The sequence below is a fragment of the Trachypithecus francoisi genome, unplaced genomic scaffold (genome assembly GCF_009764315.1).
Source record: "Trachypithecus francoisi isolate TF-2019V2 unplaced genomic scaffold, Tfra_2.0 Lachesis_group4, whole genome shotgun sequence".
Lineage (NCBI taxonomy): Eukaryota > Metazoa > Chordata > Mammalia > Primates > Cercopithecidae > Trachypithecus > Trachypithecus francoisi.
The window spans coordinates 97,956,840-98,101,018 of NW_022681469.1; the positions used below are offsets into that span (position 1 = coordinate 97,956,840).

The window sequence follows — 144,179 nt, forward strand, 5'->3', positions numbered from 1 at the left end:
TTTTTCCTTGCCAACCATTTCCTGGAATTTCTCCATTGATGCCTTTCATTGCTATTCTCAGCTTTTTGCTGAAGGTTTATTATGTGACTAAAAGTTGGTTGCAAAAAATGTCCCTACATATCACATTTTCCCAAAGTTCTGCTCTTTTTCCAATTCAAACTTCATGGTTTTACTTTTCCCTGCAATATAAGTAATCTCTCAGCTGCTAATTCACAAAACCTTAGAGTTGGTGACTTCTCTCCCTATCTAGTCGTTCTCTGAACTGACCAAAATAGGAAGGTTTCAAGCATCATCTTATGAAGACCCAATTTTCCCAAAGGACACTGTATAGGAGAGACAAGAGGATGTATTCTAGTCAAGGCAAGGCTTCTGCAGCAGTCAGCAAAGCAGCAGAGTAGTTTAGCACTAGCCAAAAGGATGATAGTGCTTTATCTACCTACATAGACAAAGTCACACCTGGAAAGAGGCAGAAATAGAATAACCCCTAGGCATTATTTCTTTTAGAATAGGAAGAAAGAAATTGAGGAAGACTGGGCCTTAGCTGATATGCATGGCAATTAATGAGCAGAGAGCAGTGCTGGTTACCATATTAGCTGAGGGACAAAATGTGTAAGGGAATGAAAAGAGGCAAATCTCCTCCCAACAATGGGACTTGGACTCAGTCAGATTTCCCAGAGTCCAAGCTCTTTGGACATTCAAGGAGAATTTTCTAAAGCTTTTGCTAAGTTGCTAAACCATTGTCCTCCAACAGTAAATAATTTATATCAACCTAGAGAATAATTGAGTCTTGTATCAAGACACAGTGAGGCAGAGCACTTATAAATGATGAATGAGCAGCAGGGCCAGTCACGCTGATGTAAACTCAAACCATGGTGGCCGCCATCCATTAGGAAGTTCCAAGTGGAATCCCTCCATAATGGGATTTTATACTTGTACTTGTGCCCAACCTTGCCACAGCAGAATCCCCGTTTGTGTGCCCAGAAGTGCAATCAAGGAGTCATCCCTGCACTATGGTCCTGTCTTGAATTTCTTGGGTATGCGTGACCTTGAGCCTGGGTACTTCCCTTCTTCATATCAGGACATTAAAGGGAAACAAGAAAATATATTTTCTTTTTTCATATTATGATCTCACAATTTTCACTGCTTCCTTTTTAATTTTTTAATAAAATACATTCATGTAATGCCAAAATTAAGACAATGTTTGGGAAAAACCCAAATACCCAATTTACCAGATCACTCTAAAAGCTAGCTGATCAATATGTCCCCCTTTTGTTTCTGCAAAATTAGATTCATAATGTATATGTGATCTGTTCATCTGCTGCTTTCACATATGATTATGGCAGGTATTTTCTCCTATAAGTTTCATAATAACAATTTTTTACAAAGGGTATATCAGCATATTGTTGGCCCTAATTTAGTAAATCATTTCCCTATTGTTCACCCAGGCTGAAAGAGTATCAGTACAAGACCAAAGAAACTTCCATTTGCTATTAAGTTTTGAGTTGGGAACTCTATTCGGAGAACAATTACTATGAAAGCTCTACATGACTCCTTCAGATGCAAGCTCAGCTGGCCAGCTCAGCTGGGATAAGCTCCTACTACAGAAAGGTATGGGGAAAATTCCAGAATCTGGTGATTCATCTTAGAGCTAGCACTAGGACAAAAGGATGAGGTTCCCACCTCAGGGACAAAATGAAAAACAAAACAAGAAAGCCACACCAAAGAACGAAAATTTTACCCATAATTAGTTGTGTTGAATATTGCTTGTTTTCCCCTTTTAGTTACTGGCATGTAAACTTTTAACATGAACAACAACAACAAAAAAAAACTTTAATCATTACTTTTTTTTGTTTTGTTTTGTTTTGTTTTGAGGCAGAGTCTCACTCTGTCACCAGATCTGATCACAGCTCACTGCAGCCTCAACCTCCCAGACTCATGTGATCCTCCTACCTCAGCCTCCTGAGTAGCTGGGACTACAGGCTCACACCACCACGCCCAGCTAACCTTTGTATTTTTGGTGGAGATCAGATTTTGCCATGTTGCCTGGGCTGGTCTTGAACTCCTGGGCTCAAGCAATCTTCTTGCCTCGGCCTCCCAAAGTGCTGGGATTATGGCATCCATGTAATTATTACATTTCTTTTTTTGTTATTCTTTTTTTCATTGGAAAAGGAATAATTGCACAAGATTTTTTTTAATCCAGACACAGTAAATTGTCTCAGATCTCGACCTCTATCCTTCTGGAATGTTTCTTTGTATATACATGCATATTTGCATATGATGTCCCTTTTTGTTTACACAAATAAGAACACACACTGTATTGCACTTGCCGTTTTTACTTGACCTCAGGTCTCAGATTGATTCATCTTGGCATATATAATCTACTTCATTATTTTTTATAAGAGCTGCATAGTTTTTCACTACATGAAAGTGCTATAACCATTTCCCTAGTGTGAGACATTTTCATAGTTTCTAGGGTTTTTTCATATCAAAAATAATGTTGTAGCCATAACACTTTTTGACAGATTCAAGGCAATCGAAAGTCCTAGATTTCCTGAACAGTCTTAAATTAATGTAATAAATGATTTTTAACAGAATAATTTATATAGATTCCAAAACGGCATTTGATAAAACTTAACATTTTATTCCTGATTCTTTAAAAAGAAATTTCAGTAAAGAAAAAATTATTTTTTTAATTTTTATGCTTAATGGGGAAATAATGGAAGCTTTTCCATTAGAGGCAGGAAAAAGACAAAGATACCCATTCGTGAGAATGGGTTATTGGTTAAATTGCTCTAGAATTACTAATGCAAAAGAAAGAAATAGAGGTATTAAAATAGAAAATAAGGAGGTAAAATTATCTTGACGTGCAGATGACTATTATACATCACGAAAAACACACAAAATCAACAGAAAAGCTTTTAGAGGGCCAGGTGTGGTGGCTCATTCCTGTAATCCCAGCACTTTGGGAAGCTAAAATGGGAGGATCGTTTGAGCCCAGGAGTTCCAGGCAGGAGTTGGAGACCAGCCTGGGCAACTTAGTGAGACCTCCATCTCTAAAAATAATTTAGAAATTAGCTGGGTGTGGTGGCATGCACATGTAGTCCCAGCTACCTGGGAGACTGAGGTAGGAGGATTGCTTGAGTCCAGAAGTTCAAGGCTGCAGTGAGCCTTGATCATACCATTGCACTCCATCCTGGGTGTCAAAGCGAGACCCTGACTCAAAAAAAAAAAAGAAAGGATCCAGCACAGTGGCTCATGCCTGTAATCCCAGCACTTTGGGAGGCCGAGGCAGGAGGATTACCTGAGGTCAGGAGTTTGAGACCAGCCTGGTCAACATGGTGAAACCCCATCTCTACTAAAAATACAAAAATTAGCGAGGCGTGGTAGCGCACACCTGTAATCCCAGCTACTTGGGAGGCTGAGGCAGGAGAACCACTTGAACCTGGGAGGGAGAGGTTGCAGTGAGCCAAGATCACACCACTGCACTCCAGCCTGGGCAACAGTGTAAAACTCCATCTCAAAAAACAAAATGCTTTTAGAAACAATAAGAACATACAGCAAAATGACTTTCACACCATTGATGAGTGGCAAACTGGCACAAGCCCTTGGGGGCAATTTGGACTATCTGTCAAAACCCATTGAGCCAGGAACCTTACTTCCCAAAATTTCTCCTTCAGATATACTGCCCCATGGTTCAGAGACACAGGTACAGGTATGTATATGTATATATGTTCATTAGAGCATTTTTTATAATAGCAAAAAGGCTGGAAACAACCGGTTTTATAAGGGGATGCCTATATACGTATGAGCTAGTATTTGGTATGAGTACAAAACATTTTTCGAAGAGTAGCCAAGAAAGTGGGATCAGTGAGTGTCTCTAAGGAATAAAACCTAGAAAGGATGAGAAAGAGCTTTGTTTTTTACCATATGCCTTTTGTATGATTGGAACTTGCCATGTGCTCCCAAAACGCATTAAAATGTTTTGTAGGACAAGTAAGACTTTTCTAATGGATAAATTTATTTTCATAAAATCCTAGATTAAACCAGAAGATTAATTTTTAGCTCAAAATAGATGGATCTAGACTGGGATTGGTGACTCACACCTCTAACCCCAGGCACTTTGGGAGGCTGAGGCGGGTGGATCACCTGAGGTCAAGAGTTCAAGACCAGCCTGGCCAACATGGCAAAACCCCGTCTCTACTAAAAATACAAAAATTAACCAGGATTAGTGGTGGGCACCTGTAATCCCAGCTACTCGGGAGGCTGAGGCACGAGAATCACTTGAACCCGGGAGGCAGAGGCTGTAGTAAGCTGAGATCATGTTACTGCACTCCAGCCTGAGTGACAGAGCAAGACTCCATCTCATAAATAAATAAATAAATAAATAGATGGGTGTCCTTCGTGCAGTACAGAAAAACCTCTCATTGGCATTAAGGAGAGGGAAACAACACCTAAGGAGTTTTTTTAGTGTTTTTGCTGTGGTTGTTTTAGACTTGATGGCTTTGAAATGGTGTAACTATGTCTACCCATCATCAACTTTACTGGTCAGTGTTTTTCAAATCCTGTGCCCAGATACCAATGCATATCACTGAGCAAGGTGAATTCAGGTCGGAACATAACCCAGGACCAACCTCGCTTTTTTGAGGGCTTACAGTGACCCAGTCAAATAGAGCAACACTGACTCAAAAAGCTTGGATCAGGCCAGGCCAGCAGGAAGGAGAATGAGAACCTTATCTGGGGTCTGTTCTGTTTGGTCCTGCTGGCTCTTCTGGTCACACTGACCACCATCAGTGACAACACAGTTCCACTCCAAACCTTTTTCATCTCACATGTTCTCCTCCTCTCATTTCTACTTCTAACATAGGGAGGGAAGCTTGGGCAATTCTGGTGAGTGGCAGGAGGAAAAGAGACAAGGGCATGTGGTGTTAGCAACAGAAAATTCTGCAGCTAAAAGCAATAACATTTTACCTTAAAATCACATGAAACTGAACTATATTTATCAGTTCCCAAACCCTCGTCCACTAACTAGGCTGCTACACCTGAATCACTGGGGAGCATCTTTAAATGCAAGAATTCTCAGGCTGTAGTCTGCTTCACTGGATCTGGAGAAGGACTGGGAAATCTACATTTTTAAGACGTTCCCCAGGTAACTCTGATGGGCAGCCAGGCTTGGCAAACATGGGCATAAATTATTCAGTTACACCCAAATAATTGTGACCCATATAACAGTCTAATAAATTTGGATGTGACCCCTTGGGGGAAAAATATCCCAGGAAAAATTGCTATCATAAAGGAATTAAATTAATCCTCAAGGGTATATAAATTAATCCCAGTAAACACATTACAGTTACTGCATTAACTAAAAAATTTTATCTGCCTACTCAATAATGAAATAAGCAGAGAGAGGACATTTTAAAGCCTGCAGGAGATATTATAATTCAAACACTAGCCTAGAACTGATAAGTATTTAATAGACAATCAATTTCATTTCATTCTACTTGAGAATGAATAAGGGCGTACGTTTCTACTTGGCAACATCGGAGTTTTTGAATCGAATTGGAAGCTTATGGTGTTGGTGAAATTAATGTGAATTTCTCCCTCAAGATGAGTATTAGCAACTTCATAACTAAAAGACAGCAGGTCATTTTTTCTCCTCACTGTAAACCACTTCACATGACTTGGTCTTTTGACTCTGCTCTGAAGTACAGTGCTGTGAACTTTTGTAGAGTCCTGTAAAATATACTTGTTCTCTAGAAACGGACAGATCTGTAGATGTCTGGTCCTGGTCCTCCTTAATTTCCTCCTGCTGAGAACCTTGCAAAACCTCACTACAAAGTAAGCCAAAGCAAGTTGGAAAAGTAGGTTCTTTTCATTCGTCAGCTTTCAGGACCACAACAAAAAGTATCTGCAGGCGGTAGGGGAGTTTGTGGTAAACACCCACAGGCAGTGAAAGTTTGTCATGGGTTTGTTTTCTCATCCTAAATTGAGTAAGATGTTTTATAAAGGATAAAATAATACAAGCCAAGAGAGCCTTCAGGGATTGAAAACATATGGAGAGATTCTTTTAATACAAATAGGGAATCTGGACTGTGAAAATTAGGTGTTCTCTGTTCTCAGAAGTGGGAGGACAATTCTGCCCAACTGCATGTGAAAATGTACTAGAGAAACGGGAGTTGACCAGAGAAACTGGTTGTCAGAGTTTAAACTGAGATTTTTCTTCTAAGAGAAATGGTAACTTTTTAAAAAGATTCTTTCACCCATTTCCAGACCTACTTCATGGCAGGATGCTTACCTTGGACGCTTACATTTGGTGTCAAAATGAAGGGGGGGCCTTTCCTGGATGTCACTGGGATGCCACAGCAGGCCTGTAGAGGTCACACTGCAGGAAAGACCTTGGACTTCCCAGGAGGAAAAGGGAAAGGACTGGGGATGAAAGATCAAGCTCCCAGACTGTGAGGCTGAGACCCCTGACAGCCACTCTTTTGGAAACAATGTCCTCAGAAGAGAGAGAACTAAGGTAGAGGAAATTCAAAAATTGCATGCTTTATTTCAAGACCAAAGGTGAAGGCTGCCACACAGGGATGTGTCATGCGAATGCCCCGAGCCTAGCCTCCCAGGAGCTGCCAACCTGCTTCTGGGCAGCTGTGATAACCTTCAGTGCAGACTGTCCACTGCTGGCTGAGGGCATTTTGCTTGAAGAAGGTGTCCTTTTTGGGGATGGGAAGAGAACAGTGTCTAAGTAAGGGAGGAGACCACCGCTCATATTGTCTTATGCCCAATTTCTGCCTCCAAAGAAAGAAAAAGTAAAAACTAAAAGGCAGAAATGAAATCCACAAGCAGACAGCCCGGCGCCACACCCTGGGCCTGGTAGTTAAAGATCGACCCCTGACCTAATCCGTTATGTTATCTATAGATTACAGACATTGTACAGAAAAGCACTGTGAAAATCTCTGTCCTATTTTGTTCCGATCTAATTACCAGTGCATGCAGCCCCCAGTCACGTACCCCCTGCTTGCTCAATCGATCACGACCCTCTCACGCGCACCCCCTTAGAGTTGTGAGCTCTTAAAAGGAACAGGAATTGCTCACTCGGGGAGCTCGGCTCTTGAGACAGAAGTCTTGCCAATGCCCCCAACCAAATAAACCCCTTCCTTCTTTAACTCGGTGTCTGAGGAGTTTTGTCTGAGGCTCGTCCTGCTACATAAGCAAAACATTTGAAGAGCAGTGATGCAGAGCCTCTGCCTCAGAGTAGAGCCACAGAGGGGCAGTGACAGGGACAGCCACCAGCAGCCTCCAGATCCATTCACAACCAACCAAGAAGGGGTTGGAACTGAGGACGACAACCCCCACACCATCACGTATGCACGTAAGAGGAGAGGACACCAGACCCCAATGGAAACTCTGGAGACTAGCATCCCAGTACCAACATCTTTTTTGTGATAATCTTGGCCTCCAACTGTCCCTCCTTTGGAGTGTGCATGTGTTGAGGAGAAAGGGGTAGATATAGTTTGCTAATGAATTTCTCATATTTCTGTATTTATAATGGACAGGAATATATAATCAAATATAAAGAAAGCATGATTCTTTGAAAATTATATAAGAATTTGTATATGAGAATTATGAAAATTCAGAGCCTTAGCTCTTTACTAAGCAAGAAAAATTACATCAGCTGGGCATGGTGGCTCGAGACTGTACTCTCAGCTACTCAGGAGGCTGAGGCAGAAGAATCGCTTAAGCCCAGGAATCCAAGACCAGCCTGGCCAAATAGAGAGACCCTGTCTCTGAAAAAATAATAATAACAAATAAAAATAAAATTATCCAGGCATGGTAGGTAGTGCACAACTGTAGTCTCAGCTACTTGGGAGGCTGAGGTGGGAGGTTTGCATGAGTCCAGGAGATCACAGCTGCAGTGAAGTATAATCATAACACTGCACTCCAACCTGGGCAACACAGCAAGACCCTATCTCAAAAGAAAAAGGAAGAAAAAGAGAGTACCTCAAGCTAGTCAATGCAAACTCCTTTTTTGTTGTTGTTTTTTCTGAGACAGGTCTCACTGTGTCACCCAGGCTGGAGTGCAGTGGCTCGATCACAGCTCATTATAGCCTCAACTTCCTGGTCTCAGCTTCCTGAAGTAGCTGGCACTACAGTCACCTACCACCATGCCTGATTTATTTTTTGTAGCTTTCGTAGGGTTTCACCACGCTACACAGTCTGGTCTCAAACTCCAGGGCTCAAGCAATCTGTCCACCTTGGCCTCCCAAAGTGCTGGGATTACAGGCGTGAGCTACTACGCCCAGCTTGGCAATGCAAACTTCTACCTCCCGTTTACATATACAGGTTTTTCCTGTAGTTTCTAGAAGCAAAATATTTACCCTGACTTCCAAGAGTTTTATTTTAGATGAAATGACAAAATGTCCATGTAATGATTACAGAACAGCATAAAGCAGAATGTAACCAGAACCTAAATGGGGCAGGTGTGGATTAAAGCCATGACAGTAATCTAGAGAAAGAAAACATCCCTGGAAGCTAAAGCTACTGCTACATTAAAAGATTTCATAGAAGTGGGACTTCAGTTGAGCTCTGAAAATAATTTAGTTAAATGTATACAGGAATTATGGCCGGGCACAGTAGTTTATGCCTGTAATCCCAGCACTGTAGAAGGCAGAGGCTGAGGTGGGAGGATTGCTTGAGCCTGGGAGGTCAAGGCTGCAGTGAGCTGTGATCACACCACTGCACTCCAGCTTGGGTGACAGAGTGAGACCCTGTCTCAAAAAAAAAAAAAAAAAAAGTATATGAGAATGAGATGGAAGTTTATCCAAGGAGAAGAAACAGCAAAAGTTCAGAGGTCAGGACAAGAGGGGCTGTGTGCAGGACTATATGTCTGCCTGGCTCTGTCCGCCTTCCATGCAATGGGCAGGAGTGTGCCCCATGTTGCCTGCTCACTATATGCCAGCCCCTGTGCCAGACACACTCACTTATTACCCTTCCTCACGGAAGCCTTTCCACACCAGAGTGGAAGGAAGGGCTCAGAGGGGTTCAGTAATTGGTCCAAGGTTGCATGTTAGTAAGTGGCAGAGCTAGGACTCTAACTGAAGTCAACCAAGTCCAGAGCCTATACTGGTAACTCCAACACTTTTACATGAATCCATGGTTGGGTGGCCAGTTGGCAGCAGTGAGCAGCATAAAGCCTAAAGATATGTGTTTTGGGTCAGAACAATGTGTAGAAAAGCATGTTGACTTGGCTGGGATAGGCTGGCTGCCCAATCAGCTTAATTCCTGTTTCCCACCCTCCCAGTTTCACATGCTCATGCTACCTGTCCAGGAAATCCTGCCTAAGGTGCCCAGCTGACACTGAGGCACATGAGGGAAAATGGAAAAGAAAGAGCCCATTCTTTTTTTTTTTTTTTTTTTTTTTTTTGAGACAGAGTCTCATTCTGTTGCCTAGCCTGGAATGCAGTGGCACGACTTTGGCTCACTGCAACCTCCACCTCCCGGGTTCAAGCAATTCTCCTGCCTCAGCCTCCCACGTAGCTGTGGTTACAGGTGCCCACCACCATGCCTGGCTAATTTTTGTATTTTTTTTAGTAGAGATGGGTTTTCACTATGTTGGTCAAGCTGGTCTCAAACTCCTGAACTCAGGTGATCTGCCACTCCCCCAGAAACTCCTAATCATCCTTCAAGTTTCGGCTCAGAAGTAGTGAAAATAATAATCATAAATCACATTTCCCTATTCGACTCTGTCTTAGCTTACTATGTAATTTCCTTGATAGTTCTCATCAAAGTCTTTCATGATCTAATTGTGTCATTATTTGATGAGCACCTATCTATCCCACTGAAAATTACACTGAGGGCTAAGACCATTTGCTTCACTCAGACTTGTGTTTGTAGCTTACTACCATGTCTGGCACCTAGTAGGTACTCAGTATTATTGGATGAATTCAAAGGTTTCCGTTTACTGAGCACTTAACAATGCGTCAGGTACTGCTATGTGCTCCTGACACATGATCTGTTTTAATTTTCCCAACAACCTTCTGAGGTAGGTGTCAAGGCTCATCGAGGACTCAGGGATTTGTCAGGGTCACACAGCTAATGAGTGTGGGTGCTTGGATTCAAACATGAGTTTGTCTGCCTCTAGATCTCAGCTCTCACCCATGATATTATACACCTACTGTTTGACATAGTCAGCTTCCGTAACTGTTACCTTCTTGGACACCCTCTTCCTAGAATTAATTGTTTCCTTCACTGTCTTTTTCTCATAACATTTCAAATATTCTTCCATTGCCACACTACTACATTGCATCAGGATTTAAATATGTGTCTGGGAGCCCCATGAGTGCATGGACCATGTTTTATTAAACCAGCGGGCCCATTCTAACCACACAGTCCATATGCAGGTGTGATTACAGTACAGGATAAGTGCCTGATTAACCCAGCATCAGTCCCCTTGATCCATCACTGTGGAGGGAGAGGGAGATACCATTAACCCAAGTGGACAAATTGACTAAGGAACAGATGGAGAGCTCAGAGGCAGACCCACCAGATACAGAAACCTAGAATATAAGAGGTGCACTGGGAAAAGGATGGAGCCAGCACATTCAGTGGTCTGTGTAACAAAGGAATGAAATTAGACCCCGTATCATACATGATACATAAAAAATAATTCTAAATGGGCTGGGAGCTGTGGCTTATGCCTGTGACGCCAGCACTCTGGGAGGCCAAGGCGGGCCGATCACCTGAGGTCAGAAGTTCAAGACCTACATGGTGAAACCCGTCTCTACTAAAAATACAAAATTAGCAGGGTGTGGTGGCTGGCATCTGTAATCCCAGTTACTCGGAAGGCTAAGGCAGGAGAATCACTTAAACCTGGGAGGAGGAGGTTGCAGTGAGCCCAGATTACACCATTGCACTCCAGCCTAGGCTACAAGAGGGAAACTCCATCTCAAAAATAATAATTCTAAATGGACTGAAGACTTCCATGTGAAAAATAAAACTTTCAAACATATAAAATGAGGAGTAATCACAATGACAATCAAAGAAATTAAAATCAAGGCTATTGTAAGATATTCATTTTAAAGCCACTGAATTGGCAAAAATAAAGAAATCTGTTAATACTCAGTATTGGCAAAACCATGGATCACTAGGAATTCTTAATCCACTGTTGATGGTTTTATATATATATTAGCAAACCACTTTAGAAAAAAGTTTGGCAATATCTAAAGAATTACATTTATACTATAAAATATATGTAGCACAAAATGAATTAACAGGTACAGCTGCTGTAGAAAATAGTATGATTCTTCAAAATTTTAAATTTAAATTTTTTTATTTTAAATAAAAAATTCTTCAAAAATTTAAACACAGGATTACCATACAATTCCACATCTGGGTATATACCCAAAAGAAGTGAAAGCAGGAATAAGAACATACATTTGTACGCTTATGTCATAGCATTATTCACAATAGCCATAAGGTGGGAGCAAACCAAGTGTCCATCAATGGATGAATGGATAAACGAACTGTGGTGTGTGCGTGTGTGTGTGTGTGTGTATGTGTATGATGGAATATTATTCAGCCTTAAGTTAAATGGATGAACCTGAGGACGTTATGCTAAGTATGCTTCTCCCATAGCCAGGATTCATGGATCCAGGAATCAAGGGGTGGAAGTGGAAGCGGCACCACTCACCATTACCTCAAGTGATCCACTAGCAAAATTTGTGCTTCCTGTTCCTGTGACATTACATTCTGCTGGCCTAGAGGTCTTAGTTCCAGAGAGAGGAATGCTGCCACCAGGAGATAAAACAACGATTCCATTAAACTGGAAAGTTACGAGTGCCACCTGGACACTTTGGGATCCTCCTGTCTTTAAGTCAACAGGCTAAGGGAGTTACAGTGTTGGCTGGGGTGATTGACCCAGACTATCAAGATGAAATCAGTCTACTACTCCACAACAGAGGTAAGGAAGAGTATGCATGGAATACAGGAGATCCATTAGGGCCTCTCTTAGTATTACCATGCCCTGTGATTAAGGTCAATGGGAAACTACAACAGCCCAAGCCAGGTAGGGCTACAGATGGCCCAGACTCTTCAGGAGTGAAGGTTTGGGTCACTCCACAAGGAAAAAAAAAAAAAAAATACGACCTGCCGAGATGCTTGCTGAAGGCAAAGGGAATACAGAATGAGTAGTAGAAGTAGTAGTCATCAATACCAGCTATGACCATGTGATCAACTGCAGAAACAAGGACTGTAATTGTCATGAGTATTTCCTCCTTCTTTGCTAAAAACATGTTTGTGCATGTATACACTTATGCTAATTTTATTTTACTATATTTCCTATTTCCTTTATCATGTGACATAAGATTTGTTGACCTCATATCAGCATTTAAGTATTGTTAACTTTATGTAATAATATTTTGGTTGGGGATTGGTATGTTTCTGGTTGTATGAAGGATAGTTGTATTATGTTAAGCATAACTATGACCTTATTATTGTCTTTATTTGAAGACTACGTATGATCTCAGGAGATGTGTATGGGTTCAAGTTGACAAGGGGTGGACTTGTGATGGTTAATACTGAGTGTCAACTTGATTGGATTGAAGGATACAAAGTATTGATCCTGGGTGTGTCTGTGAGGGTGTTGCCAAAGGAGATTAACATTTGAGTCAGTGCTTCAAACTATACTACAAGGCTACAGTAACCAAAACAGCATAGTACTGGTACCAAAACAGAGAGATAAACCAATGGAACAGAACAGAGCCCTCAGAAATAATACCACACATCTACAGCCATCTGATCTTTGACAAACCTGACAAAAACAAGAAATGGGGAAAGGATTCCCTATTTAATGAATGGTGCTGGGAAAATTGGCTAGCCACAAGTAGAAAGCTGAAACTGGATCCTTTCCTTACTCCTTATACGAAAATTAATTCAAGATGGATTAGAGACTTAAATGTTAGACCTAAAACCTTAAAAACCTTAGAAGAAAACCTAGATAATACCATTCAGAACATAGGCATGGGCAAGGACTTCATGTCTAAAACACCAAAAGCAACAGCAACAAAAGCCAAAATTGACAATGGATCTAATTAAACTAAAGAGCTTCTGCACAGCAAAAGAAACTACCATCAGATTGAACAGGCAACCTACAGAATGGGAGAAAATTTTTGCAATCTACTCAGCTGACAAAGGACTAATATCCAGAACCTATAAAGAACTCAATCAAATTTACAAGAGAAAAACAAACAATCCCATCAAAAAATGTGCAAAGGATATGAACAGACACTTCTCAAAAGAAGACATTCATATAGCCAACAGACACATGAAAAAATGCTCATCATCACTGGCCATCAGAGAAATGCAAATCAAAACCACAATGAGATGCCATCTCACACCAGTTAGAATGGCAATCATTAAAAAATCAGGAAACAACAGGTGCTGGAGAGGATGTGGAGAAATAGGAACACTTTTACACTGTTGGTGGGACTGTAAACTAGTTCAACCATTGTGGAAAACAGTATGGTGATTCCTTAAGGATCTAGAGCTGGAAATACCATTCGACCCAGCCATTCCATTACTGGGGATATACCCAAAGGATTATAAGTCATGCTGCTGTAAAGACACATGCACACGTATGTTTATTGTGGCACTATTCACAATAGCAAAGACTTGGAATCAACCCAAATGTCCATCAGTGACAGACTGGATTAAGAAAATGTGGCACATATACACCATAGAATACTATGCAGCCATTAAAAAGGATGAGTTCGTGTCCTTTGTAGGGACATGGATGCAGCTGGAAACCATCATTCTGAGCAAATTATCGCAAGAACAGAAAACCAAATACTGCATGTTCTCATTCATAGGTGGGAATTGAACAATGAGATCACTTGGACACAGGAAGGGGATCATCACACACCGGGTCCTATTGTGGGGAGGGGCGGGGAAGGATAGCATTAGGAGATATACCTAATGTAAATGACGAGTTAATGGGTGCAGCACACCAACATGGCCCATGTATACATATGTAACAAACCTGCACATTGTGCACATGTACCCTAGAACTTAAAGTATTAAAAAAAAAAATTTGAGTCAGTGGACTGGGAAAGGCAGACCCACCCTTAATCTGGGTGGGCACCATCTAATCAGCTGCCAGCACAACTAGAATATAAAGCAGACAGAAAAATATGAAAAGACTAGACTAGCTTAGCCTCCCAGACTACATCTTTCTCCTGTGCTGGATGCTTTCTCCCCTCGAACATTGGACTCCAAGTTCTTCAGTTTTCGTACTTAGACTGGCTCTCCTTGCTCCTGAGCTTGCAGATGGCCTATTGTGGGACCTTGTGGTCAGGTGAGTTAATACCTAATAAACTCATATATATATGAGTTTATTATATATTATATGTAATTATATTATATATTAATTATATAATATATTAATATATATTATATATTATATATTTTATACATATATATATATATATAGCTATCCTATTTGTTCTGTCCCTCTAGAGAACCCTGACTAATACAGATGGGTACAGAGTTTCAGGTGGGGAAGATTAAAACATCCTGGAAACGGATGGTGGTGATGGTTACACAACAAAAATGTGAATATACTTAATGCCACTAAACTGGACACTTAAAAATGGTTAAAGTTGTAAATTTTAGGTTGTGTATGTTTTACCACAATAAAAAAATAGAAAAAAAAGAGTGAATAATATACTCATTCTCCTATTAATGGACATTTGGGATATGTCCAGTTTGGTTTGCTTGTTTTTGTTATTGCAGACAATGCTACCATGCACAATCTTTACATGTCTCCTGGTACACATGTGCAAGAGATTCTGTAGAGTATACAACTATAAGTGGAATTTCTGGGTCAACTTTACTATGCCAAATTTGTTTCCAAAATGGTCATATTAAATTAAATAATTTACATCATACAAATAATAATTTGTAAAAGATGTTCAGGAAATGTTAAATACAGCCAAAAGGAGGTAGGTGAATCTCTCAACCTGCCCAACCATTTAAAATTACATTGCCCAGAAAAGGGAGCTCTGACCAGACTACACCCACCATATTTCATTTCTTTGCTGGGCATCCATTTTAAGACCATTGGCTAATTGATGCCCATCTCATGGTGGACCTCCAGAATGTGTAAAGCAGATTCACAAAACACTGGTAACTAACTTGTTTGAGTCGAATGAGACTGAACACCCACACACAAGTTACATGAAGGGGATTTATTACTTCAGACAGGCATCGAAGACAACAGAAGCCCAGGATTCAGGGTGAGCTGGTTCCCCAGGGCTCAGGAAAGCTGCCCGGAGTGGATGGAGTCTCCCACATGTGCTTCACTTGCCCAGCAGCTGAAGGTCCCCCAAAAAGCGACCTCCCTGGGTTTTATACCCCAGGGAACATGAGTTGCTGGGATAAAGCATTGAAGGACATCCTGTTTCTAGTGGGGGAGCTGGAGAGAATTCAGGCTGTTCCAGTCAGTCCCTCCCCATCTCGGGATGCTGCACTCCCAGCACTTTCTACAGTTATTCTTGAGAACTGCAAGCAAGAAAGTCAGGGAGAACTGGGCCCGTCCAAGGCCACCCAGAAAACTGTCCTGCATGATGGTAAAAGATCTGGAAACTCTGCCAGGGAGGAATGGGTGCTGGTCTGGAAAAGTGCATGTGGGCCTTTTGGAGAGCCTGGTTCAGAAGCACAGCTACTGCTATTGCTTAGCTGAAGCACAGCTTTATGGGAAGTTCACCCTCTTTGATTAAGTGAGCAACTTCAGAAGCACCCAGATCTACAGAACTAGCCTGGAAAAGGAAAAGGGAGAGTATGGGAAACATAAGTCCTAACTTCAAATCTTAGAAAGCCTGCTTTATAGAAGTGAGATTCACTGTGAGAAGTTCCAGAGATCAGGCCTCATGGTTAGAAGCCACAGGAGGACTTTATAAACTTCGAGCAAGGCAAGCATCCATGAGCTAGGCTGCCTGTGAGGTCCCGGACATGTTCAACCATCTAGACTGTCAAAGAATCAATTGCAGGACTCGAAGCAGGGGAAGCTGGAGGAGATGCCAGCTAAGGTCCTCGCCTGCTCTGTGACAATGATTCAAATGCATCCAGGTGGTAGACACCCCACCTGCCAGGAACAGCTCTCAGTCTCAGAACCACTCAGTCAACACTTATTTTGAGTTGGATTTTCTAATTATTCTAGAACTTATTTGGATCTTGCCATGAACCAAATTAGCCCTTTCCACATTAGCTGCAGTCCCTGGAGTATTAAAAATGCTGCCAAGCCTTAGGTTTTACCACTTATAGAGTAAGCCTTGTGTTCTAATAAAATGCTTAGAGCAGATACATGCATCTTTTTTCTATATTCTAAACAGTACATAGTTTGCCACCTCTCCTATAAATGGGTCTCCCATCTTTTCAAGATTTTCTCCCATAAGCACTTGAAAGCACTTCCATAAGCCCACAAGATACTGAATTGAAAGATTTATATAAACACCTGCAGGCAGATCTCTTTTGATACTTGTCCAAAGCACAATCATGAAGAAGGGACCACAAAATAAGTCAGCTAATTACATGTCACTTTAAAACCACTGGATGTAGACTAAAGGCTGCTGAAAGGTTTTGAGCAATACTGACTCTGCCTTGGACACCGTGAGTAATATGATGCATGCTACTCATGTCTTTTCCTGGGCACCTCAATCTGGCAACTTCTTTTCTAAGCAGTAATTAAATCAGTGAAAATTGTATATAGTCATGTGAGTGGCAAAAATTTTTAGCAGCAATCATGAAACCAACCCCCCCCACACACACACACACCGCTCAATACACTTTAAAAATCTACAATTGGCAAATGTGAAATGTCAGATCCATGCTAATTTATTTTGCAAGCTACTCCAAGGAAGCCAGACATCAGCCCGTCCCCTGCTGTTAGATGAAAGGTTCCAGAAAGTCCTGCATAGTTGACGGCAGGATGCAGTGGGCTCTCGCCTCCCTTCCCGGGCACCATTTGGGTGGCATCATTGTGAAATGCTCTTTCTGCTGCTGGTACTGGCATCCTGTTAAATCTCGATTTGACACTGTGGTGTGTGCTGAGTCACAGCAGGTGCAAGACTTAGGTAACTGCTTTGTGCCCACATTTGAATATTTCAGCTCGTGAGCAAGTTGGCTCAGGTGTGCTTCCTGATTAGCCATGGTTTTCTCAACCCAAGAGCGGTTGACTACCCAGCGTGACCTGAACTGGTTGCTTCATCAAATATTGACAGCATGTTTGAAGTTCTCCTTTTATTCTTACGAGGCAATTTCCTTCTGTGGTACTTTCCTTCAGAAAGTACTGTTTCAAGCAGTACCCAGACCTGGCCCTGAAATCATGTCTGCAGATGTCATGGAAGGGAGGCAGGCCTTGTATTTGGCCTTAGTAGCACCCCACCACCTTGTTTCTCACCCAGATTGCCAAGCACAGAGAAGCACATACCTCCTCTGTGAACAGGGAAAATAACCAGCTGACTCAGATTCGCAAAGAACTTAGCAACAAATAATGAGAGCTTTAGCATCTCATGCTTGCTAAGTGGGCAGGACCAAACAGATACCGTACCACTTTTTTTGTTTTTAGAGACAAGGGTCTTGCTATGTTGCCCAGGCTGGAGTGGAGTAGTGCAATCATAGCTCATTACAGCCTCGAACTCCTGGACTCAAGCAATTCTTCTGCCTCAGCCTCTTGAGTAGCTGGGTCCACAGACATGTGCCACCATTTTGTCGGACTTGTACCTACTTTTTAAGGTTAACAATGATGATGAATTGGAAGGTGGCTCTCAGACTGACACAGGGACTGAGGCTGCTAATTAGAGAATGCCAAAGCAGTCTGTTAGAAACAATCAAGGCTTACTAGACACCCATGAGGTTTGCCTTTAACACACCAAGCTGCTGTGTGACTTCACAATGGAACCAAGGATGAACCAAGGGCTCAGCTTCACGCTACCCCTCGCTGGACTGGCCCAGAGGTGCTGCTGAGAGAAGACAGAGGGACATAGAAGTAAGAGGTGGGAAGAACTAGAAGCCCAATATTCATGATGATTTTGTGCAGAAGTATAGAGCTGAGGAATGACCCAGAGGATGTGAGACCCTGTCTCTAAAAATAACAATAAAATAAGGAGTGCAGAGGCACAACCATAGCTCACTGCAGCCTTGAACTCCTGGCCTCGAGTCATCCTCCCGCCTCAGCCTCACAAGTAGCTGGGACCACAGGTGCACACCACCATGTCCAGGTGATGGTTTTCTTAGATTTTTTGAGAGATGAAGTCTCAAACTCCTGGGCCCAAGTCATCCTCCCACCTTGGCCTCCCAAAGTGCTGGGACTGCAGGCATGAGCTACAACACCTAGCTTCAACAAAATTTTTCTTAAACAAAAATCATCAGTATATTTCTAGAGTCCCAAGTGTAAGGGGCCAGATTTTTCCAAGACAAAAGTGAAAATGGATGGTATCAGGAGGGGGCAATAGTAGTTGCTTGGCCTGGCATTAGAGCTCCAGATTACCATGAGAGGGGAGTAAAGTGGGGCTGGAGACACTGCACTGGGCAGCTGGCATGGTACTGGCACAGAAGGCCGGATTCCTGCCCTGAAAAGCTGGGGCAGTGACTGCACAGAGCCCCTGGTGCAGACAGGCCAGGCAGCCGGCCGCCGCAAACTTCTGAACCCCTGGGACTTTGAGGCACTTGGCACTCTCCCCACCCCACTTTCATCGAACTATTATCAAGAGGAAGGAAAAATGTATTTCAGAATCCCAAGAAAACTCCAGAATGAGCCAAATCTTCTTTTCTTGTATATATACATAAAAAAAAAAAAAAGCAAAAGCAAGCTGAGTGATCAGAAAATGAAAAATTATAACCTGACATTAAGTTTGAAACTTTTGTGAGTGACCTGAAGAGAGAGAACAGGATGGGAGATACATGGGGGCCTCTAGAAAGGAGGCCACCAGGAGAAATCAAGTAACCTAGAGACACAGATATGAGCCGGCCATCACCCCCTTCTTACCCGGAAGAGAGCAGCAAACCATGACCTAGGCCTGGGAAGGAGGTCTATGACCCTCCTTATCCTCGAAATAGCTGTCTGTGGGGACGAGGACCACAGCTTTCCCTCACTCCTCACTGGCGGCTATGTCTGCTCCCTCCCTGCCTCGGCTCCTGTCCACCTGCCCTGGAGCACCCCCTCCTTACCATGGCTTATCCAGCTTGCACTCAGCTCTCGGACACCTTATTGAAGTTACGGTCCTTTCTTCAGAGTGCACCGGGCTGAAATCACTGATCTGTCCTCTAAACCCACAATTTGATATTAACAGGTAACCCTCAGCATTTGACCTTGTGCCAGGCACTGTTCTAAGTGCTTTTACGCATCTCAACTCCTTTAATCCTCATAACAACACTATGAGGGAAGTATTTGTCTCCACTTTATAGATGGGGAGCCTGGGACACAGGGAGGTAGAGCAACTTGCCTGAGGTCACACACCTGGGCTAGGATTTGAACCCTGGAAGGCTGGCATCAGCATCTATAGTTTTAATCACTCCATTATCCTGGCTCTCCATTTCAACCTGTCCTATAGTGTTAGATATTAGGATGTGTCCGTTAATGTTTAGGCCCTGCTATTTTTTTTTTTTATGACAGAGTCTCACTCTATCGCCCAGGCTAGAGTGCAGTGGCGCAATCTTGGGTCACCGCAACTTCTGCCTTCCAGGTTCAAATGATTTTCCTGCCTCAGCCTCCCAAGTAGCTGGGATTACAGGAGCCCACCATCACGTTAATTTTTGTATTTTTAGTAGAGACAGGGTTTCGCCATCTTGGCCAGGCTGGTCTCGAACTCCTGATCTCACGTGATCTGGGCCTCCCAAAGTGCTGGGATTACAGGTGTGAGCCACCACGCCAGGCCAGGTACTATTATTTTAGCCAAAGAAGCCTCCCATAAGCATACTCAGCCCTGCCTAATTTCTGAGCCCATCAGGACCAAGGCAGTTCATTGCTGGGATCCTGGCACCCTGTTCAGCTCTTACCAGGTCCCTTCCCCAGGGCCTTGGCCCTGACTCTGTATTGCCAGCTCCTGGCTGGGGTCCTATCAAAGCAAACCTCTTACCTGGGACCACCATGCTGCACCTGGGCTGACTTTGAGTCCCATCTCTATATGGAATCCTGGTTACTTCACAGCAGTCACAGGACTCGACCCTCTTAATCGTAAGTTGGCCCAGGATCCCCATTTTCCCTCACACCGGACTACTCACACCTCATCTTCTCCCCAGCGTCCTCCCACTCCCCATGAGCCCCTGCTTCCCTGCAGAGCCCACCTGAATTATGACAAGCTCAGATATCCTATGAGGGCAGGGCTCTTGTCCATGAGGTCAGCACTCCGCACAGCTAGTGGACTGGTCCTGGCTCTTTAAAAGCAAACTGGTGGCCGGGCGCGGTGGCTCAAGCCTGTAATCCCAGCACTTTGGGAGGCCGAGACGGGCGGATCACGAGGTCAGGAGATCGAGACTATCCTGGCTAACACGGTGAAACCCCGTCTCTATTAAAAAAATACAAAAAATTAGCCGGGCGAGATGGCGGGCGCCTGTAGTCCCAGCTACTCGGGAGGCTGAGGCGAGAGAATGGCGTAAACCTGGGAGGCGGAGCTTGCAGTGAGCTGAGATCCGGCCACTGCACTCCAGCCTGGGCGACAGAGCGAGACTCCGTCTCAAAAATAAATAAATAAATAAATAAATAAATAAAAATAAAAAAAAATAAAATAAAAGCAAACTGGTAAGTGAAACACAATGAGAGTGGACGCTTCTTCCTAAAGGCCACATGAAAGAAACACTACGAAATCCCTGCCTTTAGAAAGTCAGTCAAGGGGCAGATGCAGTGGCTCATGCCTATAATCCCAGCACTTTGGGAGGCCGAAGCAGGCAGATCACAAGGTCAGGAGTTCAATACCTGCCTGGCCAACATGGTGAAACCCCATCTCTACTAAAAATACAAAAATTAGTTGGGCATGGTGGCGGGCGCATGTAATCTCAGCTACTCAGGAGGCTGAGGCAAGAGAATCGTTTGAACCCAGAAGGCGGAGGTTGCAGTGAGCCGAGATTGTGCAATTGCATCCCAGCTTGGGCAATAGGGCGAGACTCCTTCTCAAAAAATAAATAAATAAATAAATAAATAAATAAATAAATAAATAAATGTCAAGGCCTCTACTACATCACTTCTCCAATGTCTCATTTGCTATCAGCTAACCATAGTGTGCAAGCGGTGACAGAGTTGACAGCACTGTGACTCAGGGAAACAGAACGGGAATGGTTCCCTAGGTGTGCTTCAGAGATTATGTGGAGGAAAGCAGTGAAGACAGAGAGTAACTATATCTAGTACTAGCATCCCTGGGTGCACCCTAAGGTGGCATTTCTTGAAGGTTTATCACAGGGGCTACCAGCAAGCACTGTAAGATTGAGGTGTTACATGAAATTGATGTTTTCTTCTTTGCCTCCAGCATTCATTCCCAGGGATACAGTGTCAATTCAGAGTTTCCAGGTGAACTTTTGCCAGAAATATTGCCAATTCTGCCATCCAGGGCTTATCTAAGAATGCATTCAGCTTATTGTGAACACAGCCGCCAGAAGACTGTCAGATTGGTTCCAGACAGCTAAGGAACACATGCATATATTAATAAGTGGCATGATTTTAAGTAACCTAGACCCTAAAACAGTATTCTCCAAAGCTTACTCCAGTGGGTAGTAAAAAATATGATAAACAATGTTGCAAGTAGTGACTAGCTGGGGCTGGTGGCACATAGTTAAGGAATTTACCAAGACAATTGTAAGTAAAAAAAAAAAAAAGACAGATTTATAGGAGAAAGTATGAAAATACATTGCAAGGGTGCAATGGGCAGATCAGCGAAAGAGGAGCTGACGGCCAGGAGACAAAAGTTTGCTGGGGATTTTATAAGATGCTGCTTGTGCTGGAGAGGGCTATACCGATATGTTATGCTGTGCTGATCACACCTAGGTTGCCGTGAGCTAACTTGGATTTTTCTATCAGCCGAGGATCTGGTGATAAGTCAGTACAGGAAGATTGTGAGTTTTTTGTGCAGGAGGGCTACATGTCCTGGACCATGAAGAAAGGCAGCCTTAAAGCTTCTTTTTCTTTTTCTTTTCCCCTGCTCCCACCAGCCTAACTCCCTTTCCCTTATTAGGACTCCACATAGAATACAATGTTCGTAGTCAAGTGAACTTGGAAAATACAGAATCAAACAAATCTAAATGGGCTTCTTTCCTGCAGAGCTTCCCAGGGGCAGTGGCACTGGAGGCTGCGGGAAGAGGAGGCCATCAGAAGCAGCTTTTTCCTCACGTTTTGGTCACTAATCCCTCCTTCACCTCCACCCCCATTTTTTTCCCTCAGAGAGTCCCACGAACTTAGTTGCCCAAAACAGAGCTGCTTTAACGTTAACTAAAAGCAAAATGGTCAGAGCACCTCACCTCTATGAAAAGCACACTGTAGGAACCCTACTGCAGTAGGCAGTGACTGTCAATGGCAGCTAAAGCTGTTAGATGAAAAGTCACAGAGAACTTAATCATAAATGGATCAGGCTGATGCCAACTGAACCCACCCATCAATCCTAACAACACAAAAAGAGGCAGCGAGGCAGGACGCCTCCTGATGGGATGCAATGGAAAGTTCCCAGCACCTCCTATGAGGTTGTCTTGCCAAAAAATCCCACCTGATTACGCCTCTAGAACTGACTACTATCTGTAGGAAATATAGAAGGAAGTGAAACATTTTCACCCATGCCATGGGAATGTATTCAACAAAATCCAGAATCAGGGACATCTAAGGAACAAATGGTCAAGTTTCTTCAACAAATAAATGACAAGAAAGAAAGAAAGAAAGAAGGAGAGAAGAAAGAAAGAAAGAAAGAAGAAAGAAAGAAGAAGAAAGAAAGAAAAAAAAAGAAAAGAAAAAGAAAGGAAGGAAGAAAGAAAGAAGGAAGGAAGGAAGAAAGAAAGAAAGAGAAAGAAAAAGAAAGAAAGAAAGAAAGAAGGAAAGACGGAAAGAAGAAAGAAGAAGGAAAGAAAGAAAGAAAGAAAGAAGGAAAGAAAGAAAGAAAGAAAGAAAGAAAGAAGAAAGAAAGAAAAAAGAAAAGAAAAAGAAAGGAAGGAAGGAAGAAAGAAAGACGGAAGGAAAGAAAGAAAGAAAGAAAGAAAGAAAGAAAGAAGGAAAGATGGAAAGAAAGAAAGAGGGCAGCCTGGCCAACATGGTGAAACCTTTTCTCTACCAAAAACTACAAAAATTAGCTGGGTGTGGTGGCATGTGCCTGTAGTCCCAGCTACTCCAGAGACTGAGACACAAGAATCGCTTGAACCCAGGAGATGGAGGTTGCAGTGAGCCAAGATCATGCCATTGCACTCCAGCCTAGGTGACAGAGTGAGACCTTGTCTCAAAACAAACAAACAAAAAGGACGGTAGGGTAAATAATCACGTTTATTCTTTTTAGATTTATAAGACCTATCAACCAAATGCATGCAGTATTTGAATCTTGATTTAAACAAATCAACTATTTTTAAAAACACATTAATGAAACAACCAGGGAAATGTCATAACTGGCTGGATTTTTGGTTGTATTAAGAAATTATAGTTAAACTTTTAGGTGTGATTATGGTATTGTGGCAATGCAAAAAGAAAAGATTTTATTTTTAGAGATACATACTGAAGCATTCATGGATGAAAAGATATGTCTTGAATTTGCCTCAAAATAATTCAGTGTAAGGAAGGGAAAGAAAATGGATGGCAGAATAGAAGAAACAAGAATAGCCTTGAATTCATAATTGCTTGGAGATGCCTGTTCTATCTAATTTTGTATTGAATTTGAAATTTTCCATAATAAGAAGTTTTTTAAAAAAATACATTGCTGAGCAGCAAAATGTAGAGAAGGACCTAAAGCCTTGGACATGGGGCCTTAGTTTTCTAATAATCCTATCTTCTGTAGACGTAGGATGTGGAAATTTCACCTAGAGATTACAAGACCAAGATTTTTATATTTGCTTTCCATCTTTTCTGTCAATTTTAGAAAAGACAATACCATTAGAAAAAGACAACACAATTTTTATAAAGCAGAATAGAGAGCTCCTTTAGAGTCAAGGAAAAGTAAAAATTAAAGGTAGGCTTTTTTCAGTACTCACTATGTATGACATATTGTGTTTTGTATGTATTAATTTCCCATTCAAAATCCTCTAATAGGCTGGGGACAGTGGCTTACGCCTGTAATCCCAGCATTTTGGGAGGCCAAGGCAGGAGGATTACTTGAGGTCAGGAATTTGAGACCAGCCTGATCAACATGGTGAAACCCTGTCTCTACTAAAAATAAAAAATAGCCAGGTGTGGTGGTACACATCTGTAGTCCCACATACTCAAGAGACTGAGGCAGGAGAATCGCTTGAACCCAGAAGGCGGAGTTTGCAGTAAGCTGAGATCATGCCACTGCACTCCAGCCTGGCTGGCGAAGCGAGACTGCATATCAATAAAAATAAATGAATAAAAATAAAATCCTCTACTAGCTTCCTACCCTTCTCAGAATGAAATACAAATTCTTCACCACGGTCTGTGATGTTCAGTATGATTTGGTACATAATACAGTTTTTCCTTCCGCCTACATTGGCCTCTCTCCATTCCTCAAATGTGGTTGGTACTCTCCTGCCTCAGGGTCTTTGTACTTGCTATTCACACTTCCTGAAATACTCTTTCCCAACCACCAGTAACTGTGTGGCTGTCTCCTTCTTTCAGGTCAGACTTTCCCTGCCCACTTCCTTATGTAACACAGGTAGATGATCGCATCTACATACCATCACTCTCCTCCCCTTCATTCTTTTGCCCCTGTTTTATTTTTCTTCTTATCACTTAGTATCCACTGGAAAAAAAAAAAAAAATCTGTTGTCTGTCTCTCCCAAGTGGATTGCAAGCTCCATTAGATCTGGGACTTTGTTTTATTCATGGAACAGTGTTCTCAGATCAACGCCTTAAATATAGCAGGTGCCCATGAAATATTTATTGAATTAATTAATTAGCACATACAAAAACCTATTTGGTAAACATGCCCATGTATCTTTGGAGGCTGGAATTATGTGTTTCCATGGTGGCCAAGGTCCTCCTAGATTAGCTGTATCTGGTTAAACTGTGCTAAGATGTCTGCAGAGCAGCTGAATGCCTTGCAGTGGAAGAAGACACAGACTCCTGGTCTATTCCAACCTAAGGGAGGGACAACTCCAGGAGCTGGCCTAGGACCCTGGCTGAGGCTGGGATGACTGTTCTTTTCTTGGAAAAGCGAGATTCGATGAAGGTCTAAATAAAGGGTGGCAGTATCTGTAGAAAATAAATTGGGAAAGAATGGCATAGCTGGATGGAGTGTTTGGGGGCTGCAAGAATGTTGTGGAGTCAGACTCTACAGACGGTTTGAGGTTTCCAAATTAATTCATTTTCAGGGAGAGCTAGAGGAGACACAGATGGATAGAAATTCTGAGTGGCAAACATCCCACTGAGCAATCCACTGCAGGAGGAGAAATGGGCCCTGAAAACTGTCTCATGTATTTTGAAGAATTTCACTTTGTTGAACTCAAATAAATACACAGCCAAATCTCTGAAATTAAAATGTTTTATTTGGGAAGAAAGAATTGCCATTTGGGCCATACACACAGACCAGGTGGTCTTCAGTATGTCTGAAGAACAAAGAGAAGGTCAGAAGTTTTATTTAAAAGGATAAATGTTACATATTGCTCTTTGAGAAAGTTCATTGGCACTAGTAAGGTTTTAGGAAGCTGGCAAGTTTTGATTGGTAAATGATGGCAAAGGGAAAATAATTCTTAGAGTCACAGGAGGTAGTTTCAGTAGCTAGTAGATAAAACTGGCTTTAGGTTACAGCAGGCAGTTTCAGCAGCCAGGCTTGCAGAGAATGACATTCTTGGAGCAATGTTATGTGCCCTGAGGGCCTTCTCCCCCTGGCCTCTCAACTGTTTTAGTTGGGTAGAACAAAGATGACCCAATTTATTGATCAACTTTCACAGTTCCCACCTGAGATGACCTTTTGAATTACTCTTCAGGTTACTGTTTGAAGGAATATTGAGTTTTCTCCAGGGGAAGTGAGGTAGCTAAAACCCTCCTTTGGAACTCAAGTCAGATAACTGACCATCCTCAGAAGCATGTTGAACACACTTGCCTCCTAAAAAGAAAGGCTATTGGTGATGGGGGTGAGGTACCAGCATAGACCTGGGAACTGCAACACTCTGAGGTGCTAGACTTAGTGTGTCATGCTTCAGCCTGAAAACTGCAACAAAACTACGTTTCCATCCGTAATAGGAGAAAGTAGTGAGTTTACTTGCTTCAGAGACAGCATAGTTGAAACAACAAAACCCTGAGAGGGGCCTTGTGTTTTACCTATCAATTGCTTACTTTCTAAAATGCTGTACAACAACTTGTTAATGAACTGAATGTTTAAATCAATTAGGTAATCCTGCTGTTTAAAAGCGTCCTATGGGAAATACTTTGGTAAACAATCTCTATACTTTCAAAAATGAAACACATTACTGTACTTCCAGTTTTCACATAACAAAGCACCTCTTTATTTATTTTAGACAGAGTCTCGCTCTGTCACCCAGGCTGGAGTGCTGTGGTGCAATCTCGGCTCATTGCAACATCCACCTCCCAAATTCAAGCGATTCTTCTGCCTCAGCCTCCCGAGTAGCTGCGATTACAGGCGTCTGCCACCACGCCTGGCTAATTTTTTGTGTTTTTTGTAGAGATGGGGTTTCACCATGTTGCCCAGGCTGGTCTCGAACTCCTGACTTCAGGTGATCCACCTGCCTCAGCCTCCCAAAGTGCTGGGATTACAGATGTGAGCCACCGCGCCCGGGCTAGATAAGCCAGTTTCTGATCTGTAAGCCATGTTACTGAATGTGTGTCAGTTATGCCAAATAATTGTCTCTTGGCTGGGAAAAGATTTTCTGGCAGGCCCTCAAAGACAAGGACAGATGGCATTCCACTGGGGGTACTCTTTGTTTTAACAAATATTGACACTTTTGTAGGAAACTGATCCAGATCCTGTTTCTTCCTAACTCATCCTGGCAATCTTGAAGGTTTGAAGAGGTGTAGTTCAATAGAATTGTGAAAACGCACTTACCATTGAATTATAAAAAGACATACATCTTGAAGAATAATGCTGTTGGTTAATTGCTGCTTGTAAAAGTCACAAAGTAATAAATAATACTGGGACACTGTGATCACAAAGCACTTTCAAGCAGAAATGAGACAGGAAAGAAAGGGAGAGAGGAGAGGACACAAGAAAAACGCTTCCCAAAAATTCAAATTGCTATATGAAACTTTTTAAATTTTTATTTTTATTGTTTTTGAGACAAGGTCAGCTCTGTCATCCACCCTGGAGTGCAATGGCACAATCTCAGCTCACTGCAACCTCTGCCTCCCAGGCTTAAGTGATCCTCCCACCTCAGCCTTCTGAGTAGCTGCAACTGCAGGTGCGCACCACCACACCCAGCTAATTTTTGTAATTTTTATAGAGATGGGGTTTTGTCATATTGCCCAGACTGGTCTTCAACTCCTGGACTCAAGTGATCTGCCCACCTCAGCCTCCCAAAGTGCTGGGATTACAGGTGTAAGCCACCACTGCCAGCCTGAAACTTTTTTAAAAAGACCCTTTCCAACCTAGATGTTAGTAATAGCAAGGTTACGGTAGTTTACTTAGAAAATCAGGGAATATTTACTGTAATTCAAAATTTGTATATACTGTTTTTCTTGTTTGTTTTTGAGATGGAGTCTTGCCCTGTTGCCTAGGCTGGAGTACAGGGGTACAATCTTGGCTCACTGCAATGTCCACCTCCTGGGTTCAAGTGATTCTCCTGACTCAGCCTCCTGAGTAGCTGGGATTACAGGCATGTGCCACCATGCCCAGCTAATTTTTGTAGTTTTAGTAGAGATGGGGTTTCACCATGTTGGTCAGGCTGGTCTCGAACTCCTGACCTCAAGTGATCCACCTGCCTTGACCTCCTAGAGTGCTGAGATTACAGGCGTGAGCCACCATGCCTGACCCAATAACTCTCTTATTAAACCCTTAGGTTTGTGTTTTACTGCAGCCTTGTTGTGGATGGGAGGAGAAGGATGAAATGAAGATGGTACAGATCAACCTTGAAGGTGAGACAGGGACAGAAGAAAGGATTCAAGTGGTCTTCTCAGACAAGAACCCACTGTCTGTGCCAAACCATCTCCTGTGTTCATGCTCCTCCATCATGTTAGACAAGTGCTGGCCCTGAGCAGCAGTATCTCAACGCCCTGCTTCAGCAGTACTCTCCTGTACCTTTGCTCCAAGGTTGCCTTGAACTTAGCAGCACCCAGAGTCCCCCAGTTTTTACTCAGGGAAAGAGTTCATTTTTTTCCCAGCTTTATTGAGGTGTAATTGACAAATTAAAATTATATATATTGAAGGTATACAATATGATGACTTGATATATGATATACATTGTGAGATGATTACATCAAATGAGTGAACACATCCATCCCTAACTAATGCAATTAGTTACCATTTATGTGTGTGAGTGTAGTGAAGACACTTAAAATCTATTCTCATTGCAAATTTCAAGTAAACGATACAGTATTATTAACTATTATCATCATGCTGTACATTAGATTATCAGAACTTATTCATTCTACAACAAAGTTTGTACCTTTTAACCAACCTCCTAGCCCCTAGAAACCACCAATTCACTCTCTGCTTCTATGAGTTTGCCTCTTTTTTTAAATGACTCGACACATTTAGCTGGGTGTGGTGTTGCACACCTGTAGTCCTAGCTACTCAGGAAGCTGAGGCAGGAGGATTGCTTTGGGCACAGGCATTTGAGGCTGCAGTAAGCTATGACTGCACCACTGCACTCCAGCCTGGGCAACAGAATAAGACCCTGTCACTAAAAAAAAATTGTTTAATTAAAAAAATTTTAAAGATTCTACACATAAGTGAAATCATACAGTATCTGTCTTTTGTGTTTGGCTTATTTTACTTAGCATGATGTCCTCCAGATTCATCCATGTTGTGCCAAACAACAGGACTTTCATCTTTTTTATGGGTGAATAATATTCCAAAACTGAACATGGTGGCTCAGGCCTGTAATCCTAGCCTTTTGGGAAGCTGAGGCAGGAGGATCACTTGAGCCCAGGAGTTGGAGACCAGCCTGGCCAACATGGTGAAACTTTGTCTCTATCAAAAATACAAAAATTAGCCAGGCATGGTGGTGTGCACCTATAGTCCCAGCTACTTGGGAGGCTGAGGTGGGCCCAGGAGGCAGAGGTTACCGCGAACAATGGAGAATGCTCCATTGTACTCCAGCCTGGGCGACAGAGCCAGACCCTGTATCAAAAGAAAAAAAACAAAACAAAACACACATATACACACACACACACACACACACACACATATATATATTCCATAGAAATAGTTCTTATGTAGGCCAGGCACAGTGGCTCATGCCTGTAATCCCAGCACTTTGGGAGGCCGAGGTGGGCGAATCACGAGGTCAGAAGTTTGAGACCAGCCTAGCCAACGTGGTGAAACCCCATCTCTACTAAAAATACAAGAAAATTAGCCGGGCGTGGTGGCATGCACCTGTAATCCCAGCCACTCAGGAGGCTGAGGCTGGAGAATTGCTTGAACCTGGGAGGCGGAGGTTGCAGTGAGCCCAGATAGCACCACTACACTCCAGCCTGGGTGACAGTACAAGACTCCATCTAAAAAAGGAAGGAAGGGAGGGAGGGAGGGAAAGGAAGAGTTCTTACGTAATAACAAGAACAAAACAAAAAGGGAAGGAAAATTTAAAAAGCTGTATTAGTTTCCCTGGAATGCCGTAACAAATGACCACAAACTTGGTTGCTCAAGATAACAGAAATGGGCCAGATGTGGTGGCTGATGCCTGGAATCCAAGCACTGTGGGACGCCTAGGTGGGCAGATCACCTGAGGTCAGGAGTTCAAGACCAGCCTAGCCAACATGGTGAAACCCCTGTCTCTATTAAAAATACAAAAATTAGCTGGGCATGGTGGCATGCACCTGTAATCCCAGCTACTTGGGAGGCTGAGACAGGATAATTGCTTGAACCAGAGAAGCAGAGGTTGCAGTGAGCTGAGATAGCACCTCTGCACTCCAGCCTGGGCAACAGAGCAAGACTCCGTCTCAGAAAAAAAAAAAAAAAAAGACAACAGAAATGTATTCTCTCATAGTTCCAGGGCCCAGAAAGTCTGAAATCAAGGTGCCGGCAGGGCCATGCTCCCTCTGAAGGCCCTACAGGAGGATCCTTGCTTGCCTCTTCCAGCATCTGGTGGCTCCTGGCATTCCTTGGCTTGGGACAGCATCACTCCAATCTCTGCCTCTGTCTTCATATCATCTGCTTCTCTGTGTCTTTGTGTGAGTTTTTCTGTTTCTTTTAAGGCACTCTCATTAGATTTGTGACCCATACTAATCCAGTATGATTTTATCTCCATCCTTACCTTAGGGTTATGTCTGCAAAGACCCTATTTCCAAATAGGTCAAATTTCGAGGTTGAGGTAGATGTGAATTTGGGGATAGGAGGTATATTCAACCCACTACAATAGCATAGACACATTTGTTCAGCAAACTAAAATTATAACTAGCATTTACCTTTTAGAAAGCAGATAGAAGGCAGGGGTTGAGGGGGCTCAGAAGTTGGCCTAGATGGCTGGGGAGTCTCACCTTCTGTTATGATCCTGCCTTCTGACAATCAGAAGGCTGCTGCCTGGTTAAGGTCAGATAGAGATTCCACAGAGCTGATGATAAAACTTGGAATTAGATAAAACCAGCAAGGACAAACAAACAGTTGAAAAGGAATTGTTTAATGATATGAATTACTAAAGAGAGTATTGTAGCTGCTACCAAAAATGTAAATGTACTTAAGGGAGATGATTAAACAATTGAGAGAATTCAGGTGCTAAACTAACGGTCAGTTCAAATATAAAAAACCATCAACTTTATTAAATACTGATCAGGGTGACTGGCCTCAAAACTAAAGTTTTTTTTCTAGCAAAGGAGCCATAATTAGGCCCTCTGCCAACTGTGCTTGTGTTAATTTTCAGTTACGGGTGCTTGGGTTTTCTACTTTGTAAATAATCAGTGACTTTACCTACAGTCCAACTTACATATGTGCAGCTTTCCTACCGTCAAATAGTGTGCAATTAGGGAATGCATATCCATATGAGTGTCACGTGTTCACAATGTCATCCGGCAGATATATGTACTGACAAAAAGAGTAAGATGCATCCCAAAGCCAGAAAGAGGCCTTTCAGATTCTTCCTCCAGATGGAAATTTAATCAAGAGTAGAGTGAAATATCTTCTTTCTTTTCCAAATCTATGTGGTAGTGCTTTTAGGGCTGAAAGCCACAGAGTTAAGCAAGAACACCAGAGTTTGGTCATTATCTAGCATAATTCCTCACTTGTTGCCAGGGCTTTCAGAGACACTCAAGGTGCAAAGGGAACTTAGAAATCTGTCCAGTTCAAGTCCTCACTGTGAAGGTGAGCGGCTCTGAGGTCCGGAGATGTAGTAGGTGTTCCTTCTAAAATGACTTGCTTGTGCCAAACCATGATGAGACCTAAACCCCAAGCTCTTTCCACAATGTGCCCCACTTTGACCATTCTCACCAGGCAGCATTTCCTAAACACCTGGACTGTCAGGGCAAAGTGCTGCTCTACCATGAACAAGTCATTGAGGTTTGTGTTAGTGTATTAATTCACTATGAGTGGCTAAAAGAATATGTTTAGTCAAAAAAGAGCAAGATACCCAGTAGGTATTGAATAAGTGGTTTGCAAATGAATGGAATACAGAATAAAACCAAAGGACAGTAACTTACCACATGTGGCAAAGATAGCCATCCATGCTCTCTGCTTGGTCTTGAGCAGAGTTAGGTCCTCCTTGCAGCTTCCCTTTGTTACCAGCAGTGAATCCATAAGGCTCTGCAGCAACCTCAATTCTTGCCTCCTCAGAAGAAAGAATGCAAACAAGGGGGAATAAGGCAGAGTGAGAGACTGAGGCAAGTTTTGGAAGAGGAATGAAAGTTTATTAAAAAGTTTTGGGGCAGGAATGCAAGGACATAATGTATACTTGGAAGAGGGCCAAGCAGACAACCAAGAGGACCAAGTGCATGGTTTGACCTTTGACTTCAAGTTTTCTGCGTTGGCATACTTCTGAGGGTTTTTTGTTTTGTTTTGTTTTTAAGACGGAAGTACCACTCTGTCGCCCAGGCTGGAGGGCAGGGGCATGATCTCGCCTAACTGCAAGCTCCGCCTCTCGGGTTCACGTCATTCTCCTGCCTCAGCCTCCGGGGTAGCTGGGACTACAGGCGTCCGCCAACACGCCCGGCTAATTTTTTGTATTTTTAGTAGAGACAGGGTTTCACCGTGTTAGCCAGGATGGTCTTGATCTCCTGACCTCGTGATCCACCTGCCTTAGCCTCCCAAAGTGCTGGGATTACAGGCATGAACCAGGGAGCCTGGCTTCTGAGGTCTTGCTGTTACTTCTCCCCTGATTCTTCCCTTGGGGTGGGCTGTCAGCATGTGCAGTGGGAGCAGTGTGTTTACTGAAGTTCTATGCATGCTCACTTGAGGCCTTCCTAGAGTAAGATCATATTGCAGTTAAATGCTGCCATTTTTGCCTCTTAGTGCGCATGCCTGAGCCCACTCACTCAACTCCTGAGATCGCATTGGGAAACTGCTGATCACCAGTTTCAGGTTTTTCTGTCTGTTGGGAGACTGCCTTTCCCTGGTGTCGGCTGTGACCAATTATTATTTTAGAGAGACAGTTAACCATCACCTGATGGCCACCTGACATTCCTGATGGGGAAAGGGAAGCCCTCTCCTGCCCTGTTGATGTCTGACTAGCTACCTACTGTAACACCTTGCTGTTTAGGTGTGGCCCTGTGGCGCGGTTCCGGCCAATGAAGTGTGAAGTGGAAGTCATGAACGCCACTTCCTAGCCTGGCCCATACCATCCTCCTGTGCTTGATTTTCACTTGCTCCATCCACCAGCTGAATGGACAGGACTCTGAGGATCCAGAGGAGCCCAGAGCCACAATAAGAAAAGAGCCTGTGCCCTCAAACGACTTTAAAGGACACGGTCTCCCTTTATCTTACACCCTTTTTCTGAACCACAAAATAAGCAAGAGGCCAGGTGCAGTGGCTCACGCTTGTAATCCCAGCACTTCTGGGAGGCCAAGGCTAGAGGATCACTTGTGCCCAGGAGTTCAAGACCAGCCAGGGCAATACAGCAAGACCTCGTCTCTAAAATACAAAAATTAGCTGGGTGTGGTGGTGTGCAACTATAGTCCCAGCTACTCGGGAGGCTAAGGTGGGGGCGGATGGCTTGAGCCCGTAAGGCAGAGGTTACAATGAGCCAAGATCGTGCTAGTGCATTCCAGCCTGGGTGACAGAGCCAGACCCTGTCGGGTTAAAGCACTGAGATTTGGGGATTGGTATAGTGGCTATCCCATCCTGATTAGTGCACTATGCTTGTGTGGGTCATTAAACAGAACCAGATCCAGCACTTTGGATCTGATGGACAGGATAAAGGTTGCCAATGGTAGTTTCCCTTTGCTTCCAAATGATGTATGCTATAATCCCCACTGATCAGCTTGACTCCGAGGTCCCCTAGACCCCTTTTCCTAATTTCCTTTCCATCCTCTGCACACACACACACACACACACACAGAGAGAGAGAGAGAGAGAGAGAGAGAGAGGGCGCGCAATCACAAACCCTAGAACCTTAACCTGAGTGTAGGAATCCCAAGTCACACCAAAGAGACTAGGTGGGAGTTAGCAAGCCTACTTAGCTTGTGATTTCCCTGGGATAGGCCTGGTCCTAAACATGTTTCTCATATGAGGAGTCCCAGACTCCTCAATCAGTGGCATGCATTTCACCCTGTACACACTCTGCTTCCCTAATAAGACCGCAAGCTCTTGCCCTGACAGTCTTTGTATCCCAGGGACTGTCACAAATGGATGCTTAAAATATGTCTTTGAGAGTAAACAAGGCCGGCATGAATCAATAGGAACGAAAAGTATGCAGGAATCACCAAAGAGCCAAGCAACAAGATAAAATGCTTTAAATACAGTTAGTTGTTTTTGTGTAAAAGATCAAGAAAGGCATCGTACGAAGGGGCAAAATCCAATACTTCATTTCTTCTGACACTTTGCAGAGAAGAGATTTTGGCAGATTTTACATTTTCCAAAGCTGGGGAAAGAATGCTAGGTTGAAGAAGGGCATTCCCTCTTGCAAAAGGAGGAGGCTGAGTCATGAATAAACAAGCAAAACAGTGCAGAGGAGTGGCGGACGGCAATAGAAAGTTGACAGATTGTTAATTTCAATTCTGACTCTGCTGTTTATTGAGGGAATTTCCTTAGGCAGAGGGTGGCATGTCCCTGAGCCTCAGTGTCCTCATCTAGACTATATAAAATGGAGATAATTTTAGGAATTCTGGCCAGAGTTCCTAAGACCCTTGTAACTTCCTAAGTGATAAGAGTGATAAAAGTGGCCAGGCATGGTGGCTCATGCCTGTAATCCCAGCACTTTGGGAGGCTGAGGCGGACAGATCACAAGGTCAGGAGTTTGAGACCGGCCTGGTCAATATAGTGAAATCTGTCTCCACTAAAAATACAAAAATTAGCCAGTCGTGGTGGCGGGCGCCTGTAGTCCCAACTACTCAGGAGGCTGATGCAGAAGAATCGCTTGAACCCAGGAGGCAGAGGCTGCAGTTAGCTGAGATCGTGCCACTGCACTCCAGCCTGGGTAACAGAGAGAGTCTCCATCTCAAATAAATAAATAAATAAATAAAAATAAATAAACACATAAAGTGACAAAAGCATCTTTTGTTTTGATATTTGGTTTTTATTCCTGGCTACCCTACTTCACAAAGATGCTGTAAGGAATAAATGCACAAAAAGGGGCCAGCGCGGAGCAGGGTTCAGTACATCATGGCTGCTATTGTGAATACTATGTGCAAGCACTTAGCGATCATTGTCATCATAATGTCCAAAGCCACGTTAAAGTCAAACTTTCGGAAGATTATAAACTAACCAAAAAAAAGCACAAACTCATCCTTTGCATTAAGGATCAGTTGATTCTTCATCTCCAAGATTGGTATTACACAGCAAATCAGGTCATTCATAAAGCTATTCTCTTTTGCAAAAGCCTTTGGCAAAATGTCCCAAGAATTTCAATTCTAGTGACTATACCTGTTTTAAACTAGCTATACTTAATTATCCCTCCTAGATGATACAATGTATATCTTAATTTATGTCTTGGACTTTAACAGGCTATTTTGCTTAATCGTGGAATTTCTACCACAAATTTAAATTTCCTGTGGCTAATATTAACAGACACTTTCTAAAAGAAGGATGTCAAGGTTTTGACCTGTTTTCTTTCTTGCTGATTTTGGATAGATGCTGTGATCTTGTAATATAATGAGAAATATATCTTTGGCTGGGTGCCGTGGCTCAAGCCTGTAATCCCTGCACTTTGGGAAGCTGAGGTGGGTGGATCGCTTGAGTCCAGGAGTTCAAGACCAATCTTGGCAACGCAGAGAGACCCCGTCTCCACAAAAACTACAAAAATTAGCCTCGTGTGGTCCCAGCTACTCAGGAGACTGAGGTGGGAGGATCTCTTTGGGAGGATCTCTTCAGCCCAGGAGGCAGGGGGTAGAGTCAGTCAAGATTGCACCACTGCACTCCAGCCTGAGTGACAGAGGGAGACTCTGTCCCAGAAAAAAAACGAAAAAAAGAAAGAAAGAAAAGAGAAAAGAAAAACTCCAAACCCACCATATATACATAGGTCTTTGGTCTTTGTCTTGGCTCCTGGCCAGAGTGCTAAAACCCTTATAACTTACAATGTGATAAGAGTGGGAGAGGAAAGGGGCTAGAGGTTGAGTTCAGTCCCCAAAGCCTAAGGAATTAATCAATCATGCCTATAAGCCTGGTGTGGTGGCTCATGCCTCTAATCCCAGCACTTTTGGAGGCTGAGACAAGCAAATCACTTGAGACCAGGAGTTCGAGACCAGCCTTGCCAATGTGGCGAAACCCTATCTCTACTAAAAGTAAAAAATAAAAAAATAAAAAATAAAAAAAATTAGCCAGGCATGGTGGTACATGCCTGTAGTTTCAGCTACTAGGGGAGGCTGAGGCACGAGAGAATCACTTGAACCAGGAGGTGGAGGTTACAGTGAACCAAGATTGCACCACTGCACTCCAGCCTGGGCAATAGAGCAAGACTCTGTTTCAAAAAAAAAAAAAACATGCCTACATAATGAATACTTCATAAAAAATAAATAGATAAATAAAAGGACAGGGTTTGGAGACCATCTGGGTTGATGCACTCATAGAGATGCTGGGAGGGTGGTGCACCTGGGGAAGTTACGGAAGCTCTGTGCCCCTTCCCCATACCTTGCCCTATGTGTCTCTTCCATGTATTGTAACTTTTAGAACAAACCCATAAACATGAGTAAATGTTTCCGAGTTTCGTGAGCCATTCTAGCAAATTATTAAACCTGAGAAGGGGGTTGTGGGAACCCCCAGTATATAGCCCGTCAGTCAGAAGTTCAGAAGGCACAGATGAGATTGGCATCTGAAGCGAGGTCTGATGTTAACTCCAGGCAAATAGTGTCAGAATTGAATTGGGTTGGAGGACACCCTGTTGACCCAAGAGAACTGGAATCGAAGAACTGCTTGGTGTCGAAAACCCACACATTTGGTTGTCAGAAGTGTTGTGTGAGAGTACAGAGAGGAGGAAAAAAGTGTTTTCTATTTAGAGGTCTACAAGAAATTGCTATGTTGTGTTCATCTCATACCAGGTAGGCGTGGCCATGTTTTAGTGGTTACTATCTTTCATGGCAAGTTATAATTTTACATTTAAATGGTTAAGCCCTTTAAATACATCTAGGGACTAGAATGTACTACTGTAAAGTTACTTCCTAGTTATAAATTATTCATTGACTGTATCATTAACTGTATGGCACAAATGCAGTTACATTTTCAGCTTTTCCTTCTACTTGACTGATGTCTACTTCTTTTTCTTTTTTAAATAGAAACAGAATCTCACTATGTTGCCCAGGCTGGTCTTGAATTCCTGGACCCTGGACTCAAGACTGGAGGTCCACCTCTTTTTTCTTTCTTTTTTTTTTTTTTTTTGGAGACAGAGTCTCGCTCTGTCACCCAGGCTGGAGTGCAGTGGTGCAATCTCGGCTTACTGCAACCTCCATCTCCCAGGCTCAAGCAATTCTCCTGCCTCAGCCTCCTGAGTAGCTGGGACTACAGGCGCATGCCACCATGCCTGGTTAATTTTTTGTATTTTAGTAGAGACAGTGTTTCACCATGTTGCCCAGGCTGGTCTCAAACTACTGAGCTCAGACAATCCACCCACCTAAGCCTCCCAAAGTGCTAGGATTACAGGCGTAAGCCACTGCACCCGGCAATGTCCACCTCTTACACAAGGTATACAAGTTACCTACGACTATGTAGCAAATCACCCAAAAATGCAGTGACTTCAAACAACATTTATTATCTTAGATTTATTTCTGGGTCAGGAATCCATGTGCAGTGTAGTCCTCTTGCTCAGGGCCTTTCACAAAGCTGCAATCAAGGAGTTAGCATGGGCTACAAGCCAACTTAGTCACTTCAAACCTCAACTGAAGAAGGATCAGCTTCTAAGCCCACTAAAGTGGCTGCTGGCAAGCTTCAGCTTCTCTCTCACTGGATATTGGCCTTGCCACATGAGCCTCTACATAGGACTCCTTAAAACATGGTAGCTTCCCTGCTGGGCATGGTGGCTCATGCCTGTAATCCCAGGACTTTGGGAAGCCAAGGTGGGTGGATCAACTGAGGTCAGGAGTTCGAGACCAGCTTGGCCAACATGGTGAAACCCCATCTCTACTAAAAATACAAAAAATTAGCTGGGCGTGTTAGTGGGCACCTGTAATCCCATCTACTCAGGAGGCTGAGGCAGAAGAATTGCTTGAACCTGGGAGGTGGAGGCTGCAGTGAGCCGAGATCGCACCATTGCACTCCAGCCTGGGCAACAAGAGCCTCATCTAAAAAAAAAAAAAAAAAAAAAATGGTCGTTTCCTTCCCCCAGAGTGAGGGCTCCAAGAGGGAGAAAGTGGGAGAGAGGGTAAGCAAGCAAGATAAAAGCCACTCCATCTTTTTGTAATCTAAACTCAGAAATGAAAGCCCACCATTTTTGCCACATTTTGTTTATTAGAAGCACATCACCAGGTCTAGCCCACGCTCAAGGGAAGGGAATAATCACTGGACATTATCTTAGGCATTGCCTACCCTACCAGGATGCCATTTAAGGCAGTGTTTCTCAAACTAACTCTGGTGAAGAATCAACTTAAAAAAAAAAATTTCAATTTGTTGCAAGTCGGTACTTTTGTCAAATAAAATAGAAATTCATTTCTAGAAAACTAAAATTACAAAGGCATTAAAAACCCCCAAAATCTCGGCTCATCTGTTGATGTTGTAATGATGTCAAATTGCTATATAAATTTCTTTAGGCCAAGCATGGTGGCTCACACTTGTAATCGCAGCACTTAGGGAGGCTGAGGCAGGAGGATCGCTTGAGCCCAGGAGTTCAAGACAGGCCTGGGCAACACAGCAAGACTCCATGTCTACAAAAAGAAAAAAAATTATTTCAATTCTCAATTCTATTACTTATCTCATTTGGATCAGAAGCAAAAAGTTTACATATGGGCATCAGTTCCAGGTCAACCTTTGAGTAGCACTGATTTCAGGATTTTATGAATGCAGATGACTTTTCGAGGCTTTTACAAGACAATGGTTTGGACTTTTCACTTGGCTATTCCTAGACGGAGGATTCTAGAAATAAACCTTAGGAAGTTTTTCCTTCTAATTTCATTCCATTCTCTCCATGCTCCTAAAAATGGGACTTTTTATTGTGAGTAAAGTCAAGGGTATGTAGGATAGTCTCCTGGTTAACACTTTACTGTAAGATCTTTTAGGTACCCTTGTTCCCGCCAGTCAGAAGCCACAGAGTTAAGCCACGCTTTTGAAGTGTGTAGTGTGAAAGGTATTTAACACTATGATTATCAATTCACATTGTAAAATGGTGAGGGGTCAGCCCACTTCCCAACAAATGTTAGAAGTTTGAATGCGCTTCCTGTTCCTAGTCTATTCAGATTTCTCAAAATATATCTCAAGTGTAACCTCCTCAATTCAACTAATAAATTTTTTTTTGAGCATCAACTGTGTGTAAGATTCTTGAGGGCACCACCTTGAAGAAGGCACTGCCTCTACTCTCAATAGTTTATAGAGCTCCCTACATAAACCCTGAAGTAATTTACATCTAAGTATTTTGGCAATCGAATACATTATTTCTCTTGTTTCTTGGTATCTCACAAATTTTTATCTCATCTCCCTAGTGAAACCATAAACTTACAGAACGAAAGTACTCCATTCCATATCCTTCATGCCTCCAGCACAGCCTCAGGCAATTAGTAGGTTCTCAGTAAAAAGCTAAAGGCAGCATTTACTAAGCTGAGACTCTGAATCCCCTGTTCAGAGACTAAATGCTGTGAACGGGGTCTTGGTAACCTGGCAATCACCTTTCTTCATCCTCTTTGCCACCCCAACCCATCCTCCAAGGCTGAGCACAGAGGAAGCAACTTTAAGAAGTCTGTTTCTGCTCCCCTGGTCCCCATTCTTTTCTCTTCTTACTACTCTAGCCCAGGAGAGAGATGAGAGACCCAGGTGGAGGGAGGGGCCTTTTAAAACAAGTCTTGCTCAACTTTTTACACAACTGGCCATTCTCAGTTGGACATCCCCTCCTGTCCCCTTTTCTTCCAAGGAAGGGAGCTAAGGTTAGTAAAATCTACCCTTGCAAGGCCCAGTGCTGGGTACTGTTCATGCACAAAGGTGAACCAAACAGGTTCCTTGTCCTCAAGAATTTACAATGGGCAAATCAGACCGATTCTCATCTACAACACAGAGTAGAATGAGCCAACTGCTATAATGTTGGCGAACGGAGAAAGCACTGTGGAACAGATGGGGGAGAGATTAATGCCAACTGGTGAAAATTCAGAGGATGTAGCTTTGGAGCTAAGCCTTGAGGGTGAGTAATACAAACAATGGGTAGCAGGGAGCACTTCCTACCTATGCAGTGCTGTGGTCGGTGGTTTACATGCATTATCTCATTTGGGGCTCACAAAAGGTCTGCTGGGGAGGTGCTATTATTAGTCTCATTTTACAGTGAGAAAACTGAGGCACAGAGAAAAGGAGAGATTTGTCCAAGGTCGCCCCTCAAGTGGAGGGGGGACTTGAACTCACTCAGGGTAACTGTAGAGCTGGTGCTCTCAACCCTCAAGGAAACAACGGATAAGGAGCAAAGGATACCAAGAGAGGAGGTCTAGCACTATGCAGGACACGCCCAGAGAAGAGAGAGGGGTCTGTGAGGCGGGAACTGGGGTGTGCAGAGTGGTGGGATGACTGATCCCAATGGCACATATAAATTTCACGTGTAATTTATATGTGAAACTACGAACTGTACACAAAATATTTCATCTGACCTCATCACATCCCTGTTTGACAGGGGCTATGATCCCCATTTTACAGATGGGGAACTGAGAGAAGTTACTCTTGCCCACTGTGCCCGCCAAGTGTCCTCACGTGGAAGTGGAAGCCCTTTGCAAGCTGCCAGACGCCTCGCAGTTGCCCAGTCACTCTCCGCCTAATCTACACATCCTGTCCCTTCCCACCCAGCTACCCTCCACCTAGTCCTCCACCCCAACTCCCGCCCTTGGCTTTCAGCTAGGATGGTGAAGCTCACGGGTGGCAAGGGGCCACTTGGTGCCCAGAACAGCTTCTGCTCCCAGAAAGCCTTGCGTTCCCCGAACATAAAGAGGCTTTGAGCTCGGGGAGCCCCGCCCCGTACGGCCCCTCCCACGGGCGCGGGCCCGGGGCGGCAGGGGGCGTGTTCCCGGCGGCTGCGCCCGCGGCCGGGGGCGGAGCTTGGCCACCGCGCCTGGCTGCGGGCGGCCGGGCTCCATGCGCAGGTGGCTCCTCCTTCGCTTCTCCCGATTACCGGCCGTGCCAGGCACGGTGCCGGCTGCCGAGGGAACACCTTTGTGTCCGGTCCTGGGAACCCGCGACGGCCGCCGCGCGCCCCGGTTCATTGTTTCGCTTCTCCCGGTTCCAGGCAGGTGCGGGCGGCGCGTGGGGTCCGCACGTGTCACCCAGGCGTCTGGGGCGCGGGGACCCGCGGGCGCCGGCAGGGGCGTTCCCGGGCTCGCGGCAGCGATGAAGCACCTGAAGCGGTGGTGGTCGGCCGGCGGCGGCCTCCTGCACCTCACCCTCCTGCTGAGCTTGGCGGGGCTTCGCGTAGACCTGGACCTTTACCTGCTGCTGCCGCCGCCCACCCTGCTCCGGGACGAGCTGCTGCTCCTGGGCGGCCCGGCCAGCTCCGCCTACGCGCTCAACCGCTTCTCCGCCTCGGGAGGGTGGGGGCGCGCGGGCCAGTTGCACCCCAAGGGCCGGGAGCTGGACCCTGCCGCGCCGCCCGAGGGCCAGCTGCTCCGGGAGGTGCGCGCGCTCGGGGTCCCCTTCATCCCTCGCACCCGGGTGGATGCGTGGCTGGTGCACAGCGTGGCTGCCGGGAGCGCGGACGAGGCCCATGGGCTGCTTGGCGCCGCCGCCGCCTCGTCCGCCGGAGGAGCCGGCACCAGCGTGGACGGCGGCAGCCAGGCTGTGCAGGGGGGCGGCGGGGACCCCCGAGCGGCTCAGAGTGGCTCCTTGGACGCCGAGGAAGAGGAGAAGGCACCTGTGGAACCGACGGCTCAGGTGCCGGACGCTGGCGGATGTGCGAGCGAGGTAGGTGCAGAGTGGGACGCGAGCAAAGTGTGGCGTCTACGCCGCCCGGAGCCCCCGAGGCTTGTGTCGGATCTGGGCAGGGGCCACTCTCGCTGTGTCCTGACACCCTTAGCCCCTGGGCTTTGCAGGTTCGCAGATGCTGCTGCTCTGATTCCGAGTGAAGGGCTACTAGTGCTGTTGCGGTGGCTTTTAGGTGTTTAAGGAAGAAGCGGATGAAATCATCCGTTTGGTTGTAGAGAACACCTTTCCTTGTGTTTGATGGCTGGCAAGAGTAGTTCGGGGATGGGGAGGGGAGAAGCAATGCCCGTTGTCTTCGCTGAGTACCTCATGTACACTGGGATGTCGTTCTCTGGGACCCGTGCCCGACATGGACGATATGAAGGAAGCCGTGACCTCTGGGAGGATGCACGTTTTTAGGAACGACTCTCTCGGCCTAATGCAAGGGCCTTCGCCCTGATTTCAACCCAATTGCTGTTCGTTTTTGCTGCTTCCCTGGATTAAGGAGCCATAGTCAGGGTCTATTCAGAGGCCAGCTGGCAGGCGGTCCCCCTGTGACCTAACCATCCCCTGCACCTAGCAATTCTTCTTCCTGGAATTTGTGTAACCTCTTATTAGCATAAAGAAAACAGGTACCTTGACAGTCACCTAGTGACTAACAAGTTCCCTTTGGTTTATGGGTCCAATCCCTTCTCTGGCTTAACTTCTTTCTGAAACCAAGTTTACCAAGATCTGTTGATTGAAGTATCTGGTGCTCCCCATGGAACGTTTGAGTTCAGTGTGACGACACTTTAGCACCAATTTCCACAAAACCACTTTACTCAAAAGTTCCTTCTAGGGGACTTTTAAAATTCTGTCTTGGCTCAAACTTTAGTGTTTGCAACTGGTATCGATCAACCAGTGGTGATCAACAAGTGTTCTTCGGGTGTTGTTTTTGTGGGGCGCATTCTTATGCAAAATGGGATTTGGGGCTAAACTGGTTTGTTTGCTGCTCTTCAGAATTGCCGTTTGTGTAGGCAGTTGCCAGACAAGCTTCTCCACCCACCTGGAGGGGTCATTGTGTGGAAGTGCTTGGTGATTCACTGTTATGCTGATCTGAGCCCTTCCTCTTCCTGGGGACCGGAACCAACGGGGTGGGGGCCTGTGAGAGTCTTGGAGGGATCCTTCTGTGTTCAGGGTATATTGTGGGAGGTTCTTCCCCGCTCACTTATCCAATCTGGACCCTATGGGGTCTGTCTCACCTAAATGCTCTGCCCTCTAATAAGCGAGTACAGGCTGCACTGCCACCATTCCTGGTTCTGTAACACAGAATTGAAACCTAGTGCTGGATGCTGTACCAGATGGCACTCTGCCACCCACACCGGAATGCCAACCCGTGTGCAAAGTGTACAGGGACCTGGAGGGAGGAGAGAGGAAGCTGTTCAGTCCTCAGAAACTTCCCTCCTGACATGACCTGGGAGACAACTGGTGGCCTTCCCTTGGCTGTTTTTTGTTTGTTTTGTTTTAAATACAGGGTCTTGCTCTGTTGCCCAGGCTGGAGTGCAAAGGCGCAACGACGACTCACTGCAGCCTCAACCTCCCCGGCTCCAGCGATACTTCCACTTCAGTCTCCCAAGTAGCTGGGACAACTGGTGTGCACCACCATACTGGCTAATTTTTTGTAGAGAGAGGTCTCACTATGTTGCCTAGGCTGGTCTCGAACTCCTTGGCTCAAGTAACCATCCCATCTCCGCCTCCCAAAGTGCTGGATTTACAGGCATGAGCCACCGTGGGTGGCCTAGACTGGCAGGCCTGCCTTGGAGGCAGCTTTTGAGCCTGGGCCAGCCAAACCACTGTGGAGGCTCTGAGTCCAGCTTTCCTAGGGGAGAGAGTGAAGTTCCCTGATAACCATTCTCCTGGCAGTGCCTTTCTGGCTGGGCTGGCATGTGTGCACCATGTTCACTTCTGGGATGACCTGGTTACATTCAATCTGGCAAAAATCAGCTGTCTGGCTCCTTACAGTTGTCACGGCCAGTTCACTTTTGTAGCCTTTTACATCAACCTTGCGTGATGCACTGGCCAGGCACCCTTATATACAATTTGTACTTGAGAAAAATAGGTCTGAGTGTGGTGGCTCACACCTGTTATCCCAGCACTTTGGGAGGCTGAGGCGGGCAGATCACTTGAGGTCAAGAGTTTGAGACTAGACTGGGCAACATGGTGAAACCCCATCTTTACTAAAAATACAAAAATTAGTTGAGCGTGGTGGCACATGCCTGTAGTCCCAGCTACTCGGGAGGCTGAGGCACAAGAATCGCTTGAATCTGGGAGGCAGAGGTTGCAGTGAGCCGAGATTGTGCCACTGACCTCCATCCTGGGTGACGGAATGAGAATCTGTCTCAACAAGAAAAAAATAAAAAGAAGAAGAAAACTAGAAGCCCAGGTTAGGGATTTGGGTAAAGCCACATGTCAGTGCAAAAAGAGGGACTAGAGCCTGAGTCTCCCGACTCCCAGACTGGCACATTCATTAAGTACCTACACTGTACTCAGGCTCTCGGGACATCTGGGACATCTCAGTGCATCTGGGATGGGGTGACTCAGCCTCCCACTGCCCACGCTAACCACTCTCCAGTGCTAGACTCTGCCATTCATAATGAAGAGGTTGCAATTTGGAACCATGACCTTGGGGAGAAAATGGGCTGGAAAAACAACACTGGTCTTTGTAGTCAGCTAGACCTGGGTTTGGGAGCATCACCTGCTAGTATGCCCTCCCATATGCTGCTTGAATCACTCCAAGCCTCCGTGTCTCATGTCAAGTGGGAGAGGAATGTGTACTCCAGAGGGAGTTGTGCTGATTAAGTGGGAAAAGCCCATTGGGAAGGGCAGCGTGTTGCCTGAATTGTATAGCTGCTCTCTTCTGCCCGCCATCCTTAACCCACCCTCCTTCACCTGTCCCTGCTCACTGGATTCCTTTTGGCTTTTTTGTCTACATATCTAGTTTGGTTGGTTATTAAAGAAGTGGGGTGTGCTAGACCCAGACTGCCTGGTTTTGAATCCCAGTTCTACCACTTCTGTGACCTTGGACAAGTTGCTTAATCTTTCTGTGTTTCATTCTCTTCCTCTGCACAGTGGGAATCAGAAGGGTGCTTACCTCAGAGGGTTGATGTGAGAATTAAAAAGTCCATTGCCATGTAAAGGGCTTAGAACTTGCCTGTCACTTAAGTGCTTAATAAATGTTAGCTACTGTTAACTTCAATGAGAGGAAGTGCTTTGTCCCCTAGGAACATAATTTTTAATTTTAAAAAATAGATAATTCCAGTGGCTTACATTTGAGTTGCAGGAGTTTTATAGTATAATTTTCCATAATTTATGTACATATGCAAAAATATTTTGGAATAGGGGATTTTCCAAGTATCAGAAGGAGTACTGCTTTGGTTTCACTTCTTACTGGGGCTTATCATTATCTGAAAACCGACTCTGGAATTCCCCAGGGCCGACATGCTTCCCTTCATAACCACAGTCATTCACAACGGATGAAGCATGCATTCTTCCAAGTAACACACAGGTTAAACAAAGAAATGAACAGTTTTTGTAGAATTGAATGTGTAAACGTATGGAACAGCTGCTTATAGCCAGCTTCAATATTTCAGAGAGTTGTTGCCACTTTGAAACTGAGAGGGCTTGTGGTCATTTTGATGTGGTTTCCTATCCTGGTACAGAGACCTTCTGCTGGGTGAGGGGTCTGGTAAGACCTCTTGATTAACTGCTTGAAGAAACTGTTGGGCTGGGCCGGTCGTGGTGGCTCAAGCCTGTAATCCCAACACTTTGGGAGGCCGAGGCGAGAGGATTACGAGGTCAGGACATCAAGACCATCCTGGCTAACACGGTGAAACCCCGTCTCTACTAAAAATACTAAAAATAAGCCGGGCATCGTGGCCGGGCATGGTGGCACGTGCCTGTAGTCCCAGCCTGAGGCAAGAGACTCGCTTGAACCCGGGAGGTGGATGTTGCAATGAGCCAAGATTGCTCTACTGCACTCCAGCCTGGGTGACAAAGTGAGACTCCATCTCAAAAGGAAAAAAAAGAAAAGAAACTGTTGGGCTGGTTTATTCAGGGCACAGAGAGAATCTGATCTAGTCAATATTTTTTTTTTTTTTTGAGACAGGGTCACTTTGCCTCGCAGGCTGGAGTATAGTAGTACCATCACAGCTCACTGCGATGAGAATCAAGCGATTCTTCTGCCTCAGCCTCCTGAGTAGCTGGGATAGCCTGCCACGACGCCCAACTAATTTTTTAATTTTTGTGGAGACGAGGGTTTTGCCATTTTGCCCAGGCTGGCCAAATTTCCCTTTTTATAAGGACATCAGTCAGTCATTGGATAAGGGTCTACCCTCCTTCCTATCTTAACTTATCTAGTTACATCTGCAATGGACCCAGTTTCCAAATAAGATCATGTTCTAAGTATGGGGTTAGGAGTTCAACATGAATTTTGGGGACACAGTTCAATCTACAACAATCACCATCTTCCTTCCGTCAACTCTCAGGGTGTTCAGCTTGCTTATGATTAAAAGCTAAGTGAGCTGTTTCTGAAAGCAGCTGGTTTATATGGAGGATCATTTGCACAGGACTTGGTATGTGCTCCTGAGAAAATCTGGGGTTTTGCTGGCTTGATGTGCAACCCTGGGGAAGCTTGGCTCAAACCATCTTTTTCCAGTCAATATTTCCCCTCCATTAGTAGGTTGTGGAGAAATCATCTTTGCCAAGTCTCTTGTGTCATTCTCCTTCTTTCTATGACCCCTACTTCTCAACCCAGACAGTGGGAAATTAGCATGCAGGGCCCAAGCCCTGACTTGATGCAGGCTGGTCTAGGGGTCTTGTGTGCTGGCCCTGGAGTCAGACCAGCCGGGGAATATCCCAGTGCCACACTGGTTGTGTGATCTGGGGCACACTTCTTAACTGTTCTGAGCCGTGGTTCCCTTATCTGTAAAATGGAATAGTAAGAGCACCTTAGGAAGTGGTGGTGAGGATTGAATGAAATAGTACAAGTTGAGCAGGGTTGATACACTGTTAATAATTTAGGTGGGGCTCCTACCGCTTCCTCCCCAATTTACTCCTGTCCATTGCGTTGTCAAGTGCGGGTTTCCAAAGCACACCTTGGTTCATCTCTCTGCTTTGTGTGAGATGCCTCCTCTAGCTCGCCATTGTCTACTTATTCAGTATTTTGTCATTCACGGCTGCCCTTGTGGCTTATGTGACCCAGCCCCCAGCTGCTCTTGCTGGGCCTCTCCATGTAGCCTTCTTTGCAGGAGAAAACTTTCTCCATCCCTTTCCCCAAACAACGCCATGATCTCCTGCCCTTTACTCTCTTACCTTTGCCCAGAATGCCTTCCTTTCATTCCTCTCTTTTATGGTTAAATTCTCAAACTCAGCTCAACCATCACCTCATCCATAAAACATTTCCTGTTCTTCCCTTTGAGCCCTATTGCACTCTGTAATATTTCTTCTATAGGACTTGGCGTCCTCTCCTTTGAACTGCAGTGGCTGGAGTGTGGAGACTGGGTCTTGGCTTTCACCTGAAACAGCACCCAGGGACAGGGTTAGGAGCAGAGGTCAGTTCAGCCAGTGTCTGTCTGTTGAGCACTTATCATTCATGACATTGGCTTTGCAGAACTTCAAAGACACCTCAGGTGTGAAGGTGTCTTGGGTCCTTCAAGGCCCGAGTCTCAACTAGAAAGTAGGTCAGATCTGAAATCCTGATGGGCCATCTGACTATTTAATGCCAACTGTCTGAGTGGATGGGGCAGTGGAAAGCAGACTTTCAGGCTGGCATTATAATTAATCAAGTGGTGAAACTTGGGATTGCCTAAAGTTATATAGCAAGTTAGTGACCTTGCTAGGAATAGAACAGGTCACCGTTCTTAAGCACTGAGTAAACCACACCTCCTGCTCACTATAAAACTTCAAAGGTAAAAACAAAAGTCTCTCCCATTCATGGCAGCCTTGTGATCCAAAGAGTTTATTCTCAAAATCTTGTCGCTTTTTTTTCCTTTTCTTTTTCTTTTCTTTTCTTTTCTTTTTTTTTTTTTTTTTTTTTTGAGAGATAGGGTCTTGCTCACCCAGGCTGGAGTGTAGTGGTGCAGTCATATCTTACTGCAGCCTCAACCTCCTGGGCACAGCCATCCTCCTGCCTTAGCCTCCTAAGTGGCTGGGACCACAAGCATGCACCACTGCACCTGGCTAATTTTTTAAAAATTTGTTTGCAGAGACAAGGTCTCGCCATGCTACTTAGGCTGGTCTCAAACTCCTGGGCTCAAGCTATCCTCCTGCCTCTTCTCCTAAAGTCCTGGGATTACAGGTGTGAGCCACCGCGCCCGGTCGGATCTGTGTTGATATTCAAGTACAGTTCTGGGCAGCTGAAGCCTGCCTAGGCTGAGGTACATCCCTGAGTTGTTTTTGGTGGAGTTGCAGGTGGTGGTTGGTAGAATGTGGGCAAGTCACAGAGGCAAGACGTGATATTTTGAAATTGGGGAGAACTGGGTTCCTGTCTTTATCTGTCAGTTCTCCAGAAAAACAGAACAAGTAGGATGTGAATAAATAAATACACACATACACACAGATTTATTTCAAGGAACTGGATGATATGATTGGGAAGGCTGGCAAATTCAAACTCTGTAGGGCAGCCAGAAACTCTGGAAGCTCTGCAGGAGCTGTGATGTTGCAGGCTTCAGGGAGAATTTCTTCTTTCTCAAGGAAACCCCAGTTTTGCTCTTAAAGCTCTTCAATTAATTGGATGAGACCACCCAGATTATTGAAGATAATCTCCTTTACTTAAAGTCAGCTGGTTGATTGTAGATGCTAACCACATGTACAGAATACCTTCCGAGCAACACATAGCTTAGCACTTAATAGAATGACTAGGAACAATAGCCTAGCTCCTTGACATTTAAAACTGACTGTGACGCCATCCAGCTCCACCTCTTCCTGGGAAATCATGGTTTCCAAATTGGTAGATGGAGAAAATTAACATCTTTCTTGAAGAGTTCTTATGAGGATTAAATGACACTGTATGTTTAAGGGCTGGTACAGTTCCTGACATAGTAATAGATGGTCAACAGATGATTCGCTTTTATTGCTTCTGAGCTCCAGGACAAACCTCCAGGACACCCCTCGTCTTCTAGAGGAAATTACCAAAGACTGGAATCCACTTCAGCATGAGAGGAACCCTTCCCTCCCCAAGGGGGAGGTCATACTGGAAATGGTTGAATGAATTGGGACAGTTCCATGCTGAGAAGATCAGACTGAGGAAGGATCATGATCACCAACTTCAAATATTTGAAGAGCTGTTATGTGAAGGAGGCCTTGGACTGGTTGAGGAGGCAGAACTCTAAATGCCAACTGAAGTTCTGCTAAAGCTCAACCACAGGAAGAACTTAATTTCTTAGCTTTTCTCTCTCTTTTTTTTTGGCCTTGCCTTTTTTTAGAGTTTCTCCAAGGGTCTAAAGGCAATTCAGTGACTAAATCAGAGCCTCCTGGGGCACTAGTTAAAATGCAGATTGCCAGGCCCACCCATCTACCACCAGGCTGAATGAATACCTCTGGAGTTTTCCAGACCCCCAGGTGGTTCTTTTGCCATCCCAAGCTTAAAGTCCTCTGCCTTGGTGCTCCTCCCCCAGGGCTCCTCAGTGTCCAGCAATACCTGAATGGAAGGAGTGTCTGGCTGAAAGCCCTTCTAGGAATTTAAGGTCCAGAGCAGTTAAAAAACTGGGCCAAAGTGACTTACCAGGTACTTAAAAGTCAAAGCCCAATTTCCCTAGCTCCTTTTATTATTTCCTGATATATTCTAAAGAACATCTCTCAGGATGGGGGTGGAGGTAGGTTGGGGAATGGGGATCTAGCATGCAAAAACAATGAATGCAGAACTAGCTTGCACGTAAGTGCAGTTTAAAATTCATGCTTAACGCCAGGCGCAGTGGCTCATGCCTGTAATCCCAGCACTTTGGGAGGCCAAGACAGGAAGATCACTTGAGGTCAGGAGTTTGAGACCACCCTGGTCAACATGGCGAAACCCTGTCTCTACTAAAAATACAAAAATTAGCTGGGCATGGTGGCACACACGTGTAATCCCAGCTACTTGGGAGGCTGAGGCACGAGAATCGCTTGAACCCGGGAGGTGGAGGTTGCAGTGAGCCGAGATCACACTACTGCACTCAAGCCTGGGTGACAGAGCTGGACTGCATCTCAAAAAAAAAAAAAAAAAGAAAATTCGTTCTTCAGTTCTAGAACAGGCAAAGCTGAGCTAAAAATATCAGGAGGGGAGAACTTTCTGAAATGTTCTGTATCGTGGTTGGGGTGTCAGTTACATGGGTGCCTCCATTTGTCAAAGTGTCTACATTTCTGCGTGTATAAATCCTACCTAAAAACTATTAAAGAAGAATTCAGTGGGGAGGGGTGAAGGTATTGATGATAAAAGAGTGCTGATCATTGTTGAAACTGGGTAATAGTTACATGGAAAGTGCACTGTATGATTCTGTATTCTGTTTACATGTTTGAAATTTTCCATAATAAGGAAAAATACAAAAATATGTATTTTGAGGACCAGTTGGTCTCTTCTGCCTGCTGGGATAATTTAACACTAAATAAATGAATCATAAATGATGTTCTTTACTGCCGCCCCCATGGAACATGGGCCGCTTGTGTCTTAGCTTCCGCTACCTAGAGTATGTCTGCCAAGTTTTTCAGCTGTTTCCCTGCCTTCTCCAGGGGACTTTAGAAGTAAGTTTAGACTATTTGACTTTTTTTTTTTTTTCTTTTGAGACAAGGTCTAGCTCTGTTGCCCAGGCTGGAGTGCAGTGGCATAATCAGGGCTCACTGCAGCCTTGACCTCCGAGGCTCAGGTGATCCTCCCACCTCAGCCTCCTGAGTAGCTGGGACTTCAGGTGCGCACCACCACACCTGGTTAATTTCTTGTATTCTTTGTAGTGATGGGTTTCACCATGTTGCCCAGGGTGGTCTCAAACTCCTGGGCTCAAGTGATCCACCTGCCTTGGCCTCCCAAAGTGCTGGGATCACAGGTCCATATCACATTTTATTATGGAAAATATCAAGCATTTATTACTAGTGGAGAAAATGGAGATGGATAATGCCCCCCTTCCCATCATGTAGCTTCAACAGTTACCAATTCATGGCCAGTCATGTTTCATCTTTAACTCTCACCCTCTCTGTCTGCCCCTCTCTTCTTTTGAAACAAATCCCAGACATTTCTTAGCAAGGAGAAGAGAAAAGACAAGCATTGTTCCTTTCTTACTCTTCCACTATCTCCATTCACTCAAAACCTTCTGTCAGTATTTCAGTATCTATCCCCAAATCATAAGGACTCTTCTAAACATAACCACAATGCCATTAGCACACCTAAAATAAATTCACAAGGATTTTTTTTTTTTTTTTTGGAAACGGAGTTTTGCTCTTGTTGCCCAGGCTGGAGTGCAGTGGCACAATCTCAGCTCACTGCAACCTCCGCCTCCTGGGTTCAAGTAATTCTCCTGCCTCAGCTTCCCAAGTAGCTAGGATTACAAGCGTGCGCTACCAAGCCCGGCTAATTGTTGTATTTTTAGTAGAGACGGGGTTTCACCATATTGACCAGGCTGGTCTCGAACTCCTGACCTCAGGTGATCTGCCTGCCTCAGCCTCCCAAAGTGCTGGGATTGCAGGAGTGAGCAACCACACCCGGCCAGGATTCTTTAATAATCATCACATATCTGGCCGGGCGCGGTGGCTCAAGCCTGTAATCCCAGCACTTTGGGAGGCCGAGACAGGCGGATCACGAGGTCAGGAGATCGAGACCATCCTGGCTAACACGGTGAAACCCCGTCTCTACTAAAAAATACAAAAATAACTAGCCGGGCGAGGTGGCTGGCGCCTATGGTCCCAGCTACTTGGGAGGCTGAGGCAGGAGAATGGCGTAAACCCGGGAAGCGGAGCTTGCAGTGAGCTGAGATCCGGCCACTGCACTCCAGCTTGGGTGACAGAGCGAGACTCCGTCTCAAAAAAAAAAAAAAAAAAAATCATCACATATCTAGTCACTATTCAAGTTTTCTGTTATCTCGTGAATAATTTTTCATAGTTGGTTTGAATCACAATCCAATGAGATCCATACCTTGCATTGTATCCAGCTGCTTTTGCATGATAAAGTAATATTCAAGCAGACAAGTGCTTCACTGGATTTGTACGCAGTCAGCTCCTGCCAGCACTGCTGTTGTAATCTGTGTGATGCAGTGTGAAGCGAGCGGGTGGGGCGGGGGAGCAGAATTCACCCTGGATGGCTGAAAGGAAGACCCTTAAATGAATGACTTCTTACAGCCATGTGGTCAGGGACAGACAGGGATGTTGGAGTGCCCAGAGCTCCCGGTGAGAAGGGATGGAAGGAGTTACTGGAGCCCAGGATGAGGGGCTGTCATCGTGGATCATGGAGGAAATGCTCTGACCTCCCTCCCCCTTGGCTATACCTGTGTTCTGCTCTAGCCTTCCCCTGGTGAACCCAGCTGGAAGCCAGCCAGCACAGGAGCCCTAGAGTTTCTCAGGGACACACATGGACCTGGAGGGGCAAACAAGAACCAGTACTGTGGCCAAGAACTGGCTGTGAAATAAAAATGCCTGCCGCCAAATCCTGGTTCTGTCATTTACTGGCTGTGTAACTTAAGGCAAGCTGCTTAACCTCTCTGTGCCTCAGTTTCCTCTGTAATATTCCTCTGTAATAACAATACCTACCTTACAGGGATGCCGAGCAGCTTAAATGAGATAATGTACATAGGACCTGGCCTACAGCCAGTGCTCAGTCAACACAAGCTGGAATTATTACAAACTGCTATTAAAAACCACCCAGGCCAAACAGGACACAGTCTCTCTTTATTTGGCTCCATGTTTCTCTCTAGCCCTGATGACTCCAGCTTGCCTCCAGCCTAGAGACAGGCCTCAGAGTGCTTTGGCCTTACCACTTTCCCTCTGATGTCATCCTTCTCATCGGCACCACGCTGTTCTTTGTCTTTGAAGGTTCTCCCAACCCTAGAGGTCAAAGCAGGTCTCCGTCCCTCCTCCTCCAGATGAATAAATGAAAGGCCTAGCTAAGGCAGCTGAGGCTGTTCACAAAGGGTATTTTCAGGGGCAAACCCTCTACCACATGACTCAGATCCCAGTACAGCATAAGCAGCACACTTGCCAGTTGACAGGGGCTTCAGAGACACTGCAAGGAGAAGAGAAAAGCCTAGCTTTTCTTCCCCTTTCCATTACATTACTGATTCAGAAAACCTTTGCGCAAGACTCTTCTGCTCTGCTCCTTACGCGGGTGGCAAAGGTGAGTGGCTGGAGGGCAGGTATCATGTTTACAGCCAGTAGGAAAGAAAAGACCCATATAATTTGTGATTTTAGATAGGACAGGATAAGTGCCATAAGAGAAAACCTAGAAGACATGGGATTTTAGAGACAGGAGAACCCAATTTTGGTTAAAGGGCCCAAACTAAGAACGTTCTGGATCCTTGCAGAGCACGGATGGTTCAGTTACCAGCACAGAGAGATGTGGTGGGGCGGGCCTTTCCAGCAGGTGCCAATTCTGTACAAGTCAGTAGGTGTTTAGTTGTGACTAAGGGCCCCAGCTCACAAGTTTATGATAGCTTCCTGTGTGGCAGGTGTGAAAATGTACTTTTTTTTTTAATTGTCCCAGCCCCACAAGGGTAAAAGTCACCTATTCACAAATAAAAAGTAACTTAATGATGGGTTTAACTTGCCTATTCTTTAAATAAAGAGCATGAACTATAAACCTCAAGTATACACAACAGAACTAGTAAAACATACCCTATCTCAGTTCCGTGTCACTGAATTGAGAAGAAAAGCAGAAAAAGAAAGCAGAGATAATAATTACTGGCTACCAGGGCTAGCTGGTTTCACTTTCTCTTGAAATCCAGATTGAGTTATTGGCAGTTAATCATTAATTGCAAATCTTCAGAATCAAAAAGCGGTAGAAAGGAGTAATTCGTGTTTATATAGCAGCTTAGACATATGAAGGGGCTATTTTTAAAATCAGTATCTGACTTTTTAATTTTTAAATTATTTTTAATTTTTTTATTTCCGAACAGGTGGTGTTTGGTTACACGAGTAAGTTCTTTAGTGGTGATTTATGAGATTTTGATGCACCCGTCACCCAAGCTGTATACACTGAACCCAATTTGTAGTCTTTTATCCCTTACCCCCCTCTTGCCCTTCCCCACTCCCCTCACGTCCTTGAAGTCCATTGTGTCATTCTTGTCATTCTTTTTTTTTTTTTTTTTTTTGAGACAGAGTCTCACTCTGTCACCCAGACTGGAGTGCAATGGCGTGATCTCGGCTCACTGCAACCTCCACCTCCTGGGTTCAAGTGATTCTCCTTCCTCAGCCTCTCAAGTAGTTGAGACTACAGGCACATACCACCATGCCTGGCTAATTTTTGTATTTTTAGTAGAGAAAGGGTTTCACCATGTTGCCCAGGCTGGTCTCAAACTCCTGACCTCAGGTGATTCACCTGCCTCAGCCTCCCAAAGCGGTGGGATTACAGGTGTGAGCCACCATGCCTGGCCATTCTTGTCATTCTTATGCCTTTGTATCCTCATAGCTTAGCTCCCATTTATAAGTGAGAACATACGATGTTTGGTTTTCTATTCCTGAGTTACTTCACTTAAAATAAGAGTCTCCATTTCCATCCAGGTTGCTGTGAATGCCATTAATTCATTCTTTTTTATGGCTGAGAGATTATATATATATATAATATATATATGATGGAATACATATATTATATATATGATGGAATATATATTATATATATGATGGCATATATATTATATATATATAATCTCTATATATCTCTCTCACAATTTCTTTATCCACTCATTGATTGATGGGCATTTGTGCTGGTTACGTATTTTTGCAAGTGCGAATTGTGCTGCTATAAACTTGCATATGCAAGTATCTTTTTTGTATAATGACTTCATTTCCTCTGGGTAGATACCCAGTAGTGGGATTGCTGGATCAAATGGTAGTTCTACTCTTAGTTCTTTGAGGAATCGCTATACTGTTTTCCATAGTGGTTTACATTCCCACCAGCAGTGCAGTTCCCACCAGCAGTGTAGAAGTGTTCCTGAAGAGGCTGTTTTCAACTAATTCCTTAAAATATGAATTAGATATTATCTTCTCATTTCGCACATGGGGAAACTGAGGGTCAAAGAGGTTTAGCAGCTGGCCCAGTGTTACCCAGCTATTGGGATATTAGGTCTTTTTACTCAGCTGGTTTGAACTTGGGCCCTCCTAGCCTATAGGCTGTTTTGGGCTTTGCAGACTGCATATTATATTACACTTGATTCTAGCCAAAAGGCCAAGAAGCAATTGCAAATTATATTACAAATTCCATAGGCCCTTTTTACTTTGTAAATATTACAGCAGCAAATCCTCCACCCCTCCCTGCCTTGAGATTCTCCCTTTCTTTCCCTCAAGGTAGAATACTTGCTAACTGTTACAAGTTGGGTTCTCTGGGAAGCAGACTCTGAGACTACCTTTAGGGTGAAGGAGGTTTATTAGGGGGAACCCTTGGGATCAATAACTGGAGACAGGCAGGATTAGACAGAAACAGAAGTCGAATTGTGATGCAGGCTGGCAGAACCCAGCACTTGGGCTGACATGGATGCATCAAACTTGTCCCACATTGGGCCTAGATGGCCTTGTCTCTCTACTCTCACCTGATGGGTAATGGGATGTGGGCACACTGGGACGGGTGTGACCTTAGGGGAGGCAGCTCTTGGATGGTGGAGGCTGGCCACCCACAGGTGTCCAGGAATAGCCACAAGCCCTCCTTTGAAGGGGACCTGGGCTGCACATCTCCACATGCATCCCACTAGCCCTGGGGGAAATGCTTCCTCTCGTTCATCACTTACGATGCTTGTTGTGTTTATTATATTTGCTTCATAATAGGCTCTCAAGAAAGAAAAGTCGAATGGATACAGGAAGGATCATCTAAGAAGATACTTATTCAATACCTAAGTTTGTGCAGGTTGAAGTATTTTTCTTCCCTCAGTCTGTGGAATTCAGTCTGCTATCCAGATTCTTGAGAGTGGCCGGGTGCGGTGGCTCACGCCTGTAATCCCAGCCCTTTGGGAGGCTGAGGTGGGAGGATTGCTTGAGCCCCAGGAGTTCAAGACCAACCTGGGCAACATGGCGAGACCCCGTCTTTACAAAAAAAAAAAAAGTTTCTTAAGAGCTATGCAGTCTCTTCTTCCCCTGTGGCCTCAGGTGGGTCACCACGTGGAATAGTCCTGGTTTATGCTTGTTGCCCAGCCTAATTGTTAATAGTAACCTCTTACCCTCTCAAAAGTGGATGCGTTTGGTGATAAATTATACAGTCACTTACTCATAGACCTTTGGAGTGTCAGAGCTGGAAGGGGCCTTCTCAGGAAACCAGGTTTTCAACACTGATGTGACATGGCCCCCAGGTCTTGCTGCCTTCCTCTCCTGCCTCTCTCTACCCAGCTAAAGAAGAAATACCCACTGTAGCCACTACCTTCCTTCCCTTGGCTCTTTTAGTTGCTCATCTGTAAGAGCAGGCAGGCACTCTAACATTTCAAATCTATCCCCACCTCAGTCCAGAGTCGTGCCCTTACTGTCTTCATATTCACCCCTTGTTTCCTATGTACACTGATACCCGCGAGACTGTCCTGCTAATGAGCTGTGTTTCTCACCTTTTAATTAGCAAATATTGAGAAACAAACCCAGGGTAGGTGGGCTGTGAGGAAATGGGTGTGCTCACATACCAGACGGCAGTGTAGGTTGGAACAGCCTTTTTGGATGTCTGTTGGTATATCCCATGAAATAAGTTTAAAAAGTTGTCAGAATAGTTTCTTCAGAAAAACAAAAAACTCCTGGCACAGACAGAATTCAAGGGGAATTCTTTCAAATATTCCAAGTATAAAGAATTCCGATGTTAAATAAACCTTCCCAATTCATTTTTCAAAACCAGGATAACAATGGTACCAAGGCCTAAAAAAGCACATCAAAGAAAACCATGAATCACTCTTGGCCTGCATGACTGAGTCCTTTTGGAAGGCTGAGTGGGGAGCATCACTTGAGCCTAGAAGTTTTGAAACTAGCCTGGGCAAAACAGCAAGACCCTTATCTCTACAAAAAGCAAACATTAGCCAGGCATGGTGGCATGCTTCTGTAGTCCCAGCTACTGGGGAAGCTGAGAGGTGAGAGGATCACTTGAGCCCAAGAGTTTGAGGCTGCAGTAAGCCATGATCACCAGTTTTCATCTATCAGATTGGCACTTTTATCCTTTTTTGAAGGCCTTTTCAGTAGATTCCATCAAATAAAAAATACACATATCCATTGACCCAGCATAAATTCCAGGAATGTATCCTACTTGCACATGTGTGCAAAGAACTATGGGTGAGGAGATTTTAATATCTGTTACAAGAAAAGATTACAAACAACTATCCACCATTAAGAAGCCAGTTAGGCTGGGTGTGGTGGTTCATTCCTATAATCCCAGCACTTTGGGAGGCTGGCAGGTGGATCACCTGAAGTCAGGAGTTCGAGACTAGCCTGGTCAACGTAATGAAACCTCGTCTCTACTAAAAATACGAAAATTATCTGGGTGTGGTGGCAGGTGCCTGTAATCCCAGCTACTTGGGAGGCTGAGGCAGGAGAATCGCTGGAACCCTGCAGGTAGAGGTTGTAGTGAGCTGAGATTGCGCCTTTGCACTCCAGCCTGGGCAACAAGATCAAAACTCCTCAAAAGAGAGAGAGAAAAAAAAGAAGTCAGTTAAATAAACTATAGTAAGAAGCAAATGAGTATACCATTTGGATATTATCTATGCCTTGAATTGCTTTGTCTCCTTTTTTCACATAGCTAGCTCTCTCACTTACCATAACTTGCAGTTACTTCATTAGTTCACTTGTATTTTTGGTTCCCTCTCTCTTTAGAATGTGAGATCTGGCCAGGAGTGATGGCCCACACCTATAATCCCAGTGTTTTGGGAGGCCAAGGAGGAAGAATTGTTTGAGGCCAGGAGTTCAAGACTAGCCTGGGCAACATAGCAAGACCCCATCTCTACAAAAAAATAAAAATAGAATGTAAGATGTGAAGGGGGCAGGGTCTGATTGTATTTTTTACTATTGTATTCCCAGCACTAGTGTTGTATTCGATACTCAATTTAAAATGACTGACTGTATCTCAAATACAAGTCATCCTTATTGGTGAAGCATTCTCATTAAATTAATCAGCAAAAATATACCGTTATTATTTAGCATTATTTGGGAAGCATAGCCAAAGCAATTAGACAAGAAAATGAAATAAGAAATTTAAATGTTAAAAGAGTTGAAAATATTAAAGTTTATATGTCTATACACTTGGGGGCAAAATGCAGATAAACAGAAAATTTAATGGGAGAATTATTCTGGGCTAACCCTTTGCTGTTGCCTTGGCCAAAGTGATTTTGCTATGTAGGCATTTTTAGGTGAACCTTTTAGCTAAATATAATTTCAAACTTTTAAAAAATGGCATATATATACATACCCTTTACCCAGATTTACCTATTTATGTTTTGCCTCATTTAGCTATATTAAGAACCATGTCTCTCTGTATACATATGTAATTCTCTTTGTTTTGAAACATTTATAAGTGAATTGAAACCATTGTATCCCTCAACACCCAGATACTTATTAGTGTATATTTCCTAAGAACAGTGATTTTCTTTTCTATAGCCAGTTATCAAATCAGGACATTTAATATGAATGTAAGGCTACTATCTAATCTACAGTCCATTTTCAGAATCTGTCAGTATGTATTTAGTTGCCAAGTCTCTTTAGTCACCTGTAATGTGGAAACACTCCTCACTCTTGGTGTTTCTTCACCTTTAGATTGCTGAAGGGCATCAATCAGTTAGTTTGTAAAAATGACCCCCAATGTTGAGTTATCTGATGTTTCCTCAATGGTTAGATTGAGATTATGAATTTTTGGTGAGAAAACCACAGAAATGGTATCGTGCCCTCCATATCAGGAGAGCACAATGTTGGTTTAACTCTGTATTTTGATGATAGAGTTGACCATTTGATTTAGATGGTGTCCGCCAGATTTCTCCTGTAGTGTTACTATTTTTCTTTTTGTAATTAACAAGTAATCTGCAGAGTGATACTTTGAGACTATTTAAGTATCTTATTTCTCATAAAATTTTCACTCCCTAAATTAAGCATCCATTGATGGTTTTCTAATTCATCATTCTCCTTTTATATTTATTATTTGTATTCTACTTTAAGAAAGAGATTTCCTCTTTCCTTCATTTATTTGTTTATATTTGAGTGCACTCATTGATTCTTTTGTTCAACTCATTTTATTCAATGAGTTATGATCCATTATTATAGGATTTTTGACCTAATTTTGGCTTCTTGTAGTGTGAATTTTGACCATACAGAATTTCTCTGCCTCCAGTCCTTCTCTTCCTGAGTTTTCAGGCAAGACATCTTACATACCTTTGTTACCAATTCATTACACTCAAAGTTTCCCCCACAAAAAAAGCCTTCCCAGACTAAAGTTTTCTTGATCAGTTCCTCTATGGGTTTGATCTATACCAACCACTTGTTTCCCTGTTACTATTTATGTAATATAGGTGACATTCTTGTGTTTGCATGTTTGTGTGTGTCCATGTGTGTTGTATTAATGCATATATTACATATTTAGGGGAATTTGCTTCATGGTTCTAAAATAGATCATTGGATTTAGAGATTAGAAGTTTATATCTCTACCAACAGCAAATTTTTAAACAAAGTTAGCTGCCTCAGGTATCCAAAGTTTTGAATTTGATTATCTTCAGATTTAATAACAACAAAAAACCTTACTTACCTTGGCAAAAGATGAGAGGTAAAAAGTGGTCAGTCACCTTTTCTTCCTTCCCCAGATTTATATCAGTATTGCTGCAGGAAGGAACAATCCATCAGAAGTAGGATCTCTATCAAAGTCTTGGGATATTGTGTCTGAGAGTTCAGCTATTCAACAAATGTGTAGTAAGGGTCTGTTATGTGCCAGAATCTGGGTTAGGAAGTGGCCAATAGCAGGAACCAAGCAGACAGAGCCCTTGCCTTCAAAAAACTAGCATTCTAGTAGGACAAACAGCAAACAAATAAACATTGTAATATATCAGCTGGTGCTAAATGCTATGGAGAAAAAATAAAGCAAGATAAGGGAAATAGATTTTGGTGTAGTTTTTTATATAGAGTGATTAAGAAAGAACACTGGGATGGCAAATATTTGAAGAGACCTGGGGGCAGGAGGATAAGAGGGTTGAGAGCTTACAGGCAGAAAGGGCTGCAAATACAAGGGCTGTGAAGTGGGAGAGTGATTGGTGGACCTGAGGACTGAGCCTTGGGACATTGCTGTTTAGATATCAAGGGGATGAAGAATCAGCAAAGCAGAAGTTCTTGATGAGGTAGGAGAATAGAGAGGTACTTGGATGCCAGGTGAAGAAGCTGTTTCCAGGAGGAGGTAGTAACTAAGTCAAATTTTGCTGATGGATGAAGAGAAAATACACTGAGTACAGATAACTCTTAGGAGGTTTTTGGTTTAAAGGGGAGCAGAAAAATGGGATGGAATCTGAAGACTAGTGTGGGACCAAGGGAGTGGTTGTTAAAGGTGGGGGTATTCGTGTATGATAGTAGGCTGATGGGAATTGTCCAGTAGATGAGAAACAACTGTTGATGCAGAAGAGAGGGGAGAGTAGCAGGAGCAATATCTTGAGCACATGAGCAGGGTTGTAACGGAATGTGCAAAGGAAGAGACTGATTGAGCTAGGACCGAACATCATCTACAGTGTCTAGAGGGAAGGCACAGTGTCACAATTAGGCACAATCAGACAGAGAAGCCAGTAAGCCATGTGGGCCAGCAGAATATCAGCCTCCTTTTTTCCTTATCTTGCTTGATTTTTCTCCTTTCCTCTGGCATCTGTAAATTTCCATTTCTTCAACCTTCACTTAAAAATTTTTTTTCTAGGCTGGCCGCGGTGGCTCAAGCCTGTAATCCCAGCACTTTGGGAGGCCGAGACGGGCGGATCACGAGGTCAGGAGATCGAGACCATCCTGGCTAACATGGTGAAACCCCGTCTCTACTAAAAAAAAATACAAAAAACTAGCCGGGCGAGGTGGCGGGCGCCTGTAGTCCCAGCTACTCGGGAGGCTGAGGCAGGAGAATGGCATAAACCCGGGAGGCAGAGCTTGCAGTGAGCTGAGATCCGGCCACTGCACTCCAGCCTGGGCGACAGAGGGAGACTCCGTCTCAAAAAAAAAAAAAAAAAAAAATTTTTTTCTGTGGTTTGGTGGGAAGGGGGTGCGCCAGTGTGTCTGTTCCTGGAAGAACAGAAATTGTGAAAAAGTTTGACAAGCTTTAATGTTATAGGGGAAAAAAATATATCCAGAGAGCTTTTGATATCATAGTTGAAACTATCTGAATATGCGGTACACTCTAACTGGTAACCATATTTGAATGTTTAGAGGAATTCTCTAGCCTTTTAGTTATTTAGGTCTCCTTATTTATAAAGTAAATTAAGGTAGAAGGACATATCTGGGTAAATAAGTATAGATCTGTGGAGATGTTTTATATTTATCATTTTCCTGATTATAAAAGGAATATGGCCGGATGCAGTGGCTCACGCCTGTAATCCCAGCACTTCGGGAGGCCGAGGCAGGTGGATCATGAGGTCAAGAGATTGAGACCATCCTGGCTAACACGGTGAAACCCCATCTCTACTAAAAATAAAAAAAATTTTTTAAATTTTAAAAAATAGCCGGGCGTGGTGGCAGGCACCTGTAGTCCCAGCTATTCCGGAGGCTGAGGCAGGAGAATGGTGTGAACCCGGGAGGTGGAACTTGCAGTGAGCCGAGATCTCGCCACTGCACTCCAGCCTGGGCTATAGAGTGAGACTCCATCTCAAAAATAAATAAAGCACTATGTGTTTGTTGTAAAATATTCACAGTTATAGACATGTATAAAGTGAAGTAAACTCTTTCCCATCCTGTTCCCAACCTTCCAGAGAGAACCACAATAGTTTGTAATAATAGTTTCCATATTTGATCAGTGTTTGCTTCCACCTTAGCTGTTTGATTGATTTTGAACAGAAAACTAAAACTGCCTGCTGGCAACATTAATTTCCATATCTAATCTAACTCACGAGTATTTTAAATTCAGGGGCTTTATAAGTGCGTGTTAATTTAAATTGCACAGATTCGAACAGCCTGTCTCAGGACAAGATATAAAACTGACCTTTGTTTCTGAATTAAATGTTTCTTTGATACTAAAATAATGAAATGCCAGTCTTAGCTTTTGACTTGTGGGTTTCATGGTCCCTGAACAATAAGCACAATGCAGTTTTAAAGACTGTTTGCTTATTTGATGCAATTTGGTACTTTTATAGGAGAACGAGGTACTAAGAGAAAAGCACGAAGCTGTGGATCATAGTTCCCAGCGTGAGGAAAATGAAGAAAGGGTGTCAGCCCAGAAGGAGAACTCACTTCAGCAGAATAATGAAGATGAAAACAAAGTAGCAGAGAAACCTGATTGGGAGGCAGAAAAGAACACTGAATCTAGAAATGAGGTACGCCTGTCAGAATATTCAAGCCTTGCCATTTTGGTTTTAATGTAGATTTTGTGGCATTGACAATTTGTGTTAAGAATGAGCATGTAAGGCCGGGCGCAGTGGCTCAAGCCTGTAATCCCAGCACTTTGGGAGGCCGAGACAGGCGGATCACAAGGTCAGGAGATCGAGACCATCCTGGCTAACATGGTGAAACCCCGTCTCTACTTAAAAAATACAAAAAACTAGCCGGGCGAGGTGGCGGGCGCCTGTAGTCCCAGCTACTCGGGAGGCTGAGGGCCGAGATCTCACCACTGCACTCCAGCCTGGGCAACAGAGCGAGACTCCGTCTGAAAAAAAAAAAAAAAAAAGAGCATGTAAGTATGCTCTACTGTTAACAAACATCATATATGAAAATACCTCTGTCTTTAAGTTATGGGAGTAGTAATTTGATTTATGAATGAATTAGCCCATACAGTTATTTTCTCTGGTTAAACTCAAGATTTTGTGTGTATGTGCACACACCCCCTTCCAGGACCTTGCTAGCAGGTTTTGCTAGTTATGTTTCCCAAGGCAAGGGATGAAGAAGTGGTGAACCTAGGAGTCCTCAACCAGCCACATGAACAGGCAGCCAAGCTGGCCTAGTCCAGGAGAGCAAGCCGAGGACCAACCAACCCTACAGCTGAACACCCATGATGTCCGCTAAGGCTTGGACTCAAATCTTTGTTCAGTCTCCTGGCAGGCCTGGCTGAACCACTGGGCATCCATGGTCCAGTGGGACCACCTCCTTAACTCCTCATTGCCTAACCTTACTCTTTAGCTGTGAGAAGAGGTGTACAAATGAACTCCCAGAGCCACGCTGAAGGGATGGATGCTTCCTGTGATCTGTGCTTCCTTCTCCTTTCATTTGGGCTGTACTGTGGTTTCTCTTCAGCCCTGCTGAGGTCCTGCCCACAGCATAGCAAACAGGCACTCCAGAGATATTTAATAACCATGTGGCACTTCCACCTGGAAGGCATACCACCCTCACAGGTCTTGCCCTGATGGTTCTCTTAGCCATCACCTGCTTTAGTGTGTCCTCTTCCCAGAAGGTGGAGTTTAGGGCTGCGTATTATTAGGGCTTATAATATTATATGGAACATTACTTATTTGGCATGAAATCAGAAAACAGGTTTGTTCTCTTTGCCTACCTGTCACTCCCTTGCCCCTCCAGCTTCCACCTAGAGCCCCTTGGTGAAATCTAGGGCAGGTCCCATAAATTCTAGATACTCATGAAAATCCCTTTGGCCATCCCAGTGCAGCAATTGATAAGAATAACCCAGTGTGGCCATGTACAGTTGCTCACACCTGTAATCCCAGCACTTTGGGAAACCAAAGCAGGCAGATCACTTGAGCCCAAGAGTTGGAGATGAGCCTGGGCAACATGGCAAAACCACATCTCCACAAAAATTACAAAAATTAGTTGGTGTGGTGATGTCTTCCTGTAGTTCTAGCTACCCAGGAGGCTGAGGTGGAAGGATCACCTGAGCCTGGGAGGTCAAGGCTGCAGTGAGCTGTGATCACACCAGTGCACTCCAACCTGGGCAACAGAGTGAGACCCTGTCTCAAAAAAAAAAAAAAAAAAAAAAAGGTATAACCCAGTGTAATTTTCAAGAACGCTGAACCAAAAGTTAGCTGGGCGTGGTAGTGTGTGCCTGTGGTCCCAGCTGCTTGGCAGGCTGAGGTGGGAGGATCACTTGAGCCCGGGAAGTTGAGGCTGCAGTGAGTCGTCATCATGCCACTGCACTGCAGACAGGGTGACAGAGCGGGACCCTGTCTCAAAAAAGAAAAATCCAAAACAAAAAACACTGAGCTAAAAGTCAGCATCTTCCCTCAGTTTTGTGTGGCCTGCCCTGCTGATTTCTCTGGGGTTTACAGTGTGGGGTGCTAAGAACATAGGAAATTGTTTCTCTTGACCATCCCATACATTGAAATATTATACAACTCTTTGTCACGTGGGCACTTTTTCATGTATAGGTTCTTTGGAGACCCCTGGCCACACAGCTGGGAGTCTTCCTCTTGACAGAGGCAATTGCATCTCCACTGTAGCTGGTCCTTTAGGGCTCTTCCCTGAATGTTCTGTGCATACATGCATCTCACCTCTCCAGGTGGCCCTCTCAACCATTTGCTGGCCACCTAGCACCTTAGACCCTTTTTCAGTTCCCTAACTATGGCTCTTGCATGGTCTCTCACCCTTTATATTTCCCAGGCAAAAGTGGGATACTAAGCTTCTGTGTCCCCAAAGTGCAGAGAACACACACCAAGTTCTAAATGGTCTCCTTGAGGCCCTTTTTGCCATTCTTCAGATGAAGGGGAGGGGTAGAGAGCACACCCCAAGGAACCCTCCCATTTTCACTCTGACCACTGCAGCTTCAACCCTTTTGTAACCCTCAATTGCAGCCTGGCATTTGGCAGCTGCCTGTTCTTTTTTCCCAGCTGGTTTTCTCCCCAGCTCCTCTGACTTATCTAGGCTTTATATTTATATTTGGATGCGTTGTATGGTTTTACCACTCTCCCCACAGCATACATACTGTATTGTCAAATCAATACCCCTGGACTTTAACATTAAAATACTGACAGAACCATATGTATTTTGAAGGGGACAACATTTCTGACCACTTCCCTGAGTGTTCACAGTTCTCTTTGAGGAAAAAGATGTTTTCAGTAGTCTTTCACATACTTAACACTGAATTTACTCCCTCACTGGGCTTCCCAGAAAAGCAAGAACTGTTTTCTCTACCTCTACCTCTAACAAACTAATTCACTGCTAGGCACAGAATAGGCACTTACTAAATATTAATGAGGAGACAAATGAAGTAGGGAGCTTCCTTGGAGAGAATTAAAAATATAATTTGACATAGGACAAACATCAATTTGGACAAAACTTTTCAGAAACATACTAATCATTCAAAGCCAGGCATTTGTGCCTAGTTCTTATCAGGCTTGGTTCCTTATTGTGTATCTCCGTGTTCCTAGCCTGAGCATTTACATCACATCTTTGTGTACTTACACTTTTTTTTGGGGGTTGGGGGAGGAGAGGATCTCACTCTGTCACCCAGGCTAAAGTGCAGTGGCGCTATCATGGCTCATTGCAGCTTCAACCACCCAAGCTCAGGTGATCTCCCACTTCAGCCTCCCAAGTAACTGGGGCTATAGGTGCACGCCACCATGCCCAGCTAATTTTTTGTATTTTCAGTAGAGGTGGGGTTTCACCATGTTGCTCAGGCTGGTCTCAAACTCCTGGGCTCAAGCAATCTGCCCACTTTGGCCTCCCAAAGTGCTGGGATTATAGGTGTGAACTACTGCACCCAGTCACATTTCTTATAGTAGTTCTGACAATATATTTCTGTTCTTTTATGGGGCTATTACTTAGAAAATGCTTTTAAATCTTGTTGAAATAAAACAAAAATGAGTTAGACCAGTGAATCACTGGCATTTCCATTCTTCCAGATGACAACTCTGGAAGAATATCTAGGAAATGGGGACTGGTACAATTCTGGCTATGCTTTAGAAATCAGAACCCCAGTGGGGGCCCCAAAGCTAGATATAAGATCTGAATGCACACTACCATCACCATCAAGAATCCTCAGCCAAGAGAAGTACAGTCTGGAAAATGATACAAACACTGGTTCTTGAAGAGAAGAATGCAAAACTGCTCCCCAAAAAGCTCACCTTTTAAGAATTAAAAATGACATAAATAGCCATGAGTCAGCATCTGCAAGAGTCAGGATTCCTAGTCCTCTGAAAAATTCTAAAATAGTGTTTAAATTGTTCATGAAGGAACAGAATCTATAAGGCAAGAACAGACTATCATGAAAAAAGAAAAAGATCTAGAAAAGAGCCCACATGAAATTCTACATATGAAAAATAGTCATTTTCACTGAAAATTCAGTGGAAGTGGTGTGAACAGCTAAAGAAAAGGGTAAGTTGGAAGACAGATCTAAGAAAATTATCTAGAATGTACCACAAAGATGCAAAATATGAAAGCAAAATTGAGTCAATGATAGAAGAGAAAAATCTAAGTTACTTCTAATAGGAGTCCCAGAAGAGACTATAAAATATGAAAGAGAAGCAATATATTTCCAGAAAAGTCCTTAGACTAAAGGAGTACATAGAGCTCTTAATAAAGACAAATTAAGTCCCAGACATACCAGATTGAAGCAGAATATCAAGAACTAAGAAGAAAAATCATTTAAATTACCTGAGATAGGCCGGGCGCGGTGGCTCAAGCCTGTAATCCCAGCACTTTGGGAGGCCGAGGCGGGCGGATCACAAGGTCAGGAGATCGAGACCATCCTGGCTAACACGGTGAAACCCCGTCTCTACTAAAAAATACAAAAAAACACTAGCCGGGCAAGGTGGCGGGCGCCTGTAGTCCCAGCTACTCGGGAGGCTGAGGCAGGAGAATGGCATGAACCCGGGAGGCGAAGCTTGCAGTGAGCTGAGATCTGGCCAGTGCACTCCAGCTTGGATGACAGAGCGAGACTCCGTCTCAATAAATAAATAAATAAATTAATTAATTAATTAATTACCTGAGATAGAAAAGGTTCATTATAAATAACACTGAGAGCAAACTTACCAGTAGTAATAAATGCCGTAAGACAGAGTACTGAGGGAAAACATTAAACCTTAAATTTACCTGTTAACTCATCACTTAAGCATGAAGGCAAAATAATTCCATGTAGGCCAGGCATGGTGGCTCATGCCTGTAATCCCCTCTTTGTGAGGCCAAGGCCAGTGGATCACCTGTGGTCAGTAGTTCAAGACAAGCCTGGCCAACATGGCAAAACCCCATCTCTACTAAAAATATAAAAATTAGCCAGGTGCAGTGGCAAATGTCTGTAGTCCCAGCTATTCGGGAGGCTGAGACACAAGAATCACTTGAACCCAGGAGGCGGAGATTGCAGTGAAATAGTAATTCCATGTAACAAAAACTGAGTTTACTGCTAAAGTCCTCTCTAAAAAGAACTCTGAAGAGTTCTTTCAACTAGAAATAAGCTAAACCATGAAGGCCAGGAGCGAGATGAAGCATTAAGTTGGTTTAAAAAAAAAAAAATTGGAGTACATGTAAATAAGTATTGACTGTAAAAATTACTTTTTGAGACAAGATCTCATTCTGTTAGGCTGGAGTGTGGCAGCGCTGTCACAACTCACTGCAGCCTCAGCCTCCCGGACTCTGGCACAGTCCTCCTGCCTCAGCTTCCCAGAGTAGCTGGGACCACAGGTGCACACCACCACACCCAGCTCATTTTATTTGTAGAGACGGTCTTGTTATGTTGCCCAAGCTGATCTCCAACTCCTGGGCTCAAGCGATCTGCCTGCTTTGGCCTCCCAAAGTGCTGGGATTACAAGCGTAAACCACCACACCTGGCCAAAATTACATAATTGTGTAACCAACTGGGAGGGCTGGCTATGGAGGGGCAAAATAAGCTGCAACTAAGAACTAGCCAAAAATTATATGGAAGTTGTTTATGGAAGGTATAGAAATACTGATTAACTTTTTAAGTATGCATGTTGAAATATTGAGTACTGTAAGAAAAGAAATAGGCCGCCTGCAGTGGCTCACATCTGTAATCCCAGCACTTTGGGAGGCCTAGGTGGGTGGATTACTTGAGGTCAGAAGTTCAAGACCAACCTGGCCAACATGGTGAAACCCTGTCTCTACTAAAAATACAAAAATTAGCCAGATATAGTGGTGCACAGCTGTAATCCCAGCTACTCCAGAGGCTAAGGCAGGAGAATCCTTTGAACCTGGGAGGCAGAGGTTGTAGTGAGCCGAGATTACACCATTGCACTCCATTCTGGGCGACAGAGTGAGACTCCGTCTCAAAAATAATAAAAAGTAAAACTTCCAACCAACTGAGGAACATAATAGGATAAAAACCCAGTGTGGAGGTAAGACCTGGTGATCCTTTAAAGATAAAGCCTAAAGCCCCAGACAACCAGTTCGGTCTTTTACGTGAAGGATGCACCTTTTGTGTTTCTCAACAGAGACATCTGAATGGGACAGATACTTCTTTCTCTCTGGAAGACTTATTCCAGTTGCTTTCATCACAGCCTGAAAATTCACTGGAGGTAATTGGAACCTTGGCCTTTATCCTTGCAGGAACATATCTGCACTGACTTTTTGGTGAATAAATACAACTCCTTTACTTGGTTGACACAGCAGTTTAAAGTAATGCTTATTTTTACAGAAGCACTTCAGCTTAGAATTAACCAAGTATATGTTAGCATTCCTCTTTCCAAATCCCAAAGGTGTAATCAAATTTAGACTGGTCATGGAAAACAGTATGGAGGTTTCTCAAAAAAATAAAAATTGAACTGCCATGTGATCCCACTATCAGGTATTTATCCAAAGGAAAGGAAATCGGTGTATCAAAGGGACACCTGCACCCCCATGTTTATTGCAGCAACATTCACAATAGCCTTATCGTTTTAGTGCTTAGAGGCATTTAAGCAACCTCTTTCCTCCAGACTACTACTTCACTGTAGTTTATTATCCCTGACCCGCCACAATGTGATTACCAACCCGCTAGGATGAGAGTTACATCTTACTATAAAGTAGTAAATTACAAGATTGTAACATTAGACTTTTTAATAAGAAAATGCAGTCAGCTTTTATACTAATCAATCTTAATTTCTAGGTTACTCAGAATTCCAAGTATTCTGCAGAATTCCAAGTATTCTGATTTGGACTCACATCATGTATTGTATTGACTGCATTTTAACCATGAAGTTGCTGCCAACAGCATCTCTCTATTAAATATAAAGGAACTGACAAGAGAGGAAAGAAAAGTTGTGTTAGGTAATAGGACTGCTTCAGAAATAGGGCTATTCATGTTTAAAGTGTTTTTCCTTCATTTTTCAGGGCGTCTCATTGGGAGATATTCCTCTTCCAGGCAGTATCAGTGATGGTATGAATTCTTCAGCACATCATCATGTAAACTTCAGCCAGGCTATAAGTCAGGATGTGAATCTTCACGAGGCCATCTTGCTTTGTCCCAACAATACATTTAGAAGGAATCCAGTAACAAGAACTTCACAGTCACAAGAACCATTTCTGCAGTTAAATTCTCATACCACCAATCCTGAGCAAACCCTTCCTGGAACTAATTCGACAGGCTTTCTTTCACCGGTTGACAATCATATGCGGAATCTAACAAGCCAAGACCTACTGTATGACCTTGACGTAAATATATTTGATGAGATAAACCTAATGTCATTGGGCACAGAAGACGACTTTGATCCAATCAATGTTTCTCAGCTTTTTGATGAACCAGATTCTGATTCTGGCCTTTCTTTAGATTCAAGTCACAATAGTACCTCTGTCACCAAGTCTAATTCCTCTCACTGTGTATGTGAAGGTGCTACAGGTTATTGTACTGACCATGAATCTAGTTCCCACCATGACTTAGAAGGTGCCGTAGGCGGCAACTACCCAGAACCTAGTAAGCTTTGTCACATGGATCATAGTGATTCTGGTTTCCATGGGGATCTTACATTTCAACACGTATTTCATAACCACACTTACCACTTACAGCCAAGTGCACGAGAATCTACTTCTGAACCTTTTTCGTGGCCTGGGAGGTCACAGAAGATAAGGAGTAGGTACCTTGAAGACACAGATAGAAACTTGAGCCGTGATGAATGGCGTGCTAAAGCTTTGCATATCCCTTTTTCTGTAGATGAAATTGTCGGCATGCCTGTTGATTCTTTCAATAGCATGTTAAGTAGGTACTATCTGACAGACCTACAAGTCTCACTTATCCGTGATATCAGACGAAGAGGGAAAAACAAAGTTGCTGCACAGAACTGTCGTAAACGCAAATTGGACATAATTTTGAATCTAGAAAATGATGTATGTAACTTGCAAGCAAAGAAGGAAACTCTTAAGAGAGAGCGAGCACAATGTAACAAAGCTATTAACATAATGAAACAGAAACTGCATGACCTTTATCATGATGTTTTTAGTAGATTAAGAGATGACGAAGGTAGGCCAGTCAATCCAAACCACTATGCACTTCAGTGTACCCATGATGGAAGTGTCTTGTTAGTACCCAAAGAACTGGGGGCCTCAGGCCACAAAAAAGGAAACCCAAAAGGGAAAGAGAAAGTGAGAAGAAACTGAAGATGGACTCTATTATGTGAAGTAGTAATGTTCGGAAACTGATTATTTGGATCAGAAACTGCTTCAAGAATTATCTTTAAGTACTGCTACTTGAATAACTCTGTTAAGGCTCTGTTTTCAAGCTTATATGGACAAATGTTTAGGACTTCAAGATCACACTTGTGGGAAATCTGGGGGAGCCACAACTTTTCATGAAATGCATTGCATACAAAATTCAGTTATGTCCAAAGAATAGGTTAACATTTTGAAAACCCAGTAAGACTTTTTGGCAGCCATCCTTTTTAGTAAGTCGGTTACTTCAGAAAGAGCAAACGCTGGGGATCAAATTATTTTAGAAGGTATTTCAGTTTTTTAAATGCAAAATAGCCTTATTTTCATTTAGTTTGTTAGCACTATAGTAAGCTTTTCAAACACTATTTTAGTCTTTATATTTAACTTATAAATTTTGCTGTTGAAATAAATTTTGTATTTGTATTAAAAATTAACTTTTCCCTTTTATACAGAAATCTCAAGCAAATTTGTTTTCCTTCCAAAATATCCACATTCAGAAATATAGGTGAATAACAAATAGGGCAGCATAGCAAATTGATCAGACTCAAGCCAAATTGAGGCCAACATAGTATGCCAAAGTAAGGCAAATTCATCCCCCTCCACCCCAATACTTAACACACTGAATACTATGTGATATAGAGTGCACTGAAGACCTGGAGTCACTGGTAGTTTAAGCCACAGGCTTTCCTCATGTAACCAGAGATAGAATGGGCTACTTGCATAAACAGAACTCCTTGTGCGTATATTAAATCCATAAAATCTCTGGCAGTAGTAAAGCCAGCCTGAAGGGATGGCCTCACATCTTAGAATACTGAGATCTCACCAGAACATTGTAAGCCATATAAACAAACCAACAGTAGGGGAAGAGTAGCAGTGAAACCATCTCAGATTGTTTAAAATAGGCAAAAGCTATTGGGGGGGAAAAAACAGGTGAATTTGAAAATAAACCAGGGTATGGTAAATTCTAGAAATAATGGCATTTGAAATGAAAACCTAAGTTCACTCTAACAAACAGATTTGAGTTTTCTGAAGACAGCAATGACCTCACCTAGATGACTGTCAAGTCTCTACAGTGTAGAGTATCACATAAATATCTTGGGCTAGAGAAACGCAGTTTATATATACCGTTGGATTTTTGTAATAAGTTTTTTTCCCAAGACCTGTTATTTTGCCAGAAATGCTTCTAGATGAAATTATTGCCCCATTCAATGACTCATGTTGTTCAATGATCATTTGTTTAGTCTGCTGACGAGCTGCTTTTACAAGGGAGTATTTCAAATGTCTTAAGCTTTTGATAGTTATAATTTAAGGACACACGTAAAACATTTCAGTTTACAGTAGGAAATCCTACAGTACCAATTTACTTGTTTCAAAGTTGACTAAGTGCACTCGCACGGGTGCCTGCTTATTCTTCAAACCTCTAAAAGGGAAGGACAACAGAGAGCAGAATTGGTAATCATGGTGAGTCTTTGCGCTGCTGAATTGCAGTGGCCCCCAAAGATCCAACCTCGAACTCCTGGACTCAAATCCGCGTACCTCAGCCTCCCAAGCTGCTCAGATTATGCACCATGTCTGGCCTGAAGTTTAAGCTATAAAAAACCTTAAATATAGCCCACAGATCAAGTAACTGCAAACTGAATATATTTAAAGATAGTAGTGTGTGTACTGAACTTTGTCATTATTCCCCATACAATGCAGCCTACTATTTACCAAGCTTCTATCTTGGATTAAATAAAAGTAAACCTAGAGACAACTCAAGTGTATGAGACGTGCTTAGGTCATGTGCAAATACACATTTCATACAAGGGGACTACAGCGTATTTTGGTAGTGTAGGTTCCTGAAATTGATGCCCCCTTCTCCCATACCAAGGAACTTTTAATTGGTGCATTAAGCAGCCAGCTTTACAAGATCTAATTGGCTATGGGCTGGCTTCCTGACAGAAACCCATCTTAACATGCTGGATTCAAGACATAATAAACGAACTGCTTTTCCGACAGTCCAGTTTTAAAGGTGGAAGGAATTCCACATTCACTTTCCAGTGCAACCCAACTAGATTACAAAGTCAATGCCAAAAACCAAACCACCATTGCCTAGGACCCTCCACATTACCTACCTAGTTGAGTAATCTTGATTGCAGTATCTAATGTCTTAATCAGAATGAGGAAGATAGGGATAAAGACAACCCAAGTGGGTAGGGTATCTTTTCCAATTAAAACTCACTTGAGCATCTTCCGAAGTGTGATCAGATTTCAGGCCAATTGTATGGAAAATAAAGGCAGGCTTTGGTTGAACAGAGCTACAGAACCAGTATACTGGGTTTTTGTGGTAATACTAACTTCCCTAAATGCACTCAAGTGGCTAGATCCTTCTTTCCCCATCTCAGTTTTCAAACTATTTGTTCTCTGGTAAATCCGTGCAACTCACTGGTTACCCCAATTCCCCTCCACCACCCCAAAACAAGCCAGTGTTAGTGCATTACTAAATAGTGCAAATGTCAAAATTATGTAGGGCCTGTCAACCATCTCAGTACATTAGTTCCAAACCTTAAAGATAGCAAATTTAAATAACATGCACTCCAGGTGTCCTGAGATAGGTGTTTACTACCTTTTGCATTTTTCAACCATCAGTGACAAACTGAGACTTGTTGCCTTACATTGTTAGCTCCCAATACCTAACTAGTATTTATTAGGTCAAGCAATTTGGCATCTACCGAATTGGGCTACAAGGAAAACCTTACACAGGGAAATCCGGTTTTACACTCATGCATAAACTGAGTAAGGGTACACCCGAGTGTGACAGCTGGCATCTGAGAGAGTTCCCAATGATCCTTTGCCTGCTTGGTAATTGTACCAGTGAACAGAACTCTCCCACCACATTCTGTGACCATAAAGGATGTAAGATGGCATGACTACTTTGTAGTGTGTTCGTTTTACAGCCCTTCTTGCTCACTCAACGAGGGAAGATGACAACCAGCATTAACTTTTCAGCCCTGTTAGTATGCCACTCTGGATATTAAAAAAAAAATTATCCTAGTTTTCTGTGATTGCAACTGTGAGCTTTACCCAGAATCAGTTAAGTTGCTCCCAACTGCTGACCCATAGATGCTGAAGTTTGTTTCTCTAAACTGCTCTAAAAGTAAGTTGTTACACAGCAACAATAGAAAGCCTCGGGCAAAAGGCAGCCTTTCTTCATTTTAGGGCACTGTCTCAAAGCTGCACAAGAACTAACTTCAATTTCTCCAACAAAAACAGTTCAACACTATACACATAGGAAGTAAGTCTATGTTGAATATCCAACATTACCCCATGTTTCAGTAAATCCTTCTTCAATCAGTTCATTTCAGTCTATTGTGCAATTATCTAATTCTCCCCTATTTGTGATATTCCCTTGACCTTGCTGGATAGGGTTGGTATTTTGAGGTTATGCATATCAACCTGATGTATTTCAAAGCTCAACGTTCTTTGTACATCCAAACATTTTTAAAACTTCAAAATTTTCCTGAAGTTGGGATATTTGTACAAGTCTGTGATGAATTCAGCTATTTCAAACAGAAAAGTGCTTTCTATGTGTTACCCACTGTTAGTGTGACTTACCTGTTAGATCTCAAATTATCAAAACCAAAACAAATTATCATAGAAACAAATCAATTAACTTGGCCCTTATTTTTTGGTTTTCTTAATTCAGATAAATGTCCAAATACACACATTAAAAAAAAAAAAAACACCGATATTCATTTACTCTGTGTGAAACACAATAAAACTAATTGACATGTGACAATCTAGTACATATTTTAAGCCTCAGTGCTTTTGCAAAGCCAGTTAATCTAGACCACTCTGGCCAGTTAACCTTTAAAATCCATGATTTTCAAAATGCCACCAGTATTGCTGAACATACAAGGTAAAGCCAGGAACTTTAGTAGGAGTACTCAAACGCTGAATATACAGTGCATAATGAACAGCATTTTATTGGGGACAGTCAATAATGTCCACAATGCTCTTCTCATTTATCTGTTAATATTAAAAGAAAATATGCATAGCCCCAAACTGCTTTAAAAAATTTAGGGGATGGTGATCTTTTAGACAACCAAATGTTTATAGAACAAGATTCACACATTTTATGTGTAAACATTACACCAAGTATTTGGATACAAAAAATATTTATTTTATAAACTTTATATTTAAAATAGAATTGTAATCTGTCTACTCACAAAACCTAATTTAAAACATGATACATTTCTCTCTCTAGCCAATTTGATGTTAGTTTTACAAACAACACTCATTTTTTAATTGTTTTATATCAAGAACCTGAACTAAATGTTTGTTTTATCAGAAAACATTTCCCTTTTATTTTAAAGAGTGCTTTTTAAATGAAGGCACCAACAAGAACTACTTTCAGATGGTACAGAATTTCTTATTTCTTGAAGACTCTGTGGTTGACCACTTCTTCATTAGTTACCTGCAGCAAGACACCTTCCTGCCAAAGGAAAAAAAAAGTATCTGAAGAAGTTTATCATGTTTGTCCAAAAGAACCTAAACAACTTCAGTGGTGGTCTTAGGATCAAAGAAGACTCACTGGTGCATATAGTAGAGTAAGCCCTGAGTATCACATTCCTGTAAAGGCAATAAAGCCGGGCAATCAAACTGATGGTATCTAAGGAATGAATTTCAACAGCCAACCTACAACTTTCTCTTCAGGGTAAGACACTGAACTAAAATAACCACATTTAACCCACCTACTTGGTACTGGATACATACAGGCTTCATAATGTAGACAGACACTTCACTCAAGTATGAACTACTATCTGAAAATAGATTCAACCATTTTTGCCCTACCTTCAGTCTCATCCTGATAACAACCATAAATACAACAAATGTCTTTGATAAAAACCCCTAGTTCACTCAGAATGTTTGATCCAAGAAATGTGAATACACAAGGGTGTAACGATGGGAAATCTCATGATTTATTGAACTTGCAGCCTAACTTTTACCTACCATTTTACTACCAACACCACTGAAGGAACCAAGAAAAGCTTTATTAATGATCACTTGGCTTGCCTCAGCTGTTGAAATGAAGCACTTTACAGTCTTTGTGGCAGCAGAATATACTTGTCCATGGTTCATATCAATGCTAAAATTCCAGCAGGGAAAAAAATGATATGTTAAGCACCCAAATCTTCACATGGAGGGGGAGGGGGTAGGAAAAGAAGGAAAAAAAGGGAAAAACAACCAAAATAATTTAAGTAAATGACAGATTGGAAAACAGGGTTTATAAAAATTATTCTCTTGAGTTTATAAATTGTTAAACTCAATTTATAGCTATGTTAAACTACGTAAGAACCACTATACTGAAAGACCATTTAAGAGTATTAGTTTATCTTTTAGGGAGGAAAATTAAGAAAGGAAAAGTAAATAAGATCTTACCTAAAGAAGTTTAACTGAAGCTTAGAACTATTTTGCTCTACACCCTCAGCTTTCGTTGGCATCCTTAAAAACTACTGTAGTTAAAGTTTTGCAGAAACAGCACAGTTTTTTAAGACTGGCTGAACTTAGTAGCCGTCAAGAGTTCTCTTGTACTAGACCTGTGTCCCTGAAGAGTACCTCGCTGGGGTTATTTCCTTTCCTTGCATTGAAGAAGCAGCATCTAAAAGATCTAAAAAGGTGTTTCTCCTTGCAGAGATATCCCTTAAGTTATCTACATAATTTAATCCTGATGAATTGCAGACAACACACTTACATCTGACCAGCATATATCTTATACAAATATTAACAACAGCTTTGCAACGGACCTTAATTATACTACCCACTCCTTAACTTATTTAAAATAAAAAGTCTATAATTACACAATTTCCTTTAGAATTATTTTATTAAATCATAAATGTACAACAGCTTCTTAACTCTACACACGCACTTAAATTTTTTAAAGGAAAAACGTTATGTCTTATTACACCATGATCCTGGCTAATAGCTTTTCAAAACTTTGAGAAAAATCTTAAAAAAGGTTTCACATGTCACCTGAAACTTACAAATTTAACATTATCAAAGAAGGAATGCTTCTACACTCTTACAAAGACCACTAGAAAGAAACAACAATTAAAAAGCTAAGAAACTGTCTCAAAGGCATTTTTTTTTACAATCCTTCCTCCACAGTAAGGTAATGTTATTAAATAATCCAATCCATTCACAAAATGGCTCTCTGCATCTGCTCTGGTGTCTTCTGCCATATCACTGCATATTTATGCATGACTGAGATAAGAGTTTCCTTAACATTGTTATTTCGATAACCTGAAGCTGTTCTGTTACCTCTGGGCTCTCATCCTCTCCTATTTATACAGTGAAGCCTGTTTCAACAGAAGTAAAGAGTAAAAAAAAAATAGGTTATGAAATTATCCATCTAACCAGATTTTAAGGAAAGATAACATGATCCTAAAAAGCTTTTACTCCTGCAGCTATGTCTCCCAAGATAATAATAATTGTAAAACTCAAAAGCTACTTACCCATGGCAAATAGGAAGAAGCTCAGTATCGGCTCCTCCCACCATAACCCCCACTTCCTCCACTGCCTCCTGGACCATAGTTTCCTATAATTGTTGGAACAGCAAGAGAAAACAAACTTACTTTGATTTCCCGTGATCACCATAACACTACAGCTGATTCTATTTTCTATCCATCCAGTCTTTAATAAAAACAAGCAGATCCTAACCCTTTGCAGCCAGTTAGCACAATTACTTGGGAGATAAATTACTCAGGTTCATAGACATTCTTATTTCGTGGCTGATGCTATGCTATTCTTTTAAATACAGGGTCCTCTCATCCTCATTTGGACTGAGTAAGGGATTTTTTTAAACTACACCAAGAACAAGACACAGAAAATGTTTACTCCTACTAAAAACCTCAAGAATAAGCTAAGCAATGGTTTGAATCATAGTTTAAGAATTTAGCTTCAAAGACCCTCATTCCAATTTACACCACTTGCAATGTGGGTTACAATTTTACTTAGCTGTTTACCAGCCCCCACCAGAAATTAAATTACTGAACTTCCCCACCTCCAACACCCCTAATCCCAATTTGATGTCATAACTGCTTGCTGAGTACTTCTGTGGAGATTTATGCAAAATTTCTTTACTTTCACTAAGACCATATATCCCATAACCCAAACTACTTAGTATGTTATTTTCCCTTTAAATCACAAAAGGCTAATCCTTTAATCACAAAAATCTGAATAATCTCAATTATTATAAATTACCTCCACCATATGGTCCCCCCATGTTCCTGCTACCACCAAAGTTTCCACTCTTCATTGGACCATAGTTAGAAGGTTGCTGGTTATAATTTCCAAAATCATTGTAATTTCCACTTCCATAATTTCCTATAAAAAAATTGGAATACTAGTATAATGGACCTCAGAACAATACAAACATTAAACCAAAGATACATGCTAAGGATTTAGGACAAAGCTCCCACAAAAACAAAAGCAAACATTTTATCTAGTGACAAACATTGAAATAGAAGACCCAAGTGTTACAAAGGCATTAATTCCAAATTCCCACATAAAGGTTGCAGGTGAATGTATTACCTCCTCCATAGTTGTCATAACCACCTCCGTAGCCCCCACCCTGGTTGCCATATCCAGGTCCTCCACCACCATATCCTCCTCTTCCTCCTCCATAACCGGGGCTACCTCCAAAATTGCCACCTATTATAAAATAAGCCTTTAAGTAATCACTTAATATTTTCAATGCCATTTTGAACTGTCTCCTCACATCCATTTCCAAGTTTGCCTGTGAAACATTCAATGAAATTCCTCTAAAATAGCTTCAAGGACTGAATACCTACCCTTGGTAAACGTGGTGGCTGCAGTGCCTACCCAGCCAAATGGATAACACCATGTGTACCCACTTAAATAACCTGTAATGCTACAGCTTTCCCTCAAAACTAAAAATCTTAAGTTATCTTGAAATACTGCATGTATATTGTGGGTAAGGACTGTGAGGCTAGACTAGCAGTGTGGGTTAGGGAGAAAGTAAAAGAGTACTTCCCCCTACTGGCCCAAAAGATTATGTCTCTCTACGAATTACATCTCTTAAAACAATGTTCTCGGTCAGGCACGGTGGCTCCCGCCTGTAATCCCAGGACTTTAGGAGGCTGAGGTGGGTGGATCACAAGGTCAAGAGATGAGACCATCTGGCTAACACGGTGAAACCCCATCTCCACTAAAAATACAAAAAATTAGCCGGCTGTAGTGGCAGGCGCCTGTAGTCCTAGCTACTTGGGAGGCTGAGTCAGGAGAATGGAGTGAACCAGGGAGGCGGAGTTTTGCAGTGAGCTGTTATTGCGCCACGCCATGCACTCCAGCCTGGGCGACAGAGAGAGACTCTCTGAAACAAAACGAAACAATGTTGTTAGCCAGGCCCAGCAGCTCACACCTGTAATCCCAGCAGTACGGGAAGTTGAGGCCGGTGGATTGCTTGAGCCCAGGAATTCAAGACCAGTCAGGGCTACATAGCAAAACCCCTACCCCTCTACAAAAAACACAAAATTAGCTGTTAACAGTGGTGCACCCCGTAGCTCCAGCTATCCAGGAGGCTGAGGTGGGAGGATGGCTTGAGGCTAAGGGTGCAGTGAGCTAAGATCACACCACTGCACTCCAGTCTGAGCAACAAAGCCAGACCCCATCTCAAAGAAAAAAAACAGACGCAACACTCCACATAGTATGTTCTTTACTGTAAACAGAAGTAGGGACAAATGAAACACTTTCACATAATGCAAAACCTAAACAAAACAAAACAAAAAAAAGCCGGGCAAGGTGGCTCTAATCCCAGGACTTTTGGGAGGCCAAGGTGGGCGGATCACGAGGTCAGTGAGTTTAAGACCAGCCTGACCAACATGGGGAAACCCTGTCTCTACTAAAAATACAAAAATTAGGTGGGCGTGGTGGTGCACACCGGTAATCCCAGCTACTCAGGAGGCTGAGGCAGGAGAATCACTTGGACTGGGAAGGCAGAGGTTGTAGTGAGCAGACACACGCCACTACACTCCAGGCCTGGGCAACAGAGCAAGGTTGTCTCAAAAAAACAAAAGCCACCTTATAAAAAGAAAAAAAAAAAAAAAAAAAAAAGGCTTGTGTTGTGGGCTGAGTCTCAAATTACTTGTAGTTAAATACAAGAACTCAGCTTTCTCTAAAATTTTAAAAGGTAGAACAGTGAGATACAGTACTTACTCACACCTAATGAGTGGCAACACCAGAAATCAAGTCTATTATCAGCTCAGTTTTAAATGTCCCTCCCTTATCACAAAATCTGTCACTGTGTACCAGCCTTTTCCGTACGCCAATAAAACTGATATTATATCACGTTTCAGGTTCAATGGTAGTTCACAACCTTATCTGTAGCCAGGAGCACAGTGAACATTTTGGAAAATTTCCTTAGGTTACTTTTTGAAAGTTATCCTGGGATGCTTACCATCTAGTTAAGGGTTTAGACATATTTTACATTTTTCTCCTACATATTCTCCCCCCTCTTAGATTTTACTATCAGTTAAATCCAGTCTTCTGCACTTTTCCAGAAAAGCACAGTACAAAAATATATCTAGATCCAATTATTTTGCTTAAGATGGAAAACAGGCCGGGCGCGGTGGCTCAAGCCTGTAATCCCAGCACTTTGGGAGGCCGAGACGGGCGGATCACGAGGTCAGGAGATCGAGACCATTCTGGCTAACACTGTGAAACCCCATCTCTACTAAAAAATACAAAAAACTAGCCGGGCGAGGTGGCGGGCGCCTGTAGTCCCAGCTACTCGGGAGGCTGAGGCAGGAGAATGGCGTAAACCCGGGAGGCGGAGCTTGCAGTGAGCTGAGATCCGGCCACTGCACTCCAGCCTGGGCGACAGAGCGACACTCCAGTCTCAAAAAAAAAAAAAAGATGGAAAACGATGATGATTATCTTTAAATTTTCATTTTAAATAGCACTCTATTCCTTAGGCTGTAACAACTAAGATGGCAAGTTACTTACAAAAGACATTGGACCACTATCACCTAAGCCCTTTATAAGGGGCAATATAAAATGTTTAAAAACTCAAAATATAAATGAACTAAATATACAACATGGTTAACTATTAAGTCACATGAACAAACCAAAACATAGAGGAAACTGACCTCCAGGCCCTCCTCCATACCCATTATAGCCATCCCCAAATCCACGTCCACTGCCATATCCATCTGTTAGGGGCCAAAAAAGATTACATTTATTATAAGCTGTTCACCATTATTGCTAATACTCATTTTTTCAGTTCTCTTAATACCTCAGCACAATAATTAAGAACCTCAGAAAAGCACACACTACTGCTACTATTCACAAAACATGAAAGCATATAATTAAATCTCAGTACGACCTAAATTTTGAACTCTTAACAAGTCTCAATTTTAGAGATTCCATTTCATTTATACCTAAGAATGACACTCATGGGGCCAAAGCTTTTCTGATGACACTTCATTTTACATTATTAATCCAGATAAATACAACTGTTATTAACACAACCCTATTAAACTTCTTGTCTGGCCAAGTCACAGGAACTTGCCAGGATACTATCTATTTGAAGTCTTAGCGAAAGGTTTTGATTTAATTTGATTTCCTGATTCTACTAATGAAAACCTAATCATATTTAAAATAAAAGCACACTCATCCTTTAAACACATAGAATTTGAACTTACCAGATCCTCCTCTGAAGTTACTTCCTGGTCCTGGTCCGAAATTTCCACCGCCACCACGCGAATCCCCGAAGCCGAAGTTGCCTACAATAAATGCCCCAGTTAGAAGCAAGCCCTTATGTGAATAAAAATAAAGAAGAAACAGAATTGAAATTACCTCCTCTTCCACTCCTAGAACTCTGAACTTCCTGCATTTCTTGTCTAGACAAAGCCTTTCTTACTTCTGCATTGTGACCATTGATGGTATGGTATTTCTGCACTGCAATGAAAAATTCAAACTCCTTTTAAATTAAATCAACAACATTAAGCAACTTTAAAAGTTTACCTTTCAATAAAAAAATTAGATGTTAACATACACAAAATTGAATACATGGCAAGAACAGTACATTTGTGGTTAGACACTTACATACGATTTTATCCACAGGATCATGGTCATCAAAAGTAACAAAGCCAAAGCCTCTTTTCTTTCCAGACTGTCTATCAGTAATTATCTCAATGGTATCAATTTTTCCATATTCCTCAAAGTAATCTCTAAGGTGATGTTCCTCAGTATCTTCTTTAATTCCGCCAACAAACAGCTTCTTCACAGTTACATGAGCCCCTGGTTTGCCAGATTCCTAAAACAGTGGTGGGGTAAAGAAAAAAACACAAGCATGATTCAAAGTAGCCGACCTTTGTACCATACTTGGCTTGTATCCACCTTAAAACTACCAGATCTACAACAACAGCTTTTAGGGACCTAGCTTTTGAAAAATAAGTTAGCTTCAGAAAACGGTCCAGAAACCCAACAGAGCTTTAATAAAATCCTGAGTTAAAACTAACTTCAAAAATACTTTCCAATGTTCAACAAGGCAGCATTCTTTATGTTAATTGCACAAGACAGTCATGGTTTGCTTACCTCTCTTGCTACAGCACGTTTTGGCTCAACTACTCTCCCATCAATTGAATGAGGTCTTGCAGCCATGGCAGCATCAACCTCAGCCATGGATGAGAAAGTTACAAAACCAAATCCTCTTGATCTTTTGCTTGCAGGATCCCTCATTACCTTTCAAACCAAAGAGGAAACTTTAGCATTTAATCTCATTATGGCTTATAAGTAAACAATCATAACAGTATTTTTTACTATACTGATATAGTTACTTCCTCCATGATTCACTTAACAAACAGCTACAATACTAATACACAGTAACAATTCAGTAACTTACGTACCACACAGTCTGTAAGCTTTCCCCATTGTTCGTAATAGTTCCTCAAACTTTCTTCTGTGGTTTCAAAGCTTAAGCCACCAATAAAGAGCTTACGGAACTGTTCCTTTTCTCTCTGCAAAGGAAAATACCATTTCAATTTTTATTTACATTTTCCTCTTTGTATACAGGAAATTAAATTCTTAAATATGAGGTGACCTGCTGGCAGAGTACCTTTTTCCTCTCCAAAGGAACAGTTTCTAAAGTTTTCTGGGGGGGAAAAAAAAAACTTACATCAAATTTAAACCATATGTTAAACTGCATATTAGTTGTGTTACACCAAAAAAATTGCCTCAGCTGATCTACACAAGTTTCAAAGTCATTAATGCTTGATCTAAATTTACTCAACATTAAATTATCTTAAACAAATGTATTATTACTTAATTTAAAAAATTTCTAAGGAGAAATGAACAAATGTAGACTGTGGTTATCAAAAGATTACTAAATCTTTACCAAAAATTTCAACCCTATAACCTAAAAACGCAGATTTCTATTTATAAACATCAGAAAATAACTTTTGGTTCGATGGTTATGACCCAAAGTTTTTATTTCACGATTCAGTACCATTTATTTTCCCTTAACTGCCCCCTCTGGTGGTGATTCTAAGTATATCAGCCAAAAAAACCTTTGTAAAACACTGTTTCTCCCTATGACTCTGTGACAAAAATATTTAAAATCATGATATGCATTAGCAATAACCTTAAAAATTACTTAAAACCAGGACAAATTCATTTTTATGACCAGTAGCACTCAAAGCTTAAAAGTTTTAACTGGTTTTTGGACATTGTCTATATAGGATATGACAATACAGAATATGAATTACTCAGCTTAACCTTATGTACAATAAAAGTCACCTGGCATAATCTCTAAGCTAACTATTACTGAAAGCTGAAACTTACTGAACTTGATTGGCCATGTGGCAAGCGACACGGCACGAAACAATTTTCTAACCCAATAGGAAAAACCTCAGACTTGAAATCTTTAATACCTGCAAACAAGCAAATATGCTGTATTACACAACCCAGTATTTTGGGCAGTTAAGAATGTTAAGTAAACCTGTCTCAAAAGGTAACTACGTTAAAAAAAAAAAAAAAAACTCAAACGAGAGGAAGTGATATCCAGGACCAACTGCTACGAATGCGTAATGCACGCTAAAAAGTCACAGGTAATTTTGAATGAAGAATTATTTTTGGTTCCTAGCAAGCAGAATTGCTGCTCTCATCCCAGTTCTACAGAGCTCTCTCCCCCCATTCACATGCTCCTAACTGCTAAAAAACAGTGGTAAAAGCCAGTTCGGATTTTTTCCTGTAATTGTTTTCAGGACTGGTAAAAATTAAAAAAAAAAAATTAACTGAAATGATCAAACTACTTTCTATGAAACACAACGCAGTCTTGAAATGGTTACTTGCCAAGATAAGTATTTTCATTTTCTCAACTAGTTTTTTCTTAATTGTCGTCAGCACATAGGTGTCTCTAAACTGAAATTACCGATAATGTACATTTATAACAAGTCTTACAAATCACTAACAAAAAGCAAAAACTCATTACTTACCTCACAATTTTTCCAAACTTACCCGATGTCCACTATCGATTTTAAACAATGTTATTTTATAAACGTGCTTAGGGTCAAAGAAAATAACCAGGTAGACCCCCTTCGCTTGAGACCTTATGCTTATCAATGTAATGTTCAACCAAGATTGCAAACATAAATGAGAAAAGTAACAAAGTTCAAATACAGAGCGGCCCAGGCCCAAAACAATTTTGCACAAAAATACACACGCATTACAGGAAAGAGCCTCCGAAGCCATGTTTTAACCGAAGTACAACTAAGGATAAAATCGTTATTTCACTTTCCTCGTAATTTCTAACTAATCATCTATAATGGTCCATGGAACTGTCCCGTAAGGATTAAACTTCTCAGTAAAAACATTACTTAAAATACGAGTCGGCTCTACAACTTAAGCGGAATCAAGAACAGTAAAGGCTTCTGACGCGAATATCATCCCTCCCCCGCCCAGAAAACCATCCTCGTCCCTGCCCCTCGTGGCCGATGGCTTCCAAAGTGTGTTTATTTTTGCTGCGGTTCATCTGCCGTTTTAGTGACTGCAGACCCAGATATATCCGTTACTCAAATTTTAAAAACAGGAAGAATATAAAGCGGTTTCTTTGTCCTACAGCTCGCATTAAACCCGGCCCGACGCCCTGGGTGGTGGTATCTTCTCTGAAACCGGGCCCGCAAACCCGGAGCACCCCCCCCCGCCCGCTCTTCGGTGTGGCTTCCGAACGCAATGGCGCCATTTCATCGAGGGGAAGGCTGAGCGCCTTTAATGAGGTGCGCAGGACTCTAAAGATCCAAGCTCACAAAACACTCCAAATCCACCTCGAAACGGTATGAAAAGAGCCCGAGAAGAAAGAAAAATAGTTAACCACTTCTATGCCTTGACAGAGAAAGCACACTAAGAGAATAAGAGAGTTTTTAAGAAAAACGCTGAGGAAGGCGAGCCATGAAAATGGCGGCCGCCAAATCCGGTTCCCGGGAGAGAGGGGGAGGGGAAGCTCCGCAACCTCGCTCACGGGGACCCGCTGCCCGCCGAAACACTCGCCGCGGAGACGCGGTGGCCCCCGAAGCACCGTGCTTTAAAAAGGGAATAAGAATTCCCGCCTCCGCGCCCCACTTTCACTCCAGCGGGGCAGCGTCCGCCATGTGAAAGCTCCCCATCCCCCACCCCCCAGTGAAGGGAAATGGCGCCGGGAGGCTGAGGGTGGGGAAGCTGTTTGTACGTTCAGGCCTCCGGTCAAGACCCCGTTCATAAACCTCAAGCCCCGCTGCTACTGAAGCGGCCCGATTTCCTGCCGCTCTCCCACGGAGGCAGCTGGCCGACTTCCACAAGGGGGCCAACGGCCTCGCCATGCCCTTTCCAATAACTCATTGATTTCAAACCCGTTACCTCCATCGCGGACTCAGTCGCTTCAGCCCGATTTCCCGCAGCCGAGCGAGATGAGAGAGATCTCCGCGGACGAACACGAACCGGACTCGTCCTGGCGCTGTAGTGAGAACTGCCGCTGCTCGAGAAACAACACCGCTAGGAGTACCTCCGCACGGGACCCGGCGCTGCTGCTACTGGCGCTAGAGCCGCTGCCGCCGCTTTTCTAGAACCTTCCCCCCCACTAACGCGTCTTCCTCTACGTCAGGCCGTTGCGTAAACGCCCTAGCCGCCGCCAATGGCGGCAAGGCTCTACGCCCCTCCTTACGCCAAATGCGTACTCCTCCTCCTCTTGTGGCCAGCGACAGTGCCCGACGTTACTTCCGTAAATGCGCTCAGTGAATTGCGGAAGGCTCGAGTCCCGTAAGTTACTACCTCTCCGAATAGGGTCCCGCCCCCCGCCTTGGCGCAAGGCAGGTGAGAAACGGTCGCGCAGTTTGAAATTAACGCCGACGGGAGGAGCTTAATCCGCAGCCCGGAGATCCACCCCTCTCAACCTGGGAGGTGGTCCCTGCAGCTATGCCTTTGATAGCCCCCGCCAGAAAAATCGTAGTATGAGCCTTTCCTTTTTCGTTTTCCGTGTCCAACTCGGAGGATTGACTCGGCCCCTTCTGGAAACACCCGATTCAACTTCTACTCAAATTACCGTTCACGCCACACTGACCTAACCCTGACCCGCGTCTATGCAGCTGACCCCTGGGGCACAGGAGGGGTCTCTGCTGAAAGTGGTCCCAAAGGGGTACTAGTTTTTAAGCTCCCAACTCTCTCTCCCCAAGCGTTTGGAGGATTCCGCACCCTCGCACCGCAGGGGCGAGGAAGTGGGCGGAGTCCGGTTTTGGCGCCAGCGCTGAGGCTGCAAAGCAGAAAAGCCACCGCTGAGGAGACTCTGGTCACCGTTCTCGCCCCTCCTCCCCCCTCCCTCCCCTCGGGGACCACCAGGCCCTACGCTGCGAAAGGTAAGTGCCGCGGTCTTCGCAACCGCCCTCCCCCTAGGGCCCCAATTCCCAGCGGGTGCGGCGCGCGGCCCCTCCCCCCTGCCGGGCGCGCGCCCGCTGCCCCGCCCTTCGTGGCCGCCCGGCGTGGGCGGTGCCACCCCTCCCCCCCGGCGGCCCCGCGCGCAGCTCCCGGCTCCCTCCCCCCTCGGATGTGGCTAGAGCTGTAGGCGCGCAGGGCCGGAGACGGTGCAGACCCGCGACCCGGAGCAGCTCAGAGGCGGTGAAGTCGGTGGTTTTCCTTCTCTCTAGCCCTCGCTCGCTGGTGGTGCATCAGATGCTGCACGCGCCCCGGGGGCCCGGTTCTCTGCTCCCGTCCCTTCCTTGCCGGACCCCGCGCCGGGAGCTGCGGGAAGGATTGGAGAGGGTCGGGCGGTGGCCTCGCGGCTGACCTGGCGCGGGGCCGGCGCCGGCAGTTAGTGGGGGGACTGTTCGGTCCTCGAGGGGGTAGGGAGCTGTGGCGACCGTCGCCCTATTTCGAGACAAAGCGCATTTTCCCTCCCCTCCCCCACCAGCGTTCCGGCGGAGGCGCCCCCTCCCCCCGCCGCCACGCGGGGCTGGGTCGAGACGGGCCTCCGGGAGGGCGGCTTGTGGTCCCGCTTCCGCGAGGCCTGGCGGCGCGCGGCGGACTGTCCCGAGGTTGCGACGGCCGTCCCGTTAACGTGGCCGCTGCGGGGGGTAGGCGCGTGCCGTGTGGCGCAGTGCCCTTGAGCCCCCGCGCCGCGGCCTTTGTTTCTCCCTGCGGATGCGCTGACCGCGAGGCCCGCGCTCCCGGGTGGGGGCGGGTACCTGCGCTTAGGCCTGGGGACGCAGGGCTCCAGCGGAGGGGGTCGGAGGCGGAGGGGGAGCGGGTGTATGCAAAAGGTGATTGCGTCTTCAAAGTGTCAGGAAACGGGGTTGAAGCATCGTTAAGTTTTTTCCTTTAGTTAGATAACTGCCGATTGGAAAGAGAGAGGGTTTCTGAGCAGAAACAAAGTTGGGATTGCAGAATAGAGAAGATTCACGAGGTTTACAGTTGTGAGTTGTTTGGGTAATCGTGCATGGTTTTAAACCGAAAGGATTGTCCTTTAAAAATGGAACATGGACTTTATTACAAATGGGACTTAGATTGGAAAAGATATTTGTCCCCTATTTTAAGCCATGTGAAGCTGTCTTAGGTACCAAGATCCCCAGTAAAGTGTAGACTCACATGATTAGAACACGTACTTACGTGCATCATCAGCAATGTAGATAGGAGCGCAAATCTACTCTGGATTTGTATCAACGTTTGAAATGTGCGCTCCCTACTTGGGGGTTAGAATCCAAACAGAACTTGTATTTAGTTACCTTTTCTGTGTCGTGCAAACTTCTCTTAACTGTCATGCATTTTTCTAGTAATAGTTCTTCAAGTCTGCAATAAAAAATGGCCTCCAATAAAACTACATTGGTAAGTTAATGAAAAGCTAAAGTGTGTAAGGATTTAACCCAAGGTTTTTTTCCCCAAAGTGTAACTTTGCGTCTTTGCGGTTGAGAAATTTACATCGACGTATTTCCCAGCTCTCCTAGTATAATTATAGGGGAAAATTAGGAGCAAAACGAATTCATTACGTGGAGATACTTGCTGAGTTGACTTAATAGCGTCTTAACTAGTTTAATCTTTGAAGGACAGTGCAATGTGGATTTTGCTGAGGATTTTTATCTTCAGATAGAAACACACATTTGGCCGGGCGCGGTGGCTCAAGCCTGTAATCCCAGCACTTTGGGAGGCCGAGACGGGCGGATCACGAGGTCAGGAGATCGAGACCATCCTGGCTAACACGGTGAAACCCCGTCTCTACTAAAAAATACAAAAAAACTAGCCGGGCGAGGTGGCGGGCGCCTGTAGTCCCAGCTACTCGGGAGGCTGAGGCAGGAGAATGGCATGAACCCGGGAGGCGGAGCTTGCAGTGAGCTGAGATCCGGCCACTGCACTCCAGCCTGGGCGACAGAGCGACACTCCGTCTCAAAAAAACAAAACAAACAAAAAAAAAAAGCAAAGAAATACACACATTTTTGCAACGTTACATATTACGAAAAATATTACATAAAATGATAAAGCCCTTGTTGGTTGGCGTAATTTTCCTTAAATCCCCAGAGTTCTGGAGAAGTATTTTCATTAAAGCCAAATTTAAAGAACCAGGTACCTTGTGCACCTAGGTTGGAGCAAAAGTTATTGAATCTTTCAAATTACTTTGATCACTTTATCTTTTACTTGGAAATATAGAAGAATCTTAAATATAATTCATTGCGGTGTTTTTTTTTTTTTTTTTTGAAAAAAGATCGAAATAGCAAATACGATCCAGAAGGGAGAAAAGGCTAGATTTTCTGTATCTTATTCAGCCATGTCATGTTACAAGTTTTTTAAAACCCTGGAATATTCACATAAAAATCATGAAATTCAAAGTTACAGTTGTCACAATATTTAACTCGCAACATACTGCATTAATCTTAAGCGGGTAAAGGTGAATGTTAATGTCTCTTAGGTAAAGTAAAGCATTTATTTTTGGTCTGTATATGTTCTCTCTGGGTTTCACACTAGAAAGGGCACGTTGGTGATTTTTAATTTGTGCCATCGTTAGATTCTGTGTTAAGTCAGATACCCTGGAAAACAGAAGTTGTTTTTGCACTCAATTGATACTCTTTGGGGTCTGTTATTTATTGGTATTTAAATAGTTTATTTTGTGAAGGATCACAGGTTGGCCACTTTAAAACTTTTTAACTTTTCATTTTAAAAATTCATTAGTGTTGTGAGGTATGTGTACTGTTAATTTCACTTAAATAATGGGAAATTTATTTTGACTCAAATCCACGTTTGGAAAAAAGTGCTGGGTTAAGCCAAACATATACAACAAAAGAAAATGGGCCGGGCGCGGTGGCTCAAGCCTGTAATCCCAGCACTTTGGGAGGCCGAGACGGGCGGATCACGAGGTCAGGAGATCGAGACCATCCTGGCGAACACTGTGAAACCCCGTCTCTACTAAAAAATACAAAAAAAAAACTAGCCGGGCGAGGTGGCGGGCGTCTGTAGTCCCAGCTACTCGGGAGGCTGAGGCAGGAGAATGGCGTGAACCCGGGAGGCGGAGCTTGCAGTGAGCTGAGATCCGGCCACTGCACTCCAGCCCCGGCGACAGAGCAAGACTCCGTCTCAAAAAAAAAAAAAAGAAAGAAAATGGTGAGCATTTGAAACTAGCTTATGAATGCTATAGTAGTAAATACTGTATGGTATTTTGTCTGCTTTTTTTTTTTCTTTTTTTAACCTTAGTGTATATCCTTTTAATTTTGTATGTTTATTTTTTACTTCCTCTTTATTTTGTTAGCCTTCTCCCTTTGTGGCAGTAGCTGTTTTGTTTTTCATGTAGTATAGGTATCTAATACACTTCTGTCTATTCCAGTTTGTCTTTGCTTCTCCCACTATTATTTCTACCTTCTTGTACTGTACAGTGGCAGAAAGCTATTTGGGCCTAGTACTCAAGTATCTTGACTAATGAGAATCATAAGACCTGACTTGGAAATTGTATCCAAAGAAGTCAGGTGTTTGCTGCATTTTTTTGTATTCCAGGGGATTTTTATTGTGTGTGTGTGTGTGTGTGTGTTACCTATATGCTTGCTTGCATAGCTTGAAATGTCATTTTGCAGTCTTGAGGCCTTTCTTACATATGTGTCTGCGCACTTCATATGCCTGCATAGCTTGAAATATCCTTTTGTAGCCTTGAGGTGTTGCTGTTAACTTTTTTCTGCTTGCTGCTTTACTTGTGGGATGGCTTTAGTGACTGGGCAATTAAGGTTTATCTTTTTTTAATAGTATTTGGGTTTTTTGGTTTTGTGGGGTTTTTTTTTGAGACAGTTTTTCTCTTGTCCAGGCTAGAGTGCAATGGCGTGGTCTTGGCTCACCGCAACTTCGGCCTCCCGGGTTCAAGCGATTCTCCTGCCTCAGCCTCCCAAGTAGCTGGGATTACGGGCATGCACCACCACGCCTGGCTACTTTTTCATTTTTAGTAGAGACGGCGTTTCTCCATGTTGGTCAGGCTGGTCTCAAACTCCCGACATCAGGTGATCTGCCCATCTTGGCCTCCCAAAGTGCTGGGATTACAGGCATGAGCCACCACGCCCGGCAGTAGCATTTGTTTTAAAATGAAATGTTAAGGTGGATTCCTTCTCTGCCCATAGGATCTTCTGATTAACCATTTAGGGGATTTTTCCCCCCATTTTTAATCTCATAAAAATTTTCCCCATTTTTAATCCTCTCATAGCAAATCTTGAGCTATTGGAAAGAGCTGGTTGAGGTTGGTCTCCTGCTTCTCTTAAATAGTGTCATACCAAAAAATGCCTGTTTAAAGTGAAGTTGGCTACAAATAATAGACTTTGTCTTGAGAAACCAGGAAGGAAGGATTTTTTTTCACCTTAGGGAATTAAAATCTCCCCTTTTGTCCTCTTGAAGTGACAGCTTTATAGGTTCTAAGTGGTAGGAAATATTATCTACAGAGATGGAAAAATAATCTTGTCCTTTAATTTAACCTCCTAGTGGTCTCCATAGTTGACCCTGCAGTTGGTATCAGGATCGTGAACCATGTTTTCATTCTGCGCTTACCTTTTATCTGTATTATTGAAGCTTTTGACATTAGCATTTGAATTGAGAAGGAGGCTCTTAGGTCTGTCGGTTCACCTAAGACCTGTCACTACTATTTTCTTGTCTGTATCACCCTTTAAGTACTTCCTGCATAGTTGCTGTGTTGTTAAAATGAGTGAAAACTCTAGTAAACTTGGTCTTTTAAGACTACGGGGCCGGGAGCAGTGGCTTACGCCTGTAATCCCAGCACTTTGGGAGGCAGAGGCGGGTGAATCACTTGAAATCAGGAGTTTGAGACCAGCCTGGTCAACATGGTGAAACCCTGTTTCTAATAAAAATACAAAAAAAATTAGCCCGGCATGGTGGCATGCGCCTGTAATCCCAGCTACTTGGGAGGCTGAGGCTTGAGAATTGCTTGAACCTAGGGAGGCATAGGTTGCAGTGAGCCGAGATCACGCCGTTGCACTCCAGCCTGGGCGACAGAGTGAGAGACCCTGTCTCAATAAAAAAAAAAGACTGGAAAAAAAATAATTTTTCCAGATAGTGTTTTTGATTGTATTATTTTGGTGGTGGGTCATAAGTTTGAGCTAAATCAACAAAATAAAGCATTCTTTTATTTTATTGTCTGTTGACTTTTAATCTTTCCCTGTCTGCCTTGGGATATGGAAGTAAATATTTATGTTGAATGTAATAATAATGTAAGCAATTGAGCATTGAAAATGTGCCCAAAATTCAAGAAGAATATTTCTTAATTTCTCATTTGTTTTATTTTAGCAAAAAATGGGAAAAAAACAGAATGGAAAGAGTAAAAAAGTTGAAGAGGCAGAGCCTGAAGAATTTGTGGTGGAAAAAGTACTAGATCGACGTGTAGTGAATGGGAAAGTGGAGTATTTCCTGAAGTGGAAGGGATTTACAGAGTAAGAAACTTTATGCATCTTTATTGTATGTTTGACTGCAGCTAAGTGGTTTTAGAATTTGTTTTTAACCTGGCTCTTTTACCTGCTTTCCCATAGATGTCTTTAAATGTAAAGACACCTTGAATTTAGGTATCTTATTTGAAGTCTATTTAAAAAGAACCAAGACTTTATTGTACAGTTGAAGCTGAGCAGACTAGAGACTAGTTTATTACCCTGGGGAGTCAAATTTATAAAATTATATAGTGTAGTTATTATGTAATATATTTTAATGTGGTTAGATATTATACAGATTATAATAATCTGCCTTGTTTTCCTCCACACAGAGCGTACTAAAAAACATTGAAGCTATACAGTATAGACTAGTGGGTCTTATACAGGATTACATATAATCTAGGCTTTATACTAAGTTTATTATATCCTAATACCTAAGACGTAGAGCCTGGGCATGTTTTAAGCTCTCTGGTTCCTTGTGTTCTTTGATATGGATTCTTGATAATTTTCACAAAATGTGAATAACTTGAACATGCAGCAATTACATACTTTAACACTTAGTGTTTGTTGTGCTTATCTGCTTTGATTCTTCCCTGTTACATCACAAAGCTCCATAGGCAGTGACAATTAAAAATGGATAGGTGGAGATCAATTTCCTGAGCTTGCTGGAGATAGAGCATATGGTAGTCAAGTGATTGGGCTTCACATATCTGTTATCTCGTGCTTTCCCTGCTCTTCACATTTAATTCATAGCAGTTTGGGAAATATGAGTTGAATGGGAGATTTACGTTTGCCTGTTTTATTCTCCAGTATTTTTAGTTGAAATTAAGTATGTATCATAAGTCCATACTTTATTAAGCCCATGAAACATGAAAAATTATTTTTACCCAGCAAAACTTTAGGAAATGAATGGGCTCCTCCCTTTTTCTTCTCCCAAAACTTAAGGCCACTAGCAAAATTATACTGCATTTCGCCATGTGCAGTGTAATAAGTAATGTAAAAGACTTTCTATTTTTTTGAGACGGAGTCTCGCCCTGTTGCCCAGGCTGGAGTACAGTGGTGTGATCTCAGCTCACTGCAACCTCTGCCTCCCGAGTTCAAGCGATTTTCCTGCCTCAGCCTCCCGAGTAGCTGGGACTACAGGCATTTGCCACTATGCCCGGCTAATTTTTGTATTTTAGCAGAAACAGGGTTTCACCATGTTGGCCAGGCTGACCCCAAACTCCTGACCTCAAGGGATCCACCTGCTTTGGCCTCCCAAAGTGCTGGGATTACAGGTGTGAGCCACCACACCCGGCCAAGAAGACTTTAATGAAAATAATACTACAGAGCAGAGACTTTTGTTCTCTACCCAGTAATTTGGATTTACTAATTTGGAGTCTCAAATTAGAATGTAGGGCCTGGGTGCAGTGGCTCACACCTGTAATTCCAGCACTTTGAGAGTCCAAGGCTGGAGGATCACTTGAAACGAGGAATTCAAGACCAGCCTGGCCAACAAAATGAGACCCCTTCTCTATTAAAAAAAAAAAAAAAAAAAATATGTGTGTTTTAAGTTAGCTGGGCATGGTGGTGCATGCCTGCAGTCCCAGCTACTTGGGCTAAGGCTGAGGATCGCCTGAGCCGGGAGTTGGAATCTTCAGTGAGCTATGATTCCACCACTGCACTCCCGTCTGGGCCACAAAGCAAGACCCTGTCTTTGGCAGAGGCAGGCCGGGGGGTGGGGTAGTGTAGGGAAGGAGGAAATTATTAGTACTGCAGTACAGAGGACTTTTTATTCCCCCAGGTGTCTATTAAAATGGATCTGGATAATGGTGATGAATCGTGTCTAATTCAATCAATTTTTTTTTTTTAAACTAAACACAGTGCTGACAATACTTGGGAACCTGAAGAAAATTTAGATTGTCCAGAGTTGATTGAAGCATTTCTTAACTCTCAGAAAGCTGGCAAAGAAAAAGATGGTACAAAAAGAAAATCTTTATCTGACAGTGAATCTGATGACAGCAAATCAAAGAAGAAAAGAGATGCTGTAAGTATAAAATACTGCCCACCAGCCTGTCCTTTTGTAAAACGTTGATGGCTTGATTTCTTCCCCCCCCCACCGTGAGATGGAGACTTGCTCTTGTTGCCCAGGCTGGAGTGCAATGGCATGATCTTGGCTCACTGCAACACCACCTCCCAGGTTCAAGCCATTCTCCTGCCTGAGCCTCCCAAGTAGCTAGGATTACAGGCTCCCGCCTAATTTGGTATTTTTAATAGAGATGGGGTTTCGTCATGTTGGCCAGGCTGGTCTTGAACTCCTGACCTCGTGATCCTCCCGCCTCAGCCTCCAAAGTGCTGGGATGACAGACGTGAGCCACCGCACCCAGCTTTTTCTTTTTTTTTTTTGGAGACAGAGTCTCCCTCTGTCGCCCAGGCGGGAGTGCAGTGTTACGCTATCTCGGCTCACTGCAACCTCCGCCTCCAGAGTAGCTGGGATTATGAGGGTGCGCCACCATACCTGACTGATTTTTGTATGTTTAGTAGAGACGGGGTTTCATCATGTTGGCCAGACTGATCTCGAACTCCTGACCTCAGGTGATCCAGCTGCCTTGGCCTCCCAGAGTGATGGGATTACAGGCGTGAGCCACCCCACCAAGCCCAGCTTTGATGGCTTTTTTAAAACTCAGATACTTTTATAAAAGGCCTCTTAATCGTATTTTAAATATTTTAATATTTAGGACAATAAGGATGGGCATGGTTTAGCCTACATTGTGTAAATGTGCTATAAGTGCTTATGCCACTTAGGTTGTGCTAGTGCAATTTTTCTTAGTTTCATGGATTTGATCCCTGATTAGACCCATTAATTACCTGTGATCCCAGGCTAGCAGTCTTAAGTACAAACAATACTAAGATTATTGAAAGCCTTTGCACTATAGTAAAAACAATGCAAACAGAACTTTCTGATTATAGTCCATTAATGGCATTGACCACCAAAAAGTATTTGCGTGTCATCTTTGTATTGCCAAACAATGCCTTGATTTTGAAGTCTATAATCTTTGATAATCGTTACACACTTTCTTGACATGAATTGAGACATTCAGTTGATTCACTATACATGTGTTTTGCTCCAGTCTTTCCTTTACTTACGTCTCTGTGGCTTCAGTCAAGTCAGGTAACTTCTTACTTACATCCTTGACTGTAAAACAGATTATACTTATCTTGCCCACTGTCCTAGTGTGGCAATTTGGGGAAACATCTTGGTGCTGAATTAAGTTCTAGGCTTAGGCACTATAAACATGATTTAAAACTTGATCATTTGAACTAGAAGCGAAGAAGTACAACCTTCATGATAACTCTGTATAAGGTCGTAGGTGTAATCGCTATTACAGATGAGGAAACGAGATTGACTACAAATTTGGTTTTGAAAGTAAATCACATGCTTAGCAGAAACACAGTTTTGGCCAGGCACGGTGGCTCGTGCCTATAATCCCAGCACCTTGGGAAACCAAAGCAGGAACATTGCTTGAGCCCAGGAGTTGGAGGCCAGTTTGGGCAACTTAGTGAGACCCCATCTCTACAAAGAAAAAAAAAAATCAGCAAGACATGGTGGACGCCTCCTGTAGTCTCAGCTACTTGGAAGGCTGCAGCAGAAGGATTGCTTGAGCCTGGGAGTTGAAGGTGTAGTGAACTGTGATCATGCCAGTGCACGTCAGCTTAGGCAATGGAGCAAGACCTTGTCTCCGAAAATTATTAAATAATAAATCAAACACAACTTTAACAATACTTATTGAGCCCTTACCATGTGCCATACTGTGTGCCAAATCCTTTGCTTTTAATGTGCTGTGAAATACCTGTGCTGTAGATACTGAAATTCTGTTTTATGAAACCACAAAGAGGTTGATTAACTTGCCCAAAGCCACACAGCTCGTAAGTGGGGTAGGTCCATCATTCTCACCCTGGCAGTGTTACTCCAGAGCCTGTGACATTGACGTAAAACTCTGACAGGAATAAAGGATTTATTGGTATCATTCGTTCTCCAACTTTTTTTGGTCTCAAGGCCTCTTTATACTCTAAAAAAATTATTGAGAATCCCCAGAGAGCTTTTGTTTATATGGGTTATAACTATCAATACTAACATGGTAGAAATTAAAACAAATTTCTAAAATGACTTTTCTAAAAAAGTTGAGAAGGGTAGCGTTTTACATTTTTACAAATCTTCCACTTGTGTCTTAAGGCAATTTTACTTAAACACATTTGATTGCTGTAGCGTATTGTTTTGGTGGAGGTATATGAAGACAATCCAAAGTCACAAATAGGTGAAAAAAGGGAGCCTTACACAACCCCCTCCCAAAAAGAACTCTGGAATCCCCAATGAATCTGTAGACCACATTTTTAGAACCACTGGTTTATATTAAGTACTTTCTAATGCAGGGCATCTAATATTTTGGCCGCCCTGGGCCACATTAGGAGAATTGCCTAGGGCTACACATAAAATAGACTTAACACCAACCACAGCTATGAGCTTAAAAAAAAAAAAAAAGGGCCGGGCACGGTGGCTCAGGCCTGTAATCCCAGCACTTTGGGAGGCCGAGACGGGCGGATCACGAGGTCAGGAGATCGAGACCATCCTGGCTAACACGGTGAAACCCCGTCTCTGCTAAAAATACAAAAAACTAGCCGGGCAAGGTGGCGGGCGCCTGTAGTCCCAGCTACTGGGAAGGCTGAGGCAGGAGAATGGCGTAAACCCGGGAGGCGGAGCTTGCAGTGAGCTGAGATCCGGCCACTGCACTCCAGCCTGGGCGACAGAGCGAGACTCCATCTCAACAACAACAACAACAACAAAAAATCACAAGAAAGTCTCAGTATAAGAAAGTTTACAAATTTGTGTTGGGCCGCCTTCGGAGCCGTCCTGGGCCGCAGGTTAGACAGGTTTGTTCTAACATTTCCTATCATTTAGAATGATCACAGATAGTTGGTGTGAGTTTTAACATTTTTAATATTTCTCACTGTTTGTGTTTTGTTTATGCTTTTAAAATGCATTGGTAATTCAGACTAATTCCTGGAAGTAATTTGAAATATATTAACTTTCAAGACTTTATTATTACCAGAAATAAAGAGATTAGTTTTTCTGTATGCCCACACAACTCTGCCTTTGGTGTCACTGAACGCAGTATTGAGTTTTGATTCTGAATGTTTTTGGAAATTTTAAGTGTTCTACGTTGAGTATCAAACTCAGGTTGTTTTTCTACTTGTTAATGGAAATCAGATGTTTTTAATTACTAAATATGGGTTCTTGCTCTAGTCGTTTCTGTCTCGCTATTGGAACGTGTTTATTTAAAATAACGCCATGAAAACAATTTAATACTCTTGAGTTTGCTATATGAAAAAAATGTCTTCTAAACAGGCTGACAAACCAAGAGGATTTGCCAGAGGTCTTGATCCTGAAAGAATCATTGGTGCCACAGACAGCAGTGGAGAATTGATGTTTCTTATGAAATGGTGAGTATGCAGGGACTGTTAGATTTGAAAGTAAGAATAGACTTTTTTTTTAATTTGTGAAATGGTTTTCATCATTAGGTAGGGAAAAATTATCTGCCAAGAGGATGATTCTGGTTAGTTCTACTAGTAGTGTTTTAAAGCAAGGGTCAGCAAACTGGGGCCTGTTTTGAAAATGAAGTTTATTAGAACATAGCAACAAGTAACATATAATCCTCCTGGAGCACTTAATACCTTTTGTTTGGACTATTATTTTTTTAAATGAATGGTTGTCAGTTGACAAACAACTTAGACTTGTAACTGAATTTTTCTTTTTCTTAAAACAGGAAAGATTCAGATGAGGCAGACTTGGTGCTGGCAAAAGAGGCAAATATGAAGTGTCCTCAAATTGTAATTGCTTTTTATGAAGAGAGACTAACTTGGCATTCTTGTCCAGAAGATGAAGCTCAATAATTGTTCACATTGTTTTTTTATATATATTTATATATATATATAAAATTTGGGTCTTGGATTTTGATTTACTAGTGTAACAAAATAACTACATCCTAATGAAAATCAAGTTTGATATGTTTGTTTTGAAAGTAGCGTTGGAAGAGTTGTTGGGGGGTTTTTTGCATCCATAGCACTGGTTACTTTGAACAAATAAATAAAAGCTTTCTGTAGTTGCTTCCTTTATCAGAAAAGAACATTTGATACCATGGTATATTATTTCCTCTTCATTGAAGAACAGCTTTTCTAAATGTTGGGGAAAATGTCCATAGTCATTACTCAATCAAAACTTGTGTTCTCATAAGCCTAAGGACCATTTTAGGTTTTTTACATGTTTTTTTGTGTGTGTGTATCCATAAAATGCATACGTAAATTTTTCTTTGTTTTTAAGCATTCACCCAAACAAAAAATCACAAGTAAACCCATGTTTCTGAGATGCCATTATTCTGACCAAAGTAAGAGATAATCACTTCAAGTTAAATTGAAAATTTTCCTGAAGCCATACATTTCAAGTGGAATAAGTAATTCTAAATAGGACAATTTAAATTGGATAATTTTAAAGTATCTATAATTGCAGTGGTTTATTTGCAAAATTCCTAGAAGGAAAAATTTTATCACTGCCATCGCAGCAGGTTTCCATCCATGTGAGGAAACTAGACAAATGCTAGTGTGTTTTAACTAGCTAAACAAAACTAAGTTAAATGAAAATTTAAAATTTTCCCTAGTGAGCCATTCCTTAACAAAATGTTGAAATCCCTGTTGCTACATTGACTAAAAGGTAATGATGAATGGAATATGTAAGACTTCGCTCATATAAACCTAATCAGATGGTTAGAGATGTTGGCAGTTGAGGACCTGCTGCCATAAATGTGTGAACAGCCTTTTGTAATCTAACCTATTGACCTGCATGTTTTTTCTTTACCCCAACTGATACCTTACATGTAGGCTCAATCTTCAGTTATTTGCTTTACTGGTTTAACAAAAGCCAGGAAGAACAACTTTGTAGTAATCAGAGTGTTATCCAACTGTATATTGTTTACTTTATTGTAAATACTGGTGAACAGTGGTTAATAAATAGTTTTATATTCCTTTATGCAATTATTAGACTTTTCTTTCTTTATTTGATACGCCTTTACGGTAGAAATAGAAACGCCCACACTCATTGGATTATCTTTGTTTATAAGTTGGATGATACTAGTAAGGCATTAGAGTACATATCCTAGATCTTTTGAGCTTATGAGTTTTCAACTTGAATATGTATTTCCACAGGAATGTTTCCACAGTTGGGAGATAAAAGTTAGTTTCATGTGATCGCTAGGAGGAATTGTCTCATTAAAATGAGGTTTTAAAATCTGGTGGTTGTAACTATCTTCTAAAGAACGTAAAGTATTCTGATAGGGCTCAGTGTGATGATAGACACATTTTAATTGATTTCCAAAATCCATACAGAAAAGGAAATAACTGATGTCCTGTAATCCCAAAATTTGGGGAGGCCAAGGCAGGAAGATTACTTGAATCCCAGGAGTTTGAAATCAGCCCGGCAACACAGCGAGACCCCCACCTCTACAAAAAATTTTAAAAGTTGGGTGTGGTGTCTTGCACCTGTAGTCCTTGCTACTTGGGAAGGTCCCTTAAGCCTAGGAGTTTAAGACAGCTATATATACATGCCACTGTGCTCCAGCCTGGATGACAGACTCAAAAAATTTTTTAAAATACTGTCCTTTTATACTCATGTTTGTATTACTTTCCTATTGGTACTTTAACAAATTACCACAAATTTAACCCATTTATGGCTTACAGTAGTTCTGTGGGTCAGAAGTCCAAAAATCAGCGAGCTGAAGTCAGGTTATCAGGGGAGTTCCTTCTGGAGTTTTCGATGGCAGAATCATTTTTCCTTGTCTTTTCCATTTCAAAAGGCCACCTATATTTGGTTCCTGGCCCTTTCCATCTTCAGAACCAGCAAGCAGTAGAGCATCTTGCATTATCTTTCTCCCCCTTCCCCTCTTCCTCTTTCCGTCTCTCCTGGCTACCACGGTGTATTATGGAAGGATTGAGCCAAACCATTCATTCAAGTTCTTGAATTCCTGGAGCTTAGGTCTTTAGATGAAGAGAAAACCCTTTTTCTATCATTTCTACTCTATGATGTCTGTGTAATAGGCTTCTTGTAACAATTCAGATGCTGTAGAAGTAAGGCCACCTCACCAATTTCCTTGCTTCAACTCAAAGTTTAATTGACACCCATATCTCTACGTATATGACTTTATACTTTTTTTTTTTTGAGATGGAGTTTTGCTCTGTCACCCAGACTGGAGTGCAGTGGCACGATCTCAGCTCACTGCAACTTCTGCCTCCCAGGTTCAAACTATTCTGCCTCAGCCTCCCCAGTAGCTGGGACTGCAGGCACTCACCACCATGCCTGGCTAATTTTTGTATTTTTAGTAGAGACGGAGTTTCGCCATATTCGCCAGGCTGGTCTCAAATTCCTAACCTGGTGATCCGCCCACCTCAGCCACCCAAAGTGCTGGGATTACAGGCGTGAGCCACTGTGCCCAACCCACCTTTATACATTTAAATACAGTTTTTAGGCCAGGCATGGTGGCTCACGCTTGTAATCCTAGCACTTTGGGCAGCTGAGGTGGACAGATCACCTGAGGTCAAGACCAGCCTGGCCAACATAACAAAACGCCCTCTCTACTAAAAGTACAAAAATTAGGCCGGGCGCGGTGGCTCAAGCCTGTAATCCCAGCACTTTGGGAGGCCGAGACGGGTGGATCACGAGGTCAGGAGATCGAGACCATCCTGGCTAAGATGGTGAAACCCCGTCTCTACTAAAAAATACAAAAAACTAGCCGGGCGACGAGGCGGGCGCCTGTAGTCCCAGCTACTCGGGAGGCTGAGACAGGAGAATGGCGTGAACCCGGGAGGCGGAGCTTGCAGTGAGCTGAGAGCCGGCCACTGCACTCCAGCCTGGGCGACAGAGCGAGACTCCGTCTCAAAAAAAAAAAAAAAAAAAAATTAGCCAAGTATGGGGGTGTGTGCCTGTAATCCCAGCTGCTGTGGAGGCTGAGGCAGGAGAATTGCTTGAACCCAGGGAGCGGGGGTTGCTGTGAGCCAAGATTGTACCATTGCACTCCATCCTGGGCAACGAGTAAAACTGCCTCAAAAAAAATTTGTTTTTAACAAAATAATTATTTTATTTTTTATTTTATTATTTTATTTTATTTTATTTATGTATTGTATATATTATATTATATTATATTAGACTTTTTCTTCCCAGCTCTGTTTCCACCACAAAAGAAAGCCAAGGTAACAGCCTGGAATATATTGTTTTTTTTTTGGACGGAGTCTCGCTCTGTCGCCCAGGCTGGAGTGCAGTGGCCGGATCTTGGCTCACTGCAAGCTCCGCCTCCTGGGTTTAGGCCATTCTCCTGCCTCAGCCTCCGGAGTAGCTGGACTACAGGCGCCCGCCACCTCGCCCGGCTAGTTTTTTTGTATTTTTTAGTAGAGACGGGGTTTCACCGTGTTAGCCAGGATGGTCTCGATCTCCTGACCTCGTGATCCGCCCGTCTCGGCCTCCCAAAGTGCTGGGATTACAGGCTTGAGCCACCGCGCCCGGCCAAAAATAATTTTATTTTTTAATTTTATTTTGCAACTTATATTTCACCCAACTCTTATCTTGAGCCATCTTACTTAATACACTAAAATATATTCTAGCATAGCTGCTAACCACTCCAGAAAAGTTACCAGGGTTGGAATCTGCTGTCTATTCTTTGATTCTGAACAAATTAATGTACTTCACCTCCCTGTGTCTGAGTTTCCTCATCTGTTATTCATGGGCTCGTATAAGGGTGAAATGTATGCATGTGAGACAGAACAGTGCCTTGTGTTTGTTTAGTAATCAAGATGTGTTTTATCTTTTTTAATAGGGACATAGTAGGATATCATATGGCAGCTCCCCAACTTAACCAATTGCTGCGTATGAGTACCTAGGTGGTTGGTAGTTTCCTGCTATTAGATTAATGTAGGGAAGCCAGGCGAGGTGGCTCACGCCTGTAATCCCAGCTCTCTGGGAGGCGGAGGTAGGCAGATCAGGAGGTCAGGAGTTCGAGACCAGCCTGGCCAACATGGAGAAACCCCGTCTCTACTAAAAATACAAATAATGAGCAGGGCGTGCTGGTGTGCACCTGTAGTCCCAGCTACTTGGGAGGCTGAGGTAAAAGAATCACTTGAAACCTGGAGGCAGAGGTTGCAGTGAACTGAGATCATGTCACTGTACTCCCACCTGGTGACAGAGTGAGACTCCATCCCCCCCAAAAAAAAGATTAATGTAGTGCTCATTCTTACATATAGTGACACTTAGCAGACAGATGGATTCTCAGAAGTCATTAGAGAAGTCAAGATTGCGGTGATTTACTCTTCTATCAATAGCCATTACCCCATTTCCTCACTAGTACTACAAAGTAACAACATCGATCTTACTAAGTTTTAATCTTTTTTAGGGATGGGGCCTCACTATGTTGCCCAGGCCGGTCTCGAACTCCTGGCCTCAAGTGATCCTCCCACCTCAGCCTCCCAAAGTGCTGGGATTACAGGCATGAACCACTTGCTAGGCCGATTTTACTAATTTTTAGTCAATCTGATGGCATCTTGGTTTAATTTTACATGTTTGGTTTTGTTGAGCATTCTTTTCATACTTATTTGCATTTCCTTTTATGTAGATTAGTTATGCTCTGCATAACAAGGCTTTGATCAATGATGGACAACATATACAATAGTGGATCCCATAAGATTATAATATCAGTATTTTTACACTACTTTTTTTATGTTTAGATCCACAAATGCTTACTGTTGTGTTACTGTTGCCTACAGTGTTCAATATAGTAACACGCTGTATGGGTTTGTAGCCTAGGACCAGTATCTAGCCTAGGTGTGGAGTAGGCTGCACCATCTAGATTTGCCTAAGTACATTCTCTGATGTTCACACAGTAATGAAATTGCCTAATGATGCATTTCTCAGAACATCCCTGTCATTAAGCAATGCATGACAGGAAATCATGCATTTGAGTTTGATTATTACTAGATCTTCCTTTTCTATTTCTGTCACACAAAAAACAGCCCAGTTTATTTTGTCTTAACCACACAACCCTCAGACTCCTAGCTGGACTCATATGTATGGCTCTATTCCCCCAGAAGGCTAATGAAGACAAATGTATTTTAATGGGAAAAACTCATAAGCTGTCTTATATCTGATCCTTACAGTAGGCTTTTTTCTCCCCCCCCCAGAGATGGGGGTCCTCATCTGTCATCTGCACTGGAGAGCAGTGGGACAATAACTCACTGCAGCCTCAAACTCCTGAGGGCAAGTGATCCTCCCACCTCAGCCTCCTGAGTAGCTGGGACTACAGGCACGTGCCACGATGCCTGGCTACCTTTTTTGGAGCTGGGTCTTACTCTGTTGCTTAGGCTGATCTCAAACTCCTGATCTTAAGTGATCCTCCTGTCTCAGATTACAGGTGTGAACCACCATACCTGGCCCTTTTCATTTTATTAAGCCAATATGGACATTGAGTATCAAGAAAAAAAGAGGCCGGGTGTGGTGGCTCATACCTGTAATCCCAGCACTTTGGGAGGCTAAGGCGGGAGGATCCCTTGAGCCCAGAAGTTTGATGCTACAGTGAGCTATGATTGTACTACTGTACTCCAGTGTGGGAAACAGAGCGAGGCCCCATCTCAAAACAACAACAATAAAACAATCTCTAATATGAAGTGGAATGTGAATATTTTGTGTCTGTATTTGTATGTTACCTATACAATAGAGACTCATCCTTTGTTGAATCAAGTGAATTTATGCCTTGAATATTTACTGAACAAGGGGAGCAATTTTAACAAGAGCTCCAGTAGTTGATCGACCCGTAATCCCAGCTACTCGGGAGGCTGAGGCAGGAGAATTGCTGGAACCTGAGAGGCAGAGGCTGCAGGGAGCTGAGATTGCACCACTGCGCTCCAGCCTAAGTGACAGAGCAAGACTCTTTCTCAAAAAAAAAAAAAAAAAAAAAAGATAAAGGAAATTCCTGGCCTAGAGACAATAACAAAGTAGTTTAGAGCGCTGGCTCTGGAGCTTGACCCCTTCAGTTTAAATCCGAACTCAGCTATTTATTGTATGAATTTAGGCAAGTTACTTAACTTCCCTATGCCTCAATATTTTCATCTGTAAAACAGGCAGGATAATGATGGTACTTACCTCATGAGGTTTTCAGGATTAAATGTGAAATGTGAAAAACACCTAGAGCTGATTATCTGGTATATAAGAAGAAGAACCAGATGAGTGTTAATTGCCAGTCTCCACTGTAAGCCTCAGATGTCTGGAACCTTGACCCAGCACAACCTCAAGACTTGCCATCCCTGGTTTCTGCTGCTTTCCTTATGTTAGCTCTCCTCTTTGGGACTGATCTCCACAAACCGAAAACAGCTGCTAGCAACTCCCAGATCCCCAGGTTTGTTCTAAGGAGACTGAGATTCACTCTAGTGTCCAGTTTAAAAATCTTCTGGCCAGGCGCAGTGACTCACACCTGTAATCCCAGCACTTTGGGAGGCCAAGGTGGGTGGATCACAAGGTCAGGAGATCAAGACCTTCCTGGCTAACACAATGAAACCGCGTCTCTACTAAAAATACAAAAAATTTGGCGGGCGTCTGAGGCAGAAGAATGGCATGAACCTGGGAGACATTGCTTGCAGTGAGCAGAGATCGCACCACTGCACTCTAGCCTGGGCAACAAAGCGAAACTCTGTCTAAAAAAAAAAAAATCTTCTAGCCAAGTGCCGTGGCTCACGCCTGTAATCCCAGGACTTTGGGAGGCCCAGGCAGGTGGATCACCTGAGGTCAGGAGTTTGAGACCAGCCTGGCCAACATGATGAAACTCCATCTCTACTAAAAATACAAAAAATTAGCTGGGCATGGTGGCAGGTGCCTGCAATCCCAGCTACTCGAGAGGCTGAGGCAGGAGAATCACCTGAACCTGAGAGGCAGAAGTTGCAGTGAGCCGAGATCAAGCCATGTACTCTAGCCTGGGCAACAAGAGTAAAACTCAGTCTCAAAAAAAAAAAAGAAAAAAAGAAAAACAAAAAATCCTCTAAGGCTGGGCGTGGTGGCTTACACCTGTAATCCCAGCACTTTGGGAGGCCGAGGCAGGCGGATCACAATGTCAGGAGTTCGAGAACACCCTGGCCAACAGGGTGAAAACCCATCTCTACTAAAAATATAAAAATTAGCTGGGCATGGTGGCGTGTGCCTGTAATGCCAACTACTCGGGAGGCTGAGACAGGAGACTCACTTGAACCCCAAAAGCAGAGGTTGCAGTGAGCCGAGATCGCACCACTGCACTGCACTCTAGCCTGGACAACAGGGCGAGACTCCATCTCAGAAAAAGAAAAAAAAAAAAAAATTCCTCTAAAAGATCTCTGATTGTCCTGGCTTGCATCAGATGTCCTCCCTGGAACTATCAAGCATAAGGAGATGTGTGGAATACTATGATACATGAATCACCAGAAGAGTGCTTTCCAGGAGAAGATGGATATTTGCCCTATATAAACAAAATGTGTAACTAACGTGGAATTTCAGCCAATTTGCAAATGCCTTCTTATTTATCTATTTATTTTTTGAGATGGAGTCTCGCTCTGTCCCCAGGCTGGAGTACAGTGGTGCGATCTCAGCTCGCTGCAACCTCCACCTCCCAGGTTCAAGCAATTCTCTTGCCTCAGCCTCCCAAGTAGCTGGGATTACAGGCACACACCACCATGCCAGGCTAATTTTTTTGTATTTTTAGTACGTACAGGGTTTTGCCAGGTTGGCCAGGCTGGTCTCGAACTTCTGACCTCAGATGTTCCACCTGAGTGCTGGGATTATAGGCGTGAGCCACTATACCTGGCCGAAAATGCCTTCTTAAAATACCTTTTGTTCTTGCTTTTTAGATCTTTTTTTTTTTTAATTTTATTTATTTTTTTTTTATTTTGAGATGCTCTTGCTCTGTCACCAGGCTGGAGTGCAATGGCATGATTATAGCTCACTGCAGCCTCAACTTCCCAAGCTCGGGCAATCCTCCCATCTCAGCCTCCCAAGTAGCTGGGATTATAGGCACACACCGCCACATCCAGCTAATTTTGTTTATTTTGTAGAACGAGAGCTCACTATGTTACCCAGCCTAGTCTCAAACTCCTGGGCTTAAGCAATCCTCCTGCCTTGGCCTCCCAGAGTGCTAGGATTACAGGTGTGAGCCACTGCGCCTGGCCACTTTTTAGAAAACTTAAGACCATAGACTCCCTTTTATCCTTATTCAGAAGTTCTGCATTTTAGCTCCTTAAAGGAGAAAATAATATGACACTGAAACTAATATTAAAAAATCTTTCATACCAACCTACCAACCTTCCCTTTTTCCTTATATGTCAATTTCTTTTTTTTTTAATTTTTTTTTTTTTTTTTTTTTTTTTTTTGAGACGGAGTCTGGTTCTGCCGCCCAGGCTGGAGTGCAGTGGCCGGATCTCAGCTCACTGCAAGCTCCGCCTCCCGGGTTCACGCCATTCTCCTGCCTCAGCCTCCCGAGTAGCTGGGACTACAGGCGCCCGCCACCTCGCCCGGCTAATTTTTTTTTTGTATTTTTTTAGTAGAGACGGGGTTTCACCGTGTTAGCCAGGATGGTCTCGATCTCCTGACCTCGTGATCCGCCCGTCTCGGCCTCCCAAAGTGCTGGGATTACAGGCTTGAGCCACCGCGCCCGGCCTATTTTTTAATTTTTTTTTGAGATGGAGTTTCACTCTTGTCATCCAGGCTGGAGTGCAGTGGTGTGATCCTGGCTCACTGCAACCTCCACCTCCCGCATTCAAATGATTCTGCTGTCTCAGCCTCCCAGGTAGCTGGGATTACAGGTGTGTGCCACCATGCCCCAGCTAATTTTTGTATTTTTAGTAGAGACAGGGTTTTCCTTATGTTGGCCCAGGCTGGTCTCGAACTTCTTTTTTTTTTTTTTTTTTTTTTTTTTGAGACAGAGTCTCGCTCTGTCGCCCAGGCTGGAGTGCAGTGGCCGGATCTCAGCTCACTGCAAGCTCCGCCTCCCGGGTTCACGCCATTCTCCTGCCTCAGCCTCCCGAGTAGCTGGGACTACAGGCGCCCACCACCTCACCCGGCTATTTTTTTGTATTTTTTTAGTAGAGACGGGGTTTCACAGTGTTAGCCAGAATGGTCTCGATCTCCTGACCTCGTGATCCGCCCGTCTCGGCCTCCCAAAGTGCTGGGATTACAGGCTTGAGCCACCGCGCCCGGCCTGGTCTCGAACTTCTGACCTCATGATCTGCCCGCCTCAGCCTACCAAAGTGCTGGGATTACAGACATGAGCCACCACGCCTGGCCGTATTTCAACTTCTACTATAAGGCTCAGTCAAGCTCAATGATATCTAACCACTACCTATTTCCCTGATGCATTTATTAGACACTCATAACACCATAATTTAATATGCTGAATTGGTCATTCTTACATATTAAGCTAATATTTTTAGTGCTCTAAAGCCAGTTTTAGTGTCTCTATGCTCTTACTCATTTTGATGAAAGTAGGAGAAAATCAAATGAATAAAGAAAACTGAGGGGCAGACATCAAGAGGAAAAGTGTAGGTGAGAATGGGCATTGGGAAGTTTAAGAATGAAATTAAGAAACCAAAGAAGATATATATGCAATATCCATGCCATCACTTAAGGCTTTTTTGGTCTTTCAGTAACTGAACACCTTTGGATAGTCCCCAAGATGGATGCATTTTAAAGGAAATTCATCCTTCTAGCAAACAGTGTTGCAGGGAGATTCCTTCCTCTTAATTCTCTAGTCTTTTTATTTAACTTTTATGAATATCTGATTTCTTTGCCCCAAGAAAACTTTTTAAGTAATATTATAGAAACCTATCTCTGACCTGATGAAAAGGATAAAAATTGGGACATTTTGCATAGAGAATGCTGTAGCTTTCTTGCAGTTTGTTACATAGAGTGGCAATACAATGAAAAACTCAGATTTACTCTGAAATCCCAGTTGTTCACCACGGAAAGCCATAGTCAACCATTTTCTAGCACCAAAACATGACATCTAGTAGGACAGAATTCTTAAAGCAAATTATACTGCTCCTTTGTAGTATGAAAAAATAAGATCCTGATCTTTCCACAGGTGGTTGTTAGGCAAACCAGGGCAGAGGATGACTGAATCTTCTGCTTTCCCCTCTTCTAGAACATGGGAACAAGTACTTGTCTTTTTCACTGGTGTATGCCTAGCACCTGGAAGAGAGGACCTAGCATCTATTTGGGGAAAGGAGTGTTGGAGGAAGGGCCCGAGATTTAAATTTGGGCTTGAAGTACAGTGGTTCTACTTTTTTTTTTTTTTGAGACAGAGTCTTGCTCTCTCAGGTTGGAGTGCAGTGGCATAATCTCAGCTTACTGCAACCTCCACCTTCCAGGTTCAAGCAATTCTCCTGCCTCGGCCTCCCAAGTAACTGGGATTACAGGTGCCCACCATGGTGCCCAGCTAATTTTTGTATTTTTAGTACAGACGGGATTTCACTATGTTGACCAGGCTAGTTTCAAACTCCTGACCTCAAGTGATCCTCCCCTCTTGGCCTCCCAAAGTGCTGGGATTACAGGTGTGAGCCACCACACCCGGCCAGTTCTACCATTAAAAATGCAATACATCAAGCTTGACATATGGATTATATATTAAGGCTAGACAGCGCAAAATTTTATTTATATATATATATATAGTAACTTAAAAGCGCTGCTGGGGCCGGGCGCGGTGGCTCAAACCTGTAATCCCAGCACTTTGGGAGGCCGAGACGGGCGGATCACGAGGTCAGGAGATCGAGACCATCCTGGCTAACACGGTGAAACCCCGTCTCTACTAAAAAATACAAAAAAATTAGCCGGGCGAGGTGGCGGGCGCCTATAGTCCCAGCTACTCGGGAGGCTGAGGCAGGAGAATGGCATGAACCCGGGAGGCGGAGCTTGCAGTGAGCTGAGATCTGGCCACAGCACTCCAGCCTGGGCGGCAGAGCGAGACTCTGTCTCAAAAAAAAAAACAAAAAAACAAAAAAAGCGCTGCTGGGTGTAGTGGCTTATGCCTGTAATCCCAGCAGTTTGGGAGGCTGAGGTGGGCAGATCACGAGGTCAGGAGTTCGAGACCATCCTGGCCAACGTGGTGAAACCTCGTCTCTACAAAAATACAAAAATTAGCTGGGCATGATGGCGGGTGCCTGTAATCCCAGCTACTCGGGAGGCTGAGGCAAGAGAATCGCTTGAACCTGGGATGCAGAGGTTACAGTGAGCTGAGATCGCACCACTGCACTTTAGCCTGAGTGATAGAGGCAGACTCCGTTTCAAAAAAAAAAAAAGTGCTATAGTCAAGTGCCTGAATGCCTGAATTAATAAGATAGTCCTAGGAATGAATACTACTTTTTTTTTCCCCCTCTCTAAATCACGAAGCCTGCTTTAATTGACCCCACATAATCTACAATGGCCTTCCTTGTGTTTATCATTGTCTTTTTTTTTTTTTTTTTTTTTTTTTTGAGACAGAGTCTCGCTCTGTAGCCCAGGCTAGAGTGCAGTGGCACGATGTTGGCTCACTGCAACTTCTGCCTCTCAGGTTCCAGCAATTCTCCCACCTCAGCCTCCCAAGTAGCTGGGATTACAGGCGCAAGCCACCACACTCCACTAATTTTTGTATTTTTAGTAGAGCTGGGGTTTCCCCTTGTTGGCCACGCTGGATCATTGTCTTCTATACTGTTAATAATTTCTCCTTCTATTACTTCTCATTTATCTAACTAAAAGCATATTTTTCTTCGGGAGCAGAACAGTGGACAAATATGGTCCCATACCCTATCATTTTGCTATGAGAAAAGAGGGAAGAACAAGGGGAAGCGAGAAGAGCTCAGGGATTTTGAGTACATGGTCATTTTCAAGGATGAATTAAATCCATGATGAAAATTACTATTCTTTAAACAAGCAGGCTTAAATTTAAAATGGTACTATTATTATGAAACAAGTTTTAACCATTCGCTCTGTAATGAGCTGGTACTGTACTAGGTGTTGGACCCAAGTCTATTCCACACAGAGATATTTCTTTTCCTGGCAGCATTTACATTTTAACATGGACGCTGGTGAGAACATTCAGTCAAACTGGATTGAAATACAGGAGTGAGTAAAGCAGACATATGCAATTGGGACACCTTGTTCAGCCAGCTAAAATAAAAGAGCATGCCACATATGAGTCATGCCTCTGGTTGCACAAGCTTTATACTAAGATATTTAATTGTACATTATAAATGGGTAAATAGTATGGTATGTGAATTATATTTCAATAATTCAATGCTTAAAGAAAAAGCTGGCTGGGTGTGGTGGCTCATGCCTGTAATCCCAGCACTTTGGAAGGCCAAGGAGGGTGGAACACCTAAGGTCAGAAGTTCAAGACCAGCCTGGCCAAGATGGAGAAATCCCATCTCTATTAAAAATACAAGGTCCGGCGCAGTGGCTCATGCCTGTAACCCCGGAACTTTGGGAGGCCGAGGTGGGTGGATCACCTGAGGTTAGGAGTTCGAGACCAGCCTGACCAACAAGGAGAAACCCCATCTCCACTAAAAAAATACAAAATTAGCTGGGCGTGGTGATGTATGCCTGTATTCCCAGCTACTCGGGAGGCTGAGACAGGAGACTTGCTTGAACCCAGGAGGCAGAGGTTGCAGTGAGCTGAGATTGTGCCATTGCACTCCAGCCTGGGCAACAAGAGCAAAACTCTATCTCCAAAAAATAAAATAAAATAAAAATACAAATGCAAATACAAAAAAATTAGCCTGGCATAGTGGTCTGTGCCTGTAATCCCAACTACTCTGGAGGCTGAGGCAAGAGAATCGCTTGAACCTGGGAGGCGGAGGTTGCAGTGAGCTGAGATCACACCACTGTACTCCAGCCTAGGCAACAGAGTGAGATTCCATCTCAAAAAAAAAAGAAAAGAAAAAGAAAAAGTTGCAGTATGAGAAAGCAGTGAGCTGAAAAAATACTTTTAAAAATCATTTTTTAATCTGGTTACTATTTTTCTTGCTGTTGAGTTGTTTTGAGTTTCTTCTGTATTTTGGATATTAACCCCTTATTCAGATGTGTGGTTTGCAAATATTTTCTCCCATACCAAAGAGACAAGAGTTATATAATAAAATGCTTAACATTGCGGCCGGGTGCGGTGGCTCAAGCCTGTAATCCCAGCACTTTGGGAGGCTGAGGCGGGCGGATCACGAGGTCAGGAGATCGAGACCATCCTGGCTAACATGATGAAACCTCGTCTCTACTAAAAAATACAAAAAACAAGCCAGGCGAGGTGGCGGGCGCCTGTAGTCCCGGTTCTCAGGAGGTTGAGGCAGGAAAATGGCGTGAACCTGGGAGGCGGAGCTTGCAGTGAGCTGAGATTCGGCCACTGCACTCCAGCCTGGGCGACAGAGCGAGACTCCATCTCAAAAAAAAAAAAAAAAAAAATGCTTAACATCATTAATCATCAGGGAAATGCAAATTAAAGCCATAATCAACTATCACTGCATACTTGTTAACAATGGCTATTAGCACAAAAACAAAAGATACTAGTGTTGGCAAGGATGTGGAGAAAAAGAAAGCCTTGCATACTGTTGGCGGGAGTGTAAGTCAGTACAGCTATTATGGAAAACAGAATGGTGGTTCCTCAGAAAACTAAAAATAAAATGACCATATGATCCAGCAATCCTATTTCTGGATATATATATGTAAAGGAAATGAAGTCAGTGTGTTGAAGAGATATCTGCACTCCCAAGTTTATTGCAGGATTATTCACAATAACCAAGATATGAAATCAACCTAAGTGTCTGTCAGATGAATGGGCAAAGAAAATATATCTATATACATACACACACATGCAATGGAATATTCTTCAGCCTTTAAAAGATGGAAATACCTTCATTCGTGACAACATGGATAAACCTGGAGGACGTTATGCTAAGTGAAAAAAGCCAGGCACAGAAAGATAAGTACTGCATGTCTCACTCATATGTGGAATCTGCAAAGGTTGACCTTGTAGAAGCAAAGAGTAGAGCTGGGTGCGATGGCATGTGCCTGTAATCCCAGTTACTCGAGAGGCTGAGGCAAGAGGGTCACTGGAACCCAGGATTTTGGGGCCATAGTGCCCTATGGCCACTGCACTCCAGCCTGGGCAACATAGCAAGACTCTGTCTGTAAAGAAAAAAAAAAAAGTAAAAGCAGAGAGTAGAATGGGGGTAAGGTGGTTACATCAAAACATTACATTGAGGCCTCACACCTGTGATCCCAGCAATCTGGGAGGCCCAGGTGGGTAGATAGCCTGAGCCCAGGAGTTCAAGACCAACCTGGGCAGCATGGTAAGACCCTGTGTCTACAAAAAATACAAAAAAATTAGCCAGGCATGGTGGTGCATGCCTGTAGTCTCAGCTACTTGGGAGACTGGGGTGGGAAAATTTATTGAGTCTGGGGGGTCAAGGCTGCCACCACTGCAGTCTAGCCTGGGTGACAGAGTGAGACCCTGTCTCAAAAAAAAAAAAAAAATCACATTGAACATTGTAAATGTATACACCTTTTGTCACTTACGCCTTTATAAAGCTGGGGGAATTAAAAAATAAAATTAAACTAAATTTTTAAAATGTCATGCTTCTTAGTTATCTCCTTCATAGACTCTTTGATTTGATCATGCCATCATTTTCTGTCACCTTGAAACTTTCTCTCCTACTTTTACCTTCATGTCTTCCTTTGCTCACACTTCTATGGTGTGACATCAATTTAAAAAGTCATATTATACATCTTACAGTGTTAACAGGGAAATTATGAAAGTGTTGGTATACAATGGCCTGAACTGGGTAAATGCCTGAATCCTGGAATGCCCTGTATACCCACAAAGCTGGGCTGGGGCTTCTTATAGGTAGATTTCCTAGTCAGCTAGTAGAGAAATTAGGCGAGCATGGTGGTGTGTGCCTGTAATCCCAGCTATTTAAGAGGCTGATGCAGGAGGATCCCTTGAGCCCAGGAGTTGGAGACCAGCCTGGGCAACATAGTGACACCCTGTATTAGTACATTCTCACGCTGCTAATAAAAACATACCTGAGACTGGGTAATTTATAAAGAAAAAGAGGTTTAACGGACTCACAGTTCCACATGGCTGGGGAGGTCTCTCCGTCATAGCCGAAGGTGAAGGAGGAATAAAGGCTTATCTTACATGGTGACAGGCAAGAGAGCACATGCAGAGGAACTACCCTTTATAAACCATCAGATCTCATGAGACTTACTCACTATCACGAGAACAGCATGGAAAAACCTACCCTCATGATTTAATTACCTCCTGTTGGGTCCCTCCCATGACATGTGAGGATTATGGGAGCAACAATTCAATATGAGATTTGTATGGGGACACAGCCAAACCATATCACACCCATCTCAAAAAGAAAAGATAAGAAAAGAATAGAGAAAAGAAAAGACAAGACAAGGCAAGACTATTGGGGAAATGTATTTTGTGCTGTGTGATGGCTTATACCACAGAGAACCCAGATGCAATGTATAAGTACTGACCAGCGGACTCTGAATTTTGTTTCATATTCTGCCACATCCTCAGCTATTGGCCCTGGGATTCATTACTATGACTTCCATGTTAAGTCTTTTGGGGGTCCCCCATACATTGTTCTGACCCTACTGGGGTTGCAGTGATTTCCTACAGACTAGAAACCCAAGTGTCAGTCAAGATAAACTAATCAGGATGAAATGTACCTTCCAAACAATTTCTGAACTTTGGCTGACTCTTCAACTTTTTGATAGAAAGCAGCTATAACTATTTTTTTCTTCTTTTTTTTTTTTTTTTTCACTATTTGCTTACTGCTTGATTCTTATCAGTTTGTCCCTGCCCCCCAGAAAATAAAGCATACTTACTAAATTCCAAAATAAAAATGTAAAGAAATCTGTAAGGTAACCCAAGTGAAAACTTCTAAAATAAATTACTAAAGAGCTGGTGGGTTTTTAGAATAATTTCTCCTACCATGTCAATTTAACTATTATTGCCAACTTGTTTTTATTCAGCAAAAAGCCAGCATTTTAATTCTCAAACACAGGAAACAAATATCTTTAAGATAAAGACTCTTATTAGAAGATTGTAAATCAGTGGCTCATGCCTGTAATTCCAGCATGTTGGGAGGCCAAGATGGGAGGATCACTTGAATTCAGAGGTCGAGGCTGCAGTGAGCTGAGATTGCACCAGTGCACTCCAGCCTGAGCGACACAGCAAGACCCTGTATCAGAAAAAAAAAAAAAAGAGTCTTTAGAATTGGACAGAAGTTTTTCTGAAAAGTCTCACATTTTATGCTCATAGAAAGGACTCTTGGACTATACTGGTCAACTAAATATTAGGAGAAAAACAAAACTTTATGTAATCATCACAGTGCTTTCATTTGTAGCATACAAGATACAAAAGATGCTTAAATAAATAACTACCCTGGTTGTACAGCAGAATGGCTCTACGTCCTCACCAGTGAACAGACAATTACAGTAAGGGTGTAAAAGATAGGATGGGAAAATATAAAATTATATCTCAATTTTCATATCATTTGTCTCCTATACTTTAAATAAGGTATCACCCTAGATTAATAATTTATGTGAAGACTTATGACATACTTTAAATTGTCTTAGCTTTAGTGATATGCTTCCTAAGAATATTTCTTGCTTGCTTGCTTGCTTTCTCTCTCTCTTTCTCTCTCTTTCTCTCTCTTTCTTTCTTCTTTTTTAAAATAGGGTCTTTCTGTGCCACTTAGGCTAGAGTGCAGTGGTGACATTGTAGCTCACTGTAACCTTGAATTCCTGGGCTCAAGTGGTCCTCCCACCTTAGCCTCCTGAGCAGCTAGGATTACAGGAGCATGCCACCATACCCAGCTTTGATGGTTAATACTGAGTGTCAAATTGATTGGATTGAAGGATACAAAGTATTGATCCTGGGTGTGTCTGTGAGGGTGTTGCCAAAGGACATTAACATTTGAGTGAGTGGGCTGAGAAAGGCAGACCCACCCTTAATCTGGGTGGACACAATCTAATCAGCTGCCTGCACAGCTAGAATATAAAGCAGGCAGAAAAATGTGAAAAGAGAGACAGGCCTAGCCCCCAGCCTACATCTTCCTCTCATGCTGGATGCTTCCTGCCCTCGAACATCAGACTCCAAGTTCTTCAGCTTTGGGATTCAGACTGGCTCTCCTTGCTCCTCAACCTGCAGATGGCCTATTGTGGGACCTTGTGATCGTGTGAGTTAATACTCAATAGGATCCCATATATATATATATATAATGGTAATTTATATGTATTTATATATATTTTAGTAATTTATATATATTCCATTAGTTCTGTCCCTCTAGAGAATCCTAATACACCAGCTACTTTTTTTTTTATTTTTCATTTTTTGTAGAGAAGAGGTCTTGCTATGTTGCGCAGTCTGGCTTCCTAAGGATTAATATATCCTAAGGATTAAATATGTCATACTGTAGGTGAGATCTTTTTAAAATTTTTTCTCTCCTCTAAGTGATGTATAAGAAATGATCTATTTTTATGAAAATAGTTATTTTCTTTGATATTAGCCCCAAATAATTCACACTATCACTTAGGTCTTTTGATGCCTACTAGTTTTACCCTAACACAGAGGTTGGCAAACTTTTTATGTAAAGGACCACATGGTTATATTTTAGGTTTCCATCATTATGTTTTCTGTTGTAACTACCAACTCTGCCACTAGCACAAAAGCACAACAGATGAATGAGTGTGGCTGTGTTCTAATAAAACTTTACTGACACTGAAATTGGAATTTCATGTAATTTTCATATGTCATGGAATATTATTCTCTTGTTTATATTTTTCAGCCACTTAAACATTTAAAGATCCTTCTTAGTTTTTGCATCACTATAAAACAGGCAGCTGGTCATATAGAAATAGGCAGAGGGCTGATTTAGCCTGAAAACTATAGTTTGACATTATTCCATAGCAGGGGACCCCCCCATCACCGAACCTAGGGCCTCGCACTGGTACTAGTCTGTGGCCTGTTATGAACTGGACTGCACAGCAGGAGGTGAGCAGCAGGGGAGCCAGCATTACTGCCTGAGCTCTGCCTCCTGTCAGATCAGCAGCAGCATTAGATTCTCACGGGATCAAGAACCCTATTGAGAAATGAACATGCTAGGTGTGAGCTCCTTATGAGAATCTTATGCCTGATGATCTGATGAACTGATGAACAGTTTCATCCCAAAACCTTTTTTCCTGTCCCCTAACTCCATGTCCATGGAAAAATTGTCTTCCATGAAACTAGTCCCTGGTGCCAAAAAGGTTGGGGACCACTGTTCTACAGGATTAAGGTGTGCAGGTAAACCTTTCCTCTAAAAGAATCTCTACCGGCTGGGTGTGGTGGCTCATACCTGTAATCCTAGCACTTTGGGAGGAGGAGGTGGGCAGCTCACTTGAGTCTAGGAGTTCAAGACCAGCCTGGGCAACATGGTGAGACCTCCCTCACCGCCCCCCCGCCGTCTCTACAACATGGCATACCTAACTTTTTTGGTTTTGTTCTTTTTTTTTTTCCTTCAACTTTTAAGTTCAGGGGTACATGTGCAGGATGTGCAGGTTTGTTACATAGGGAAACATGTACCATGGTGGTTTGCTGCACAGATCATCCCATCACCTACATATTAAGCCCAGTAACTATTAGCTATTCTTCCTGGTGCTCTTCCTTCAACAGGCCCCAGTGTTGTGTTGCTCCCCCCATGTGTCCATGTGTTCTCGTCATTCAGCTCACCCTTCTAAGTGGGTGTTTGGTTTTGTGTTCCTGAATTAGTCTGCTGAGTTAGTGTGGCTTCCAACTCCATCCATGTCCCTGCAAAGGACAAGATTTTATTCCTTTTTATGGCTGCATAGTATTTCATGGTGTATCTGTACCACATTTTCTTTATCCAGTCTATCATTGATGAGCATTTAGGTTGATTCCATGTCTTTGTGTATGTTCATTGCAGCAATATTCACAATGGCATACCTACTTTTTATCATAGTATGGACCATTACCTTTCAGGGCCAATCATTGAAAAATTGTGAAATTTCTTTTTTAGTTCCTCCTCTCTTCCAGAGATTTCCTTTCCCCTCTGTGTTTTCCCTACAGCTGTCTAGGGTCTCCTCACATGGCATTCCACTGGAGACCGTCCACACCTTTACTTCAAAACAGAAGTTCTTAACCTGTTGCAAGAGGTTCCATGAATTTAATGCAATACTTTGGGGGAGAAATTTCAAGGCAAAAGGTCCAAAATTGCAACATATTATCAAATAATTAACTCATCACAAAAAAATTGACTTAAGGCTGGGCGCGGTGGCTCACGCCTGTAATCCCAGCACTTTGGGAAGCTGAAGCGGGCGGATCACAAGGTCAGGAGATCGAGACGGTGAAACCCCGTCTCCACTAAAAATACAAAAAATAGCCGGGCGCGGTGGCGGGCGCCTGTAGTCCCAGCTACTCAGGAGGCTGAGGCAGGAGAATGGCATGAATCCGGGAGGCGGAGCTTGCAGTGAGCCGAGATCGCGCCACTGCACCCAGCCTGGGGGACAGAGCGAGACTCCGTCTCAAAAATAAAATAAAATAAAATAAAATAAAATTTAAAAAATTGACTTATAACTAAAGACCTATTTTAGGTCTTTTCTTCAGTTTTCATTTTTTATTTTATTTTATTTTATTTTTGGAGACGGAGTCTCACTTTGTCGCCCAGGCTGCAGTGCAGGGGCATGATCTTGGCTCACTGCGACCTCCACCTCCTGGAATCAAGTGATTCTTGTACCTCCGCCTCCCGAGTAGCTGGGATTACATACATCTGCCACCATTCCTGGCTAATTTTTGTATTTTTCGTAGAGACAGGGTTTCACCATGTTGGCCAGGCTGGTCTCAAACTCCTGACCTCATGATCTGCCTGCCTCGGCCTCCCAAAGTGCTGGGATTACAGGCGTGAGCCACCGTGCCCAGCCTTCTGCAGTATTTTTTAAACCCACCTATCCTGTTTCCCACCCCTCACAACCATGGATTCTGCTTTCCAAGGTGAAATCAGTAAGCTAAGAAATTACTTTGCCCTCCTTCCTTCCCCATCCTTTCAATATATGTGCACTCTAGCAGTGTTCTAAAAATGATACTCAAACACAAAGTTTCACTGTTGGCATTACAGGCGTTCTGGTGGGCTGAAATTTTCCTGGTGCCCCTCAGAATGCTCATGCACAGTCCTTCGACATGCCCTGCCATTCTATGATCTCTCCTTTCTTTTACCTACCCCTTCCATTTCTTACCAACCTCCTCCTGCTTTCAATTACCCTCTACCTGCTAACTTACATTTTTCCCCCAAAAGAAGTTTTTTTTTTTTTTTTTTTGAGGCGGAGTCTCGCTCTGTCACCCGGACTGGAGTGCAGTGGCCGGATCTCAGCTCACTGCAAGCTCCGCCTCCCGGGTTTACGCCATTCTCCTGCCTCAGCCTCCCGAGTAGCTGGGACTACAGGCGCCCGCCACCTCGCCCGGCTAGTTTTTTTTTTGTATTTTTTAGTAGAGACGGGGTTTCACCATGTTAGCCAGGATGGTCTCGATCTCCTGACCTCGTGATCCGCCCGTCTCGGCCTCCCAAAGTGCTGGGATTACAGGCTTGAGCCACCGCGCCCCGCCAGGAAGTTTATGAGTTAGGCCTCCTCCCATGAGCTTCTGTCTCTACCCCACCACCTCTTCCATTGTGGTATTGTGATTGCTAGCTAATTGCCTGACTTCCCATGACAAGCTCCTAGGAGCAGGCACTATGTTTTGTTCACTGTTTTAGCCTCTGTGCCTAGCATACCCGCAGCTAGTTTACATTAACCATTCTATGAGGATATGAATAAAATCTCAACCAGTTGGCCAGGCACAGTGGTTCACACCTGTAATCCCAGCACTCTGGGAGGTTGAGGTGGGTGAATCACCTGAGGTCAGGAGTTCAAGACCAACCTGGCCAACATGGAGAAACCCTGTCTCTTCTAAAAATACAGAAATGAGCCGGGCATGATGGCAGGTGCCTGTAATCCCAGCTACTCAGGAGGCTGAGGTGGGAGAATCGCTTGAATCCAGGAAGCGGAGGTTGCAGTGAGCCAAGATCACACCATTGCACTCCAGTCTGGGCGACAGGGTGAGACTCCATCTCAAAGAAAAAAAAAAGAAAAAAAATTCAACCAGTCACTTATCTAACTAAGTACCCCACACATCTATGTGCTCCCAGACCCTAAGGGCCATTTTCACCTAAGCTCACAGGTTCATTCTTTGCAATGTCCTTACCTGCCATTCACCAAAAATTCAACTAACTTCACAAACCAGACACTTCCAGTCCCAGACAGATGCAGTTACTATGTGTATATGACATCTCATAAAAGTAGAAATATCTCTAATAGGATGGTTTATCTGTATCATACAGTATTACTGTACTACAGCAATAAAGAAGCACTAGTCTGATTGTTTATTGGCTTCATATCAATAATTCATAAACCTCTTGCTCCTACATACAGAATCCATTGTTCAAGTAGTGTCATCATCTATAAAAATGAGATGGACTCCAAAAAACCTATTTTAAAAAAATCCACTCTTCAATAAAGAAATTGGAAGGCAGGGAAAATTGTTTAAATGTATAATATTTTTGACCAAATGGCTAAAAGCCCCATGACATTCTTATTTCCTCATGGCATTTCTGGAGCACATTAATAGTATTTTTAAGCTCAAGTAGTTTCGGGATTACATTATCCAATATCCCAATCATTCTTACGCCCTTTCTTTTCTTAATTTTTCCTTTCTCTAAATTCTGTGCTTGCTGAGGTTGATCACTGCACTGATTCTGGAGGGAGATATGAATTGTAGTCATCAGAAACCAAGATGCAGGCCGGACATGGTGGCTCATGTCTGTAATCCCAGCACTTTCGGAGGCCAAGGCGGGTGGATCGCTTGAGGTTAGGAGTTTGAGACCAGCCTGGCCAACATGACGAAGCCCCATCTCTACTGAAAACACAAAATTAGCCAGGCATGGTGGCAGGTGCCTGAAATCCCAGCTACTCGGGAGGCTGAGACAGGAGAATTGCTGGAAGCTCGGAGGCGGAGGTTGCAGTGAGCTGAGATCAATGCCACTCAACTCCAGCCTGGGTGACAGAGGGAGACTGTCTCACACACAAAAAAGAAAGAAACCAAGATGCAGCCTGTGAATGGGGTGACTGTTTGGATGTCAGGTGAGGAGGTGTCTACGCAGATCGCAACTCTGAAAGTGACTGCAGTCTTTATTAGGTGGATACTTTCTTTTCTCCATCTACCTGACTGTTGCCTGCCAGCCCCCACCGGAATGTAAACTCCAATAGAGCTTCACTGTTTTGTTCTCCACTGTATCTTTGCTGCCTAGAATAGACCCAAGTAGAGCAGATGCTTAGTAAATATAATTTCTGGGGAGATGACGTCTTCAGTATATAATTAACCCAGTTTCACTATTTCCTTCCTATCTCCCATGAGTTGGATCAAGTTGGATTCAAGGTGCAAAAAATCATCTATCCTCAGGGATTGGAGTAAGGGTTTCTTAGTGGATTATACTCCCAACTTAGCAACTATATAGAACATGTTTACCAAACATTTTGATGGCAAATATTAAGAAGAAATAAATTATGCTGGCCAGGCACGTTGGCTCACACCTATAATCCCAGCACTTTGGGAGGTCGAGGCGGGTGGATCACTTGAGCCCAGGAGTTCAAGACCAGCCTGGGGAAAAAGGCAAAACCCTGTCTCTACTATAACACAAAAATTAACCGGGCATGGTGGCGTGCGCCTGTAATCCCAGCTGCTCAGCAGGCTGAAGTGGGAGGATCACTTGAACCCAGGAGGCAGAGGTTGCAGTAAGCCAAGATGGCACCATTGCACTCCAGTGTGGACCACAGAGTGAAACTCACTCTTAAATAAAATAAATAAATTTATTTTACATTAACATAGAACATATAGTCTACCACACATATATCTGAAACTAAAGTTTTACCAAACTATACTTCTATATGTTTTCTAGTCTTTCTTATCTTGTATTATTACGATTGCTGTGGCTGTTGCTATTTTTGCTGGTCACAGACCACCACTAATTTCATGCACAACCCACGAATAAATCAGAAGCTGCAGTTTGAAAAACACAGGCATGCAGCAGCCTCAGTCCTACCCTAGCTGCTCCTGATTGGCAGTCAGCAGACGCTTCCACCAAGATGGAGGTGGTGGAAAAAAGAGTGGACTCTCTAGGCAGAGTCTTGAATGCAAGTACTAGTTCCACCCAGGAGCTGGGGAAAATAACAGTCTCAGTTTTCTGGAAAAGGATACTGAGGAAAGCAACAGCCTCTTTATCTGGAAAAGGAGGTTATTAGAATCCTTGTGGGGCTTTCATAAAGACTAAATAAAACCGATCACGGTGGCTCATGCCTGTTATCCCAGTACTTTGGGAGGCCGAGGCGGGCAGATTGTTTGAGGTCAGGAATTTAAGATCAGCCTGGCTAACATGGTAAAACCCCATCTCTACCAAAAACACAAAAATTAGATGGGCGTGGTGGTGCATGCCTGTGGTACCAACTACTCGGGAGGCTGTCAGGAGAATGGCTTGAACCAGGGAAGCAGAGGTTGCAGTGAGCCGAGATCATGCCACTGCAACTCCATCCTGGGCGACAGAGCAAGACGAGACTCCGTCTCAAAAAAAAAAAAAAAAAAAAAAGGAAGAAGAAGAAGAAGAAGAAAGGAGAAGGAGAAGGAGAAGGAGAAGAAGAAGGCAGCTAGGCGCAGCACGGTGGCTCATACCTGTAATCCCAGCACTTTGAAAGGCCGAGGCTGGTGGATCATGAGGTCAGGAGTTCGAGACCAGCCCGACCAACATGGTGAAGCCCTGTCTCTACTAAAAATACAAAAATTAACCAGGTGTGGTGGCACACGCCTGTGATCCTAGCTACTGGGGAGGCTGAGGCAAGAGAATTGCTTGAACCCTGTAGGCAGAGGTTGCAGTGAGCCAAGACTGAGCCACTGCACTCCAGCCTGGGTGACAGAGCAAGACTCCATCTCAACAACAATAACAAAAACAACAAACTAAATGAGTATATAATCAGGGTTTCTCAACTTTGGAACTATTAACATTTTGAGTTGGAGAATGTTTTGTTGTGGAGACTGTCCTGTGGATTGTAGAATGTTAAACAGTATTCCTGCCCTCTACCCACTAGATGCCAGTAGCACCCCCTCCAGTTATGATGATCAAAACCATCTCCTGACATTGCCAGATTTCCCCTGGGAGACAAAATCACCCCAGATTGAGTCACTGGTATGTGTAAAGCATCTGCCACAGTTCTTGGCCACTATTATTACCCTAATGCTTCTTACTTTGAAGAAACTAGAATTGAGTCTATGGGAGAGGACATACAAGAAGCACAGTGCCAAGCTGTGTGTCCACCATCATAAGTGAGGACATGAACACTGTAATGGCTGAATGATAGGCATAAACTGTGTCAGCAGTGGCCATCTTTAGGGGTCAGATAAGTGTGGAGCTGGAGGAACACGATACAGCGAGAACACTGTATGCAGGAAGGTGCATTACAATGGGGGCTGTGGGAAGAGGAAATGAAGAGCTGGCTTAGACTCTGATAATTGGAGATAGGAATAGGTAAGCCGAAGCGGGGCCTGCTGATGACTGAATGTGGAAGGTGAAAGAGGCTACAGCAAAAGCCCAGCAAGTGTCCCTACCTGGATGACTTGGTGGCACAGAGAGGCAAGGACACAATGTGAATGGGGACAGTAGAAATGAGGTAGCAGAAGAAAGGCTAAAAGTCGATAAGTGTGCCAGGTGCAGAAAGTGACACATTTCTGGCTAGAAGGCAGAACTCCAGACCTAGGACACAGCTCATGGTTTCAAACGATTATCAGAAGTAATTTCACCGTCTGCATAAAGGTGGAGAAAGGAATCTCTTGAGTCCTGCAACAGTGGGTGTATTTCCTTAAAGAGTCTGCAGTCGTACTCAAATTGTGCAAAAATATTGGAGAGGAAAAGATGAGCAAACTAAACCATATATCAAATGAAATTACTTTTATGTATAGTTCTTTTTTACTTTACTATTTATTTTTTGAGATGGAGTTTCACTCTTGTTGCCCAGGTTGGAGTGCAATGGCACGATCTCAGCCCACTGCAATCTCTGCATCCTGGGTTCAAGCAATTCTCCTGCCTCAGTCTCTCAAGTAGCTGGGATTACAGGTGCCCACCACCACGCGTGGCTAATTTTTTGTATTTTGAGTAGAGACAGGTTTTCACCATGTTGGCCAGGCTTGTCTTGAACTCCTGACATCAGGTGATCCACCTGCCTTGGCCTCCCAAAGTGCTGGGATTACAGGCATGAGCCACCGTGACTGGCCTTGTATAGCTCTTTTTTAATTGGAAAGAGTAATTACCCAAGACTGCATTATTAACATCACAGATAATATCCTTCATTGGGCATTTGTATCCTTTATTGAGAAACAGAATGCCTAGGACCATGTACTACAATGTGGAAACAGAAGTGGTTTTTTTTTTTTTTGAGACGGAGTCTTGCTCTGTCGCCCAGGCTGGAGTGCAGTGGCCGGATCTCAGCTCACTGCAAGCTCCGCCTCCTGGGTTCACGCCATTCTCCCGCCTCAGCCTCCCGAGAAACTGGGACTACAGGCGCCCACCACCTCGCCCGGCTAGTTTTTGTATTTTTTTTTTTTTTTTTTTAGTAGAGACGGGGTTTCACCCTGTTAGCCAGAATGGTCTCAATCTCCCGACCTCGTGATCCGCCCCTCTCGGTCTCCCAAAGTGCTGGGATTACAGGCTTGAGCCACCGCGCCCGGCCTAATTTTTTTTGTATTTTTAGTAGAGACGGGGTTTCACCATGTTAACCAGGATGGTCTCAATCTCCTGACCTCGTTATCCACCTGCCTCGGCCTCCCAAACTGCTGGGATTACAGGTGTGAGCCACCATGCCCGGCCAGATTTTTAATTTACATTGTGAGTTAGCTAATAGCAGCTTTTATTTAAGCATAAGTGAATTTAAGAATAAATTATTTATATAACTCTGCATTTTTTAAATTTTTTATTTATTTACTAATTTTGAGGCAGGATCTTGCTGTGCCACCCTGACTGGAGTGCAGTGACATGAGCACAGCTCACTGCAACCTCCATCTCCCGGGCTCAAGCAATCTCCCACCTCAGCCTCCTGAGCAGCTGGGACTGCAGATGTGTGGCCACCATACACGGCTAATTTTTGTATTTTTCTGTAGAGACAGAATTTCACCATGTTGCCCAAGCTGGTCTCAAACCCCTGGGCTCAAGGATCCTCCCACCTTGGCCTCTCAAAGTGCTGGGATTATAGGCATGAGCCACCGTGGCCAGCCTGTATTCTAATATTCACTGAAATGCCCACAATAGTTTGCTGATATGGTTTGGATCTGTGTCCCCACCAAATTTCATGTCGAATTATAATCCCCTGTATTGGAGGTGTGGCCTGGTGGGAGGTGACTGGATCATGTGGGCATAGTTCTCATGAATGGGTTGGCACCATCACCCCGATGCTGTTCTCATGATAGTGAGTGAGTGAGTTATTGTGAGATCTGGTTGTTTAAAGGTATGTGACACTTAAGAATCTGAAATAAGTATAAGAAAAAATAATAAGTAGGCCAGATGCAGTGGTTCATGCATGTAATCTTAGCACTTTGGGAGGCCAAGGTGGGGCAGATCACAAGGTTAGGAGTTTGAGACTAGCCTGGTCGGCCGGGCGCGGTGGCTCAAGCCTGTAATCCCAGCACTTTGGGAGGCCGAGACGGGTGGATCGCGAGGTCAGGAGATCGAGACCATCCTGGCTAACACGGCGAAACCCCGTCTCTACTAAAAAATAGAAAAAACTAGCCGGGCGAGTTGGCAGGCGCCTGTAGTTCCAGCTACTCGGGAGGCTGAGGCAGGAGAATGGCGTAAACCCGGGAGGCGGAGCTTGCAGTGAGCTGAGATCCGGCCACTGCACTCCAGCCTGGGCGACTGCGAGACTCCGTCTCAAAAAAAAAAAAAAGAGACTAGCCTGGTCAATATGATGAAACCCCGTCTCTACTAAAAATACAAAAATTAGCAGGGCATGGTGGTAGGCGCCTGCAGTCCCAGCTACTCAAGGGGCTGAGGCAGGAGAATCGCTTGAACCCAGGAAGCGGAGGTTGCAGTGAGCCGAGATTGTGCCACGGCACTCCAGCCTGTGCGACACAGCAAGACTCCATCTCAGAAAAAAGAAAAAGGAAAAAAAAAAAAGAAGGAAAATAATAAATAAAAATAATTAGGAAAAAAAAAAAAAAGTGTGTGGCACCTCTCCCTAGCCTCTTGTTCCTTCTTTAGCCACGTGAAATGCTGCTCCCCCTTTGCCTTCCACCTTGACTGTAAGTTTCCTGAGGCTTCCCTAGAAGCAGAAGCAGCTATCCTTCTTGTTCAGCCTGCAGAATCATGAGTCAATTAAACTTCTTTTTTTCTTTTCTTTTTTTTTTTTTTTGAGACAGAGTCTCACTCTGTTGGCCAGCCTGGAATGCAGTGGGGCAATCTTGGCTCGCTGCAACTTCCACCTCCCAGTCTCAGAGTAACTGGGACCACAGGCTCACACCACCATGCCTGGCTAATTTTTATATTTTTAGTAGATATGGGGTTTTGCCATGTTGGCCAGGCTGGTCTCAAACTCTTGGCCTCAAGGAATCCGCCTGCCTTGGCCTCCCAAAGTGCTAGGATTACAGGCATGAACCACCGTGCCTGGCCTAAACCTTTTTTCCTTATAAATTACCCAGTCTCAGGTATTTCTTTATAGCATCATGAGAATGAATTAATACATATGTGTATGTCTTTTCTAATGCATGCTGAAGTATATGAATTTAAGCCCAAAGTAACACAAAGACTCTATGAAAAGTTATCATAATTACTTTGGCAACCCTCAGGGAAAAAAGCATTTAATGTAAAAAGCACCAGTAATGTTATAAATAGAGAGCTGGTGGAATTTTATATAAAGTTAGTTACTTCAATGGGGAAATGAAGACCTATTGTGAAGACCAGGCAAACATAACAGAAAATGTGGCAAAATGCTAATTAAATATCATTGAGAGAACAAAGAAGTTTCCACTCCCTCCAACATATGCCTCTACAAACCACACAGGACTTGACAAACCATGGGTAAGTTTACAGTTTTCCCAGAGTGACTAAGCGGGAAGCTCATTGTTTAAGTGTGAAATTGTGTTTCCCTGTTTCTACCGATCCTCAGGAGATAAGAGTGGGTTGTAGAGGCAATAGGGCTTGACTGGATGCTGTGATAGCCAGCTTCCAAGATCTTCCTCAGTGATTCCTCCTCTAGGTATTCACAGCCTTGGGTAGTCCTTTCTCACATTGTACCAGTCTTGGTCTGTGTGACCAAAAACGTGTAGCAGAAAAGCTGGTATGTCACTTTTCCAAGAGTAGGTTATAAAAGATTGTAGCTTCTGTCTTGCGTGCTCTCCCCGCTTCCACTCCCAACCTAGATCACTTGCTCTCAGGGAGGCAAGCTGCCATGTGCTAAGCAGTCTTATGGAGAGAACTACCTGTTGAAGAACTGAAGGCTCCAGTCAACAGGCAGTGAACAAACCATGCCTGCCAACAACTATGTGTGTGAGCCTGGAAGCGGATTCCCCAGCCCCAGTCAAGCCTTGAGATGACTGCAGCTCCAGCCAATAGCTTGACTATAGCCTCATGGAAGACACTCAGAACCACTCAGCTAAGCCACCCCTGGATTCTTGACTCTCAGAAGTCGTGTGAAATAATACATGTTTGTTGTTTTAATCTGCTAAATTTGGGGGTAATTTATTATGTAGCAATAGGTAACTAATACATATACCTTCTGCAATGCAATGAATGTTTCTGTCCCCACTCCCAAAATTCATATGTTGCAATTCTAACCTTCAAGGTGATGATATTAGGATGTGGGCCTTTGAGAGATGATTAGTTCATGGGGGCAGAGCCCTTATGAAGGGATTAATGCCCTTATAAAAGAGGTCCCAATAGCTCATTAGCTGCTTCCCCCATGTGAGCTTACACTCACAAGATGGCCATCCATGAACCAGGAAGCCAGCCCTTACCAGACACCAAATCTGCCTTGAATTCAAACCTCCGCAACTGTGAGAAATAAATTTTGTTGTTTATAAATCACCCAGTTTATGGTATTTTGTTATAGCAGACTGAATGGATTAAGACAACTTCCTTGTCTTTCAGAGAGAAAATGCTTACAAAAAAACTGGATGAGACTAGTTTTGTTAATCTAACAGACCATCAGCATGGGGGTAGGAGAAAGAGAGAGAAAAATCAAGCAAATGAATAATTCTCCAAGGAGAGCTGGTACCTCATTAGACGACTCCTATAGTGCTTATCCCTTTATTAGTGAAGAATTAACATCATCAGTCTTCAAAAGATTCTAATTATACCCCTGAAACTCTGAGAGGTTTAGGGTGTCTACTGAGACAGAGAAGAGAGAAAACCTTAAGCAACTCCTCTCAACTGTCTTCAGGGGTTGGTGACTTGGTCAATAACTATCTATTGAACTCCTACTTCTCCAAAACTATAAATGATGTATAAAAATAAAGTCCAAATGGCACACACCCAGCAAAATACTCAACACACCAGGAAAATGGTAAATTATGGCACAGCTACAGTATGAACTGTTTTTTGTTTGGTTTTTTTTTTTTTTTTTTTTGGAAACAGGGTCTAGCTCTGTCGCCTAGGCTAGAGTTCAGTGGTGAGATCTCCACTCACTGCAAACTCCACCTCCCAGGCTCAAGTGATCCTCCCACCTCCGCCTCCCAAGTATCTGGGACTACAGCGGTGTGCCACCAGGTCCAGCTAATTTTTGTATTTTTTGTAAAGATGAAGTTTCACCACGTTGCCCAGGCTGGTCTCAAACTCCTGGTCTCAAGCAATCCTCCCACCTTGTCCTTCCAAAGTGCTGGGATTACAGGCATGAGCCACCACACCCAGCCAGTATGAACTCTTAATGCAGCCATTTGAAAGAATTTTGCTGAAGTACGTAGAAATTGGAAAGATAGTGTTTCAAGTTGATAAACTATACTGTTCCAGATATAGACGTTGCTGATGAGAGACACTTCACAAACATTTGTCCCCTATGTATTTTTCCTGTGATAGTTAGTGTTTCAGGGGCTGGAAAGTTCAGGTTTTGGATCTCTTGTCTCACAATCCAGTCAAACGTTGGCCAACTTTTAATCTTTCTCTTTCTCAGTTTTATCATCTGTAAATGATATAATCTTGTTGTTTTCAGAATATATAATACTCCAGCCAGGCTGGTGACTCATGTCTGTAATCCCAGGACTTTGGGAAGCCACGGAGGGTGGATCACCCAATGTTAGGAGTTCAAGACCAACCTGGCCAACATGGCAAAACTTCATCTCTACTAAGAATACAAAAATTAGCCAGGCATGGTGGTACGTGCCTATAATCCCAGTTACTCGGGAGGCTGAGGCAGGGGAATCGCTTGAACCAGGGAGGCAGAGGTTCCAGTGAGCCGAGATCACACCATTGCACTCCAGCCTGGGTAACACAGCGAGACTCCATCTCAAAAAAATAAACAAAAAATAAAATACATAATACTCTGAGGACATAAGAACCTACATGCAAAAAGATTTCAAAAGAGCTCTTAAATAGCATTCTCCGGATCTAGGACACTATGCTGAACAGCAGGAGGCCTTGCTAGGTGATTGTTTTTAACCCTTTTGGAAACAGGGACTTAGAGGCCTCAGACATACCTAATTAGCAATAGAGCTAAGATCAGAATTTAGGGTATGGCTTTTGTGTCACCTCCAGGTTTGACCTTCACACACCAGACTTCTCTCTTCGCTATATAATTAAATAAAGAAAAATAAAAGCCTATAATAATCTACAGAAGCCATTGTCAAATTTTCTTTCATTGGCCTAATTTTTTTTTTAAAAGGACTACTTCATATTAGAGACTAAATAATCATTATCTCATCATTGAATACTTTTCACCAACTTACTGTCATCTATATCCATGACAATAAGCTCCAGTGCCTACTCCTGCCTTCACCATAGGAATATGGAAAAATACAAGCATAACTGAGAGAAAAAAACCCAGAAAGCTGGATTTAATACAAAGTAAAAAAGATAAGCTTGGCACAGTCATTAGCTGTTAGTATAAACACCTTCATAGTCAGCTGCAGAGTGGAAACTGAGTATTTGCAGTATATTATTAAAAGCAAAGCAGGAAATGTTGTAATCAGAAATATTTCTAACAACTTTTTTTTCAGCTGGGTGCAGTGGCTCTTGCCTGTAATCCCAGCGCTTTGGGAGGCTGAGGTCGGAGAATCACTTGAGCCAAGGAGTTCAAGACCAGCCTGACCAACATAGCCAGACCCTGTCTCTACAAACAATTTAAAAATTAGCCAAGCGTAATGGCATATACCTTCTACTCTGGAGGCAGAGGTGGGAGGATTGCTTGAGCTCAGGAGGTCAAGGCTGCAGTGAGCTGAGATCGCTCCACTGCATTCCAACCTTGGTGACAGAGCAAGACCCTGTCTCACACATAAAAAAAGAAAAAGTATTTTTTATGGCCGGGCATGGTTGCTCACGCCTATAATCTCAGTACTTTGGGAGACTGAGAGAGGAGGATCACTTGACGTCAGGAATTTGAGACCAGCCTGGCCAACATGGCAAAGCCCTGCTCTTGGCTGGGCACAGTGGCTCATGCCTATAATCCTAGCACTTTGGGAGGCAAAGGTGGGTGGATTGCTTGAGTCCAGGAGTTTGAGATCAGCTTGGGCAGTGTGGCAAAACCTCATCTCTACAAAAAATACAAAAACTTAGTGGGTGTGGTGGTGCATGCCTGTAATCCCAGCTACTTGGGAGGCTGAGGTGGGAGGATCACATGAACCTGGGAGGCAGACGCTGCAGTGCACTGAGATTGCGCCACTGCACTCCAGCTTGGGCAACAGAGTGAGACCATGTCTCAAAAACAAGACAAAACCCTTCTATTAGGCAGCTTTTGTGTGCGTGTGTGTGTGTGTGTGTATGTGTGTGTCTCGCTTTGTTGCCCAGGCTGGAGTGCAGCTGTGCAACTTCGGCCCACTGCAGCCTCAATCTTCTGGTTCAAGCAATTCTCGTGCCTCAGCCTCCCAAGTAGCTGGGATTACAGGTGCACACTGCCACATCCAGCTAATTTTTGTATTTTTGGCAGAGATAGGGTTTCACCATCTTGGCCAGGTTGGTCTCGAATTCCTGATCTCAAGTCACCCACCTGCCTCAGCCTCCCCAAGTACTGGGATTACAGGCATGAGCCACCATGCCTGGAATATTTTTTTTTTTTGAAACAGGATTTCACTTTTTTGCTCAGGCTGGAGTGCAATGGCATGATCAAGGCTCACTGCACCCTCAATCTCCCTGGCCTCAAGCAATCCTTCTATCTCAGCCTCCCTAGTAGCTGAGACTACAGGCATGCATATCTTTTTGTAGAGATGCGGCTTCACCATATTGCCCAGGCTATTATTAGGCATCTTGATGGGCATTTTTATTTGCTTCCTTAGTATAAATTCCTTCAAGTAAAATTGCTACCATCATATAGTATGCACATTTTTAAGGATTTTGGAACAAAATGCCAAAGTATGTTTGTACATATTGTTGGAATTTACACTTCCATCATCAGTGTAAACTCCTATTTATTTATAAACTCCACAAAATATGTTTTTGTTCTTTCAAAATAGAAATAAGAAATCATAAAATTGATATGTATGTTAATTGTTTAAAAAAAAAGAAAGAAAGAAAGAAAAGTAATCAAGCTGTACCAAAGTGAAAACTGGTAGAGAGTAAAAGCCCTGCTTCTCCCAGCTCCACTCCCTAATTTTTTGTCAATAAATTTCCAGGACTTTTTCAGATAATAAGGTAGAGATAGATAGATTGTAGATACATTAAAAAAAAAAAAGAAGAGCGCACACTTGCAAGAAAGTGCAGTAGACACAGAGATACATATATTGGTTTTTTAGAACAAAATTTAAAACATATATGTTATTGCATAACTGCTTTTTAATTTTATTATTATTATTTTATTTTACTTTTTGAGACAGAGTCTGGCTTTATTGCTTAGGCTGGAGTGCAGTGGCGCGATCCGGGCTCACTGCATCCTCCATCTCCTGAGATCAAGTGAGCCTCCTGAGTAGCTGGGACCACAAGCGGGTGCTGCCACACCTAGCTAATTTTTGTATTTTTAGTAGAGACTGAGTTTTGTCATGTTGGCCAGGCTGGTCTCAAATTCCTGGGCTCAAGAGATCCACCCACCAACATATTTACCAAAATAGGCACTTTTTGTCTTTTTAATTGTTGCCAAACAGATAGGTCAAACTAACAAACAAAAGCCCCAATTCCTCATTTTATTTTGTTTTTTAATTACTACTTTATTCTATATGCAATTGAGAGTGCCAATAAAACTTTGCTGACCAGCGTGAGAGCTGGAGTTGAGGGAGGAGACTGAGAGACAGAAAGACCAGGAGAGGGAACCTGGCCCTGATGCTCATGAGTGAATGAATGATCTGCCCCAGTATACCCTCGGATGGAGTGGGAGCGTTCATTCACATCTACCATGACCTGGCTTTTTTGTTTGTTTGTTTGTTTTTAATTCCGTAGAATAATTCCTTTTCCCCTAAAGAAAATCATGTACATGGTTTAAAAAAAGAAAAAAAAATCAAACATTACTCATGTTTACATAATGAAAATCAAGTGTCCTTGTCTTAAGGCTGCCAGAGCCAGGAGCAGCGAGCGGTTCATGCCTATAATCCCAGCACTTTGGGAGGCGGAGGCAGGCGGATCACCTGAGGTCAGGAGTTCACGACCAGCCTGGCCAACATGGCGAAACCTCGTCTCTACTAAAATATAAAAATTAGCCAGGCGTGGTAGCACACGCCTGTAAGCCCAGCTACTCAGGAGGCTGAGGCAGGAGACTCACTTGAACCCGGGATGCAGAGGTTGCAGTGAGCCAAGATCATGCCACTGTACTCCAGCCTGGGCAACAGAGCGAGACCTTGCCTCCAAAACAAAACAAAAACAAAAAAAAGATTGCCAGACTTAGACACTGTCTTCCTTCCCTCTCTAGGTCTAATACTACTACTACTAGTAGTAATAGCTCACATTTTTTGAGTTGTTACTATGTGCCAGAAACAAAATTTCCTAGACTTATTAATTCATTCAAATTCCCTATAACTTTCTGAATATGTACCGTTTATGATCCTCATTTTTTCAGGTAAGAATATCACATCACAAATAAGTTAAATAACTTGCCCAAAGTTGCACAACTTATAAGCAATGGAGCTGGAATTCAAACCCAGGTGGTCTGGCTCCCCAGCCTGTTTGCTTAATTTAATTCACATTACCCTAAATTATTTTCATTGTAGTGCGGTGGAAATTTCTGGATACAAAGTGACAGGGGTCAAACGGTTTTGCATGATTCCCTATCATAGGTGATACTAAGCAGATCTTATCTACCTGGTCCCTGAGCTGGTGTGGTTCCCAAGTGTTTTGCCCACAGCTGCCCACTATCATCATTTCTCGTATGTCCTTCCTGGGCTGTGTAAGCATAGGGATAGTCTCTCTATATAATTATAAACCAAGTAGTTAAAATTCACCTTGAAAGTCATTTCTTTTCAGTTGGTAACTCATTTTTTTATTAGCTAATATTCTATTTATTTATTTAACCAATCCTTTGGCGATGGACATTTATATTGTTTCCAAACAACACTATAGTGAATCTCTTTGGATAAAAATCTTCTGCATAAAGGATTTATGCATAAGTAAAAGCTATACTATATTCCTGACAGTGAAATTGTTAGATGAAAAGTTACACGCATTTTAAAATTTAACAGACTGTACTTTTTTTTTTGATATGGGGGTCTCAATCTATCGCCCAGGCTGGAGTGCAGTGGTGTGAGGCTCACCACAGCCTCGACCTCCCCAGGCTCAGGTGATCCTCCCACCTAAGCCCCCTAAGTACCTGGGACTACAGGCATGTGCCACCACACCCAGCTAATTTTTTTGTATTTTTAGTAGATATGGGGTTTTGCCATATTGCTCAGTTTGGAACTCCTGGGCTCAAATGATCCGCCTGCCTTAGCCTCCCAAAGTGCTGGGATTACAGACATGAGCTACTGTGCCTGGCCCATGTTAAGTTTTAAAGTTAACACTGATGGGGGGTATGTGAGGGTAAAATATATAGAGCCTTGCAGATCACTGAAAAGACTGCATTTTACTCTGTGTTGGGAATCTATTGAAGAATTTCTATTAGAGGAAGATCTTTAAGAGGAAAAAAATGCAGACAAATTATCCTTCTCTCCTTGGTCTCTGCTCCAAAGAGGTTTTGTGAGAACCTGTGGTACAATTTTGGATGTTTAAGATGGGGAGCACTCCTCCAATGGTTAGGAGGGACACAAGACAGAAATAAAGATTGCTTTATAGGCCTTGGGGAACACGTGGTACACTTGGAGGCCACACACCTGGAGCTCAGGGAGCACAGGCTGGGAGAGAAAGAGAGCAACACATGGGCCAACGCCCTTATTGGATCCAAGGTGTTATCCAAACAGGTTTCCCATTGGGGAGTTTTCATTGGTGGGTTTAAAGGAACCAGGCGCGAGTTCCAGGTCATGCAGTGACTGAGAGGTGGTCATTGTGTCATACCTGCATGGTCAGTGTAGAGTGTGAGGACCATTCAAGTAGGTTGCATGTAGCTGTCCCATAGGGAAGTGGTCACCAGGGAACTTTAAGGGCGATATCTGGACTGGCCACATTGAGGAATGGAGGTAGGGTGAGGGTGGGGTATAGAACAAGAAACTAGGTCAAGGGTGACTGAGTCCTGTTTCTGGTATTGGAAAGTCAAACATAATCAAAATGGATGCTGAGGCAACACAAAATGATAAGAATTCACTATAACCAGGTTAGGCAGTAGAGCATTTAGAAACCCTCTACGCAGTTGTTCTTTCAAGTCAAAAAATGAATCAGCGAATATTTTCTATCCAGAATCACTTTGTAGGTTTGGTGCTTCTGTGGCATGGGTACTGCTGTGTGTGGCTGGATCTGCTCCACAGAGGAGGTAGGGACAACACATTGCCTTATAGATCTTCAGAATGCCTATTTTTATTATTATTAATAATTTCACCACTGCTTTTTTTTTTTTTTTTTTTTTTGAGACTGAGTTTCACTCTTGTTGCCCAGGCTAGAGTGCAATGGCATGATTTTGGCTCACTGCAACCTCCGCGTCCCAGGTTCAAGTGATTCTCCTGCCTCAGCCTCCCGAGTAGCTGGGATTACAGGTATGTGCCACCACAACCAGCTAATTTTTTGTATTTTTAGTAGAGATGGGGTTTCTCCATGTTGGTCAGGCTGGTCTCGAACTCCCGACCTCAGGTGATCTGCCCACCTCAGCCTCCCAAAGTGCTGGGATTACAGGCGTGAGCCACCGTGCCTGGCCAAACCACTGTTCTTTAGACCAAGTAAGTACCTGGTTTTGAGTTATCAATGGAACTACTTTGATTTTGGGCTGAATAGTTCTTTTAGGTAGTATTAATCTAGCTTTGTTCTCCTTGATTTCCTCTCCCTTATACTCTAGAGAGTCTCTTTACATGTCTCTGTCTTCTTATGTCCTTTTTACGGAACTTGAAGAAAAAAATTGCTTGAAAATGGCAATTCCTGCCTTTTGGGAAAGATTATGCCAAGAATTCAGAAGTGGAAGAAAAGTCAGGTGGATCTGGAATCGATCCTTGGAGAAATGTGCAACAGGCTCCAAATTTGGTGTATGTGAAGTAGGGAACAGGCAGGCTGATCCCCAATGCAGGGATCCTAGCCTCTGCAGAGATTTGTGGTCCCCCACCCCCATGTTGCAGGGTGGCCAGGCCAGACTAGACAGGAACTATGTGGCTTGAAAATGAGGATATGAATGGTAACTGATAGCATGGAGATGTTCTAGAAATTTGAGATCTTCCATTTTTTTCCAGACACCCCAGAGTCTTCCAGTTTGTATGAAAGTAAGTGCCATGGTTTGTGTCCCCTCCAAAACTTATGTTGAAACATAATCCTTGGCCAGGCTCAATGGCTCACGATTGTATTCCTAGCACTTTGTGAGGCTGACGCAGGAGGATCACTTGAGCCAGGAGTTGGAGACCAGCATGGGCAACATGGTGAAATCCTGTTTCTGCAAAAAAATACAAAAATTAGTCAGATGTGGTGGTGCATGCCTATAGTCCCAGCTACAGAGACTGAGGTAGGAGGATTGCTTGAGCCTAGGAGTTCGAGGCCACAGTGAGCCATGATCGCACCACTGCACACTAGCCTGAGTGAGAGTGAGAATGTGAGGAAGGAAGGAAGGAAGGAGGGAAGGAGGGAGGGAGGGAGGGAGGGAGGGAGGAAGGGAAGGAAAGGAAGAAAAGGTTGGCCGGGCGCGGTGGCTCAAGCCTGTAATCCCAGCACTTTGGGAGGCCAAGGCGGGTGGATCACAAGGTCAGGAGATCGAGACCATCCTGGCTAACACGGTGAAACCCCGTCTCTACTAAAAAATACAAAAAACTAGCCGGGCGAGGTGGCGGGCGCCTGTAGTCCCAGCTACTCGGGAGGCTGAGGCAGGAGAATGGTGTGAACCCAGGAGGCGGAGCTTGCAGTGAGCTGAGATCAGGCCACTGCACTCCAGCCTGGGTGGCAGAGCAAGACTCCGTCTCAAAAAAAAAAAAAAAAAAGGAAAGGAAGGAAAGGAAGAACCAGGCAGGCAGACAGGCCAGGCACGGTGGCTCACACCGGTAACCCCGGCACTTTGGGAGGCCAAGGCAGGTGGATCACTTGGGGTCAGTGTAAGATTCTCCCTGGGGCCTGAAAGCCTAAGGAGATGAATCAACTCCTCCCTTCTCAGGCCCACTCTTAAGGCGCAAGGCTACTTGTGCCAGCAGCATGTGCCAGCAAAGTAGAGAAGCAGAAAGAGAGCCGGCGGGAAGACACGCCCTAAAGATCTGAAGATCAAGAAAGAGGCCATCCGGGTACAATGTAGCAGGTTACGTCAGACTAGGAGGCTTCTTGTTTACAGGAGACTATAAAACCTTTGTCCCCTCCTCACTTGGGGCTGACACTATTTTAGGCCTCAGCCTGCCTACACTCAGGCGTTCATTAAAACAGCATGCAGTTTCACACTGCCTCGTGTTGTCTATTGGCAGGCTTTCAGGTTTCAAACCGATAAAAGAACCTTACACCTGGAGCCAAAACCCAGGAGGAGCTCAGGTCTGCGTCGCACATGGACCTACCCCTCCACCCTGGAGAGCAGGCCACAGCAGCTAGGCAAGGGAAGCTCCTCAGCCTCCAGTCGCCTCTCTGTGCATGCACATCGGTCACTGGTCTCGACTAACGGTAAGTTTCCCCGGGAGCCCAGTTAACAGGGAACAATTCGCATGGCCTCTCAGTTTCTCCGGTCTGAAAATCCAATGTTGGTCCAAGAAGGGTCTGGTGTGTGCCAGGTACTCATGATCATCTGGTCTTAGGGGGATGCCTCTAAGCCATTTGATCCCGTTCCAGAACGAAAAAGGCAGCAGTGATGGTCACTCCTTTTATGGTCTCCCTCCGGCTGTCCAGGACGGTCTCCTTTTTCCCTGTTCTCCCGAGCCTACCCTCTGTTATAGGAAACTCCTGGTCCTCCATTCCAAAAAACAGCACTCTAGGCTGCCTCATCAAAAAACCTGCAAACCGTAGGCCTCAGGCAAAATATCCACCCTAAGCACCTTGTCTTTTTTTTGCAATACAGCCTGGCAGCAGTACAAGTTAAATAACAGGTCCAAATGGCCCGCAAATCGAACATTCAACTTCACAATTTTAACTGATTTAAGCGATGATTGCTGACAACTGGAGAAATGGGAGGAAATTCCTTATGTCCAGGCCTTTTGCACTCAGATCACAACCCGACCTCCGCAGTTCTTGCTAACCTGTTCAAATCCTCCTTCATTCCCATCACCCAGATCGCCTTTCTCCTCCCAACCCTACCTCTTTATCCTGGTTTAATCCAGCTGAGTACTGTCCTCCCAGCCCCTACATTTTCCTCTCAACTGTCTTCTTTAATCCCCCAAGGCTCCTCATTGTCTTATCAGCCGCCATCTTCCCAGTCAGCTGTATCCACTTCTTTTCCTACACCATCCCCCCTCAGGACAATTCTAGTATTGCTTGTACCCATTCTCCTCCACAGCTGCCCTCTCCTGAGGCTTGTAAACCCATCCTGCCACCTTACGCCCCTATCTGTCCTCCACTCCATGTTAATGCAATCCCCCTTCCCCCTTCAAACTCTCAGCAGGAACCACTATCTTAAACCTTCGGTTCATCTCCCAATCTACCCCTGATATTCGGGGCAAGCTTCAGAAGCTTGATGACGGCCCTCAAACCCCACAACGAGACCTTCTTAATTTAGCCATCAAAGTCTTTAACAATCATGATGAGAAAAGTAAAAGGCAAAAACTGGTAGAGTTTCAAATGCCTGCCTCCGCCATCAGGGGCCCTGTAGGCCCATGGGGCCACAGCTCCACAGGGAAGCCTCCTAACACTCCACCTCCACCTGGTGCCTGTTTCAAGTATGACAATGAAGGCCACTGGTCCAGACAATGCCTAAACCCAGGTAAGCCCACCAGGCCATGCCCCCTCTGCGGAAGACCCCACTGGAAGTGGGACTGTGAGCAGCCCCCGCAAGGACTGCCCCCATCCCTTCCTGAGCCAGCCTACTTGGATCTCATTGGCCTTGCTGCTGAAGACTGATGGTGCCTTGGAACGGATGCCCCAGCAACTACCATCGCTTCATCCAAGCCAAGGGTAACCCTGGTGGTGGCAGGTAGGCCAGTATGTTTTTTTAATTAATCCTGGGCAACCTACTCTGCTTTACCTAATTTTTCAGGACCCACCCAGTCCTCCCAAGTCTCTGTTGTGAAAATTGACTGACAAGTCTCCAAACCCCAAGCCACCCTTCCACTTTTCTGCTCTCTGCACACTTTTTCCTTCACTCACTCTTTCTTAGTCCTGCCCTCATGCCCAACTCCGCTCCTAGGCAGAAATATCCTTTCAAAACTCCACACTACTCTTCACTTCCACATTCCCCATAGTACCCAATGCATCCATCCAGACCCCTCCAGTACTTCTAGTTTTCTTCTACTCTTTCAACCTCCCACCGTAAAACGTGCAGCCTTTCCTTGTCCTCCATCCGTAGTTAACCCTGCTGTTTGAGATACTTCCACACCCTCAGTCACAGAACACCACACCCCCATTCACATTACCCTTAAGAGTCCCACCAGTTCCTATCACAGAAGCAGTATCCTATCCCCCAAGCGGCTCTCATAGGCCTACGGCCTATCATTTCTCACCTCCTTGCCAGTCACCTCCTGTGCCCAACAGACTCCCCTTTTAACACACCAATTCTACCTGTTACAAAGCCAAACGGAACTTATCACTTAGCCTGAGGTCCTTAGACCAGGACCTCAGGTTCATTAACCAAGTTGTACTCCCGGTATGTCCAGTAGTTCCTAGCCCATATACTTTACTTTCCGCAATTCCCTCCAATACTACCCATTTTTCTGTTCTAAACCTAAAGGATGCATTTTTTCACAATTCCTTTACACCCTAATTACCAAAACCTCTTTGCCTTTGCGTGGGAAAACCCTGACACCCACCTTTCATGTCGGCTCACCTGGTGCATACTGCCTCAGGGTTTCATAGACAGCCCCCATCTTTTTGGACAGGCCCTTGCTGTCAACCTCTGTACCTTGTTTCTAAAACAGTCCACTCTCCTTGAATATGTTAATAATGTACTCCTGTGTAGCCCCTCTCAAAGAGACTGCAACGTCCATACTATCTCTCTTTTAAATTTCTTGGCAGAACGGGGGTATCAGGTCTCCCCTTAAAAAGCACAAATATACACCCCCTCAAGTCACCTATCTAGGCCTAGCTCTTACCCCGCGAACCCGAGGGCTCACAACCGACTGCATGTCACTCCTCCAGTCCCTCCCGCCTCCACAAACTAAGCAAGAAATTATTTTTTCTAGGACTAGCGGGATATTTTAGGCTCTGGGTTCCCTCCTTTGCTCTACTTGCCAAACTGTTACACCAAACTGCTAAAGGCCCTCGCCATGAGCCTTTAAAACCTACACAGCCTATGGGCGCAGTGGCTCACGCCTGTAATCCCAGCACTTTGGGAGGCTGAGGCGGGTGGATCACGAGGTCAGGAGTTCAAGACCAGCCTGGCCAAGATGGCGAAACCCTGTCTCTATTAAAAAAAATACTAAAAATTAGCTGGGCATGGTGGCATGCGCCTGTAATCCCAGCTACTCCAGAGGCTGAGGCAGAGAATTGCTTAAGCCTGGAGGGGCGGAGGTTGCAGTGAGCTGAGATCGTGCCACTGTACTCCAGCCTGGACAACAGAGTGAGACTCCATCTCAGAAAAAATAATAATAAAATAAAAAATTAAACCTACACAGCCTATTACCCAGCCTTTCTGTCTACTCCAAAAGGCTCTCATCTCAGCCCCCGTCCTCACTCTCTAGAACTCACCAAACCTCTCTCCCTCTATACTGACAAATGGCCTAGAGTTGCACTAGGTGTTCTAACCCAGTCTAAGGGACCCACCCTCCAGGTTGTTGCCACCTCTCTAAACAGCTTGAAGCCACAGTTCTCAGATGGCCTGCCTGCCTCCAAGCATTAGCGGCAGCTGCTGTCCTCACTCTTGAAAGCCTAAAACTATCTCTCCAGGCCAACCTAACAGTTTATTCAACCCATACCATCAAAGATATGCTAGCTCACCACAGTGTACTAAGTCTCATCTCTGCCCCATGGCTCCTCCAACTGAATGCTCTATTCATAGAAACGCCCCAAATCCCACGCAAACCAGCTCCCGTCTAAACCCGGCCACGCTCTTACCAAGACCCTACACATAACTGTGTGAACACTGTTGAAACCTTTCTTATACCTTTTCTAAACCTAACAGATGAACCCCTTCCAGATGCCTCCTTTACTTGGTTTGTAGATGGTAGCTTCTTCCTACATCAAGGACGCTGGCATGCTGGCTATGCTATAGTGTCACCTCTCCACACTGTTGAAGCCAATCTGCTCTCCCTAAGCACCACCTCCCGAAAAGCTGAACTCATCGCCCTCACTTAAGCTCTCACTTGAGCAGCCAGACAACAGCTCAACATATATGCAAATCTTGGCCGGGCGCGGTGGCTCACGCCTGTAATCCCAGCACTTTGGGAGGCTGAGGTGGGCGGATCACAAGATCCGGAGATCGAGACCACCCTGGCCAACATGATGAAACCCCGTCTCCACTAAAAATACAAAAATTAGCTGAGCATTTTAGCGCACGCCTGTAGTCCCAGCTACTTGGCAGGCTGAGGCAGGAGGATCACTTGAACCCGGAAGGTGGAGGTTGCAGTGAGCCAAGATCACACCATTGCACTCCAGCCTGGGCGACAGAGCGAGACTCCATTTAAAAAAAAAAAAAAAATATATATATATATATATATATATATGCAAATCCTCGTTATGAGTTCCACATAGTGCACTCACACTCGTACATCTGGAAAGAATGGGGTTTCCTAACTGTAAAAAAACTCTCCTGTCATAAATGGCTCTCTCATCAGCAAACTCCTTCAAGCTGTCAGGCTCCCGCAGAAAGTTGCCATCATTCATGCAGAGGCCACGAAACCCCAGACAATCCTATAATAGCTGGAAATGTGCTAGCAGATCGAGCAGCCAAAGAAGTAGCTCTACAACCCATGCAAGGCCAGTTTCTGTCCCTGTCCCTGTACTCTCCTCTTTACTCCTCAGAAGAAAAGGAGGACTTCTGAGCCCAAAACCTTCAAAAGCAAGGACCATGGTATGTCAAGGAAGGGCGCTTCGTTCTTCCTCACTCTCAAACAATCTCTATCCTCCAAAGCCTCCACAACTCTTTCCATGTTGGTTACAAACCTCTCTTGCAACTTCTGTGCCCTATTCTCACTTTCCTCATCTTTCCAGCCGTGTTCAAGAAATTACCCAGTCCTGCTCTATCTGCCACTCAGTGTCACCCCAGGGCTCCCTTCGGCCGCCGCCTTTTCCTACGCACCAACCCCGGGCAAGATTGGCAAGTAGACTTCACTTACACACTGCCCGATAAACGGCTCCACTATTGTCTAGTCTTTGTCTGTGCTTTCTCCCGGTGGGTAAAAGCGTTCCCAGCAACTTCAGAAGGTGCAAATATCCTTACACAAACTCTCATCATACATATAACTCCTCGTTTTAGACTCCCAACATCCATCCAGTCCAATAACAGGCCTGCCTTCATCAGCCAAATTAACCAAGGCGTCTCTACATCCTTAGGAATAAAGTGGTTTATCCACACACCCTACAGGCCTCAATCTTCAGGCAAAGTTAAAAAAAAATTAACTCTGTCCTTAAAGCCCAATTCATCAAGCTGGCTCTAGAAACCCGCCAGCCGTGGACAAAAAATCTCCCTTTTGCCCTCATAAGACTCCGCACAACACCAAAGGCACCCTCTTTTCATAGCCCCTTTGAAATCATGTATGGCCAAACTTTTGTCTTGGGGCCTCCACCCTTACCAGACTATGAGCCACTCAGAAATTACCTCCCCTCCTTAATCCAGACACGGTCTTTCATTTGTGAAGCAGCAAATGAGGCCATGCCTCTCCCTGTTGACACCACCTTGTCCTCTCAACATAACTGTCTTGCAGGCACAGATGTGTTTATCTGTCAATCCAACCCTCACCAAAAGCTACAATCGAAGAGGAGAGGCCCCTACCCTACACTGTGATACTCAGCGTGCCAACTGCAGTGAGAGTCCAAGGACTGCCCCACTGGGTCCATTGCACCAGGGTCAAGCTCACCCCCAAGGGTACTCCTTCCTCCAAAACATTAACAGCAGGCAACACCCTCAGCGTCCTTGTATATAAAAACCTAAACAAAGAAAAACGATCCTTAAAGGTAGGAGGAAGCCAAAGATGGCAAGGGAACGAATGGCCTCTGAAACGGATCATCGAATATTACAGTCCTGCCACTTGGGCTGAGAATGGTTCATGGGGTTACTGCACTCCATTATATATGCTAAATAGAATAATTAGACTACAGGCTATTCTAGAAATACTAACCAAACCGCCTCAGCCCTGGAAATGCTCGCACAACAACAAAACCAAATGCGCATGGCAATTTATCAAAACGGGCTAGCACTAAATTACTTATTAGGAGAAGAGAGTGGAGTCTGTGGTACATTTAATATATCTAATTGCTGTCTTAACATAGATGATAACAGAAAAGCAGTTCTAGAAATCGCTTCAAACATCAGAAAAGTTACCTGTGTACCAGTCCAAACCTGGAAGGGATGGGACCCAACAAACCTTCTAGGAGGGTGGTTCTCTAATTTAGGAGGATTTAAGGCGCTGGTAGGGACAGTAATCTTCATCATTGGGCTCCTCCTGCTTCTCCCCTGTGTTATCCCACTGATAATAAAAGCCATTAAAACTCTTGTTGAAGGTACAGTTAACTGCCAGACTATCCAGGCGACACTCTTGCTACAACGACACGATGGATACAATTCTCAAGAATACCCCAAAAATTAAGTTTTTATTTTTCCAAGGTGCCCACTCCACCCCTATGTCACGCCTGAAATAGTTATTGAGAAAGTTGTTCCTTTTCCCTTTTGTGTAACCAAACAGACAGGAATGTATAAGATTCTCCCCGGGCCTGAAAGCTTAAGGAGATGAATGACTCCTCCCTTCTCAGGCCCAGTCCACAAGGCTACTTGTGCCAGCAGCGTGCGCCAGCAAGATAGCAGAAGCAGGAAGAAAGCCAGCGGGAAGACACGTAACCCTGAAGATCGAGAAAGAGGTCATCTGTGTACAATGTGAGACTAGGACACTTCCTGTTTACAGGAGACTATAAAACCTTTGCCCCGTCCTCACCTCGGGCTGACGCTATTTTAGGGCTCAGCCTGCCTGCGCCCAGGCACTCATTAAAACAGCACGTTGCTCCACACCGCCTGGTGTTGTCTATTGGCATGCTTTTGGGGTTTGAACCAATACAAGAACCTTATGGTCAGGAGTTCGAGACCAGCCTAGCCAATATGGTGAAACCCCATCTCTACCAAAAATATAAAAAATTAGCCAGGTGTGGTGGCACGCACCTGTATTCCCAGCTACTGGGAGGCTGAGGCAGGAGAATTGCTTGAACCTGGGAGGCAGAGGTTGCAGTGACCCGAGATCGCACCACTACACTCCAGCCTGGGCAACAGTGAGTCTCTGTTCTCAAAAAAAAAAAAAAGAAAGAAAGAAAAGGAAGGAAAGAGAGAGAGAGAAGGAAAGAAAGTAAAGTCCTCAATGTGGCAGTATTGGCAGTATGGCAGTATTTAGAGGTGGGGCCTTTTAGAGATGATTGGATCATGAGAGCTCTGCCTTTGTGAATAGATTAGTTCATTCACAGATTAATGGATTATCATGGGAAGGGACCTAGTGACTTTATAAGAAGAAGAGATCAAGGCAATGGTGCACGACTGTTCTCCCAGCTACTTGGCAGGCTGAGGTGGGAGCATAGCTTGAGCCCAGAGATTGGAAGCTGCAGTGAGCTATAATCACACCACTGCACTCCAGCCTGTGCAAGAGAGTGAGACCCTGTCTCTAAAAAAAGAAAAGAATAGAAAAGAAAATCACCAATTGACAACCGCCATAATAGTAATAAATGATTCAGACAAGAATCAACAATAAATCCTGATTTTTATGGCAAAAATTGGATGAGGAACAGGACATTTATACAGTCCAAAGTAGCTCATCACAAAAATAATCATTGATTTTTTTTTTTTTTTTGAGACGGAGTCTCACTCTGTCGCCCAAACCAGAGTGCAGTGGCCGGATCTCAGCTC

The 144,179-nt window shown here is 43.5% G+C and overlaps 3 protein-coding genes and 1 long non-coding RNA gene across 12 annotated transcripts; 2 read left to right on the forward strand and 2 right to left on the reverse strand.

Moving 5' to 3' along the window:
- Positions 1–72: 72 nt before the first annotated feature.
- LOC117072504 lies at positions 73–20,301 on the reverse strand. Its single transcript, XR_004432823.1, has 3 exons — positions 20,124–20,301; positions 17,919–18,008; positions 73–323 (listed from the first exon to the last, which is right to left on the reverse strand). It is a non-coding gene; the product is annotated as an uncharacterized LOC117072504 (long non-coding RNA).
- Positions 20,302–41,036: 20,735 nt separating this feature from the next.
- NFE2L3 (nuclear factor, erythroid 2 like 3) lies at positions 41,037–71,203 on the forward strand. The gene is made up of 4 exons (XM_033193320.1): positions 41,037–41,933; positions 62,378–62,557; positions 68,567–68,650; positions 69,444–71,203. The coding sequence occupies exons 1-4, from the start codon at positions 41,112–41,114 to the stop codon at positions 70,701–70,703; spliced, it is 2,346 nt and encodes a 781-aa protein (XP_033049211.1). The 5' UTR covers positions 41,037–41,111; the 3' UTR covers positions 70,704–71,203.
- Positions 71,204–74,694: 3,491 nt separating this feature from the next.
- HNRNPA2B1 (heterogeneous nuclear ribonucleoprotein A2/B1) lies at positions 74,695–85,899 on the reverse strand. 6 transcript variants are annotated; one of them, XR_004432991.1, is made up of 13 exons: positions 85,647–85,867; positions 82,873–82,908; positions 82,664–82,774; positions 82,353–82,499; positions 81,861–82,071; positions 81,612–81,713; positions 81,458–81,538; positions 80,903–80,965; positions 78,327–78,446; positions 77,997–78,119; positions 77,249–77,331; positions 75,810–75,882; positions 74,695–75,228 (listed from the first exon to the last, which is right to left on the reverse strand). XR_004432991.1 is itself a non-coding variant. In XM_033193323.1 (12 exons), the coding sequence occupies exons 1-11, from the start codon at positions 85,650–85,652 to the stop codon at positions 77,270–77,272; spliced, it is 1,062 nt and encodes a 353-aa protein (XP_033049214.1). In that variant the 5' UTR covers positions 85,653–85,867; the 3' UTR covers positions 74,695–75,228; positions 77,249–77,269. The 6 variants fall into 6 exon arrangements, 4 of the variants coding, with proteins under 4 accessions (XP_033049214.1, XP_033049213.1, XP_033049215.1 ...); XR_004432990.1 differs by having other exon boundaries at positions 75,747–75,882; XM_033193323.1 differs by lacking the exon at positions 75,810–75,882.
- Positions 85,900–86,106: 207 nt separating this feature from the next.
- On the forward strand, positions 86,107–99,229 carry CBX3 (chromobox 3). Of its 4 annotated transcripts, none has more exons than XM_033193328.1 (6): positions 86,107–86,638; positions 88,049–88,100; positions 92,034–92,176; positions 94,031–94,193; positions 97,551–97,645; positions 97,969–99,229. In XM_033193328.1, exons 2-6 carry the CDS (start codon positions 88,077–88,079, stop codon positions 98,093–98,095), a joined length of 552 nt encoding a protein of 183 aa, XP_033049219.1. In that variant the 5' UTR covers positions 86,107–86,638; positions 88,049–88,076; the 3' UTR covers positions 98,096–99,229. The 4 variants fall into 4 exon arrangements, with proteins under 4 accessions (XP_033049219.1, XP_033049220.1, XP_033049217.1 ...); XM_033193326.1 differs by lacking the exon at positions 86,107–86,638 and adding an exon at positions 86,754–86,902; XM_033193327.1 differs by lacking the exon at positions 86,107–86,638 and adding an exon at positions 86,984–87,121.
- Positions 99,230–144,179: the final 44,950 nt, after the last annotated feature.

Bases quoted from the DNA above. Each gene is read 5' to 3' on its own strand.
- NFE2L3 (XM_033193320.1), top strand. From the start codon at position 41,112: ATGCGCAGGTGGCTCCTCCTTCGCTTCTCCCGATTACCGGCCGTGCCA. The intron at 41,934-62,377 runs GTAGGTGCAGAG...GTACTTTTATAG, and splicing joins CTGGCGGATGTGCGAGCGAG to GAGAACGAGGTACTAAGAGA. The intron at 68,651-69,443 runs GTAATTGGAACC...TTCATTTTTCAG, and splicing joins AGCCTGAAAATTCACTGGAG to GGCGTCTCATTGGGAGATAT.
- CBX3 (XM_033193328.1), top strand. From the start codon at position 88,077: ATGGCCTCCAATAAAACTACATTG. The intron at 88,101-92,033 runs GTAAGTTAATGA...GTTTTATTTTAG, and splicing joins CCTCCAATAAAACTACATTG to CAAAAAATGGGAAAAAAACA. The intron at 92,177-94,030 runs GTAAGAAACTTT...AACTAAACACAG, and splicing joins AAGTGGAAGGGATTTACAGA to TGCTGACAATACTTGGGAAC.
- HNRNPA2B1 (XM_033193323.1), bottom strand. The intron at 80,966-81,457 runs GTAAGTTCAAAT...GGCCCCTAACAG, and splicing joins TAACTTCAGAGGAGGATCTG to ATGGATATGGCAGTGGACGT. The intron at 77,332-77,996 runs GTAATTTATAAT...CAACAATTATAG, and splicing joins GGGGGGACCATATGGTGGAG to GAAACTATGGTCCAGGAGGC.